Here is a 109,303-nt window from a genome sequence, read left to right on the forward strand (position 1 = left end):
TATTTTTAAGCAAAGGAGCTGGGACTGGGTGGCTTTATAATTGTAGAAGAGATCTCATTTGTTGCTCTACTTCAGTAAATGAGCTTCATATCCCATAAATGATCCTTTCATGACAGAGATGATTGACATAAACTCTGCTAGGTCTGTAATTTTTAAAAGCTGCTTTTGAAAGGAACAAACTACTGAGGAGAGGTAGAATCAGCTGGGACAGTTGTGCCTCTATATAAATATTTTGCTGTTATACATGGACTGTCATTAACTTTGATATGAATGAAAGTTTCACAAATGGAGGTTCCCTCTCCTTCAAAAATAAAAATAAACAACCATGGGTGAGCCAGTGCAAAACTCACATTGTAAGCAACAGAGTTCAATGTGTTAAAAACCATTAATCATGCAGAGGTCAACCAGTGCTTTACATATTTCCTCCCCAAACTCTGTCTTGTGGGTGATCTGTATCCTAAAAGGTTTTGTATTGCTGAGTTGTAAAGCGTTCCTGATGAATTGTTTTTGGCACTCAGTCCAAAGCCTTGAAAGCCCAAGTCCTTGAAAATAAAAAGCAGAGCCTTCCTTGAACATGAGTATTGGACACACCACTAGAACACAGTCTGCATTGTATGCATAACAGAAGAGGAGCCTATGGCCTGCACATAGGTTTGTCACAGACAAATTAATATTAATATGAAATTTATTCCTTTTTCACTCTGCAACAGTAACTTGTTACTGCCCCTCTAATGCCCACTATCAGACAGTGACCCATTCCATCCTCCCTGCTGTCCTGTTACTCTCCTTGCCATTCCTTAACCTCTCACTGACATCAGTTTCCTCACACTTTTGACAGAAGCATGCCTTACTCGCCTACACTGTGTGAAGAAAAAAGGCACAAAAACTCCTCTGGCTTCCATCTTTTTATCCTGCCTTTTCAACAGCTGCCATGAACAGTCATACTAAATTCTTCCCCACTGACCTCATCCTTAACTCAGTCCAGTCTGGCTTCTCCCTTGAAATTATGTCCTTCCAGATACAGTGAAGCACACCTCCTACCTGAGTCCAGATGTTCTTGCTCTGCCTTTGCTGTTCCTCAAATTTCATCTGCTTTTAAAAACTCTTTGTCATGCTTCTCCTCTTTACATCCAGACTTCCTTTGTCTTTTTATTATGCATTCAATACCTTACTCAACATCTCTCCTTCTTTTTCTACTTCAGCTTCAGTACCTATTTTAATCTGTCAGGTTTATCTCCATTTTCTCTCCAGGCTACAGCCCCATTACAGATCTGCCTTCAGCTGTCTAAAATCACTTACTGGATGGCCTTCCTCTGTGTGGGGAAGCATAATCTATTACCTCTATCAAGTTTCCATGTCCTTCACTTTTTCATAGGAATAACATTCACTGTGGCCAAGCTACATCAAATGTATGTGTCTGAAGTATTCCTCTTGCTTTCTTCATACACCATCAAAATATTAAATTTTTGTTTGTTTGTTTCATCAAGAGCTTCCAAGTGCCCTTTACTTCATGTCTTTGTCTTTTATGTCCTTGCTGTTTCCACTAGATTTCTGCCAACTGTCAAAGAGCTTTTGGTGAACACTTACCTCAACTTCTCTCCTAGCCCTGGTGCAGTCTTCAGGATGAAAACAGGTCAGTTATTTTTACATTCTGCTTTCTGTCAAACTGATCTTCAAGAGTCTTGTATAGCTAATAGAGAGGGAAAATACTCCGTCTCCCAGCTAGAAATAAACAGTTCAGAGAGACTGATCAGGAAGAAAAAGCAGTTAAGTATTAAATCCCATCTTGTTCAGCAGCTAGAAGAATGCAACTAGAGCTACATTTGCAATCCAAAGTTCTTGCTGTGTATGAAAGACATACAAAATAAGTAGCACTATGTGCTGTAAACAAGCAACACTCAGACTGCACAGAAAGACATAGGACACAATATCTTCACTTCTTTTTTTTTTCCTGTTCTTGTTCTCTTATCATATAAAATTATTGTCAGAGAGCTGCTAGAGTATTTTTAGGCAATAAGTAAAAGAGCAATATATAATTCACTGCCATATGGCACTGTTAGATAGCATGCCATACAGTTATGCCTCACCTACACACACTTATACTGTGTCATAATTTATTTTGTCCTTCATGCTACCACCCAAGTCTTCTTAAATTGCTGCAATCAATAACATAAACCCCACAGCTCTATCATTCTCAAATAAAACTGCTTTTCAACTTAGAACCCCTTTCAGGTCTACAAACTGTAGTACCATTTGTGCCTCATGGCTGAGGGCTTATGTGGACTAATTTTTCATAAAGCTTGCAACTTGAACTGCAAAATTATTTCTCCATTTGTTTTCTCTGTGGTCCATAGGAATCTGCTACTTGGTTTCAGCAGAAGCTCAATCAGACACCTATTTTCTGTGATACTCAGCTTCATTCATCATTGTTATCCACTATTTATTCTTCGCCACTTGACTAGGGTTGTGATTAGAACACAACTAACTAAACAACTCAGGGAAAGTTAAAAGACATTAAAAACTGTGGCTGCTTTAATGAGATATTAGATGGCAATTAAGTATTTATAACAAGACAAATACTGCCTGCATAAGAATTAACAAGCTGCACTGAAGGAACTTTGACAAAATTCTGCAGTCTCCTTCCAATATTGTGTTGTTTAAATACAATGCACAATGATTTTAAGAAACATCTGCAGATTGTTCATAGTAATCATAATTTCACCTCCAATTATGTAAAAGGCAATTAACACAGGGCTCTGTGCATCATCTCTGTTATCCATCTGATCACTTTTGCTTCGTTATTTCACTTTTTGTTTGGTTATTTGTCCAGGTCATGTCTTGTCTCCTTTTGCCATGCAATGCTCAGAAAGAATTGTTCCTATTCCTTGTTTATAAATAACCTGGCACAACAGGGCCCCAGTCCTGCTTATGAGATTCAGAAATAAGTCAGCTTTCAATTATAACGACTTCTTCATTATTCATGGCCAGCCACAAGAAGAGTTTCATTTAACTATCAGTTAACTAAAACTAAATGTTGTCAGCCTGCTGTTTTTGTGATAGAAACCATGGATTAAGTGAATGCTTTAAGTACCATAATTTTCTCTCTCATGTACAGGAGAACATGGTTTTGTACAGCTTCTCATATCAATAAACCATTCAACTCTTCATGAAACTAGTGATCAATGCTCCACCTCAAAATTGCTAAGAAGCACTATGTTAGCCTCTAACCTCAGCTGCCCCAGTATCTGCTGGGGGTAAGTGGATGCGGCAAAAAATTTCTTGGTCCTTCAAGCTTGCCAGTGATCTGATTTAGAGCAGCCCACGTCACATCTGGCTAGCTGTGACCCCAGAGGGCTGCCTGCCAGCTGGGATTTGCCAGAACATCGTGTGCTTTGGACATTCCCCTGTTCCCACAGTAACGTTCTTGTCAGGGGCTGCAGGGAATGTGCTAAGCAATGAGAATCCCCAGCTGAGGAGCCGCGGCAGCTTTCCAAACATCCCCAGCGCAGAGGAAAGGAGAGCAGGCTGACACACTCCAAAGCTGTTTGCGAGAGCAAACTCACTTATGCTGTGACTGAAAGATCACACCGCACTACACCACTCCTGGCTCTGAAGCAGAGAAGGGGGAATGCTGCCTCTGAAGGCATTTCTATTTTAATTAATAGGTTAGCTAAGATAAGCAGTGGTAAGCTGTGACTGTGTTTGCACGGAGAGCACTAAGGTAAGTCCAGATAACAAGGATTCATGTTTACAGGGCTCTGTTCTGCCCTGAAGCTGTACTGTCCCTCCTGGGCAGGATTTGACATCTGTGTTTGTCACTTTCCATCAGTGGAATATCTTCTTTATAAAAATCAGTGTATAGAAATAAATCAGACATTTTGCAATAATAAAATATTTTTGCACTTCACCTCTCCTTGCAAGGTAAACCACCTGTGTGAGACAGGCCTGACCCAATCCTCAGCAACGTGTTGAACTGCGTTTTACTCAAAAATAACATTTTCTGAATGAGACTTAAAAATGAGGCTCTAACTGCCAGGAGCACTTAAAAATCCCAACCCATTTTAAACTAGGATCCAATCAACTACCTCAGATCATTATCTTCTGCTTGCTCACTTCCTGTCCCAAACCACTACCCAGGATTGCTCAACGGCTTTGGGTTATTGAATTGCTCTCCCATCGATCACGGTGCTCCAGCGCTGTGCTTCCGAAGCTGTGAATAGTCTTGCAAATCCCTGATGAAATGCATAAAGCACTTTGGGGGAAGCTTGATAAATGAAAGCTCTGTAGAACTTTTTTGTTTAGCACGAGAGCTTAATGGAGCATGATCGTGGTGGGTGGTGTGCACCTTCGACGGGGGGCAAGAGAGGAACCAGAAAACAATCTCACTGGAAAGAAAAAGGAGGCGGCAGTAAACACGAAGCCATGGACTTTGGAGGAGATGATGGGGATTGCAATATGCAGCACACATAGTTTCTGTTGCTTTGAAACTGCATCTGCTTTTTATAAGAGTAGGGTGATTATTATATAAGAAAAGCCTGTTTGCTTGAGTATGTGGTTACACATTTTCTACTGACTTCACAAATTGTTCAAATTTCAGTATTTGTTGGCTTTATTATAAACCAGTGTTATTGCTGGCAGCCACTGTAAGGTATTAAAAATACTTTTTTTTTTTTTTTCTTTATTTTTGCTCTAGTGCTCAACTGAAAGCTGAAAGGGTAGGAGTTAATTTCCATTGTATTTAAATTTAAATGTTACTAAAAATAATTTTTATTTGCACACCAGGTCAAGGAACCAGCAGATCCACCAGATGTGTGATGCCACCTCTAAGATCTCATCAGTTAGAGCTCTCTGGTTCAAACCACACCATACCTGATCACTCTGCTCAGCTGAAGAGATTCACTGTAACTGGCCTTCGTGATTTGGCTCAGCTCCTATCAAGGCACTTTGTGGACTTGTTTAAGGTTGGTTTTCCCCCCATACTTTAAAGTTGTTTTACTTGTTTTGTCTCACACTAAGTGAAAACAAATTTTCCACTACAATCCCCCTGAAAACATCAAGCAGTAAGAAGGAATCCACAACATGATAAGCTGTTAATACATAAGCTGCTGAACTGGCACAGGTCAAACCAACAATAAACAGTCCTGATTTGACAAGTTGCCCATTGCTGAGATGTTTCAGTGTTGCATTTTTGTGTGTGACACCCTCTGATAGAGAGAGGAGCCATCAGATTTCAATCAAGTGCTCATCTAAACCCACACGGTACCCAGCACTAGGAAATCCTGTGACATGAGCGCAAGAGTTTGTAGCATCAGAGAGGGAACGCATGGCTTCGGGTATTGGCTCCAAGGAACCTTCAGGTCATCAGATCCAGCCCTGGCTCTCACAAGCCCAAACTCAGGTAATTGTTCCTATATAATGACTAGATGATCTTTCAAGGTCCCTTCCAGCCCCTAACATTCTGTAACATTCTGTGATAATTCACCTCAGACTCTGTGGCTTGCACTGGTTTTGCAGGTTTTGTTTCTCCCATTCATTTTGTTAGCAGACTGTTTCAGAAACTCACTGCTCTGAGGGGTGGGAACCTTCTCATTTCCAGCCTGACTTTTTTTGACCAACCTCTACCTGCCTGTTACTCATTTCACTGCAGGTCTCAGCTTTTGATTCCTCTTTCAATGAAAACCTCAAATAGAAGCAGATTTCTTTTTTCCCAGTGAAGCCTCTGCTGAGGGGACTGGACATGGCACTTGGTGCCATGGTTTAGTCATGAGGTCTGTGGTGACAGGTTGGACTTGATGATCTTTGAGGTCTCTTCCAACCTTGGTGATTCTGTGATTAGTTCTCTCACTTATTGTAGCTACTTCCATGTACCACCATCACAAACAGAGGGCAGGGGACTGGTACTCAGGAGAACAATCTTACAGCCAGAGCTGTGCCTGGAATGCCCGTGGAAGCCAAAGGGCTGCCTGTTTTCCTGCATATGGGTAACCAAACTTGTAATAAACTGAAATTAATAGCAACTGAAACTAATAGCAACAGCACCCTTCTCAAAGATCAGCTCACCCATACACAGACTCGCATTCAGCATTTTAAGGCAAGCAGAATATCAGATAAAACTTCATTCCCCAAAGGAAAGTGGCTAAAACTCTGTTCATCACTTATGCTTGTAACTCTGGTTCATTACTAAACTGAAGCACATAAAATTGGTTTTTTAAATATGCAATGATAGACTCAGCTAAACTTTTTCCTTCACAATACTAAACTAGAATTGTACAAGCATATGAACTTTTAGGACAGCAAACCTGTGCCTGCATTCATCCCAGTAAACTGAGACTGGAGAATGTGTATTAACAAGTAGGAACGTTTCAGGCTGAAAAGAGGTGGATGTTATGCAGGCTGCTGATTTTGAAGACTACAAAAACAAACAACAAAAAAAAATCTATTGTTTTCTGTGTTCTAAACTGCTCAAAGAAGATAAGAACTGGTCATAATCCAAATGCCCTGAGTACATACAGGGGCTTCCCAGCTTTCAGTGAGACTCTAAATTCAATGGGCAAACAATTTCACTTCACAGGGTCACGCTGAATACTAAAGTCAGCACAGACAACCTTACAACCCTGAGGGCAAAGCTCATCTTCTCAGGTCTGCTCCCAGGTACAAGATATCCAGAAAAGTCAGGTTTAAGGTCAGATGTGGTGGAACAAAAGGACTGAAAACAAAGCCAACAAGGCCAGCAAAACAAAATATTCATCTTGATTTACAGCAGCACTACAAGCACATGTCCAGTCTCTCAACTATGGCTACAGGAGAGCAAAAGGCAGTCTGAGAAGCATTTGGATTTCCACAGCATCACTAGCCTGGGTAAACTCCCAATATCTACTGACTTCACTGGGCTTGAGACATCATCTGTAACACTCTTATTTACAATAGTGCCAAACCTTCTGGGGATGCAACATCAGCTCTGTTCTTGAGTAAGGACATAAGGTACTCTCTGAGCCCAGATCTTCATAAACTCTAGACAGGACAGAAGATTATCAGTTTCCCACCAGTACCACCCTGCAGTTGTTCAAATGACAGGTTATTTTGACACCTACTGGCCAACTCAGAGTACAGCATTGTTATATTTCCAGCTTGAGACTGTTCCAGGAGTAGGCAGATGTTTAAGCCGGTCTCAGTAAAGTAAAAACCCTTTTCTTTTTTCTACTGGAAGCCAATGCATGTTTGGAAACTGGAAAGGCAGAACAGACTGCCAAAAATCCCAGGCTAGACTGAATCACAGGGTTACTTTAAAATAATTTGAGGGGACAGAGGCAAAGTGAGAAAGGAAAGGGAAAGATAGGAAATATGGGAACCGGGAAGCAGGAGGCTGCTTGGAGAATGTAACATTTCTATTTGTAAGCACTGGGGTGGTTAATGGCTCTAAAATAGCTCTTAGGCATTGATGCATGAAATCCATTGCCAGGTCCAGGTGTTGAAAAAGGACTTGACTGATAAGAAAAGGGTGGTCAGAATTGAGAGCACTAGCAATGATATAAACAACTGCCATTTGGGGGTGAAAAAAGGATTAATCACCCCTGGAAGCTAATCAGAACACCATTGCCCCTAAATACCGTTACAGGATTACAGTATCAGGGTCCATACAGAGAGAGGGGTGCTGTTACCCTGCAAGTTAGTTAAAATATATCCTGCAAGTAAAATCTAGGGCTGTGGGATGACAAGATTGATGAACTTTACAAGATTTTGACGCTGGGAGTCAAAAAGCATGGTTATTGTCAGCTCACCTGCCAGGCTGACACAGGTACAGAATTGGTAGATGCAGACAAAAAAACAGATGATGATACTGCCCAACTAATTTGGTTAACAAAATGGAGACATTATTAAGGTCCATAAATGATAATTCTTTGGAGAGAAGAACTGAGAGCACTCATTTAAGTATCAATTCCTGCATTTTCCAACCATCTTTCCAAGGGCTGCCACACTCCACATTTCCCTGACCAGCAAGGGCATCTCTCAATGCAAGGCAAAGTTCAGAGAAAAGCTCAGCTGAAAGCAGAAGAAATTTTCCAGACTTTGGCTGTTCCCTGTGAGTCTTTTGGATTTAGCTCCACTGTAGACAGCATAAGAAACAAGTCATGACATAATTTTTGCAATTAAGGACTACGAGCATGCAAGCAAGCAAGACATACTTGCAAAATATTTTTTTAACCAAAAAAAAAAGGTACTGAAGTTGCCATATATCAAATTATGCAGTGAGGAGGGGTGAGAAATAGGCAAAGGAGATGGACTCTAAAGTGTTGAAAGGTAGTACTGTCCCACTTTCACCTGCCAGACTTGGACATGCAGCAAATGTTCTATCGGAACATGGAAGAAGTAAAGAAAAGTTGATCTGAGAGATGGACAAATTTTCCCTCTGTGAAGTTTCTGAAAAATCTTCCTGGTATGTACTGCTAACAAGAGGCAGGACAGGATTCAGATTTTTTTCTTCCTTCCCTCTTTAAACTTTTTTAGTATATAAAGGGCAGTTTAGGTTTTTTTAACTGTGCCATCAGATGGAAACCTGCTCTTCAAGGATAAGGAAACTTCTCCAAACCCACCAGTGTGGCTGGCATGCTGACATTTTCATAGGAATTTCTGCCTTTCCTAGTCCTGTTTCTTTATCACTCTCAACTTCCACATTTTCACAGAGAGAAGCACCCTATTACATTTATTCCTTTATATTTTCCCTGATTCCCCACCACCACCTGCTCTTTTACCACAGTCTTGAACTGAAACATGAACCTAGTAATGTTCAGTGTTCAGCTGAATCTTGAAAGTGCTAATATCTGAGTGGGTCTGAAACTAGTTCTCCATTCAGTTGCTTGGGAAAAGATGTCAACCTGTTTACAGAGGTATGGGAATTGACTGACATTTTCAAACAGCACAGAATATTTTTACAAGCAATATGTGCAGGATTTGGGATACTGAGTCATTGTGAAAGGATTTTGTAGCCTACTCCAGAGAAAGTGTCCAGTGTTGAGAGAGCTTGTACAGAGCTCATCCTTCATCTGGGACTCTTAGAGAATATAGTCATTTTTCTAAGCAATCATTCTACAAGCTAATATCACCTCTGCACAGTGGCTATAAAAAAAAGAAGAAAAGAAAAGCCACAGACAAAATACCACAAGTACCATTTTTGCCTGATCTGACAAAACGCTTCTCTTCAGGCTGTGCATCCTGCTGAGACAAGGAATATCTTTTGCTCTCCTCTGAAAATAATATAGTCCCAAGTCTCTGGTAATGTGAAGCATTGTGGTGAGAAGGACATGAGCATAAATATGCATACAAGAGGAACTACACCATGAGGATTTAGCCTGCACATGTAAGTAACAGCAATCACAGGCATCTGCAGAGTGAGAGGTGCTGACTGCAGCTCCTGGGGTGTTGTTAAACTCATTTTTGTTTGTAATCGAATTAGCTGAAGGGACAACAAGTACCGAACATGGACATCAGTGTGTAAAGTATAGCCTGACCCTGAGCAGAAGAGCAACGCCTGTGACAGAAACAGTGCTATTCCAGTATCAAAGTACAGACACATGCAGATGGGTAGATGGGAAGTCATGAATAAAACTGAACAAATCATCTTGAAGGGCAGAAGTCTCAGCCTGCCAGGTGCCTGCTACTCTTTTTGTAGGCTTTGTGGAAAAACAGACTTTTAAGAAGTGATACTTAAAATTCATCTGCATGTGAAGCTCATGTCAGTCTGTTCTATCCAAAAAGAAAAAGAAAAAAAAAGAGGGAAAATACTTGAGTTCATGCCCTCCAGCAAATTCAGCTAAAGAACCAGAGGCAGCATCCACTGCATCTAAAATGTTAGCAGTGCAGAATCAAGGTTCTTGAAACTTTATACCATCAAATGATGAAACTCAAAGTCCCTGGTAGCTATTGAGCCTGAGGTCAGATATTCCACAGCTGCACTCCAAACACAAAAACAACATTTATCTTAAGCCTCCCACGATACTTCACATGCCTTCAGCAAAATTCTCCTCTTTCACATGCACACTGGGTTTCATCTCTGCTGTTGTTTGCTCTCCTCCTGTGGGCAGAGCTGGTGGGATTCCCAATCTAGTGGAGCAAGCAGAACAGCAGAGCTGGGATCTTCCCTGTGATTCCTGAGAGGAAGAAGATGAATTTTAACAAGGCTGCCCAGAATGGATATTATTCAAATATCTGTATAATATCCACCCCCCTTTGGCACTGAAAATGCAAGTCCCCCTGTTCCAGTCATATAGATGGAAGAATAAGAAAAGCTTGTGAACAAATTTCATTGCTTGATTACACTGTATCACCAAAATTTGATCTGTTCTTTTCATCATTTAAAAAAAAATAAAAAAAAGAAAGAAAACTAAACCCCACAAAATAAAAACACAATCAAACAGAAAAAACATTTGTGTGGTTTGGGTTTGGGTTTTTTGCTGGATAAGGAAAGATACTGTCCTGTGTGTTCAAATACAATAGCTCAGGTATGTGTTAAGAACGGCTCCTAAAAGCACTTAAAAATACGTGGGGATGAAGGCTACATGCAGCTATTGAAGAGAATAAGCAGAGAAATGACATGGCTAGTCTAACACTAGCTTTAGTGCTGCATGCTACTTGCTCTAGAGCTCTAGTTTGCCAGAGTAGAAAGCAGCCATGAGTTGAGAGAAGAGGGAGTCAGTAGTTAGCCAACTAAGACAATTTTGCATTTGTGTGGGTTGGGGATGTATCTGGGTGAAACAAAGGAAACCCCAGAGCCCATTTTTCCTTCCACTAACTATCTGGCCTCTGAACTCTGATCATCTGCTCCCCCTACAGCTATAGCTCTCCCGGCTTATTGGAGGATTTAATTTCAAATTATACATGTGCAAAACCAGACTGAAATCCCATTTTACCACTGGTTTGATCACTACTGTCTGAACTGTAATTCTAAAATACAGTGACTGTAATGTAGTTATGTTTCTTGTCTGCTGTTTGTAGTATAATAAGATACAGAAGCCAGGAACCCACTGCATCGAGCACTGCGCAAACCTACCCCTGCACAATTCTTCCTCCCTGAGTTTACAGTTTGAGTACACAAGGGCTGAACTATGTTAACACTGCTGCTACTTCCTTTTCTTTCCTTTTTTTTTTCCTCCTAGGCTCTGAAAGACCTAAACATCAAGCTGACTGTATATGTTATAAATATTTTCTAAATATTATTTACCCAAGAGGCAGGAGAAGAGCTTTGAAAGCATAAGTACAATGCAGGAACACTTAAACTGTCCAACTTTCCCATGCCTCTCCTTTGCAATCCATTTAACGCAAATACCCACTGCTGTTTTCTTTTAACACCTTTATGTTAAGAGTTCCAACAAAACACAGAGCTTGTCTTTATCTCCATGGCACCATTTAACAACTGTCTCTCTCCTTTGCCCAGAGAGCAGTGTCTTCTAGCTGCTCCATTTCTGGCTGTGGCTGTTTTTTTCCACGCTACCATAAAGTTAGTGGAACTTCCAACTAGACAGGACAGAATCCCTTTCAAAATACTTCTGTCCCAAACTAATTACTCCTTGCTATATATAATTACTATCAGGTTTCTGTATTAAGCTAAATTGCCACCCCCTTCCCCTCCCCCCTTTTTTTTTTTTGTCTTACAGCATACCCAAAGATGGCAAGTCCTGTAGGGCCTATAACTCTGAAATGGCTGTGCCAATAGACAGCTTGACACGTTTCATACAAGAGAAACAAAACTGGAGTTTATGATAAATATGATGCCACCTTCACTTTTGAATTAATTCCATCTTCTTCTGTCTAAAAATATAACTTGAAAGCTAATACTTCCAATGGGTTTCCCAGTGCATATTTTCTTTCCACCTTTAAGTCCTAAACTCAAGGAGCAAGGGGCTGTTTCCATTTTGTGTCTCACGCAGAACGGAGCCGTTCTGTAATTTTTGATGAATATGTGAAAGCAAAAACAGGGACACATCAACTGAAGTTTCCATTGCAGACCACTGAGTAAACTCATTCTAAGACATTAAATATGAACTTCTGCAGAACAGTCTGGAATAGTTTCTCCTCCATGACCCACTAACAACCCTTTTGTGACTTAAGCTTTTTCTTCCAGGAATCATATTTAGACTGAAGGTTCAACGTATGTGGTTAAAGTTGTATAAATTCGGTGGAGATTCTTTCTTGTTTTAAAAATTCACCTTTTCTTCTTCTATTAGCAAAGCCATTACACTCGCATATTATTTAGAAGCCATTATAATAAAAGCCTACCTCTGAGTCCTCTTTCTGCCACTCCCTGCATTGTTCAGGAAAATCTTCCACATTTAAACCAGCAGCATGTTTACCTTTGGTGCCATCAGGGTTTTCATCTTAATATACTGAATTTAAAATAATACATTCTGGTAATTTAAAAGATACAAAATGTTACTTAATGGACATTTAATTGCTGAAGAGGCTACAATTGTAAAGCTATTCATCATGTTTTAAGTAGTTTCTTACATGTAACTAGCCCATTTAAAACTCAAGGGGCTTTGATTTCACTAGTATTAATATTTGTCCTGAGTTACTATTAATGATGGATACCAGTGTGAAACGATCCCTTTGCCTTTATATATCTGACCTGAAGCCACCCAAGCTGTGAGTCTGCTGCAGATGCACCAGAGAATCCATCTTATTGTTACTCATGTCTAGTTTTTCCCTCTTTGCTTTATAACTTATCAAAACAGCTGTAGGACTTGGGAGGGAAAGGAGCAGTTTTATATTATTGTGTATTCTAAATAGATGACTACTTAGCCAAAATAAACTTTGGCCTTCTAGTAGCTTTAAGGCAGTATTGGCACACATAAAACAAAACATACAACAATACATACCACGATGAGTGCCAGATGTTCATGGGAGAAAACACACAGCTGTTGGGCTCAGATCACCTGAACTCTTTTAAAAGCCAGCGACACCGCTCACCTTTGTTGAGCTGTCAGATTAGCAGAGGGGCTGCAAGGACTGGAAGCAAAGAAAGGTCGTCTCAGTTACACTGAAGAATGCCAATTTATGCCTCATCACCTAGCTGTCATGTAAAATTCCTTATGATAGACAGGACTAAAAATAACTAATTTGTCTTAAAGGTGCTGTTAGGCACATTGAAATAATCTAGTTATGGTTAGTCTTCTATTAGAAGCTGAGGGTTGCTCAAGTTTACTGCTAAAATCACAGAATGTTAGGGGCTGGAAGGGACCTCGAAAGATCATCTAATCCAAACCCCCTGACAGAACAAATCCAATTGACTCCAATTCTTCTGTGCTTCTACCCAGGAACAGCACTGAGCAATTCAGTGAGGATTACTCAAGCAGGACTAAATTTCACGGTGCCATGAATTACAAGCAAGTGGATGGCAAAGCCCTGAATTCTACACAATAACAAAATGATTACTCCCCATACACAAACATAAATTTTGCCTGGTAAATATGCCTAACATGGAGTTTCAGTAAAGATTATTTAGCAAAAATTACCAGAAATAATAAATTACCCCAAAAATCCCTCATTAAACTCATAGCTACTCTAGAGTTACTCACTGAAATAAACTCTAGCAAAGCCAGGCCCCAGAAGAGCGCTTCCCTTGAAAGTATATAAATACAGGATTTTAGGTCATTCTGATGAAATTCAGTCAGGGTCAATCCCACAAGAGTGTTTGGCTGCTCATATCCAAGTTTCTACCCTGATTCCTACTGAAATTTGGAGATTGGCACTGGTTAGGCCACACCTTGAGTACTGCGTCCAGGTCTAGGCCCCTCAATTTCTTCTTCTGAGACTCCTGAAGGTGTCCAGAGAAGGGCAACGAGGCTGGCGAGAGGCCTCGAGCGCAGCCCTGTGAGGAGAGGCTGAGGGAGTTGGGGTTGCTTAGCCTGGAGAAGAGGAGGCTCAGGGGAGACCTTATTGCTCTCTACAACTACCTGAAGAGAGTTTGTAGCCAGGTGGGGGTTGGTCAGAACAAGAGGACACAGTCTCAAGCTGCACCAGGGGTCACATCGAGGTGAGGAGAAAGTTCTTCACAGAGAGAGTCGTTGGAATGTGCTGCCCAGGGAGGTGGTGGAGTCACCATCCCTGGAGGTGGTCAAGAGGGGATTGGACATGGCACTTGAAGCCATGGTTTAGTAGTCATGAGGTCTTGGGTGACAGGTCGGACTTGATGACCTTTGAGGTCTCTCCCAACCTTATTGATGCTATGATTCTATTAAATATCTCTAGATCCTTAGAATTGCTAGGTTCTGCTGAACATCTCACATCTGCTCAAGAAAGTATTTTGTTCTCACTTTCTAGAGACACCCACCAGAAATACACAGATTTGAATCAGCCAAGCTGAATCTGAAATTTTACACCTAAAAATCTTGAAGGCATTTTTTCAGCAAAGGTTTACTGGGAGCAGGAGAGAACTCAAAACAGCCACTTCAGAAGACTGAGAATATACAATGGATAGCTTTACATTTGCTGTGTCCAATATACTGTTCCTGTGTCTCCTGTAGTTGTATAAGCAGGGCAACAAAACAAATGAACACAGCTACAACATGCAGGCTAACACTTCAAAACCATAAGCACTCTCACTGCAGCTGCTGGTCCTACTCACCTCTATCTATAAAGAAGTCAGGACAACCATAATTGTAAAATTTATTCTTTCACCTTCTCATTATTCAGCAGAATGACCTTCTGCTCTTTTTACTTTACATTCATATATTTAAAACAGCAACCCTCCCTTTGGCAAGAAGTTCTTGCCTGTAGTAGATAAGCATGAAGATGAGATTTTGATTAGCAAACAGAAACAATGCTCCAACAAAAGCAATCCTAACTCTGATCCATGGTACCAGATCTAAGGTATTTTCTTTTACTGATGACAAAGATTCACATGGTGCTAGCTCCTGAAAGATTTGGTAGCAAGATCCCACACATTAATTTTCCTATTCTCAGTCGCCATCACTCCTGTGCTTTAACATCCATTCTGCACTTCTCCTGCACAACTCTTGTAAAGAGCAAAATCATGCACAAGGTTAGCCCTTGTTTGAGCATCTTACTTAAAACAACTTAGTCTGTCTGTACTTGGAACAAACATGCTCTAATATCTCTCTGATAAGCTCACAATAGAACATGCTTTCGCTGAGAAGTTAAGGCCAGTCTTTATGGAAAGATTTTACATAGAGTCTCAGGCCCATCTGCTTTCCATAGGGCATAAGAGCCTGTGAGATTCCTGTCATTTCAAATTCTGCTCTTAGCTAAGGGCTTTATTACTTCCTAAATAAATAGAGCAATTTAATCCATAAACGCACCACTGCTACACATTTAGTAGCACAGGTCTGACATTGACCATCTGAACATTTGAGTACCAAAACCAGGTGAACCATTCTTTGTCCAAAGCACTGTATTTCTACAATCACTGAGAGAAACAAATGAAAAAAAACAAAGACATTCTCTGTATTGGTTTAAGCTGACTGGCCACACTAAGAGGGGTGAGGGTCAGGGGATGGAGGGGGACAAGACTACCTCCCTCTCCAAGTGGCACAGAGCAACAGAGCAAGCTGGATTGTACATTTTACACCATGCTCACATCATACTCACTGTATGACAGGAAAGGGGTTGCCTGGGGTTTATGGGGCTTGTAATATATTCTATAGCTTGTAAAACATTTCCTGTTCCGGGTTTTTTGTGTTTCTTCCCCAGTTTCCAGGTTGAAGTTCATCCTTTTTGTTCTGCTTTCAGTTTGCACACAGTGGTTTTCATGGCTTCACCCTCTGTGTACACTGGTTCTGTCTCTCCTGCTTTGTTTTCCCTTTGTGTGATCTGATATCCCTGCAACAGAGTAGTAAGTTGTCCTTATCTCAAAGGACATTTCATCTTTCCTGTCTCCATTTCTCCACTCAGAGGAGAGGGGTGGGCAAGGAGTTGTAACTGGACTGCCAGGACTCAGCTGCCTGCTGAGTCAAAACCAGAACATTGTGATCATGGATTTTAACAAATATCTTCAATATTCTCATTGGAAAAAATCTCATAGGTGGCTTAATGGAAATATCCTTTTAATAAATTAAGTCTAATAAATTCAGTTCTTCCTTAAGTTGTTGCATCAACTGAAGATTTTAATCGCCGTAACCGCACAAAACATTTATTTCTGTATCTAGTTAAAATTCCTTTTCTTTGACAAATTTAATCAGTGTAATTATCTATTTGACAGGCACAGAGTTAGACAAGGAGAAACCTCAACAAGATGTAATTTACATGCTTCAATTAATCTTCCTAAAAATTTGTACCACCTAACAGATGGATCAGACTCTACGCAGGTATTTGACCAAAGGCTATAAATCAACAGTGAGATGTTTTCTTTCGGGCGGTAGCTTGAGAAATTACTATCGTTTCAGAAAGTCAGACACAGGAATTGTAAATCTTACAATAGATCCCTTTCCAATCAAACTATCTACTACACAGAGAATATTAATGGTGCGCTATTCTTGACTGTGACAAAGAAAGGATAGGATGAAAAGAGATATTATTCATCTTAAATCCTTTCTTTTCATTCATGTAAAGAGCTCCATAGCCCTGCACTGCTGAGAAAATAATTCACGTTAACACTGATGAGCAAACAGTGACATTTCATACACCACAGTTACTATCTAATATCCCAGCACACTATCAAAGCAGAGACATTTCCCTCATTACTTATTTTCCATTGATTTTTTCTATTTATTTTTTTTTAATGCAAAAGAAGTGTGATATGAAAATGAAATCTGACCTGTGGTGGTGGTATTATGCTAGGAAAGGATCCAATAGATGATTTGTGCTGCACCGGAGAGAGGACTACATCACTTGCTGACCCTCCCTGTTGCAGATGCACTCTACTGCTCCCTGTCCGTGAAGACAGCAACTGGCTGCCCTGGCCAGGGTGTCTGTATTGTTCCATAATTCTTCCAGCATTGATACCATGATGACAGGGTGCAGCACACCTACAGTCAACTATCTGAGAGCAGCTTTGCTTGTATAGGCTAAAAACCTTTCCATTTAGACCAGCCTGGACCTCCCAAGCTGCTCTCAGAAGGAAAAGTAAACCCCCTCAGTAGCTGAAGTGCAATGGTTTGCAGCAGGTCACTGTGTTACTGCTGTCTTAGTCTCAGCACTGACATATACCCACCTTGTCAAGCAAACAGAGACATTCAGAGCTGTGGCACTCATAGGAATTCCCTGCCACCCTCCCACAGAGATTTGAGACATCTGACAAACTGCTGGTCTCACCAAGGAAGGAGCTTCTGTTCCAGCTGAGTTCCTGCAAGCCTTGCTGAGATGGCCAGAGCTGATCCCTTACACAGAGGTGTTGATGATCAGTTGAGTAATAGCATCTTCCTAAAGATCAGCCCAAACAGCTTCAGCAAAAGGAAAGAGTAAAACTAGCCTCTCTCCCTTGCTATGAAAACAAGCACCATGTTTAAGTGGAATGCCTGAGCCATTCACTATTAAAATAAAGCCTTAAAATAAAGCCTGATTCTCCAGCACAGCATGCTACCATCCCACAGCCATAGCATGCTTGAAGATTAGGTAGCTTGGAGTGGCAAATAATGCTTCTTACAGTACCATGAGCGGCATGCCCTAGGAAATAAGCTTGGCATAAAAACATAGTCTCTTTGTTGTGACCTTCATCATTCTGTACTCTGAGAAGTAGTAGGATCTTGGATGAAAATTAAGGAGCCAGCAACATGGAGCAAAACCCAGACTGTGCAGTGCAGAATTGGGTGGGCGAGAGAATTTCATTTAAATCTTCCACTTCTTAAGTACATCTTTCCATCTGTCTCTGAGTCAGCAGCATCCCCATCAAGGCTGTGGCAAAACTCAAGAGGGTACGAAACTGCTCCAAAACATTTTCAAACGTAACCTCTCAAGCCAATATTTTAAACTATCTGAGGTTGCCTCTACTCTGCAAGAGGGGGTGAGGATATTCCTCTCAGAACCACAACTGTACTTCAAAGGTGCCTTCTTCTCACTTCGATGTGAAAAGCAGACCTAGTGCTCTAAAGCTACAAAAAGCCCTAACACCCTTGATGTCCTAAAGATTATTTAAAATCAAATCAAATCAAAATTAATACCAGATGGGGAGGGGCAAGGAGGCCAGAGAAAGCAAAATACATATATATATATATATATATATATATATATATATATATATATATATAAACATTCTGTTTTATCTGCAGTTATTTTTGGCATCTCATATTGGTACTTTAATTTTTTTAGCCTTTGGTCTGCTATGACTAACTAATTCCAAGCTTAACTGGTAGTGGCTATGGCAATTTTGCTTGCTTGTCAGATAATCACAGCAGTTCATTTTTCCACATCTTTTCTTTAATATTGCTAGGCAAATACATCAAAATTTATTTGCAGATATTATTCCCTTGTTGATTATTTCTTCTGCTGATTCACTGCAGTGGTATTTGCACCCTGCTTTTTTCCTTAGCCCTTGGATCCTGCCGGCATTTACGTTCACAACTTGCTGCTCACACAGAGCCAGCCAGTGGGATCATGCATGGACCATGGATATATGCAGACAAGCTTTGCATTTACAAGAGAGGGGGAAAAAAACCCTCTTATATGACAGCATTACACTTCACCATTACAAATCCTTAAGCAACTTGGAAACAGAGAACAAAATAGCACATTTTTTGGTCTTGAGCTTTCCATAAGGAAACAAAAAGAATAATGTGCAAAACCAATGCCTGATCCTATGGCACGAAAAACTTGCAGAAACCAGCATAAGAAAAAACCCACAGACTAAAATGAATTTACAGAGATTACTGATTGAATTTAAGAACATGAACACATCCTCAACACGATCCATTTGTGGTAACTTGGGATAATCTTGAGGGATATGTTTTACAAAGCTGAGAAGATCTTTCTTTTTTTTTTTTAACAATGTTGCTAGCTCAATCTAATTGAAAACCCAACTAAAATGTCAGATAATTTGCTTTAAAGTCTACTAAACATCATATGGCAGCCTTGGCACCACCACAGGATATTCATTTATACATAGATATTATATTCAACGTGTATTATACTGCACTCAAAAAAAGACATATGGAAGAATCACTGAATCATTTCAGTTGCAAAAGACCTTCAAGATCATCAGATCCTGCCATTATCTAACTACCAAACCTGGTTCCAAAGAACATTAAGGCTCCAAAGTCAAACACTGAAGGCAGGGCTCAAGCTGCCTCTTCCAGCACGATGCTGTCTGTTCACGCACACACATTTTGACACCATCTCCCATTACACAATTGCTTACTCTTTTCCCTGAAGAAACCCTCCCCCAGATCTTGTGCATTTTCTCCTTCCCTCACACAGAAAAGCATGGCACATTCTGTTATTTACCTCATGAAAGCCTTGCTGTGAGGGCAGAATTCATTTCTTCAGTGGTGAACATGGTGTTGCACATCCCCATGGTAACTGAGTGCCCCAACCATGCACATATTTTCACAACATCCCTCTCTCCTTCCTCTGTCATCCCACTTGGTCCCAATCCTTTTGGCAGGCTGCTGCCTTCCACAGTTTCCCACCCTAGTCACCCAATTTCTCACGTAATCTTCATCTCAGCCACACCTAAAGAACAAGGTTTCTATCCAAGTTGTGACTACAGCCAAAAGAAACCAAAAATTAAAAAGTGAGGTGTAATCCTGACTTCTTGAGCCCCTCATGACAAAGCTTCTCTCCAATTCCTGAAGAGCAGCTCAGGAGGAGAAACAACATCCACAACAGCCAAGGTTCACCAATGTTCTCACAAACCTGATGCCAGGAACTGGAAGGAATAATTTAAGATGGTAAATCTTTGCAGAAGTTGCAGCAGCTTTGGCAACAGTTTTTCTACAAGAAGGCACTAGCTTTCAGACAAAAAGAATTCAAGCTGAGGAAAAAAGCACACATAGGGTTAAAAATATCCCCTGGGATGGAAAGAAGCCCTCAGTTGCAAAGGGCAAATCCAAGGTTAGGGGTGTTTCATCCTGAACCACTTTAAGGGCCAAGTCACAGCAAAAAGAGCCAAGGAAAGAAAGTGAATTTTATGGAAAGCAGGCAACATGAACAGTTCACACAAGAATCAACCCTTCCAAAGGGCTCAGAGAAACCAGTAACACTCAGTCTTTACGGTTAAGCTCCCCACCTCCTAACATCAGAGAATAGGGCAGATAAAGTTTCATGTAGGAAAAAGTTAATACAAAGTAAAATCTATCAAGTTAAATAATGAAAAAAAAAAAAAAATCCAGCAGCACACTGACAAAAAAAATAAGACTTGAGTTTATTTCAGCTTTATCAAATCCCAGGGACTTCTCAGAACAATTATTCAGCTGTTCTGGATAAAAAGTAAGCTCTAAAGTAATCTGAAGTATCATCAGATGTAAGACTCTCTCATAAACTACAAATTGAAAGGTCAATGATTCTCTGAGTGCAAATGGTAACCAATTAGTTATCAAGGGCAGGGCTCCAACTATCATGAAATCCATGTCCCAGCTCCAAGCAGGAGATTAAGCACTGTGTAGCTGTATGGATAAACCCTTAGCCCTTCATGCATCCACTGTTTATTAAAATTGAGCAAATGCTTTAAAGACCACAGCAGTTTAGTGTAGAAACAACAAAAACAGCCTGGAATCAAAGATCCTCTGCTTTTTCTGTTGTAATGCCTTGCCCTGCTCATGGTTTTAACACTTCCTAAAACAGGGATTCTTCAGGTGAGGAACATAAACCTTCTTTATTATGCTGCCAGCTATCGCTGCTCCTAGTTTCCATGGTTTTGGGGTGTGAGTCTTTACTACTAGGGGGGCTATGGTCACTGGCTTCTGCTGCTGCTTCTGCATTTTGCTGCAATCGTCTGCAAATAGGCTAAGGTAACTGTGCATTGTGTTATCTCAGTTCCAGTGCATCTCTTTATCTCAACAGAGGCTGGAGGGGGTTTTTTGCATTACTTTCCCTCCCCTCTGTGTGTAGGGATGGTGAAAGCAGGCTATGTTAACCCAGGACAAAGCTTCTGTCTTATTCAAAAGAAAAAAAATCAACCACTGATGACATGTAGAAATCAAACTAATTGTATTTTAATCAGCTGGCTTCTGCTTCTGTGACTGCAAAATCTGGCTGAACCTTCAAGCACGTTCAGCTGAGCTTCAGTCACCACTGGCTGCCATCTCAGCACCTGCTGGAGGCAACCTTGATGGCCATCAGCTGCTCCTCAGAGGAGATTGGAAAAATCTCATCAACTCAGCTGCTGACTGTATAGAGAACAGAGTTAAACTCTGACTTTGAAAGGTTGGCCTTTTAGTCTAAAAGATTAGCAGGACCATAGTGGAAACAACAAAAAAATACGGAGCACTCCCTTAAGACTCTTGTTTAATAGGCACAAACAAATTGTGCTTTTGACAATGTGTAACCTACTGAGTAAGGCCTTATTTGCAGCCCTGAACTTCTGGGTGACAAAAAAAAAAACAACAAAACAACCAAAAGGGAAAGAGGTTAAAGTGAAAGACTTCCATTTCCTTTCTTACATCACTGAGTGATTCCTGGGGGATATGATTCGTTTTCTTGTAGTTTATGGTTAAGTTGTGAGCTCACTCACTGTTATAAATGGGTTGTCTGTATAATTGTTACCAATTACATGCAAATTGCTGCTAAATGGCACAGACAGCCCATTTGTGCCAAATGTTGGTTTACACTTTGCTCTCTTTCCAAGACAGTGGGGAGATAAAAAAGCAATTGGATTGATGAGTGGGATGTCAAATTTTCTCTCCAGTCTCCATTATGCAGTTAAACATTGCCTCACCATTCTTTGACAAATACTGGAACGGATCCAGAAATCACACTTCATTTTTCCCAAGATGCTGATCAAATACCTCCCCATATCTGAGCGAGAAGGACCGGCTCTTGTTTATCCTCCATGTCAGATCTGCAATTCAGACACTACAAATGGCAGCTTGGTATGTTTTCCTGCACTATCAGTCAGTATTCAGTTTGCAAGGAGACTTGCCAAGGGCCTCCAGATTCTTTTCTCTGTTTCTGATTCATTATGGATCCGAGGAGCATTCGTTCCAAAACCAGCAACTCGCCCAATGTGAAGTAAATGCTCTAATCACACAACTGAACCACATTACCTTTTTTTCCTCTTTGCTTTTCCTTCTTTTTTCTTTTCAACTTTTGTATCATTCATGCACCAGGCAAAAGTACCAGAAAAGCAACTGAGTAAGAGAAACATCTCTTTTTTTTTCCCCCCTTCTCTTGTCTTTTTAAGTTGGGAGTGGCTTTACTTTATGCCCTTCACAATGGGTAGATAATTTAAGAAACAACGCTGGAATTCCTGAAAGAACTTTAGCCTCAAAGGCATTCATTTCAATAGAGCCAGAATTTCTGTGTCAGCAAAGTATGCCAGAATGTATTTAGCTTCAAGTGTCTACTTAAATCACATAGACTTCAAGGGAACTTAAATACATGCTTAATTTTGAGCATATGCTTAAGTGCTTTTGGTGAATAGTATTGAACCACAGCATTCACCTCTCTGTAAAGGACTGAATGCTTTCCAAAGCAACATTTACTTCTCGGGGCACGGTGTGTGTCTTTTAAATCCTCCTTTGATGTTTCTTGGTCTACTTTGTTTTTAAAAGCTCACCAGAAATCAAAAAGGATTAGTAGGTCATGATCCTGCAAGCTACCTGGTATGGATCAGCCCAGGAAAGGACAGAAACAGAGTTTAGCTAGCCGAGAAAAAATGTTTGCCTGCAGCAGTTTGCAGGATCAGGATTCTGAGACATAAATTAGTTAAAACCAGTTTGGAGTTTTATGTTTGTAATCATTATCATTCTAAAGACTCTTTTGAATAAGTAGAAAGCAGAATAGAAGATAATGTGCATTAAACACCTTCACCTACACCAATGATACCTCATGCAAATTAAGCAGGTTTTTTTTTCCCCCCACTCATCCTTAAAACTTTCCTAGACCAAAGAGTAATTACCATATCACATTTAGTTATTTAAATGGGGGCTTGAATTAATATTGTCATTAAAACACTGATTGCCAATAAGACAGTAGAGAGTAGAGGGAGAGAGAGCCTTGAAAGTGACATTAAAAAAAAAGATCAGGATTCCTGTTTCCTCCAGAATTCAGTGCTCTACATGTGGTATCTGAGCAAACACGAGCTCTTGACCTCAAATCTATATTCTTCTCCGAGGTTTGTCCACTCGGATAGGGAGCGCTGTGTCGCGGTTAAATACAAAACAAACCTGAAATTGGTACCTTCTGAGGTTTGGGTCTGACCAACCTTTGAAACAAGATTGCTTTCAGTCAACTGGTTATTTCAGCACTTGACATCACCCCCACATAAAACAAGGCAAATGGCCAATTAACTCACTGGAAGTTTTCCAGTTCAAAATGGTGCCAAAACGAATGAAGATGAAGTGGAGTAGAAAAGAAGAAGGAGGAGGAGGGGAAAAAAGAGAGTTTAATTTGGCTGAACAGTCAGCTCTCTATGGGAAGCTGAAAATAGAAATCGGTTCATGGAACTCAGGAGCTTCACTATCTTCTATTTGGGGAAGATCAAACTTCGGCATTTGCAAGTTAAACAGGGATCCCCAAGGCTCCTGGAGAGCACTTTATAAAGAGAGGTTTTATGTAAGACCTGTGTATTTTGCAAATAAAACTGCAGCACATTAAATTCTAATCACATTCTATTCATAGCACCTGAAATCAGAGTATAAATTTGCTTCCTACGGATAATTATCTGGACTGCAGTTTTAATCTCATATGTATGCCATTACCCCTGTGCAAACATGGACACATTTTGGCTTTCTCTTTTCAGCAGCATTCAGCTATTTTGACATTTTAAGTGGTTAGGGGTTGGTTTCAAATAAAGACAGCCTCAGGAAGTCAGATGGTATGTTAAGCAGCAATACTTGAGCTGAGAAAGAAAATACAACATTGTAGAACAACCTTTTTGCTTGGGAAATGATGCTCCAGTTCCAGAAGGAAAAGTTGTTAATCAGCTTCATAAATGTAACTTCTATAAAACTCACTGCAGCTTTAAACACATCAGGCCCCTCATGCAAACTTTTAAGCTACATCACAAATCAATGCAAGGGTTCTAAACAGGAAACAATTCCCCTGCAGAAAATCCCCCGTTAATGTCAAATTGTTAGTTATGCCAAGGAACAGCATTTCAGTCTTCTGGCAATGACAAAACAAACAGGGCTGTACAGTTCTAGGTAGATCTACCAAGATTTATTTTGAAAGGGTTGAGGACAACAAGCTATGGAGGATTCAGTTTTGCTTTCAGTCAGCTGCAGCATTTTGGTCAGCTCAGAGCAGTGACCCAAGCGTGGCACAGGTACATAACTTGCTCTTCACAGTGACACACAGAAGAGGGACACCCTCTAAACAGAGCTCTCCACTACAAGTTGTATGAAAAGGCCACGGTCATCAGGAAGCAAATATTACAAACCTCCTTTTGTGAAAAGCCATTTTCCTAACACAAAATAACTGTTAAAAGGAGAAAAAAAATATATCTACTTCAACTTACCTACATTGCCACCATCATCAAAAAGGAAAATAATAGCTACCTTTAAATATTATTAAGCTATTTTCCATTATAAAATTGACAGAAAATTTTGGTTCCCAGCTTCATTGCCAGTGCAAATGATCTCTGCACTTAAAAGAAGCTATCAAAAAATCCCTTTAGTTCCAGTGAAACTCAAGGCCTTAAGAACAGAGAGGTCTGGTTAATAGATACCTAGGTAGGTAGCACAGACAATTCCCAAATTCCTCAAAAGTGCACACTTCACATCTTTCTAGTGACCTGATACACGTCCTTTGAATCTATTTTAAGTTATTCTGATTAAAAAAGAAGCCTCGTGCCTTTTCAGAACTTCTATGAACTGTCAAAAGCACAGTGTGTTCAGAGAGGAGGTCATGGAATTGCCACAGGTTCTGGCACTCACAACAAGCTGGTTGTATGGGAAAATACCTTCACACTGTTTGTGAAAGGCTAACTTTGACCCCACCAGATCATCAAACCACAAAAGACAAGAAGTTGCATGAGTCCAGTAACACTTAAATACACATTTTAAAAACACTAGCAATCTAACATGCAGTCAGACACAAAGTACCCTTTGGCATCCACCACATCACCTTACAACTTGTAGTGGCAGAGCTGTTACTGAAATGATTGTTACAACAGCTCTGAGCAGGCAGATCACCTCACCACTGTGGATCTGTGTAAGATCAGGGTCTGAACATGCTCATTCCCTTCACCTGTCCTCACCTTCAGGAAAAAACATGCTTCCTCCCTACCCCAACCCTGCTCCCCATGTCTAAGGACATTAAGCATCTGTCACCTCACTTTTAGAAAGCATTACATTATTTCACTTTATTTCTGTTTGCTGCTTTTCACCAGCTCTCAACTTGCAAAAAACTTAAGTGCATTAATATGGAGCATGTGTTTAAACCCCACCATCTGTGAATCACGTGGGACAGTAGTGGGGACATTACCTACAGAAGGAGGTGGGGCACAGGGTTTGTCTGCCACCCACTACACACCTCTCTGACCAAATTTCTCTCTCCAGTTTTCAGCCAGGCCATGCCTTCCCTGCAGAACAGGGTCTACCCCCTCTCCCCATGTTGCTTTTAATCCTCCAGAGTTACCTGACCCTCCTGCTCAGCCTGGTGGAACTTGGGCTAAAGTGATGGCAAGGGCACCCCTGAATCTTCAACCTCAGCTGCTGCAGCACTTCAAAGGCAGCTACCACTGCTAAGGATTTAGACTCCAGCTGGAATCCCAAGGCTCAAGGTGGGGTCCCCAGGGCTGAGCAAAAAAGAGTAAAGCTCATTTGTAAGGATTAAACTGCGGACAGGTAATGGATCTAAATGGGGTGGGAAGGGTAGCAAAAGGCAGGGAGAGTGGAAGTCAGTATACAATACAGAAAATCTGAGGAGGTTAAGAGGGGCAGCAAGAGGAGGGGCTGGGGGCACAGAAGACAAGAGATTCCTGGTTAGAGTAAATAATACACATGTATGTTAGGGAGGAAGAATGAGAGCAGCTTGGAAATGTAAACAAAAATATCTTCAGGGTAGGCAGGGCATTGACATAGCAAATGGTGAAAAGATCAATGGGAATAAAACCCGAAAGAATGTTCAAGTCAAAGAGAGCTAGAGAAACAGGCACTGAGAATAGAAGATCGTGATGAGACTGAGACATAAAATCCACCTCTGAAACAGCTTTGACTGGGACATGTATCAAAGTCTTCATACTGCAGGATTATCCTAAATGCAATAAACGTAAGAGCTAAAGTTTTTGATTATTCAGGGTAATAATGGGATTTGTTCATCAAGTTATGAAAACAGTAAGATCACAGCAGCTTTTAGGAGAAAAGCAGTTTGTGGGGTGTTTTTTTTAGCCCACACTAAAAGCAGGACTGTGAAGTTGACTCACATGTACTAGAGAAAGATGGCTCCAGCCACCCAGCCGAGCCAACTCCTCAGGGAGGAGGCAGTGCTCAGGAATATTTGAACATATGAGCAAAGTTTAGGACATAAACACGCCGAGAAATCTGAAGGCTCATAAAAACCTAACCTACTACATGCTTTGGAGAGCATAAACTTGTAAAAATATCAGGGAATAATTCAGCAAAACTGATCAGAAGTTCTTGCCTGGTGGTAGCAGAAAACCTTTTGATTGCATATAAAATAAAGATGTGCAGCAGGACATGAACTCCATGGAACAGCAGCAAGAACAGACAAACCCTAGAATACATCATTTACTGCAAATTCACACCTACCTTAGTGTATAATAATTTCTCAGTATCTCAGCTTGATTCTTAGAACTTCCCACATTGGAGTGATAAAATGTTACAACCCTAAATCATTGCAATGTAGTTACAGAACTGCCATCAAGCTGCGTGGTGAATGGTTTAAAACTCAGCTTTTCAATGAACTTGAAACATAGAATAATAAAAACAGCCCATTTTTGCCATCTGCAATGTTGGGGGTTTTTAACATAGCCAAAATAGTTTATTTTAGTAAACTACTAATAGTTCCAACTATTCCAACTATTCCAACTACTAATAGTTCCAACTATTAAGCAGTTGCTTGAAGAGCTTAATAGGAACATTCACTTGAAGGACCTTACCATTTTCACTTGCAATGACAAGCTTCCTTTACTCAGCCTCCATAATTTTCTACATCTTTTTTGTTGCACTTGATAAGAAAACACATTCTAAAGTTAAAACAGGAAAAGACTTCTAGTTTGCAATCAAGTTAACTTCACTTTTTAGTTTCTCCCCTTTGCTTTCTATTGAAATGTGCAGCAGAGAACTTCAGGCCTAAAAGAGACTGCTAGAAAAGGAGCAGAGCAATGTGATGACCACAGAGCAGACAGCTTTTTATTTGTCATTTAGTCTGAACTAGAAAGAGTACCAGGCTAAGTCCTTCAGTTATTAAAAACAACTGATCCTAGTTGATCCATCAACAGTTTCTAATGCATGTTGAATACATCACTCAACATATACAACCCAAACTGTTGACTGAAGTTCATCTATATTCATGAAGACATGAGCACATCTACCAGTGCAAAAGTAATGCTGATGTGGTAATAAAGAAATACACAAAACCACTAGCATTTTTCAGAACATTCATGGAGACAACCTGAGACTTGAGAAAAGTAACTGTTTTTATCTTACACTTTATTTCAAGTGCTGTTCTTTACTGGATACAATTTAAACATTTTGCACTCTGTGTGTGTATATATATATATTAATGGAATACTTTCCAAATTATACCCAGATAAAATAGTTTCTGTGCTTTGAATTGTTCCACCACTAGCTCTTCCAGGTTACATTTTGCTGAGCGCCAGTTCATATCACAGGAGGGGTGGAAAACAAAAAGTATTCTTTTTTCTTTATGTGCTTTGGCAAAATACCCTTCCACGGTGATGTCTTTAAAAGTATTCTGAATGCAGGACTTCTTCATTCAGCTTTTATCCCAGGAATCAATCAGATAGGAGGAAACATATAAAAACAGTTACACTGCTTTATTTAAATATAATTTAAAAGAATATAGATCTGAATTTTTTTTGAGGTGTGTGGCCTCATGTTTGAATTTCAGCCAGTCAAAAAAACTGCCTTGCTGCTTCTCAAGGTACAAGGGTGCAACACGCTTTGGAAACCTCTAATTGCACTGCTGCGAAGGTCACTATTAAAATAAAGTTCCAGGGAATCCCAGAGCCTGTGTCAAGGAAGGAGGACTGCTGAAGGTATCAAAACAGAGAAGAGCAGCACAGTCATTGGACCGCACACATGGAGCTTCTAGGAGGATTAACGGTTCTTGTCACGGGCTCCTGACTGTAGTTGACAATATCTGCCTTCACCACTCTCTGTCATAAAAGAAAACACAGTAACAGTCAGAAAATGTGATCTTCGTGCTAGCAAATCAAGCAACAGGTATTTTGTTATGCAACATGAAGTGAAAAACGTTAAGTAAAACTGACACCCTTTAGGATTTTTCTCATTACCTTACAGAAAATCTTATCAGGGGCTGGTTGGCACTCTAAATATCAGTTTCTCCATGCTAAACAGAAGGCAGTGCCTCAGTAGGTTTTCATGGCACTACAAAGGGAACATGACTTTTTTTTTTTGCAAAAGCAATGAACAGAGTTTTACTTCCATGAAAACTGATTTGTGTGGAAATAATAAAGACACATCTCTTTACAAAGACTACAGTATGCACTATTTAACTGCCTGCGCTGCACTTGTATGTTAAGTTTGTCTTTCCTGCTTTACACCAAGCACTTCACAAGAGACTACGAGCAGAAATTCAAAGCAGATTTCAAAACCAACCATATTTCAAATGCTTTGATAGACAGATCAACCAAAGATGAAATTAAGACATGCCATAAATATCTATTTTCTAATATGATCCAACAGATATTACCCATTGCTATTTATAAAGCATTTGATAAGATGGTTGGTCTCTCCTACAAGGGGAAAAGGAAATGAGATTCCAGTTTTGTGTCTATTTCCATTTGAGGCAGCTATTTTGAATATGCAGCACTAAAGGACCTCACTAAACAAAGGAATATTAAGTGTTTTTAAATTTCTATGAACTATCCAGTTATGAGAAACACCATGTGCTTGTACTCAGAGTTCCAAATTAATGTTAAGTATTACAAGTGCTGACAGAGACAATACATATTTTTCCAGTTGAACTTACTGTAGCTGTTGTTACTTCACATAAAATCAATACAGCTGGGGCAGGGAAGACACAAACAAGTTTTCCATCAATACCTGAACTACTGCATTGAGCAGACTTTGCTCTGGCAGTTGGAAGTGTTGTGATGTTGGTTATCTTCTTCAGGATATTTCACTAGTTCTGCCCTGACAACATGCTGTTAATCATGTATCAACATAATGGATGGAGGGCAAGAAGAAGAATGTAAGAAGAGAAGAGGGGAGAAAAAAAGAGAGAGAGATTGATCAGTAGCTGAAGAGAATGAATGAATGGCATAAAAAAGGCTATGCAGAAGCAAAACAAAAGTGCATTTCTTTTTCAGGCCTTATGCTGATACAAGAGCAACAAGTATAGTTGGAAGCATTGCCATCAGCATCAGGGCTGTTTCTCAAGCTTCCTCCTTTCAAAGCATCAAAGTGCAACATTCATACATGCAGTCAATGAAAGTGTATTAAAGCAAGAGAAGGGATAGAATAAATAGGAAGGCAATTCAGTGGAAGAAAAGATGGCAATGGGCTGTTCTTTTAAGTCTAAGGTAGTTAAATATTACATTAGGTTTCCTAATTAGCTTCCTATCAACAACTGTAACAAGTGTACTATGTGTACACGTGCATCATTTCCAGTACATAACTATTGCACTGTAGCTAAACATGTAACCAAAAACAGTGACACAAATTACCAGCCTCACACCTGGGTGCTGCAAGCTTTGATTTTTCTTTCCTTCATACAAAACTAAAAGGCTCTCATTTATCCCCTTAAAGGCAAACAAAACTGCTGAAAGTTTTCTCACCATTAATACAACGTTCATGCAAAGGGGGAGGAAAATCCATAGAACCATTTCAGCCAAGAAGTAACAGAGGTAGCTCTGCTGTGAAAGATACCCTGGGCTGTTTGACAATTTTTTTCTTAAACACTTCAACATTTACACAACGTATTTTCAAGATTAATACTGTTAGAGGAAACAAGATTTAAACTGGATCATATGAATATTTAAACAGTACATGTTAAAAATTATGTCTCTAAATACAACTTGTATGGCAATTGAACTGGTTGGTAAGAGAGCTGGATTTGTCGGCTGCTGATGTACCCTTCTTGAGTTTAATTGATTACATTCATATTATCTTATCTAGTGGACAACATTCATGATTTAGTGGACTCCTGGCCTGATGTTATCAAGGGAAAGGTTGCCAAATCCCATGTAAGGCGGTAGTAGGAGTTTCAGCATTAAACAGTGTTATCTGACCTCACAGGACCTAGTTCCTTCATACCAATCTTTTGACTAGAGCTGAGGGGAAAAAAAGAAAGTCTTGCAATCAGGAGGCAATTAATTGTTCCTCAAAACATTGGTCTAAATCCCATCATGTAAACACAGGCAGGTTTAGTGACCCATGCTTAGCAAGAAACTGACTATCATAAATGACTTGGATTTTCTAAAGGTATTTCATCTAAATAAGAATAAAACAATACCACTGCAACATTTCTTTTAACTCCAGTGAAAAACTTCGCCTTCTTTGCAGCAGTTCCTATGGCATGTCATTGCCACGGTTCAAACCACTGTCAATAACGAGAAACAACCTTTCTTGGCACAGGTGCTCTGAATTCCAGATCTGACTGATCTGCCAAACATTTTATTGTACAAAGCTGGCACACACCCCCTGGTTTGCTGAACTGGCATTTAGTTGAAGAGAAAACTACACATCACTTACAAAAATGCTAGCTCTTGCCAGTGCCAAGGAACAAAGCTGTACCCCATGCAGTTTTTACACTACAGTTGAAAGTGAAAAATATAGAAAGAAAAACATTTGATTAGTAAAGGAGCTATTTCCTCAAATTTCATCAGACCCTTGCGATTTAAAAGGCAGAATATTTGGAGGACTGAAAAGAAGTCAGAATCTGCTGTTTTCTTACTTTGGAACTGGTCCACTCCAAAAACATGCTTTCCTTTGCAGTCACGCATAAAGATGTTATAAAAGAGCAATCTAGTGCTTTGTTTCACCACAGCTTTGTTCAAATGAAGGTTTGATTAACAGTCATCTCAGCATGTTAACAGACAAGGTTTAGTAGCTCTAGCTGAGACAGTTTGAAAACTTACCACCCCCAAATGTCTGTCCTACTCCTCTGCTGGAGATCAGGGCTGCCAAAGGAGAGCTGGTGGAATGTAACGTGTACTTGCACCTCGTCCGCTTCAGCACAAAGTCTGGCAGCTTCGCTTAAAAACAACTTTCAGCAGCAGTTTAAGCTAAGCTGCTCAACTTCACCCTGATGTGGCCAAGGCACATGATCACCTTCCATTTTCTGATTCTGCTGTGGGAGTGATAAATTCCAGCAAAAGGGCAGTAACTTGGGTTGCATTAATATCTTAAATTGCTGTAGCTGTTTTCTATAATAATACATGATAAATAACTCCGTTTCTAAGGCTTGTTCTTGCAGTCAATTAACAGCAGTTGTGCTGTTCACTTGAAAGGGACCAAGAACCCCATCTACTTTTCACTAGAACTTCTGCAGTTCTGCCAGACATCAAAGCTCAAAAGCCCATTCATACAAAATCAAATACTGGTTTTGGGATTCCTATTACTTATTTCCAACCATCTGTGAGTCCTTTCTAAGCTCCTTCTAGTGAGTGTGATAATTACAATTGATTTTAAACATAAGAAATCTGATCTTCAGGCACAGAACCAAAAAAGTGCCACTTTTTAAACAGTATTCTCAAAATTAAACAATCAGTAATAATGAAGATATACATAATAAAACATAGACCACATACAGCATTGCACTGGTGGCATTTTACACAAACTCAGTATTTCACCTTATATACTTAGTTACCACTTTGAGGACATCTGATGTTCTCTGACAAACCTATTCAAGTAACAACTTTCTCATGAGGAAATCACATGTTCCACAAACTCTGGGAAATTCAAAGCTCTAGTCCAGCATGTAAATTGTAGTTTTTACTAATGTGCACCAAGTGTTTTAAAGTTTAAATCCAAGTCAATGCTTGCACAGTTACTGATTTAAGGATGAGTCGCACTACTGCATTGCTTTTGTTTCTTTATGGCATCTATCTAGCATCCACCTATTTATTTATCTACTCTTACAGTCCAATAGCTGGAGCATTAAAAGCCTTAAAAATGTTAAGGAGCACATTCACCTAACTGTTCTGTAATTTAAGGAAGCCTGTGCCCATTTTGCAGATGGAAATTAAAAAAACCCAAAACACTACCACCATACTAAGGGACTTGTATCTGACATAAAAAAGGTCTGTGGTAAACCAGAAACCTAGTAATGGCAACATCATCTAACACCACCTCTTTCCAGCCAAGAGAGCAGCTCCATGCTTTTGGGAAACAGCATCTACACACTACTTCACTTAGGCTTTTCCACTGCAGACTAATAAACTTGCCTCAAGAAATGTCCTTCTATTCATCCCCCTGAGGATATGAAGGTTGAAGTTTTCCTTCTCCAGTTTTATGCAGAGGCTTTTTCTCCTCTGTCTGAAGAGGTGACCAGGGTATTTGGTTCCATACTACACTGAACCTTAAGATCCAGCTAACAGACAGAAACTCCAATAGAATCCCCTTCAGTTTCACACTGCCTTAAATTGGGGCAATTCCTCCAACCCACTCAAAACAGCTCTCTCAAAGGAAGCAAACATTTTACTGGTAACAAAGAACTGTTGCTTGTTTGGAGTAGGCTGAAATGGTGCTCCATTAGGGGAGCTGTGCAAAGTCAGACAGCTGCTCTCCAGCTCTCACTCTTGGGCTACATGCACAGTGTAGCACCTGTGTAACTCCTGCTATACCTGACTGGTGCAATGAAGTTTCCTTCCTGTTGAACCCCAGTTACTGGTTTCATTTCTTCTTTTGTTGGTTTTTTGTTTGGTTGGGTTTTGGTTGGTTGGCTTGGGGGGATGTTTTTGTTGGGTTTGGTATTGTTGTTCTTGGCTTTTCAGATGTTTGAGGGTTTTTTAACCTTTCTTTTTTCAATCCTTACAGCTTAGATTCACACTAACAATAATGTGTGGGACAGAGTGAGTAATTTATGCATATTAACTATTTTTAGACTACTGCTACTGCAATTTGCCTAATATCACTGATCCACACATTAAATATTCCATTGCCCTGCTCAACAGCATTAATACAATACTAAGGTAGGAGAAAATTAATTCTGTAACTAATTCTGTAATCCTCTACATTAATTCTGTAATTATAATACTAAGGTAGAAGGAAACCTAAAGCTGGTATCAATCTGGGTTTTGAGTCAGGGGTGTATCAAGGTTCATACTTTAAAAACACCTAAAAAATAGACACTTTTTTTTAAGAATGCTACCATTTTGTGTATATCCTTATTTATCATTAGTATTTCCATGCCTATCTACAAGCTTACACTCATGTTACTAGAACACAGCACCACGGAAAGGTCTTAAGACTGATGTTCCACTGCTAGCTAAACAAGCAAAAAAGAATAATAAAGAACTCTTTAGGAGCTGAATTATTTATATAAATGTAATCATAGAGCTCAGAACAATAGATGAATGGTGTCTTAGCAGTAAAAAATCACTGAAGAGACACACACCCAGTATTTCTCTACCTAGAAGTTGCAGCTATTTGAAGCTCCTCAGCTTTGCTTGTCAGGTATGCACTATAAGTATGTTTTACCATTTCACTGTTTGCAATACAGTTTCCTAGTTAACCACTTCAACACAGCCTGTAAACACTACTGTGGCAAAACACTTTCAGAAATTGCATATTTATTGTGTATTTCAAAAAGAAGGAGACCAAGCTGTAGGGGGCAAAAAATGGTTTGCCTTCTTTTCTTTTCCTTTATAAAACTGTTGACCCATTTTGTGGTACTTAGTGTTGGTAGTCAGTAGCAGTTCCAGGATATTACACCACTAGAACAGCTCTTTGTTCAGTAAGTAAGTTTAAAATTGAGTGTATTGTAAGCTCAGACATCATTTAGTCATGAGGTCTGTGGACAGGTTGGACTTAATGATTTCTTTGAGGTCTCTTCCAACCTTGGTGATTCTGTGATTTTGTAGTAAGGGTTACCTTGGTAGTATAAGCTTTGTTTTTGAGGTTACTGAAACTGGGTTTGTATAAAAACTTCTTGGTTTAAACTCCTGCACACAGCCTTACTGGCAGGAAAAATATTTGTAGAAGCAGGAACTAGGAAGAAGGAGGTGGTAAAGGAAAAAGGGTTCTATTAGAAAAACTCTTGCTTGCTTATTTGAACAATTAACACATTTTTAATCTCTTAACTTCAGATGATAAAAAGTAAGTGACTTCCAGCTCTGGTAGACACAGTCAAGCAAGGACTCACATTTTAATTATATAGTTACAGTGCAAAGATTTTAAAATAGTGAAAACATCTCTTCCCAATTAATTCATAAGGCCCTAAAACAATGTTCCCAGAGTCATTTTGCATGCAGCAACTACTGAATTGCATGAACTGCAACAAAGCTCTGGTCCGCCTTAGAGCAGGACATACAGCAGGGTTTTGCCATGTGTTCACAGTGAAATTGCTACATTCACATGCCTAATTCACTGCTAATCTGCATAAGAGAACTTGGGCAAACTTCTTGACAAACCTTCCCACCTATTGCTGGGAAACATTTTCCCCTCTCTCAGCCCTTTCTTACTGCAGAGGAAACAGCATAAAAACCCCAAGGTAACCAAATGTAATCAATGAAACAAAATGCAAGGGCAGAAACTTACTCAGATTATTTGGGACTGGTCTATTGAGAAAAATAACTGCAGATGCCAGAGAAGTGTAATAGCTACCCAAACACATGATTCCTCAGGTCTGCCTGCTGCAGAGAATGGGTATATCAAACTAGAGCAGGATTCATTTCTCATTTGCTCCTCAGAATGAAATGGGAAATAGTGACCTCACAAAGCCCCTGAGGCAGATATTGACTGCTGAGTCCTGTATTAAACAAGCCCATGATGAAGACTAAAATCTCAGATTAATTAAACATAGGCTTTAATGTAGTTAATTCCTGACTTTGAGTGACAAATAGTATTTATTCCTGTATGAGTGCAATGAAGATCAATTTAGAACCTTTCCACTCACAGAAGCTTATGCCTTCTATCACTTACAGTTGTTCTAAATAGACACTGTTCACTTACACAGTGTTCCAAAGTGAAATTGTTTTAAACACTTAAAGAATTAAGAACAATTGTCATAAAAACTGCATCTTGACATCAATGTACAGTACATGTATATATAGGACTACCTTCCATGGTACCTGCATATGCACATATATAAAAAGGTTTTAATTCCTAAACCAATTTTAAGTAGTGGTTTTCAGTATTCAGTATCACTAAGGTTGGAAGAGACCTCAAAGATCATCGAGTCCAACCTGTCACCACAGACCTCATGACTAGACTAGGGAGGACACTACAGCCCGCTGCAGGCTTCAGCAAAGGACTCTCCAACTGAAGTTTTTCCTTAATTTTTTGGATATACCTTTTCTTGTTTCAGAAAGCTAATCATGATGGATAAATAAGGAATTGTTACAGTTCAGAAAAAGCTGTTGTGAAAGTGTTTTCAGAGCAACAGATTCAGCTTGCTTTAAAGAAGTTATTAATGCACAATGACTTTTTTTTTTTTAGTACTAGATAAAATACTAAGAGTGAGCATGTAGTTGTGGAAAATCACCTGTGATTGTTCCAGTTCTGCTTTGTTTAATTTGATGCCAAGTATGTCAGCAGCAATTCTCTGAAAACACAGGAAGACCTATGGAAAAAAATTAAATATCACTTAAATGATTAAAAACAGACATCCTCGAGGTTCTTTCAAATACATCAAACCATCCTTGAACTGTAAACAATGAGATATACAAAATTATGACCTGTATGAAGAGAGCTGAAAATAACCTCATCTGGTACAGTCCATTTTGTTTAAAAATTGGAAAATATAACTCAACAATGGTACAAGGAATGAACAGTATGCTGCACTGTCAAGCAACACTTCTACTCTGCCTCCAGAGACCCAAGTTTAAACAGCCTTTTACACAGCCCACCTCTCAAATACTACTCTCAGTGCTATAAAATATGAATAAGGGTATTCACTGGCGTTTAGCACCAAAATATGTTGCCAGTGTATTGTGCAATAGAGATGCAGGTTTCTGAAATTAAGACCAGCAGAACTGCGCATCAAGATCACCAAAATCTCTACTGCACATGCCTAAAAAATCATTAGCTATACAAAACCAATGACACTTTTGTCCTGAAGAGTCTTACAAAACAGTATGGGTGTTACACTGAACAGAAGGGCCTAGGAAACAAGCGAGATGTTGTGTGGCATGCAGCAGCCTGGCAGTTAAGACTTTGGACATGGTGTAACAGACAACACTGGGTAGCAATGCTACCTTAAACTACTCCTTTACTTCATCTAAATCCAGTTTGCCAATCTTACTGTTGAGGCAGCTGCATTTTAACTGATATTAAAGAACAGAAGTTAAAGGGGAGCTTGCACTGCTGCCGAACACTATTGTCACACTACACTATGTCTACATAGTTATTTGACTAGGCTCACAATCTAAACTACCAACAAACATTGCTTTTCAGCCTGCAGCTGCCCCCCTCAAAAGGTTAGGCCTGTGTAAGTGTTTTTAGCCATTTTCAATGAAAATTCAATGTACAGAATCTCTTCTTACATCTGAGATCAAACCCAGTAGCAAATTATTGCCACAATCTACAAAATGTGGTAGCTTCCAAAATAATCTCTGTCCTCTGGACTCTTTGGTCTATTACTGGTCTATTCAATTAGCATCCACACAGCAAGAAAGGAAATCTTGAAGATGCTTACCTTTTCCAGAGACCTACTTTAACCCACACCAGGTTCTGAAATGTCCTCACCTGCCATGAGGATGCTTTGTGCACAAAACAGCATGCACAACTTCAATGTTTTTGTTACACAATCTGATGGCCAGTAAGACAGTTTGCTCTACTTTTCATGCATCTTTTTTGCTCCCCTAAGGAGACTTCTGGGCTTATCTACATACATAAAATTATCTTTTGCAAATAAGCCTGTTGGAAATATCAGAGGTAAACAAAACAAATCCTTTATCTTAACTGAATATTTAAGAGACTAAGCCTATATGCACAGTAGCAATGGATGGCCTCTTCTTAAATCACTGCCTAGGGTAAACACTGTCTTTCCTGCACTACTACCCAAATAAATGAAGATTTTGAAAGCTGTGTGATAACAGTGAAAGTTAATTCAATTCCATATTGAAACTAAAAAATTCAGTATTGTAAACTACACTCATAGCTTCTTATGTTAGCAGATACTTAAACAGATACATGGTTAATGCTTTCTAGATATTTTCAGGTTTACTTTTGATTTTGAGCACTAAGTCCAAAAAATGCCATTATTATATATAGCAGGATGCTGCTGCAATTCATGACTCAATTAAAAAGGCCTAATGAAGATTCCTTCATAATTTGTAATGTTATATACATATATAAACCTTATAAAAAGAGCTGTTGCTATTACCTACTCCCACAAAAAGGTTGTGGAATACTTTTTATCAGACCCACATTTCACTGAGTGAAGGGTTACAAGGTTTTTCTTCGTGCATAAACCCCCTACATTTTTACACTTTAAACAAACAAAAACAGTGCCAAAGATTTCACACAAACTATAAGCAGAATCATGACTCACTGCATTTGTAACAGCAATATTGTTAGACTTCACAGAAAAACTATTATCCTATGAAATTAGGCAGTCCAGTGCAGAAGTTTCATCAAAGATGTTAAAAAAACAACAAATGATTCCATTTGTGTTACAGAATTATACTTCCAGATAATTGAACGTGGTGGTACCATTCAATAACATAAAAATAAATAATGCTGTCAGAAGTAACCTGAAGGAGACAGATACAGGATTATTTCATGGGAATGACAAAGTCATGAGGCATATGACAGAAATCAAGCAAAACAATACAATGTGACTTAATTTGACTGATACAGTCAACTGAAAAAGAATTCTTTCTTCCATACACTTCCAACTAAAACAAATAACCTAGTTAGTTCAGAGTCAAAAGACTGTTCAAAAATGTGCTCTGCAAAGCATTACAAATACCAGAATGTTCAAATTTCAATGGGCCTGCAGAGGGAGTGTCTCCCATGGCTCAGGACCCATACTGAAAACTTTCACTGTAACAGGGTCTTGTGATATTACCAAACAGTGAAAGTTTCTATATGGATGGGCAATAGATGGGACTCCATCTGGAACAATGGAATACTTTTAACTACAGCAGAGATCCAGCTGGTGTCTTTTCTCATGCTGATGCACAAACTAGACCATTTCCATACTAAAATCATAGAATCATAAAATTATTTTGGTTGGAATAAAATCAAGTCCAACCATCATGCCATCACCACCATGGCCATTAAACCCCGTTCTGAAGTGCCACGTCTACACATTTTTTGAACACCTCCAGAGAGGGGGACTCCACAACTTCCCAGGGCAGCCTGTCCCAATGCCTGAATGCTGTCAATTAAGAATTTTAACCTAATATCCAGTCTAAACCTTCCCTGGCACAACTTGAGGCCATTACTCTCCCTCTATCATCTGATCCTAGGGCAGAGAGACCAACCCCACCTCACTAGAACCTCCTTTCAGGGAGTTGTAGAGAGCAATAATGTCTCACCTTCACCTCCTCCTCTCCAGACTAAACAATCTAAGTTCCCTCAGCTGTTCCTCATAAGACTTGCTCTCCAGACACGTCTGATGAGACAAATACCTAAAATCTACACCTCAGACTGCAAATCAGGTAAGTACTGTAATTAATAAAAAAGCCACCCACTCATATAAAGATCTGGTTTTCATGCAGCCAGGCAGGCAAAAAGGATCTACAGCAGCCCGAGTCCTCAATGGTTTGAGACACGAAGCATAAAATCATTGGTGCATTAAAAAAATAAAGAAATAAAACACAAAAGACCTGTACAAGACTTTTACTTGTCTTACTTACAGAATCTCCTGTCTTGGCTGAGACGAAATGGCTACTGAAATTGTTTTCCTGACAGAATCGCTGGTGCTTGTCGACTTTCACTGTGCGCATATGCTCCAAGTCAACTACAAATAAGTTGAAGACAGGAAAAGTTACTGCAGTGGAGTCCTTTTAGTTACCTGTCTTAGCAATTATTCAGTGGAAACACCTCAGATGTAACCTCTTCCTTTAAAGGTGTACGCAAATGCAAGTTTCTTTCTTTGCACCATCACTTGCCAAAATAAAAAGAACTCATTGCATCAGGTTCATTTCATTGGCAAAACTAAAAGGGGATTGAAACTAAAAATACAATTAAACTCGTGTCATCAAATGCAACAAGTTCTTAATTGCAATAGAGGTCAAATTTCTGGATACACACAACCAACTTGCAGCAATTTTACTGCTAACTACATACAAGCCCAGAAATATTTGCACATTCTGTTTGCAAGCACGATACATGTTGGAGATTCCAGAGTAATCTTAAAAGACTTTTTATTTACAAAATGGAGTTTCCCCAAGCACATCTGAAGCTACACATTTTTTTCCTAAGCACAAAATGTAAATGAGTTACACAGAACTTTATTGCAGAACATGGGAGAGCAAAAACACTCAGTATAATAAAAAAGGAACTGAGGGGAAACACTGATGCTTAGTTACTTATACACGAAGCTTTTAATTCCCATAAAGACATGGTTTAGAAATTAAACCCAGTAAAACGCATACTTCAAGAGTCACAGGCATTTTCATTTTCATCCCTTTACAATCATTGGAAGCAGAGCAAAGCTTGCAAATGCTATTTTATGTCGAAGACCACTGGTTGCTTCCAAAACAACATGGCACTCAAGCCTTGCGCAGGTTTTATTGTGTACATTCCAGTTTCTCCCAATCTGATCCTAAGGTAACTGGAAACTATATTGAACAGTTTCTCCTTTTATTGCATTACAGTTCCTATAAGGGTGTTGACTCAATGCCGTCAAATTGTAAGGCAAATATATTCAGAAGGATTTAAGGACAACCAGGCTCTTTGAGTCAATACAGGAAAAAAAAACTTTAAACTGATTTCCTGAGGAAGGGACCCAACTGACTTGTAAAAACTTGTAAATTTGCAAATCTAGTAAGCCTGCATAATAGTGTCATTTGATTATCAGCTGAAAAAAAAATGCTCTCCTGCTACATAAAAGGCTTTATTTTAAAATGATATTGGAGGTCTTTAATTTGCAGGCTCTGGAGATTTTCTCTTGGAGATTTTTTTAGTCTAACAGGAGATTCCTACACCCCATTTACACTGCTTACCTTGGTTACCGTGGACTTTTTGCCACATATTACTGTTCCTTGCACATCAGTAAGACCTTGTTTATAAGAACAGGCCTAAAATCATTCAGTTATACCACAGGCATTAATTTGTGAAGGACTAAAATACTCAGCTATTAACACTAATGTTTGTAGTGCAGGTTTTCATAACACTAAACATAGGGTAGCTACACACTCTCACACACACACAAAAGAAGAACAAATACATTCACTAAGATAAACCCCAAACTCAGTTAAGAATTTTGGTAAAAACTCATGCACTCCATACAGCAGCTATTTTAATTGTCTCTAAAAAATAACTGCCAGAAGAGAGTCTCTGCTGAAAACACTTTTCAAAATAACATTATGTATCATTATTATTATTTTTACTTTTCACATATTAGCTTTAAGTGCAGCCTGGAAAACACAATGGTGAGATTACTCTTTGGGGGAAAATAAACATGAGCAGCTCTTAAGGGTACCTTACCCCCCCCCCCCAATTTTAATTCAATGTATTTCTTCCACTACAGCCAAACTCCAGAAGCCTACACATTACTACAATAAAATATAATAAATAGAGAGCATTTATACTGTATCCCTCTCAAATACCACAACATGCTTATCTAAGTCCATAACATCAAGCTCACAAGTTAGGATTTCTCTCAAACTCTCCTCAGCACAAAGGAAAGCACAGGGAGTGGAAGCACACAACAGCATACTAAAATTTTGTTGGCATGCTAAGGAAGAAAATGGCTCTGCCATACTGGGAAATCATATTTTCAAATGCTTCCTATTTTCTATTTGAAGAAGCATCAAGAATGATATATGGCCAGCAGAGTATATACTTCAGTACTGCAGAGAAATTAAAAGTACACAAGATCTTAAGGGTCTAAAAGACTAGAAGTGGAAATCAAGGTGAAGTTATAATGCTGAGTTTTCTGTAATTCTCAGTCCCTCTCCCCACTTACAAGCATTTCACCTTGGGCCTTCTGAATTCTGGGCAGTCAGCTGTGAACTGTACAGTTACTGTTACACCAGATAACTGCCATGTAACTGTCCATGTGCATGCTCCCAGCCCACAGTAAATGCGAGGCAATTCATGTTACATTAGCTCTCAGTGAAAGAGGGCACAGTTTGAGTACAAGAAAAGGGTTTCAAGCATTAATAAATATTTAACTCCAGAAAGTTGCAGTTTGCAGTCAATGAAAGATGACTACGCTAACTCAAATTACTTTGCACTGCCACAGGCTAAGGGCACAATCACAGACAGTTACTGAAGATCAGAAAATAACCAGTGAATAGTTTGAATAGTTACCCTCCAGTCCTTTTCCTTGAACATCTGATGCTGGTCAGCTCGACAGGCAGAATTCTTAGGACACCAGGAGATAAGTCTTGTCCAGTTTTTATTTAGACATCACAGCAGAAAGACTTTTAAGGAGGGATTTGGAGCAGAAGAAAATTATTTTCTACAGAAGATGTTTATAAGGAATGCAGAAACTTCATAGAAAGAAAACTAACAGCTGGCCAGTGTGGGTTCATATGATGAGCCAATTAACAGCAGGGATATCTTGGGATGAAGGATGATACTAGGACGCACTTAAGCCATGAAAAGTTAAAAGGCACAGACAAATAAGTTTTGGCTCAGAAGAGAATCAGATACATAAATACAGCTTGATTTTTCAAACCAGGAAAATGATCTTGCAGAATACACTAAATGATTAAATAACATTGCATGGGCCAAGAAAAAGGAATTACTGAAATTAAGATGCAAAAGAAAGACATTTTAACTGTGGTAATGGTTATGATAGGCCACATCTAACACTGGTCTTAGAGAATCTGCAAGATTTGGACACACATCAAACAAACATTTAGAGAAAGGCCCAAGGTGAAGTTTATATGCCAGACGGCACAGTCATCCTCCACATTCAAAGGGAATGAGGAAGAAGACAACCCAGGGGAAAATTCATAGCTCCCTTTTTACCAAGTAGAATATAAATTGATGGCTAGAAGTTCACAATGGGATATCTAAAGGAGACACAGCTATTTTAGTCTGGAAAAAAATTAAAGAGATACTTAACTCTCTGCAAACAGTGCATCTCTACAGCACACAAGTGTTACAGAATCACAGAATGTTAGAGGTTGGAAGGGACCTCCAGAGAGGTGTTGTGTTGAGAGATTGGATACAAGCTATCTGCATTACTAAATTGCCTTTTCTGATCACGAGAACCTAAAGCACCCCTATGCTGTGCAAATATTACAGAATGCAGTAAGTATTTGATTTATCATTTCTGAAATTCTAAAGGTCTTTAAAACAGGACCAGCAGGCAAGGAAGGGCAGCAGTTAATAGTCAAAATGCCATAATACATTGCCAATTCCTTGACTACAGAGAAACCACTTGGTATACCTGCATTATATTACATACTTAAACCAAAGGAAACCAAAGGCAGGGGAAACCGAGGGACAGCACAAAAAATGGGGGAGTGAGAGATGGGTCATAGCATTGTTTCCCTGACTGGCCTCATGAGGAAAGAAAAAGGGTTAAGGTTAGCAACCCCCAGAGTAATTTTAAAGTCCCTTTCTTAAAAAAAAAAAAGCATCCACAACACAGACTGCTGCAGTTTGTTCCTTTTAACACCTGAAACACATTTAAAGAGCTCATGCAACAACTACAAAAAAGCCCCAAAAGACAGAAAACACAATGGTTATAGAATTATCTCCATTCCCTTAATATTCCTGTTCTGCAACTGTTTCTAACTAGTCAAGAGCCCAACTTTTTGTTTCTCTGGAATAAAACCAACATTCACCTTTAATCTTGTCTAGCATGAAGAGTGATTTCAATTAAGGTATCAAGACAAATTGCTGCTCCCTAATTACTAGACCTATATATGTTTGCATGTACAGGTATCCCATAAAGATACTGACACAATAAAAATAGATTAAGAACTTCAGGAATTCAGACATGACTTCCACCAGATGCAAATGAAAATCTCCCTTTGAAGATGAATCCAGCATAGATCAGTGCCTGATGTAGCAGAAGTAAGGCTTACTAAAGGCTTACTTGCTTCTCATGAACAATGGTTTGGCTCAGTTTGGTTTGCAGGTGAAACTAAACAGAGACCTAGGGAGGTGAAAAAAAATAGGAGAGAAATATGAACTCCCACAGAAATCCCAAGGATCCTCCCTTTAAGGCATTCCTGAATATGTGAGAAAAAAAACAGGTTAAGAACAACTACGTGGATTTGAGGTAAGGAAAAGGATGCAAACATCATGGGCACCTCTTTGGAGAGCAAGTGACATTTCAAAGACAAGAAGAAAATAGTCACTTAAATATAGGACCAGAGAGATTTGATTGGGTTACATCTTCAGGTGATTTATACCCCTAAAAACTTAAATTTTATCATCCTCTGAGTTGCTGCTATACATCACTGATTTGCAGTGAAAAGCTGATAGTGCTAACTCAAGATGGAAAACTGTTTTAAGTGAGTGCAAGGCTACATACCAAATGACAGAAAAGAAGTCTGAGTAATGACTTCAGTCAGCATAAATATCCAAAATCCAATCTCTGTATAACTTTACTTGAGAAATTAAGAGCAAGTCACTGAATTTTTTGTTTATGGGATAGTAGCAAGGGAACAGAAAAACACTAGGAAGTGCTAGGCAGAACACAAGTGGGCGCTTTACAATCTACCCACACACAAACATTCAACAGCAATTCAGTCTTGATTGAATAATTCTGCTATTTTTGACTTGAGACTCTGATACCACTCATGATAAATAAATCCATGCCACATTTGTTTCTCTTACAGTATTTAGATATATGTGCCACTCCATAAGACAAAAAAAAAACAACCCAAAAACATCTGCAACAAGCCATCTCACACCACTCTGCAGTAACAAATGATCACTTCCATTCCATTACAACATATATATGTGGAAAAAATAGTCAAGCAGCTTAAAATTTACTTTAGCTCACCTGCTTCACTGAAATGAACTAGAACAAATACAATTAGCTCACAAAACACTGCTTCAAGGAGTAAAGTGTGATAGCAAATCCAGCAGCTGTATTGTCTTAGCATTAAGGCAATAGTAAGACGTGTAACATTTTAGCAGAGTGATACAACAGTACAAACACAAAGCCAGTAAGCATTTTAAACTATGTATCAATAGTTAGAAGAATGATGAATGTTCTGGTATTATAATCTTTCAATGTGCCAAGAATGTAATAACAGTGTATTTTGATTTAAATACTGTCATACAAGGAAATAACTGCACAGACTCTCGAAAGACAACAGAACATCATTTGTGCAGAGTGTGAAGGCTGCAGCTCACACTCTGCCTCTTTCATAAGATCACTGGAGAAAAACTGTATAATACTACTTTAGTCAGAAAACATTCATTTTACATGAATCTTTCTTTCAGGTAATTCTGGAAGAAATACAAACATATAACTTGTACAGGTACCTCCAAGCAGCCGAAGAAATTGTGATAGTGCTCATTCAGAAGAGCACAAACAGCTGAGCGACACGCAACACGCACGTTAAGCAAGCCTGCTGAATGGTTTGTTGGCATTTCTCTTGGATCTTGAGATTACACTTGCAAACTATAAGGCACTATAGAATGATTTTAGATGGTTATAGCAGTGGTAACCAGCACAACCACTTTCTCTTCATACATAGAGTTTAGAAACACAAAAGAGACAGTTCACAGCATTTCAGTAAAGGGAAGCCTCTCCACCCAAACCTGACCACTTTCCACTTCAACAGCTTACAACCGTAGTAACTGTGAGGGAGTTTGTCACAAAGGGGCAGTTCCCCTGTTTAAGCTGAACTATTTTTTAATTGGTAACTGCAGTCTTTTCCATTAAAGCCTGTATTAACACAAAAATGAATTTACAACTATCTAGTCCTGTAGTTAACATGCATATTATAACTACTTCACGTTTTAATATAATTAAGGGTAGTTTTAAAGTTATGAGTAAACAGCTGCATTAATCTATGGTACCACATAAAAATATATTCTTTTATAGTATGCTGTGAAAAAAAAAAAAAAGAAATATAAATCTCTCTGCAAAGTATTTGCAGCTGTTCACACAAGGTATACAATTACATAATGTTTAAATAATGAGCTATCATGATTAGCCCACACAGACATGACAAGTAAAATGCTTTAATAATTTATTAATTTGATTTACATGTGCTTAAAATTATGTATGTATTTTCTCTCCTGAAAATACTCCAGGGTCATAAAAAAAGGGGGGTTGTAAAGGACAGTCTCTTTTTCATCCTATTTTTTTGGTAAAATTTCAGAGTCATTTCTTAAGAACAAACCTAGCACCTGAAAACCTCTCAGAGTGAAGACAGCTATACTGTTAGTACTATCCCCACACACTGTTCAACAAGTGCAGACGGTTTCACTTCAGTGTGTGAAAATTCTGCTTCTCCCATGCATAAGCAAAAGTGCATGAAAAAGGGAATAAAAGAGTGATCTCTCTGCTATGGGTCAAATATCCCCCATTCTACACTACAAATCAGAAATCATGATGAACATTAGGAGCAGCACTTTGGGCAACGGGATTTACTACCCAGTTTATCAGATCTCTGCCCCCCAGCAGAGCATAACTTAATATACTGATTCCACCTCTCTGGCCAGAAGGAATCCCTCTCAGACCCTTTCTGCCATAATATAGTCCAGTTTTAATGCTGATTTTGCCATCACTCTGAAGAAAATAGGGGGGGGGAAGGCAACAAAACCCCCTGCCTTTTTATTACTCAGTTTACTAGTAAACCTACTGCTTCCCCACTAAAAGATGGAGCTTTCTTTATGTCTTAGTTTTTAAGAGTATTTAAACTGATTACTTCAAACCTCAAGCAAGGGCACATTCATTTTCTAATTAGACACAAAGGTTTTTTTCTGTGTAAATAAGAAAATCATCTGACTAGCAAGTATCTGATGCTATTATTTTCTGATAGAAGAGTAACCATAGTTATGCAGGGGGAGAAAAAGTCTTAATCTGAAAACAAATTGTATTGACTCTGCAGTACTAGCAGATTTTGTGTATTACTAGCTTTTTAAAACTCAGTTTTGATTTGGTGCTACTAACTTACTATAACACACCCTTCTCAAGCATTCAAACCTAAATGTGGGGAGTGCACAATTCAGGTTTTTTGTAGTTAAACTATTATTAATGCATTCAATCTTTTTCTCACACTAAAATTGTAAAGCTGCCAAGAAAAAAAAACACTCTTTCATGGAAACCCTGCAAACTGTGCCACTAGCCTGATTTAAGGAAGCTCAAAATTAAGTATAAATATAGTTTCAGAACAGATTTTCTCAGTAATTTTTTTAGGTTATCAAGAAAACATCTAGAGTGTTGATCTGGTTATACTCATGTCAGACAAACTACATGTCACATTAACTACCTCCAGGAAGTTATTCTAAACACAAAATAAACTGTTTATGCCCCTTCTCAGATAGATAGCATGACAGATTGTTATTAGTTGAAGACAGATGAAATACATTAATTTGATTGCAAGCATGTGTTTACTTTCTCACTGTCATGTACACTCTACTGCTGATGCTTCCCTATGAGGACATAATAACAAATCAAATGTTGTATTAGAAGATTTGCAAGAGCAGGGTAACAATAGCTGGTGCTGCACTTTAAAAACTACACTTAACATTTGCAGCTACAACAGAAAATTACTGGTTTCAGAAAGAAAAAAAACTGGTAACAAACTCTTGTACTTTACACAAAACACTGCAACACTTCCCCCTTTTTAAAAAACAGAATTATCAACAAATGTGCTTCTCAATTATTGAAGAAAAAATATAACATTCTAAATGCCAAATGTATGATCTGAGCTGCTTTTAAAGCAGACGATAAATTCCTAAGGATATATGACAAGAAAACGTTATGTCTAATATGGGAAAGGAAAGGTGAGCAATTCCTAGGTCTGTGGTTAACAACAGAAAAGCTTCTTGCCTGTGAACTAAGGTTTTCTTGGGTTTATGCATCTCTCTTTGGACCTCCATTTAGTAGTACAAAGTCTAAGTGGAATTCTCTTGCCCCTCAAAGAATGGCAGAAGAAGACAGAATCTCTGATGAGCTGCTTAGAATAAAGGTGCTTCACAACGCAAAACCAGGCTGATGATACAAATAGTTTGTTCTAACACAGGAAACAACAAGAATGTGTTTAGCATGACAAGTTCTCTTTGATTTGTATTTAGAGAAGCAGCTGCAGTCTTTGTATTGAGTTTCCTACATGCAAACAACCCATATTAAATGGGGCTTTCAAATACTTTTAAACACTAACAGGTTATAATTATGTTACATCATTTAAAAAGAAATAGTGGTTCTTCTGCATCTTTAGAAGACAAAAGGTTAATGGAGGTCAATGCTTCCAAGATTTTAAGTAGGTTTCAACAAAATACAAGAAGAGCAGGCAGAAGCAAACATCTCTATCGGAACACACCAAGTGCAGTTCACTATAGAGGACACACTGTCACATGACTCTCACCTAATAACAAGCAGATACAAAGAGCAGGCATCTCTTCACACCAGAGAACAATTTCTTATGAAGGAAGAAAGGAATACACCCAAGTTTCTTTACAAAACTAAGATGACAGCTTGAAAAGACAAAGATTTTTTTCTAAAAAGAGTATTTTTCACAGACAGAAGTTTCCCATGTTCTTTTTGTCATAATTCTTGGCATCACATTCTTGCAACTACTTATCATTTGGCTGAACAGACCAACATTACACTCACAGTTAGAATCTGATCCCTTCTATTAGGTATTTATACAGTATCACAGTATCATTAAGGTTGGAAGAGACCTCGAGGATCATCGAGTCCAACCTGTCACCACAGACCTCATTACTTGACCATGGCACCAAGTGCCACATCCAATCTCCTCTTGAACACCTCCAGGGATGGTGACTCCACCACCTCCCTGGGCAGCACATTCCAATGACGAATGACTCTCTCGGTGAAGAGCTTTCTCCTCACCTCGAGTCTAAACCTCCCCTGGCACAGCTTGAGACTGTGTCCCCTTGTTCTGGTGCTGGTTGCCTGGGAGAAGAGACCAATCTCTTCCTGGCTTCAACCACCTTTCAGGTAGTTGTAGAGGGCAATGAGGTCACCCCTCAGCTTCCTCTTCTCCAGGCTAAACAATCCCAGCTCCCTCAGCCTCTCCTCATAGGGCTTGTGCTCAAGGCCTCTCACCAGCCTTGTTGCCCTTCTCTGGACACATTCAAGTGTCTCGACACCTTACCCCTGCCCCTAATGCAGACCTTTGTGGAAACAAGCACTCTAAAAAGATGTATTATTAAACAAATACACAGCTGAATCACCTTGTTGTACTACCTGGGAATTAAAATAAGTGGAACAACTCTGCCTTTTGGGTTTTTTTGCTTTTTAACAGGGTATCCATGAGGGCACCAAGCAAAACAGGAGGATGAAAGGCACATGTTGACTGTCATCTCCCCACCCTGCAACTCAAGCAAATATATTGAAGAAGTGTCTAAACAGCAGGCTGTGACATAGCAAAGTGATGACCAAGTTGACTTGAAATGGGTTCATCTGGGTACAAGTCCAGATGTGGTACCACAGGTCTCTGTGCAGGTGATTTTATCACGGATGTCTATTTACTGTCTGCAATATACAGACCTCAGTAAACACAGCCGTAGGGTAAGCTTAAATGTAGCGGGGTTGTGAATGAAAGAACATGAAACTCTCTTGTATGTGCTGCTAGGAAGAATGAGCAGCTCAGTCCAGCAAATTAATGCCGGTCTCTCGCAAAAGCATAATCTTACAGGACTTCAATGTTCTCTAATTTTACACCTTTGGTTAATTACTTTTTTGCTTTCCTCAAAGAAATGTGTTCTAAGATTCACAAGCTCCTCCTGGAAAGGAGAGGTTGTTCATTACTGGTTTTTATCCAGCCAGTCACATCCTTACACGGCCCTTATGACCAGTTTATAAGCAGTCTGCAACACCTAACAGATCACCTACTGACTAACTCTCTTCCCAGTAACCTAGGCAAATACTATTCTTATTTTCACAAATGGGATGATGAGACATACATGAAAAGATCAATTCAACGTCATGCCTAAGATCTCATGAAGTTTCACTGAACCATGAATGTGTTGCTTTGTGCACTAAACCATCTTTCATCTTCTTTAACACTTGTATTGAGGCTTCTTAATCTTTGTGTCAATGAGAAATTTGATGATGATTAGTTTTACTTCCTTATTAAGTTAAAGCTGTTAGTTTGAACGCAAATATCATTTTAAATAGCTGTTTCTTGGAAGCAAGGAGAAATAAGAAAAAGGGTGAGCCAGGAGAACGCCCCCCAGATGGATTTTTCTTGCTATATTAATTTGGTTACAAACATCTGGTCACAGTGACCAGCACAGCACACAAACACAGGTGAAAGTGTTTATTGAATGACATTGAGAAAGCAAAACAAAACAAACCTGTACTCAACACAAACCATATTCCAAGATGCTGGAATTCCAGTCCTCACAGGTACACACTGAAATGAAATGTCTAATGAAACAGTAACAGCATTAGGGTGACCATCTTGGAGAAATAGCAGTTCTGTGAAGTACCATAATTTAAACAAAGCTGAGATTAAAATATGTCATAATTATTTCGTGTCTCTGAAACTTCAGCTGCAGCATTTCTTCTCACATGCTTGAAAGTTTCTACAAGTACTAAGTGCAGTATTTCCCTTTTAGGATCCAGCATCCTTCACAAGCACAATAATTAAACATAGACATTGAAAAAAAAATAAGTTTCACTTGATAGGTCACTTTCTAATTGCCAGTATTTTAGCAACATCACCAAGGGAAAAAGTTAACTAATTTACAATCTAAAAACTTTTCTCACCATAACAACACTACCCTTTACAGGGCAGAAACACAAAATTGCTTGATTCATAATCCTCTGAAAAATTATTTTAACAGTACAAGGACTGCAATATGTATTTTAAATGTTCATATAAACTCCTCTGGATAAATTAATTTCTACAAGCCTAACTCAAAAAAAAACCAACCCCATTTCTCTTTAGATTACACATTACTGGTTTTGACAGTACTTTCTAAACCTCCCAATCAGCACTCTGCAACAAGACTTGCTGACAGAAAAATAATAGCACACCCCTCTGATTCAACATGGTTTAGCTGAGCTACTAGTGACAAATTGCTGGACTTCAATAGCTTTTTCCCACAAATTTCCCTTCTTATACTACTGAATTTACATTTTAGGACAGAAGTTCAAAGTAGTGTAAAAAAATTTCTTAATTTCTAATTCAATTATAGGTATTATTTGCTTTGGTTTATTTTCACAATTTCATAAACTCAAAAGAGTGGAAAAAGGATACTACAGTATTGGGGGGGGGGGGTTTATCTTCTTTAATATCTTAGTGAAGACTAAAGCTGTAATGTACCAAACATTCAGAAGATGGTGCTAGTCCAATATATCTGCAAGCCATGGATAGCTCAGCTTTTCTTCATATCTCTCAAATATTTTCTCTAACTTTGATGGATTTACTGCATCACCACTGAAGGTATCAGTCCCTGGGCATGGCACAGCCATTTCAGTTAAATACTAAGAACACTACTAAATGATTTATCATTTTTACATTTACAAGGGTTTAGTGGATTGACAGCCATAAAATAGGAAGCTCACTGTAATTTCATAAACTCACGATTTTGAGGTATGAATGAAAACTAACCCATCACTAAGCTCCTACCTTCAGTCACTCACCTCTGTCTCCTTTTCCCATCAAAATAAGAGTTTCCAGCCACAGTTTCAAACCTACCAGTGCCAGCAGAAAAGCTCAGAAAACCTCACCAACCCATCCCACTCCTCCTTGTTCATTCCCACCCTCACGCCACAGCACATTATTCTCTCCTCACCTACTTAGGAGACCATGCAACTTATATGAGATTATGAAGCTCAATGAGCTGATCCCTGTTAAAAATAGCCATTTCTTTTTGCAGTGTTCTGTTTAACCCAGATCAAGTCACAGATCTGATTTCCCATGGGGCAGCAGTGGCAAACTTCACCGCAAAAATCAACTGATCACAGACCTGCAGCCTCCATGAGGCTTAGAAGAACTGAATTTCTTGTTAGCATTCAACACAGCAGTCTCACTATTGCATAGGAAAAGCTAAATCTTATTAAGGGATATCTGCAGTCTGTAATTACAGACAGAATGAAAAAAACCCAAACCCAAACTATCTCCCACCAAACACCACCAACATTTGTGGTTCTGCCAGTAATTCAAATATTCTACAGAGCTTTGCAAGCTAGGTACAGCTATACAAGTAAGTCCTTTCAAAACCAGAAAATCTGGAGACATAACATCAAACAAAGCTTTATTCTTACACAGCAGTTCCTAAAACAATGACTAGGAACCTATCTCAGTACAGTATTTTGTCAAGCCATGGAAATGAACTTCTAACACCCAAACTTCTTCCTATAATATGCATTTACTTAATAAATAATTTCTGACAGGACCCACTCCAGCATTCCTGATGGCTGCTGCTGTATGCATATATACAAACCGTATCTATTTCCACAGGTATACCTCTACTGAATTCATGCCAAACAGCCATGTTAAAACAGTGGCTATCCTCTCACATATGATGCCTTTACCCCATACTCTGAATTACTTACTCCTAACAGAGCCAACCCAGGTCAGAACCAGGGCCCTTCCATGCCTGATTCCACTGTTGCCTCCAGCAGCTGTAACAGAGACACTTAGTGCTTCTCCTACATGCCCCTCTGGGAGCTCTCCCACGACAAAAATTATAAATTAACATGAAATCATTCACTGGGATATAAAAACAAGCCTTAAACATTCAAAGATCAGGCCAAGTTAGTATTATTGTTATTACAATAAACCTCCAGCATTAAGCAATTTTTAAACATCAGTTCTTCTTCCAAACTTTTTTCAGAGTGGAGGCAAGATTGGCACGTATCTGAGTGAAATTACTCAGTTACTAGGCAATTTATTACTGCTTAACTGTTCCATGTGTACCAAATCCTGTTTGACAGCAGCCCAGTTCTTCTTCCATTTGGAAGCTTTTGTAACTAATTATTACCAAGCCAAACCGCTTTCAACTGGCAGTTAAAAAATTAATAGTACAACTCAACTTTATATTAAATTGCTTTTTGCAAGGAAGAAAAAAAGACTGCTTAGTGAAGAAATACAACATGCTTTGACTAACTATAAAAGGAGAAATGAAAACCCAACATCTTCAGATCGCTGCGAGTAAAGTTATCACTCACTTCTTAAATTGAGCCACAGCATTTCGAAGACGACAAGGAGCTGAATTCAAACTATTTCTGTTAGAGCAATAAGATGGTTTCAAAGCAGACAGTAGAAGTGTGACAGTGAAAACCTCTTTCACGTTTGCCAACTCACATATTTCATTATCACCTACTGGTCACCTGGGCAAAAAAAAAAAATATCCACACAACTGAATTTTAATCAATACATCTCTCATTGGCTCATCTCCATTGATTCTTGTCTCCAAGTAGAATGAGCATGCAGCTTCTTTCTTCCTGACATGAATTTCTATCGTGATGTGAACATTTCTGTCCAAAGCTTCGTTAGTGAATAAAAGGCTCTAATTGATGCAGATGCTGAGGAAAAGCTCCAAAAGCTCTTCTACAATATCTATAGCCACTATTTTCACAAACAAATCAAAAATATCAGTGAGCACATCAAGACAGAATATATTAATATTGTACCTTTACAATATCAACAAGTCTCAGCTGAGCAAGAGGAACCAACTCATCAGGCTAGCTGCAAAGGACTCAAAGGTCATTAACAACTTTGCCCAAGACCTAAAAAGCTATATAATGCAGAAAGGACCCAAACACTTTGTGTACACAAAGATGGGTCCTTACTCTTCACAGATAGCTGTGAAGAGCAATCCAGTTCTCTCTTCCTGTCTCTCACATAAATTACAAAGAAAAACAAATTTTAAACCCAAATCTCACACTAAGAATCAAGAACATAGATGGTTCAATGGAAGGGGCTGGCCTGGACAGAGAAGTGTATTAGTTTCTTTAGCAGCTTAAGCTACCATAATTGCAAATCAAATGGATGATCCTGGCCTTCCTTGTGCTGCTAGCCAAGCACTTCCAAACCTTACCTCATGCAGAATAAAAGCAATAATCCATGAGTTCATCCCAGCAAGAACTCATCCCATTGCTCAGTTTAGGCTGGGTCAGTGAACTGAACCAACTCTGTGTAGTGCTACCACGACTACAGTTGACAAAAGCAAAACTGGGTTAAATCAGTCATGAAGACACCACCTCACACTGGGCTGAGTGTTGTGGGGAATACGGCACTGAGAACACCATTTGGACACATCTATGCACCCTTAGAAGGTTTTGACAGCATTCACTTCAGTTTGAAAACATTAAGCAAGGAAGTTTAAGGTTCAGCTGGGACTTCATTTTGTGAAGATTTTAACACTTTTTCATAAAACTTCATAACCAAAGACAATTTTAAGAGTTTCATTTTTTAATGAAGTCAGAGAAATCAGCTACATCTGACTTATAGCAGAGTTTAGGTGCTGAAAGTGCATTTTACCAAATCATTTGGTCAGCCATGACCTCAGTTAAACAAACCCACCCTACTTTTTAGTTAGGAGTCCTCAAGGATAAGTGGCACTTCCTTGCTAGGTTTGAAAAGGAAAGGGAGAATAAGTCAAGAACTTAACAAGTCCCTTGCAAATAACCCCAAGATATCATCTACTGAAACTTTAGCACACCCCCGCTGATGACCTAGTTTTTTTGTGACTCAGTACAGTCCTCCTCTTTTAATATACATTAAGAAGGCATGGAATTCTCACAGGCATAATTTCCATGGGTGAAGTTTTCAGAATTAGGATAGCAGAGACTTTAGTTAATGGTTAAACATGTGTCTAGGACATCATTGAGCACTCTTTGGAAAACTGGGTCACCATCATGCTTCCATTTAAAACATATTTAAGAAAATGTATTAAACAATATGTTAGAACAGACTTTCTTAACATAGTCTAGGTAAGAAGTGCAGCTTTCACAAGTTGGCAGGAGTGACACAGCTGAATTTGTTAAGAGCAGATACTATAAAGTCTTTAAAGGCCTAAAATTAATAACTGAGGGACTACTCAGATACTCAGTGCCTCTCTCTCGATTCCACAGACTTCTACATCACTTTACCCAGAGATTCTTGTATTGAAAAATAAATGAGAGGGTGGAGCAACCGTCAGAATCCTTGTCACATTCCCTCACCTGCACTGTTTCAACCCATCAGCTACAAAGTAATACACACAAATACAGTTACAAAACCTTAGGCACTCTGGGCAAATGACACGGAGGGGGTGGTTTGCTGTTCTGGGGAGGGAGTAATTTGAGGGTGGAGTAGGATTGCAACAGGAATTTGATTTTTCAGTATTTGAAGTTCCAGTATAACCCGTGACAGTAACCTGCCTCAAGGAGCAGGCACTGAGGCAGGAAAATAAACTGTGTAAGTACAATGATCAATTCTTGATTTGAAACTCACTCTCAGGCTGTTAGCCCCTCAGCCTAACACCACATCCTCAGCCTGCTAGGAATACAGCTGAAACATTTCACAGCCACTAGCAGACCAGCCCTTCACAGCCATCTGCTGTTCCCTTCTGAACCCATGTGCGCTTTTGGCTTCTTAGAGCAGTGAAGGAACAGAACTTCAACTTAATTATTCACAATGTGAAAAAGTAATTTCAACAGTTTATTTTAAACTTCCTGTTTAAGAAAAAGGTATGAGATTTCCCTGGGTTTGTATTGAAAAGATGCTATAGAATTGCTTTCTATTCTCTTCTAATGCTTTTTATACACCTGTTGGTCTTTTTTCAGCTTTTAAGTTCCCTTGGTCATTACTGTCCTCCCACATGCACCATGTATGAGACCACCTAAACTTTTCCCAAGCCTTGAGGATAATTCTGTGGTTTATACCCAGAATTCTAACCCTAGAACAGAGAGAGTCCCATGAGAGCTTTATAGTTTGGCACCAAGGATACTCACGATGTCAAATGAAATTACTCCCTTGTCATTTTGTTTGTCCACCTTGGTTTTTATTTTCCTTTCAGAAATGGAATTCTAACTAATGAACCAACAATGAGACATCCAAGAAATTGAAACTGATTAACAAGGTGTTTTTTGTTCTTCCTTGCTAATAATGTGAAGCCATACCAAACTCACACAGATAAGCAGAAAACAATGACCAAAGAACTTTGATATCTTATTTTGCCTCCTAACTCATCTTCACTAGCTGTCCATGCAAAGAAAACTTGGGCATATCAGAAAGACAGATGTGTCAAATGAAAGCCATATTGAACCTTCCAACCCAAAACATTGAACTGCACACTGCAGGCTACACTGCTGGAGGCAAAAGTGATACTGATGATATAACACGAGTGTGGAAACTCCAAGGCAGCAGGTAGAAGAGTAACAAAGCAACAAACACCAAGACAGACCATTTTAGTCTCCATACCAAAGGGTAACCTTCTGAGACAGGTCACACCTGTTCAGAATGCCACCATACCTCAGGGAGGACATTACAGCAAAGGCATCTCGCTTATGGAAAGGACCAGCTAGGACAGCCCCAAGAAAGCTGCCCATACACATTTCACAGATACATACACATGGTTATTAGGAGACAGAGCTGTAGCTCCTCCCCTCATCAATAAAGACAAATTGTTCTTGAAGGAACTTTTTGGGTTTCCTTTCTCCAAAAGCTCCTTATAGTACAGAAAGTGGATTCAACAAGAGTTTAAATCTGTCCTTTTTCTTTTAAATATTCAACATCTGATAAATTCCCTGCACATTTCTGTCCAGCTGGTTAGTCATATTTGGTAACTCTGACTCAAAAAAGAAATCCTATCATTAACTCAAAATGCTTAAGTCATAAACAGCACTATAATGCCTACAAAACCAGTGTGAGGGAAGTATTACCCCTCCACGCTTAGCCTCGGAACTCAGGAATTTCAATGAAAAAGATCTCTCATTAGAATCAGATGAGGACAGATGTACCTACATGGTGGGTGGGCAAGGGTGGGGATCAGCCCCTCCAACCTCTCTAATGAGCAATTTCCCCAGATTCAAAGGAAAATTTCATAAAAAGTTAAAGAGAAATGGCAAGTTGCCTCCTATTACCACTAGCCTAACTGCCTGAGCTGCTGCTCCTATAAAACACACTACTACTTTTTTTTTTTTTTTTTAAAGAAAATCATTGTTAAAACCATTTGGCTGAAAGTAAAGAGCTATTGAAAAAGTACAGTCAAACTGGCAGCCTGCTCTTAAAATTCCCCCCACCACTTTTATAAGTATCATTTGCTTGTGGCTTTTAACAGCTGTTCACACACGCCTAAGCTAGATGAGAACTGTTATTTTCCCCAAAACTAAATGGGAAGCTTTAAACAGCATCTGATTGAATTTTTTTGTTTGTTTGCTTGCTTTAATTAAAAGTGGAGGTTAAAAGGATCGTGGAAATGGATGATGCAGCTGCGCTGACGCTAGGGAAAAGAATTCCAGAACAAGAAGTGAGGTAGAGTAAACAGACAAAATAAGTTTCACAAAACTGTGTACCACAATTAAGTGATTTCATTAGCTAATAGGAAGCTAGCTCTGTGCTTCTTCACAAATGTTTTCCAAAATGAGCCAAATTCTATTACATTATTAAAATACAGTTTATCTATGTTATTCCCCCAGAGCAATGCTAAAACTAATTCCAGAATGCAGTGGTTTCGCAGGTTCCAATATTATTCCCAAATATATTAAAGAACTCGGAAAACTCAGACACAGCTCAGAACTAGCTCACTAATTTTAGGGCTTGGGTTCCCAAAACAATTTAATCTGCCTTCTCTGGCAGCGGGGATGGACTAGATGATCTTTTGAGGTCACCTCCAGCCCCTAACATTCTGTGAGCCCCTGCATTTAGATGTCTTCTTGGAATAATGAAATAGTTAGAATATGATCTGTAATGGTCCTGAGACACTGAAAAATAAAGACAGGCATTCCTCGACCTTTAAAGTACAAATGCAGATACTGGGCAACTTAGGCACACATGAAAATGCCACCAGACAGGAGTGTGTATTTTTAGCAACCAGCATACTCACAAAAACTCTACCCTCTTGGTCTAATTACTTAATACACAGCATTAGACACTAAGTTCAAACAAACCAAAAACCTACAGAAAGGCAAGAGAACAGAAATGCCATGTTTTACTTCTCCCCGTACACCTTAAGTACAAAAGCACAAAATGACAATATAATCATTCAAGATATCACTACATATTTAAAGGGTATTTTCTACTAAAACCCTTAGGAAAAACATAAAAAGTCTTTTCAAGGCAGAAAATACATAGGATTAAGAAGGAAATGCCACGTTAATCCATGTGGATTATACAGCCTGTAGACTGTAACAGCTCCAAAAGAAATCTTTTGCAGTGGACTAGTACAGCTACTTATTTAATCCAAAAGACCTTAGTAGTTCATCCATCAAGCTTATTCAGTCAGAGAAGCTGCTAGCACTCTTACAAGATGTCCAATACACTAAACAAGTAAGCAAAGCAACCCACACTTCTCAAAATGTAACTGTTTTCTATTAAAAAGAACAAAAACCTCATCCATTTTGGGCTGGTGAAGCACCACTCCCAGGAGACCTACAAAAAAACAAAAAAAAAAAAAAGGAAGAAAAATCAACAACGTTAAGGGAATTCCCTTTGCACCAAGCACAAGAGATCAGGTGGAAAGAGAAGGGGGGGAAAAAAATAGTACAAGAGTTCAAGAGGAGACATAAAATTCAGCCTAGCCAGCAGAGCCAAAAAGGGGGAGGCAGGTGAAAAATTTTGTACTCATTTGTTTGCCTCCCTTGTCCACTAACACACGAGAGACTCAAGCATGAGGAATAAAGCATCCATAACAAATACAAACACCCGAGCTAGTCAGAACCAGAAATCCAGAATATTCTAGTCAAGTCCAATAAGAAACTCTACAACTTCAATCCTTGCCTAGGGTTCCTCTAGGACATAACTTGATACTGCCCTTGATGATATAAAGCTTTGACTTCTGTTGGGTTAGTTCCTTGCTGAATCCAAGGCAGTTTGACAAATGGCACTCGGGTCACAAGTGTAACATTTTGGGCAAAAAGAATTGCCCAAACAACCTCAAAAGTGGATACACACCACAAATAAGACCACAGAGATCCATCCATACTATAAAATACTCAAAAATGGATGTCATGAAAACAGAAAAATACCTTTTCCCCATAAGATATTTCTTTGACCAAAGCACAACAGAAATCCTCTTCCATTTGCCTACTGTCAGTCAGCATGACCCTAAATGTATGAGGTGCTAGCTCCTAAAAGGAGCACATACATTTTCCTGGCTTGAGGATTCTTAGCTGGAAGTGTTCTCCTCAGCATGTGGTTCTGTGACCTAACAAATAAAGGCATAACATTGTGAAACTAATCAAATTCAAATGGAAAGAAAGCATAACCATTTTCATCAATAAAGCAATACCATCTGCCCAGGACAAAGCAAGTGGTTTTACTGCCTTAGCAGTGTTCCCTCTGCACTTTGGTTTCCTAGCTCTGACTTTGTTGACTGACTTTTTCTTCTAAGGGCAGTAGGGCTTGTGATGTTAGTAGAGTCTGCACTGCACTTGAGAAAAACTGAAGGCCTTTCACAGTGATCTGTTCCAGTTCAGTCTGATTCTAGACACAAAGCAAAGAGTTCAAGAGCAAAATACCACGTCCTATGCTGTGCAGATCAAGCCTGATAATAAAACAGGGCTTGTGGCTCAAATCTCCAAATCAAATCTCGGTCACACCGAAGTCAAAGCCAGAACAGTGCTGCTGATGGTGGAACTGCTCAGTTTAAATTTAGGATTTTTCAGTTCCATCTCAAAGAAGATCAAGAATATTTGAAAGCTTAGCCTCACATATCTGTCAACTTGGAAAAAAAAATGGAGAGAACTACTCAGTGTAAACACTGCAACTAATCATTCTATGATCATTTATTTCAAAATTGAGAGATGACAGGGGTGAACACGTGTTTTGGAGACTGCTGAAGAGCAAACCAGATGATTCTTAAGTGAGCTTCAATTTTAAGAGAAAATATGTTCAAGACATTTTTGTGCCTGTTTTGTTCTCCAGTGACCTGCTTCCATTATTAGTTCATCGCCACGCTCCAAGTTTAAACATATGAAGGAAACATCAGTGTTCTTTCGCTGCTTTTGAAGCCAGTGAGACCTCTTGGTACCAGTCAGGTTATGTTTCTACCATGAGATTGTGACTTTGCTATAGTACTTACTATTTCATTAATAGTAATTACTCTTCCAAGTGTGTAAAGCAGACAGGCCCAGTTGCATAAGGCTCAAGGCAAGTTTTATGAACTGCAGAAAAGCATGATTAGTAGGGGGTGGGGGGAAAACATGTTTCACACTTTTATTGTAAAGAACATGAGAATCTCACAGAAACTGCCAGAACAGATGTTCATAAATTGGGCCCTTAACCTGCAGCACTTTCCAGGTTTTAAGCTATATCCACTGGTCTGTAGAACATATTCCTCTCTTTTTAATATAATTCTCCTGTTTAGTTTTTTTAATAAATAAGTTTATGACTTTAGTAGTGTTGCCAGCTGTTCAATTTTGATTTACTGTCAGAGTCTGCTTTAATATATAGTGGCTTTTGTGGCTTACCCATATAGATTACATTTTAAGCTCCATGATATCACTATAAAGCAGCTGGAAAAAGTACTGGTTGTGCTCAGAAAGCAGCATTATTGCCCTAGTGATCAACCACTTAAGCATGCAACTACACCAGTAACTATTCTCTGAAAACCTTTTGAATACAGTGCTCTCAAAACAAAGCTGCAGAGCTTCCAGTGTAAAAGGAAGTCATCTTACTTTGAAAAGTCATCCCCAAAAAATTGTTAATTAGTAATGAGGTGATGCATTAACTGGCAATACAATGTTTTTTTCTTTATGCTTTCATTACATTGTTTCCTTTACTTCTGTTTAGCTTGAGACAATTCAAGAAATTAAAATCTTTCATATTAAAAACAACCAAACATAGTTGTAAATTCAAACATTATTAAGTCCAGACTTTTTCAGTAGTTGTTCCTGACCAACCTTCTAACACTACTGATGTTTCACTTCCTATAGCATGACAAAAACTGAGTACATAACACAATAAGCAATGTCTAGGAAAACCCAGAACCTTTCTACAGCCTGAATTGGTATTCCATATTTTACAGCTGCTTTATACAGTGCTTTCTAAAAAATTTCTTTACAGCATTGTCTACTGAATATTGCTGCGAAAGATCTGTCACTGCTCTTCACGCAATCATTTTTAACACCACAGAAGGGCAACCTACCCATAAACACACTAATGTGCTGACAAGTATGCAAATATATACATACAATGCATCCCCCACCATTCTCCTTCTGAAACCTGCATCCACACAGCTCATACCATACCACTAAGAGAAGCCGATTAGCACACTCATTTCTCTCTCTTTTACTGTATTTTGCTCCTAAAGGATCTGACAGCAAATTACTTTGCAACACAGTAACACAGACAGATAATTTTACAGTATTAGCCTAACTCTAATATAAAAACTTCACATTTTCTGAAACAGTTTCAAGACATTGGTTCAGAATTGTATTTTCCATGCTACAAACTCATATCAATGGAGGTTATCCATTACAATTAGTCTCCTATTATTCTCCTCTAAATTGAGCTGAAATAATTACTGGTTACTAACAATTTTTTTTAAAAAGTTAAATTTTTATGTTTCATTGAAATAAATAGAAAAAAAATTAAGTTTTCCCTGTTGGTTAGAGGAAAACTTCTTTTCCATGCTTTCTGCCTGTACAGAGTAGTAAATATATTCAATTACTATATGCATTTCAGGGGAATTGCAGTGTGCACATAAGCAACATACAATTGTTAGTATCAGTCTGACTCAGACTGTGAAGCATCAGAAAAAGATTAGTTTACCAACTTATCTAGCATTTAAATAGGGAATAATGATACAATAGCACTTGCTTTATTCCCCACTTTGAAATACTAATACTAGTATCCTTTTCACACTTGAAATTTGGTTATCCTCTCTCATCAACTTCCTTCAATAATAATGTATGATAATATATTTCCACAGTAGCTAATGGAGACATTCCTACACATCAATGTGCTGCAGTGATACAGAAATAAAAGCTTATTTCACTGTAATGATGCTTCCAGACTTCCCTCAAGTCAGGTGGTTACTTGCAGTTAATGATCTGTGACATACCACACAAGTAGTCCTAAAAAGACTTATTATCCACTGCATGTGCAACAATATTTGCTTTATGGATGGCTAAATGAATGAAGACATTCAATGTAACTGTAAAAGTAAAATCAAAAGAAAACTTACAAGTAACATGTTTTCTTTGAGTAAAAGAGCTGTGAACATTTTCCATTAATACTTAACCTTTTGCTGGAGCAGTGCAACCACATATAATGCTTGAATCCGTAAAGCCCAAGAGCTGCTCAGGGTTAACACTGATTAACTGCCCCAAATCAAATGTTGGAACTTCTAAAAATTTCAGAGAGCTTCACTCCACTCATGAAATCAAATTGCATTTGTCATATGGCAAAGATGGGAGCAGGACAACTTGCAAAAAAGGAATAATTCTGTGCTGTAGGGAATTTTTTCAGTCCAATAAAATAGACATGAAACTGACTGGGGTTTAAAACTATGAATTTTATGCTGCACTGACTTCTATTAATACACTAATAGAAAAGAATAGCAAATTAACTTAACATAAACTACAATCCAACAGCACAATATCTCCCATGACTCTCAGACTGTGCAGACATTCACACATTTTCTGTTTATAATTTTTTTCATTTACTAGACTCAGCTTTTGTCCACCATATGTCCACCGTAGATTAACTATTCCCTTAGGTACAATTAAGGGCTTTCCATTTGTTGTAAGAAGACCTAAGTATGAAGGACGTAGCCAGAAAAAACATTTCTACCTAAACCAAAAACAGAAGCACATTCAGCCTGGACTATGGTTTATGCAGCATCTTTTTTATTAGATGTATGTCTACCCTGCTAAATAAACTACAGACAAAATCCATGGAAACACTGAGAGATCTCTCAGCATTTCATTTGTGTATTATTGCAAAACCAGGATAAATATACTGCTCTAACCTTTGCATTTAAACAGTTTACTCCTATTTCCATTTTTCAATGACATCTTGAAAGATTTTTCTGAATTTAAGCATAACTTAGTGAATGAGAATATGTTACTCACTGGCACTTCTGTCACACTGCTGTTTTGAGTTCCAGCTACACTAACAATATTTTCCCAGCTCCTTGAACTTCATCTTAGTTCTTGGTCGGTCTTAGCAGGCAAAACTTAACATGTGCAAATAGAAAACTGAAGTGCAGCTTCAAAACTTTAAGTACAGGAAAAAGAAACCAGGTTATTCATAGTCACTAAAATAAAAAAGCATAAGAACTGTCTATCAGTGGGTCTAAGCCATAATTATCCTCACTTTCCTGTTAAAGCACCATATGGTCTGAATGAGAAAACATTAATTTCGGTAAGCAGTTGGTACAGGATCTAACCTGTCCTGGTTCAAATTAACCCAAATTCATTGATTTCCATAGAATTACACCTGTTTGTCTCAGGTGCTCAAATCTAGCTCAGAAAAATCTCAAACCCAGACAAGTGGAATAACAGTAATATAGCCTCTGTGTGCAAGATGTATTTATTGTTCATCCCTGTACAGAATCCTGTACTGCAATGGAATATAAATCAAAAAGCAAGCACAGTACTAATCATATCTGTGCTGAACATCAGAAACTGGTCTTAGGGCAGAAAATTATGATCATTATTATTATCTTTTGAGCAGCACAACAGAGATTTCCCCTTTCCATTTTTTTTTTGGTTATTACTGTGGCACAGGCCACTTGGCTTTTGAGAACCACCAACAAAACCTATCCTATATACATGCTCCTGGAATAGCTGCAGCACTGCAAGAAAGTCCAGAAGCCTAAAAACCTGCCTTTAACCAGCTGCTGTGTACACTCTTGACTTCTCATCCATGAGATCATTTTATCAAGGGTTCTGAAATAAGGCTCCAGGTATAGCATAGGCTGATTTGCAACCTGATGCAACAGATATTATCACAGCAGATTACATGAAGATTTGGGCAAGAACAGAGCACTACACCCAGATCCTGTGAGCTGTCCTGCCAGGTGTTTTCCCAGCCAGTGGAATATGTCTGAGTAAATATCACACTGCAGCAAGAAATGTTCCTTCTCTTCTCTATGTTATTTTCTGTGAGCTCAGATGCTTTCTAAAGAATGACACTTGTTTATGTATCTCTGTGGGGCATACACCATGGTGCAGTAGACTTGCCCACTAGGCAATTTAACAGGCATAATTAAATAGATCACTTCAGCAGTGATGGTAGCCAGCATCATTAACATCAAGGCAAGCATGACTTAGGATGAAAATGTCACAAGATAGATACCTTCTCAGACAAGTAAGGTCACTCAAAACCATGTATGTTTCTAGGTTGCTCCCATCCCTAAACTAATACAGAGCACATTTACACACTGGGTTAGAAATAGATTATTATGGTGAATAAATGATCATTTCACCTGTGATTTTTCCCTTTCATTAATGTTTCTTACTTTTTTATTTAATTACTGGACCATGGAAACAAACAAATCCATAAGACTGCGATTTTTATTAATCTTAGGAGTTTGTGGAGACAAGCACCCTATACATATTTTAAAACAGTGTAGCATTCTACATTTATTCAAATGAGTTGGTAAATTGACCGTAGCACAGGACAAGGATTTCGTTTTAAGGGAGTCTCTACATGTAAGTAGTTTACCCTCCAATCCCAGGAGCATGTGCGAGGCATACAGGAACTTCAGTATAATCAGGCAAGATTCAGAACAACAGGGGTCTTTGCATTTGCTGCTCAACACTTGATTGCAGGTGAAGGGCCTAACAAGTGCAAGCCCACAGGAAACAAGAACAGCAAACGGATGGAAAAGGTTGGGAGGGATAAGAGAATGACTGCATAGTTCTGACTTTTAATAAGCCAGAATCTCAAAATGAGCATTAATGAAGAAAATCTCACAGTACATCTGGGGAGACTAAGCATATAAAGCAGTAACAGTCCAAAACCAGACTGGGTATGTCCTGTTAGCAGCCAGATTCACATTAGTACACAGTACACCAAACGTTCATTCATATCTGGGCTGGAAAATGTTTCTTTCTGTGCTCAGATAAGACAGGTAAAAACAACTTGGGTTGTATGTAAATCCAAGTTAAAGGGTACACTGAAATGTAACCTTTAAACATCACAATGTAACAGCATAACACTTCCTGTTCAGAGATAGCACTCCAAGATCAATTAATCATGGCTAAGAAGAACAAATGGTCAACATTCTTAATTAGGGTTGATGCATTCTCCTCTGTGCCCTTATCTGTCATGACCACTGTTTAAAAATCTGAGTTATTAGTCTTTATTGAGGAGTGGATCTGGTTAATATCTCTAAGAAGAGAAATCATTCCTCCTTCCACTACACATTGGTACCTGATAATTCCCACCCACTATATAAGCCAAAGATAACCACCACCCTAAGACCATCTTGGTGGCTATAAATCAAAGTGAGTGTAGCTCCCATGCAACCTGGGTTAATTTTTGTTTACAATATATCCACTGAAAATGTGGGCACGACACTTGAGGAGATTGCTTATAGGTAAGTGCAGAGGGAAATATATAAAGTAGTCAAGGTTGAAAGGAAAGACAGACATCAGTCACACACAGCCAAACCTCTCTAATTCACACTATCAGCCAGGAGATCCATTGTGATTACTGAACTTTGTCAATACCAAATTTAAGCAAAGATCCTAATTGCACAAATACTGGTAACTAGAGTTTCATTTATACTGCACAACATGTCAAAGCATTTGATAGCAACATATCTATAAAAGTTTTAAGTTACTGCATTGAAACTCAATAACATTTGTTAATCCTAACAGTAAGGTTCACTCCCTTATTCCTGCTGCAAACTAAGGGATCTCAGCAACAAAGAAAAACTCCCTTCAAATATCCTTCATATTAAATGAGATTAAAATACAGCAACGTAAGTTATAAGGAAAGATAAAGTTAAGATTCAATGCCACCTGTACATTTTAGGATTATCATGGTATTATGGGTTACAGTTAACAAGAAAGAAAAAGTCTTCACTAAATTTTACAATCCCTTTTGTTGTTTACCAAACACTTACCTGTTTTGGCATTGTGTATGGGTTTCTTATCACTTACTGAGTAAAGAAGTTGAGCTACTCTGAATAGTGATTCCACCTGAAGAACCTGTTAGTACTGAAAGCTTTATCCTTTCATAATATGCTAGAGTCAACACCACGCTTCTATATGAACATAAACACTTACCTTGTCTACTTATGTAACAATATAAGCCTGACTACAGTTACCTCTAACAGGCCATTATTGTACTGAGGTGGAAGCCCTCCTAGATATTCTTCTATTATAGAACTCAAAGGCAGTACACTTCTAACAGCTTAATTTTTATCATGCTGAAATGAAAATTAAGCAAACAAACTACCTCTGGAAACAGCATCCCCTCTGTGCTCAAGAGTGTGCAACAACAAACATCCTCAAGGATCACATAAAAGCAATGGTTTTCTTTACACCCAACTTCTGAAGGAAAACAAGGTATGCTATTTTCGTAACATGAAAGCTCCTTCACTAGTCAGTGTCAGCCTTTTAAGACAACTCATCTACAAACCCATGTTCTATTTGCAGATGCTCCCAATGAAATATCTGGATGATATATAATTCTAGGCATATATACAAGAAAAGCAGATATGTTTAGGCATATAACAGAAATAAAACTCATTCAAATGGAAACCAGTGTCTGATTTTCTACCAGCAAAAGAACTCTGTTTATCCTACACTGCAGCGTATCTGACTGGAAATATTTCTTAAGATTTGCAAAACTCCAGCTAGGAAGTCCAAATTGGGGGGGAAAATATAAATCAGTGAAAAATAGTTTTCATTTTAATTTCAACAGAATCTGTACTATTGACTCTGGTCTGCTGGAATACAACACTGCCTATGTTATACTTTCAGAAGTGCTATTTATATATTGTAACTCTAAGAGCTTCTCTGTTTTCTTCCAAGCAAATAAGTAGTCTTTCATAATTAATATCATTAAATGGTACAGCACCACAGTCTCTATGTTGTTTTCACATGCTGTTAAACAATACTGACCTGCTGGAGCAGCTCATTTTTTTTCAGGTTTGCTCATGATATGGACATGAACACAAATTACTTGGAAAATAAAGTTGTTAAATATTTTTACAATGATTAAAAAAAAAAATCTAACTGCTTTCACCCCTTTGTTTGTAACATCCCTTTATGTTGCTTTGATCATCTTCAATAGAATAAGGGTGAGAGAGCCAATACCAAGACCTCAGGTATGCTAATAAGGATGTTTCTACAAGATTTCATAGCTGGAAATTGGGGGATTTGGAGTCCAGCTAATCAGGAAATTAACCACATGGTTAAAGTGGCATATTATGGTGGCCAGTAGAAAACCATTATATCACACTTAGATAATCAAGAAGAAGAAAGGTTAAAAAAATCCCCCAACAATAGGAAATTAATAACCTCATGCAAAATAAAAAGCCTGGTAAGTTACTCATGAGTATTATGCCTAGTGTGCAGTGTAGTTATTTGATATAATATATAGAAATAATTTAGCAATCTACTAGCATACAGTATCATGAAATAAACCAGTTATTAGATATAGGAACGCTTCCTAGTTCTCCATTCTAGTTGCACACCATGATTAGATCCTGAAGCCCTATCAAATCAAACATGGTGAGAGAGATCTCTCTACTTCTGTAATGAAGTAATGAAAACATAGGCTGCATGCTAGGTAAGGCACAAGGCAACAGGTTGCTGTAATCAAACTGCCAGAACCAGAATCCTGAGGTACATCCAAATATGTCATTGGAATACACAAGAGAGTTTCTAGTTTCCTTTCACTACAGCTACATGCCCTGTGCCATTGTTTCACTACAGCAAGCAACATCCAGAGTATTTCAATTAATATTTAAGTATGAATAACTTACTTTTATTTCCAACCAAGGCCACAAGTGGCTGTGTTTCTGATTCTTCATTCACTTTTTTTACCACATTATGCCAGTCTTCTAAATTTTCAAAGCTCTGGCTGTTGGTAATATCATAAACCAAGAGAATACCCTAAATAAAAAGATACATTGTTAAAATGTTACAGGTTGCAAAAATGTTTTAGCATAGTAACATTTGCATCAGTCTAGGTTATCATCATCATAAAATAGAGGATTAACAAATAATAGCATTGTATCTTTTGAGGAATAAAGGAATTCTGAGGTTTTGCAATAAACATTTTATTGGAGTATATCTCCTGCATTCCATGTGTTCCAAATTCAGATGCTAACAGAACTACAAGGGCAGGGGGAAAAAAATGGCAATTCAGTAAAGAGCACTGTTAGTTACATTAGAAATATTCCAAACTGCATATGGTTTATGAAAAACCCAGAAAGCACTTCACACTTGCATCTCAGTTAACTTCTGACTACTTTTGTACTTGCCCAAATGCCTGCACATGTATATATTTGTCTTTCATAACATAAGCCTTGCTGTAGGAAGAACATATTGATGTTATTAAATGCTCAGTGGAAAAGAAGAAGAAACTCAAGCTGTAGAACAGGTATTGTAAAAGCTAAAAAAAAAAAACAACCCAGACATAAGGCTGAAAGCTGTAAATGGGAAAGAGCACAGGGAATGCTTCTTTCACCAGCAGCCAAGTTCTCCCAGCAGCTTGCAGAAAAGCAGACCAGACTATCTAAACCATCTTCAGTACTGAAAAGTCTCTTCAGAGCTAGATGTAAGATAAAGGTAACAGAACCTGAGCATTTAAGGTTGTCCAGCTCTGTTTCTAAGTAATTCTTCATCAAAATGCTACTCTGCTACAAGTCCTCTAGCCAACTGCAGCCTACCTGTGGAAGAAAGGAAACAGTGGATATGCTGTGAAAGAATTTGTTAAACAAAGCTCACAACTACCTCACCAAACCTGCTTTCAGTCCCCTTCTCCATGACTGAAGCATTACCTCCAAAGGATATTCTTTTCTTCACCACTCTTTAGGAATCTTGCCACAGTTTGCTATACTTACACAACAAAGAGAGCAGCTCTGACATCTTAGAGATGCAAAGAAAGGCAGCATAGCATCCAGCTCATACAGAACCCCTCTTGCTCTGGTTTCTGCCATAACAGTACTCCATAAGCAACTTAGTATGATACAGGTAATTAATGAAGGACTCATCATAACTCCATAGCTAAAATGTGTTTCACCTTCTTTAACATAGAAATCCCCTCAATGCTTTCATAAAAATCCATCATATTTTCCACAAACTTACAGTATATGGAGCACAGAACCTGTAGGTAATCTAAAAGCTGTTGTTTCCCTGTTACACATAAGGAATGAAAGTAGAAAACTAACATTACCCTTTTTACACAAAAGTAAAGCATTTCCCTGCCATGAAAAGGGTTTGAAACACATGGCAGACAACATGCCAAGAACAGCACGTTAATTCTCTAGTCTCCAGCAACGTGGCAAATAGTCCCTGCTTGCATAACTGCACTCGAGTAAGAGAGACATTTTGCCTATATTCATGCATATGTGAGTGCCTTTTGTTTTGGAATTACAGAGTATTTTCAAAAATAGGTCACTGGAAACTGAGAATGCTGCAGAAATGATTTGCTGGTCTCTGGAGAAGGTAGAGTCTGCAGTACCCTTATTCTATTAACAAGGTAAGTTAGGAAGGATGCCAGCTTTTAAAGATACAGGGGTACGGGTAGCAATTACAGGTAAGAGATGGAAGCAGTTTTGAAATGTTTACCACATGAAGGGCAACAGTGCTATTACACAGCAGAACTGCTATTATAGATGTGTTATAACCAGGCAATATAATCACACTAGACAATGTACATTAAAAAGGTATCAAGCTTTGCACAATAAAAGCAAGCCACAGAAAGCACTAATTAAAGCCATATGTTTTCTTCGTCAGATTTATCCTCAGCTGCCCTCATCTTATGACTGACTTTAGTATGAAGGAACTGAATTAAGTTTCAAAGTTTCATTAATATTCATGAAATATATCCTAACTTTTTTCTAGTCACAGAATATTAATTTTAGCAAAGAGTAACTTCATTATGGTGTCTTCTACATCTGCAGAAATGCTGGTTTTTACAAGTGAAAATAGTTTACAGTCTACACACATTTAACCACTGTTGTCTTTGCTCATACTGAGGATATGGTCACTCAAACACACGTGACTGAATGAGTTACTGTCTATCAGTTCAGCTGTGGTGACTGACTATGCAATGACTCTTAGTCTCTCTCAATTCTGAGATATAACAACACTGACAGAAAACTGGTTACTAGCACCTTTTATTCAAACAGTTCGAATAACTCTTTGTTCTTTTGACCCATCAGTGAAATTCAGCTACCAAGAGGGGATGCAGCAACTGCATTGTTCTGGCAACATCAGAGGGAAAACAGGAGGTTAAAAAAAATGACTGCTTCAGGACAGCAAGGGATTAGCAATTTCTGCAACTGGGCAAGCATCGAGTAGGTTCTCATCCTCACATCTGGCACTCTTATTGTAAAAGATGGTACAAGGAGCCAAGGAACTTGGAAAAAAATAGCACCTTAATAGTACCTTAACCAAAAGATCTATCCTAGAGAATTGATTCAGATCTCATTTAAAGAGATGAGACCTTACCTCCAGTGGTAAGGTTTGCAGCGAAGTATAGGTGGATGCTCTACTTATTCCCCCTGGTACTCTGATCAAATTGCAACCAAGATCAACTGACCTGCAGACTACAGATAACCTTTTCAGTTGCTGTAAATTCAAATTTTCAACCTCCAGCTCATAGGTCATAGACCTCCAGGTCATAGTAAGTAGGTGAACCATACATTTGGATTTCTGAATGAGATTTGTCTATCTCATTCTTACTCGTGCAGTTCAGTGTTCAGTTAGCTTTTACTGTTGCAAGTGTGCTTTGCTGACTCTCATTCAATTGTTTGGGGGGTTTGTTTGTGTTTTTTTCCAGTAGGACCCCGATCTCCTTTTCTTCAAAGCCATGTCACAGAATGACTAAGGCTGGAAGGAACCTCTAGAGGTTATTTGGTCCAACACATCTGTTTCAGCGGTGTCACCTATACCCAGCTGCACAAGACCACATCCAGATGGCTTTTGAGTATCTCAGAGAATGGAGACTCTACAACCTCTTTGGGCAACCTGTGTCAGTGCTTGGTCACTCTCAGAGTAGAAAAAAGTTTCCTCATATTCAGATAGTCCTGTGGTCGTGTGCCCATTGTCTCTTGTCCTGTCACTGGGCACCACTAATAATAGCCAGGCTCCATCTCCTTTGCACCCTCCCTTCAGGTATTTATGCACACTAATAAAATCCTCCTGAGACTTCCCTTCTCCAGGCTGAACAGTCCCAGTGTCCCCAGCCTTTGCTCATACAGGAGAGATGCTCATAGCCCTTCACTGGATGCTCTCCAGTTGATCCCCAGCCTGCAAAAGTTTATTCTGTTGCAGGTGCAGGACTTTCCATTTGTCTTCAGTGAACTTCACAAGGTTTCTGTTGGCCCATTGCTCCAGCAGCTCACAGTCTCTCTCAGTAGCACTCCTACCCTCCAGCATATTCATCATTCCTCCCCAACTCGGTGTAATTTGCAAACTTACAAACATTTTGTTCCATTGCTCAAAGACTTCATAAAAGATATCACCATAAATCCAACTCCTAAGGAAAACAATTTATATCCAGGCACCAGTAAGACACTGAACTATGGGCCATCTCTCTTTGAATCCAGCTGTCCATGAACTTTTTCGGTCACCTTATGGCCCATCCATGCAGTCAAGTTGTCTATATTTTGTCTGCAATAATACTATGGAAGATGCTGTCAAAGGCCTTGCTGAGGTCAAGGTAAATGACATTCACTGCTCTCCTCTCCACTGAACCAACCATCTAACCACAGAACACAATCAGGTTGGTTGGGCACAATTTACCCTTGCTAACTCCATGCTAGCTCTTCCCAGCTATTTCCTTGCTGCTTTGCTGTCCATTCACAGGAATTTTTTATCTATACTTAAAAGACTTTTTCTTTCTAAATATTCCTGCTTGCTGCAGTTTATCATTCCTCTACTGCAAAGCTACAAATGCTCAACATGAAACAAGCTTCTGCCCAGAGACAAGCTGAGAGCAGTGCCTGTAGGAATTATTCCTGGTGTTTCATCATTAGATGAAAATAAACAGCTTTATATGTCTTTAGCAGGTGCTGTTAACAAAGCTAATGGAAAAGTATGTTACAAGTCGGCTTTGATAAGAAGCCTATTACAGATATTGGCAATACATGCAATGATGGGAGAGAGAACAGCCCTTCATTCAATTAAAAAAATTAGGGTTACAATAAGCATTGGGAGAGGACTAAAGGAGACGAGATTTATGTAGAGTTTTTTTGTTAAGGTGCTCAGAATGACTAAAACCCAAACTTTCTTGACTTTAGGCTTACCCAGATCAATTTTTTCTCAAGTTGGGGGCACTGGTATTAACTTTTTGACCTGCTATTGCTGATAAGAAACTCCTAAGTTTATCACCAAATTCAGTACAGGAGAAGTTAATAGCCTTTTATTTCCTTCACCGAGTTCACTTCGGGCATATGGCAACAATTTGTGATTCATCAAATTCCTTTTTGTCATGGAAGCTACTTTCTCCTGCTGCTTGGTAGAACTTTAACAAGGCAGCAAATGGTTTTTATATAAAAGAAGATAAAAATAAGAAAATGCAGTAAAACAGATGGAACAGTTAAAAGCATTTAGACACTTTATTAATGTGACAAAATGTTAAATTGATAAATTCAGTTTTATCCTGTAAAATAATAACTCCTAATCTCCTTAATTAGCCATTCCCATGCTGCACTTCCTAGCACAATGTTTCTGTCCAATGCAAGTTTTAAGATTCTATATTCCTATCACTTACAAGTATTGGGGGGAAAAATAGATGCATTTGTTTTCTTTGGGGGTAAATATTATATAGTAAAACACGTTATGCATGTTGTTCTTGTTACAAACTCCAAATTCAAGAGCAGAGTACAGTTTAGGCTCACTCATGTGAAGAATTTTGGCATACAGTACATCTTCCTAAATCATCTCATAGCTCCAGATACTGTTATAATATTTACCTCTTACTTAATCCTACCATTCACTTTAAGTTGCTTAGTTAGTCTCAAGATAAAATTCATTTTCACTGGATAGAAGTTCTACAAAAATATTTAGCTACCTGGTTGCCTCCTTTTGTTTGCCCTCTTATAACCCCAGTTGAATGAATGAGTTTAATAGTGTAGGATTGCCCTTAATTTCCTCCTTCTACTTTTTTCCCCCCCAGGAGGCATCTGTTCTAAAAGCAGCCACTATATGTACCACGTGGCTATCTAAATAGCCTGTACCATTTACTGTGATTGCTTAAGACACAAAGAATGGAAGCATACATCTGTTCTTGAAAGTTAGTTAGATATAAATGTACACTTTTGCTTTGCTTTTTAAGCATCTCTCAAAACTTAAACCATTCTCCAAAATTAAACTTGGTGTATTAGTAAAATAGAATAGAATTAATCAGGTTGGACAAGACCTTTGAGATCATCAAGTCCAACCTATCACCCAACACCATCTAATCAACTAAACCACGGCACCAAGCACCCCATCCAGTCTCTTCTTAAACACCTCCAGTGATGGTGACTCCACCACCTCCCTGGGCAGCCCATTCCAATGGCCATTATCAATGGCCAATATCAACTAAGTTTAGGTTAAGCAGAGATTCAACTTGTACCACCTGTAAGAAAGGTACAATTTCAGGAACAAAGTATCAGTGAATTTTAGACAATTGTTACAGATAACAATGATCATCATTTGTACCATACCTGAGCTCCATAAATATATTTATCCAGCATTTTGCCTCCTATTGTTTGTCCCCCTACGTCCCACACTTGAAGAGTAACATTTGCATTGCCTGCAACAGAAAAAGACACAGATATTGCATAACCTGGAAAAATTAAATGCAAATTATATTTCAAGACATATTATAATGGCAGCTAATAGAGTTCTAGTATAAAAACAGCAACAGCTTTTTTACAAGTATAAAAATAAATAGGCACTACATTTCAACACAGAGATGACTGTATCATTTGGGGGGGGGAGGGAAATCACCTGTGCTCAGCTAAGTCATTAAATGCAATTAAATACTAACATATTAAATACGTGCTCAGACTCATTCCTGGGGGAGAAAGGATGTTAGGATTATTCTGACTATGGAAAAACTGTGAAAAGTTTGCTTAGCAAATACTGAATCAACAGTTATGATAGTATCACATGACATTTTCTGCAATGAGTTTGAAAGATTCTTTGTTGTTTTATTCCCATAGATTTAAGATGAATACAAAAACTGGAGAATGACAACAAAACAAAACCAAATCATGAACAGTAAGACAGTTCTAGAAATAACTTTAACATACCAATAAAAATAACTGATAAGGCCCCATGTAACAAGAAAACACCAGCATTTTGTTACAGAAAACACACATAAGTGCAGAGTTAAAATAACTGAGGCAATGCAGTGCAGGTATCTAGGCTGTTTCTAGTATGAACTAAAGCCAACAGGCTGACACGGTAGTGGTCCTGCAGAAGTAAACTTGATGTATTAGATAACCTTAAATTGCTGCAGAGTCAAAATGGAACTAAAACCACACAACTGCCCACTTTTTGCATTAGTAATTTTAAAAAATGTTCTTTTAACAGCAGAATCCTGTTTACTGGACTGCATCTACAACCTTCTTATAAGTATTTGCTTGCAGCATTTAAGAATCTCTACCAGCACACACTCTGACTAACAGATACACTGCCTGGACAGCACAATCTCCACCGTGGTTGCATCCAGACTATACAAGATACTGCATCAATAAATATACTGAAACTTATTTGCCTCAGAAAAAAAAAAAAAATAAAAAATATTTTGACCAAACTGCATGAAGGGAATTTGTCAACTGTTGAACACTAAGTCATGCTGTTCAAAATGACTCAAAGAGTTCACTATTTGTACTAAACTACATTGTCTCACTGTGTAAAATATTTACGTTTTTCACTGCAAAACTGCAGTGGTTACTAAAACAACTAGAGACAAACAGAGCTTTTATTTTAAAACAGCCAAAAAGATAGGAAAACAGTACTTTATTTGACAAGCTAAAATGCATTTCTAACGTGGCCTAATGTAAACTCCTACCTAATTCTAGAAATCAGTCACTCTAACTCCTGAATTCTTAACCTACATTTAAAGAAGAAAAAAAAAATGCAAACACTGCAGCATCTGTATTCATCAATTCTCCTACTAAATAAGAGAAATTGAAGCTTTTTTTCCCTAGTGTATCACATACAATCATTTCTGTGCAGCCATATGAATTAATATTTGAAGTAAACAGCAGCTCTGTAAACCCAGAACCAATCAAGACATTAGAAAAATCTGCTACTTAAGTACTGCTTGCCATTCCAGTAGCAGGATATTTTAACTCACTCCCTCTCTTCCTTCCCCTCACTCCCCTCCCCATCACCAGTTCAGCTCTCCTAGAAAGCACAGAAATCTATATACACCTCAACTCACACACAGGCACAGACAAAAATCAGCATGACAACCCATGGAGGCATGCTTCTTCCTATGAACACATTTGAGGAATGTTACTATTTTAATAATGATAAATTAGGAAAATAGATGTACAGGCTTTGCTGATGCTCTGGTGCTATTTTCATCTACATTCTGCCTTCATTACAAAATAAACCAGAAGAAAGCAAAACATGAATGAACCAGTGGTTGATCATTTTCCAAATTTTCTCCTCAACAAGAGTATTTAGAATCCCAGTAATGTACTAATAGCTTCTGTATGCTTAACAGCTGGAAAAAACCCTGCAAAATACAAGTTCTCAGCATGCACACTGCATGATTTGTGTACACATTCCACTTGCAAGTATGCTGTTAAATAGTATGCACACTGGTATTTTTAGAGGCATGAGCAGGACAATAATAAAAATTATTCCGTTGATTTTATGGAGAAGTAAGCACTGAAATTTGGTACTTTATCACTCACCAGATAGTAAAAGTGTACAGTGAAATGGCCAAATGAAAATAGTGAATGCAGGAATAGACTGAAAAGGTTATTTTGTTTCACTTAAGAAAATATATAAACATAATCAAGAAATTATTGGCAATATAATTTTAACAAAATAAGTTCAAGAACTGTATATATTTTCTTAGGACTTCAGGTTACAGCTAAAATGCTTCATTTCTGCATTTGCTTCCCTTCTATTTTGCCTTGTGGAGGGTAAGAACTACAAAACTTGCAGCAACTTTCTCAGATCTCACTACAGCTTTTAATAATGACACATACTTTCCCTGATTCCTAAAGCCAGAAGAAATCACATTTAATGAAATACTTTCATACTCAGAAACTGAGCGAGCACAAATCAAGCACCTAACTGCTCAGAGACAAGCTTCTACCAGCAACTATTCTTTTTCAATCATTTCTTTGCATTTTCCATGCAACGTGCTGCAACTGGCATCTAAATAGTTTCTTTGCCGTCGTGAAGTGAAACATCTTGAATGCTCAAACTGTATTTTTATGAGTGCCGAGGGACCCTAAATTTTAGTGGTCTATTAAATGCCAGCAATTTCATGCTGCCTTGCATAAAACAGCATTCACATATTAGAGCACTGCAATTCCATAGCTGCATTATACTTCTCTCACACAACTCAAATACAAGTTGCATATTTCATTTATGAAGAAAAATAATCTATTTCTCTCAACACACAGATACTTTCTCAATGACTATAGTTTAAAGTTCCTTTTCATTGTTGCATGCTACACTATCCACACGGACAGTGAGCACACTCAAGTAGAGATAGTAAAACCCACGAATACAGGCAGCATTCTTTTTATTTGAATTCAGTGCTCTATTTAAAGATGGAAGTTGCAAATGCATAACCCTTTGTCACCTGGCAAGAATGTGCTAACAAAATTTTCTCTAATAATCCAATTAACTTTGCTGTAAAAAGCACCACACTAAGCTTATCTAGCATACATTGCTTTGAAGAATCTGTTTCTCAAAGTCTTATACTTGCCCAGCCTTCCAGTGTTAGTCTCATTCTCTTACCTGGCAGCATTATGCTTTTCAGGAAGAAGTCCAGTCCTATGGTTTGCTTGTACTGTTTTCCAAACGTTTCTTGGGCAAAACGCGTGGCTAAGGATGTCTAAAACAGAACAAATTAAGTTGTCATTTTAAACAGCAAAAGACTTGATGTTGAACCATAAGTATGAAATACAGTTAAGCACTTCTTAAATCAGTGCATGCTGACAGTTTTCATGGATTTGGATTGCCAGGCATTCCAGCCAACTCCAACATAGTAAGAAGTGGTGGCAAAGGCTGCTAATTTATGCAAAAAAAGAGAGGCAGGGCACGGGTTTCCATTGTATTTCAATGGTACCATGATATTCAGATCACAAAACATTCCACAGATTTGAATGAGGTATCATGAGCGTGCTCAAACTGACACAAATCTGAGTGACACTCCCCATACCTAAAAAGTATTTATTATTTTTAAAAAGCATTCCTTTCCAAAAGAAAGGTCTTTCCTTGGTACAGAACACCATGACCCCAGACCAGCTTCCTGAGGGGGAACAGAGATCTGCACTGTGTGGAGTTTCACAGGCGCTCCAGAGTGGGGCAGGACTCAAGGTTTCAGGATCAGGAATGGCATGAAGTCTCAGACAGGAAGTGTACTTTCTTGTATACAAGTAAAACTAAACCCATGTTAAGGATGTACATTTGCAGAACTATTCCTTTGAGCAGAACTTTGGAAACATTAACTTTTATTTTGTGGATTTATGAAATTACATTGGTACACTGTTGACCTAATAATCAGCTTTTACCACATACTGCTGAAAGGATACACAGCCTGCCTACATGAAATAATGAAGTGATGCATGTATACTCTTTCAGTAACAATCCAAGTTGCCATTAATTTTTTTTTTTAATACACAGAAGAAAAATGGAAGCAAATACTTTAAAAATATAATGTTAAAAGAAAGGGGAGGAGAGGTGCAATTAAAAGAACACAGAAGTTTGTATTGGGGAAGAAACAAATACTGTATTAAAAATTAATGTCACAGAGATAAGATACATCCCACATCAAGTTTACTGGCAGACACTTCCAAAGCTCTTGGCATCTGAAAATATAAATACAAAGTAACTGCAGAAAAAAAAAAAATCTAAATATGAATTTACATGTAGAGAAGGAAAAAAAGCCTAACAGCCTCACAAAACTTTTACACTGCATGAGAAAACTCCAAATAGGCAAGATGAAATTTTTTTGCCAGCCTTCTGTTCTTCAAGACCCAAAGAGATGAGTCACATCGATTGTTATTAGAAAATGTAGTTAAAGATGCAATGGCAAACTAATGCTACTAGTTCTGAGAAATGAGAATAGAGAATTTCCATTAATAGCACAGTTTGAACAGATCTGAGTGTCACTAATGACATTAAATGTAGGCACGAAGGAGAAGGAACTTACTCTTCTTCCGCATGAAAACGTGATCAGCAGAACTCAAGCATTAAAGCTCTATATGAATAGGCAAGCATTCAACTATTAAACTACCTATGAAGTAAATAGCACAAGACTACTGTTTGCTTGCTCTAGATCACATTTATATTCATATCACTGTTGTATATACAAAATAAATGACATTTTGGTATCAGAAGATATGTTTAGGAAGTATTCCAAAAAATCAATTAAAGACTACAGCAACATTTTCATTTACTTCAATGAACTCAAGTCCCAAGAGGAGTATAAATAGATAAATAGATGGAAGGAAAAAAAGCAAGTAAACTTGAAATAGCATGAGTACACATATTTATGTCACTGTAGAAAGGGTGAGACCAGAGAACATGAATCGTGAGAAGATTCTTCTGCCTACAGCTATGTAACAGTATTACTAACAACATACACAAAATTCAATACAGATTTAGACAGTAGTACTGAAAAAGTCAGTAGAACTGATTCTTTTAATGACAATAATTAGCATGTCAAGACTACAAAGACATTATTTTTAAGCAGCCCTTTTTATTCTGCCCTTCATGACATATGTAAGGATAAAAATGTTGCAGGAATACACCATAGAGTCTACTCCTTAAAATTTTCCTCTTCTGAAAGTAACCAGCACCCAGAGTACAGATTAAAGTATCATATGACTGTATCACACTATTCTATATTCTCCCAAACACTAATTTAGATCCCCATTAAATAAGCAACCCCTCCCTTCTTGTTTTAAGGACTCAGTAAATATTAGCTTTATCACTCAGTATTCCCCAAGGGCTTCTAGGGGTGTTAGTAAAAATAAATAACATGCATTCAATTAACAGCCAACCAATAAGAGCAGCAAGTAATCAACAGCATGGCAAAGTTTTCTCTGACAGGTTTCCCCTCCTGTGCTCTCAAATGCACAGGAATTTATAGCAGAAAATTAGTGACTAACTCCTTTTTAATTTTTTTCCTAATAAATGTTAGTGTTGGATGAACAGACTAGAGTTCTCTATTCACAGAACAAGCATTTATCCACAAAATACTAAGAGCAACAGTTCAAACTTCTCTACAACAGTAAACAAAGAAGTTATGTCAACAAATAGTCAAGTACCCCTACAATGCAAATATCACCTTCAATCCCAAAATTGTCTTCTGCCATGCTGCAGACTCCTTCATTTTCATCACCCATTGTTAAGAGGAGAAGGAAAAAGCAGGCTGTTTCTGCTGCCATACTGTAGTACCAACTACGACAGATGGCAGAAAGAGAGAATTCTGGCTGGTTTGCTCCTCTCATACACCTATTTTTCAGGACCTCCCTTCCCATTAATAGCTCCAAGATTTACTCCCAGAGGCCCCAAACCTTTTTCAATAGTAGCAAATCCAAGTAGTTCCAGCTCAAATCAGCATTATATGGACATGGCACTTGGTGCCATGGTCTAGTCATGAGGTCTGTGGTGACAGGTTGGACTCGATCTTCGAGGTCTCTTCCAACCTTGGTGATACTGTGATATGCTTTGATACTGTCATGAGTTGAGTGGAATCTGCTGATGACATTCAATGCCATGCTGTTGTCACGCCAGCTGCAAAATGAAAGTGCTGGCTGGAGCAAAGTATCATGGGGCTTGAAGTTCAGATTGCAACATGAGCAGCTTCCTGTCCGGGTTGCCGCTTCCAGTTGCCAGATTTGGGGTGCTGGCCTTTTCTGCTAGGCTGACTAATGCATGCTTGGGTAGGGGGAATCATTTTATCACTGGCTTCTGCTGCTGCTTTTGCATTTCACTGCAGTCATCAAAATCAAAACCCCAACTGCAATTAACAAGTGTTACTTATTTTCATCTCACATTGTCCCCACTTATGATTTCTTATCAGATTATTTTCCTAGTTTGTGATTCTCTACTATTTTCTTCCTAACCAATCTTGCTTTCCTCAACGTTTCTTTACAACAATTTATCATTTCCTTAACATCTCCATTTTACTCTAATACTTTTTCAGATTCCACTTTGTCTCATTCCTGTAATTTCTTCTAACTCTTCCCTCTTCAGAGTATGCTTACCCTTAAAATTCTAAGTATCCAGTTGTTCATTCAACCACCACAAAACTAATGAACAGAAGCACATGGATAGGATCATTCATAGCCAGTGGAAACACAAACATTACCCTTAACTTGAACTGACACTGATTTGTTTTTAAACTGCCACCAGCCTTTGCACAGAACCCAAATCACATTGCTTCTAAACAATGAGAGAGGAAAAAGAAAGCAAGTTCACACCTTCAGCCAGCTGACTCAGACTTTTTTCTTTTACTCCTGGAAAACTGAAGGACAGAACCAGATGACCAAGAGAGAGGAAGTCTAATTTTTTTTCCCCTTTATATGTTTTTTCATTTGGGGGTATTTTTTGGCAGGAAAGAGACCCACGAAAAGAAGTCAGGTGTGAATACCTCACACAAAACACAAAATGTAGTATTTTGAAGATATAGTTCATAATTTCCTATGCTCCTCCTGTCTGATAATTCCAGCAACAGAGGAAGGGGGGGGGGGGGGGGGGGGGGAGAAAGAGTCTTGCACAGTATTTGGAAGGCTAAGTATATGTGTGTGCAAAGACCAGCTGTGAACCAGATGTGAGGCAGGCTGTTGAGAGTTGAAAACATATAGACATACACGTTTCAACAAGTAAGCGGAACGAGTAGCCCACAAAGGAGAGGAACCTCAACAAATTTAGTCTTCTGAGATGCTTGAAATAGCACTAGGTACATTTTATCCTTCCATTCCATGACACAACCACTTCTTTATTTTTAGAAGATTTTACAATAAATCTATTATTGCAAGAGTTTGCTGCTGGGCCATCAGGATAGCTGGAAGAAGCCTCTATTACAGCATCATCTAGGGGGGACAGGAGGAAAAGCAGCCCACCATAGCATAGCTGCTGCTCCTGCAAAATAAACTGCACTTGAAGCACTGGGCTCCTAGAGCCAGCAGGAGATTCAGTGAGTGGCAGCTCCCATGTGAGAGGTAGGAATCAGCAGGAATATACATCAAAACTCAAGAACGCTTGAAAATCCGTATTTGGCAAGAGGTCTTGCCACAAGGTACTGAACGGTAGCAGTTTGAATGGAAAACTCCTGGGGAATGCTACCAGTGAAACAGCACTTCAGCTGTCAATCCTGTGCATTTATTAACCTCTCATCACATAGTCACTTGGAATTGCCCATTTACTGACTCAGGTGAATACAATACCACTTCAGCCTGGGTTTTGAATCACTGGAGACCAAAAAGAAATGTTTCATTTCTTCATAGAGCTCTGCATAAGTAAGTGAGCAAAACCATGCAGGTATTTTCACTAAGACACTTATTTCTATCAATGGAAGCCAGTGCCTTTAAACGACCTCTCAGAATATTTTTACTTCTCATATGAACTGTGAAGCAGGCAGACTTTCTGCCTCCCTGTGTTTTCAAAAGTTAATGACAGAGGAAAAGCAATGTTCTTCAAATACACAATAAAATTACTACTTTCAAGTGTATCTCACAAGAGAATTCAGGCTACATATGGTACATGGACACATTCACATATGCATAGTGAAGATCAGTAACTATTTTAATGGATAAGAAAGCATCCTCTTCTTCGTATTCTTTGGTCTCCATCAACATTTCTCTTTTAAAAAGACAAGTATAACTTGCTTATAAACAAACTTTTGCAATAATAATTATATTGATTATAGATAGAGGGGAACAAAATTCAAAGTCACAAGCAAAACCTAAATTGACACCAGAAGTGTCATTCCAAACTCTGAAACAGTAGCTCAAATAGATTGAATCTGTTCTATCTTCATGAAGAGGTTATTAGCTCGGAAGCTGAAATGAACAGAACCTGCAGACCCAGCTAAACAACCTTTCCTGGTCATTGTTTCGGAGGGAACCGAAACACATCAGTCCCCACCCCCGCCCGTCCAGGGCACTGGCAACCACCGCGAACAGGTTCGGGCTATTCCAGCCGAGCCATTCGCTACCCAGTGCGCGGTCTGCAGCCCACGGGCATCAACGGGAAACTCCATACTAGACAGCACCATAGTAATTACATTATTAGCCGCTCCTTTTATTAAAGCTCAAGAGAACTGGAGTAAAGTCGTACACGTCTGTTTGTTGACCAAGACTCTTCGGGTGTCCTAAGGGTACTGAAACCTCCGCCGAGAACGGAGCGGATACCGGCGGCCTCGGAGCGAAGCTCCCCGGAGAAGAACCTGCCTCTGACCACCGGCCAGGGAGCGATGGGGGCCCGTCCCGACTCTCCGCTACACCCCCGCCCTACACACGCTGGTGAGCCAACGGAGAGGGAGAAATGCAGGGCCAGGAGCGAAGGAGGAGCACTCAGCCGGCGTCACGCCGCCGGGTAGCGCGACAACGGCAGCCGTGGGCTGCCCACTTCTCAGAGAAAGAGAGACAGGCCGAACGCTGAGGGGGAAAGCCGGGAAGGGGCCTCAGGGCACCGCGGCGACAGAGGAGAGAAGGGGCTGCCGACGGGGGCCAGCACTGACCTTGCCAGTGGTGCCGTCCCCCAGCAACACTAGCTTGAGCTGTCGGTCCGGACTCTCCTCCTCCTCCGAGTCCGACATGGTCCCTACGCCCCTGGCAGAGAAGACGAGGCGGAGGGCAACAAGGAGAGACGGGGTGAAAGAGCGTGAAGGGGGAAACAGAAAGAAGCAAGCGCTATGCTCACAGAGCCGACAGCAATGCAGGGCCCGGAGCCGCCATCTTCCCTCCGTGCGCCTGCCGTCGCTATGGCCCGCATGGGACAAAACCAACGAGAGCGGATGGAAGGGGGAGCGAGTAACTCATGGGCGGACGCTGCAGCAACAAGTCCAGCAGCTGCTACGCGCGCTAGCGGGAGACACTCACCACGCCCTCACCTCAGTCTCCCCCCGCCAGCGGCTGGGGGAATGGTTCTGCCCAAGTCGCCGCCAGGCGCAGCTCTGGTTTAGTGTCGAAGTGACGCCCCGCGCGGTAACTAAGAGGCGTGGGGTCAGGGGGCGCGGGGCGGGGTTAGTGGTCGGAATGGAAGTTTGTGGTAGGGCTGCGTCTTCATCGGGACCGTATTCTAATAGTTGAGAACCCTTTCGGTGAAAAAAATACTTCTAGTATCCAACCTAAACCTCCTCTGGTGCAACTGGAGTACATTTCCTCTCGTTCCTTGGGAGAAGAAACTGACCACCACCTCATGAAACCTCCTTTCATGTAGTTGGAGAGAGCAAAGAGGTCTCATCTTCAGCCTCCTTTTCTCCGGCGAAAACGATCCCAGTTTCCTCAGCTGCTCCTCACTATTTGCTCAGCTGCTACTCGCAAGACCTGTTTTCCAGACCCTTCACCAGTTTCCTTGCCCTTATCAAGACCCACTCCAGAACCTCAGTGTCTTTCTCGTAGTGAAGACTGCCAAAACCGATCACACGCTATCCTGAGAGAGTTCTTTGGGCAGCAAAAAATCACTGGCCTGTGTTGCTTCCTAGCAGGGGTGACCTGCTTCGACCAAGGGGCTGCATTTTCATTCTGGCTACATCTACCTCTTGGCCAAGCCCTCCTTTTTGGGCTTCCTTGCGACAACAAGATACATAAAAATGTTTTTGAAGAAATACGCTAACAGAGAAAGCAAACAGGTTAGCAAGCACTGCGTTGAATCCAGCCTAATTCCCCCACATTGCGGCTCAGCCATTCTTCACAGCTCTTCTCTTAAACCCACTGGACAGGGGCAGCATCATTTTCTTAGGTAGGCAATTAGCAAGAATGTTTGTTGATGTAGCCCTGACCGAATTTGAAATTATTATTTTACTGTGCACAATGACCACAAAGAAGTTTATAACCTCCTCTGCTGCAGCAGTCTTTCACGTATTTATTTATTTATTTATTTATTTTCACAAACTGTTAGGGTGTATTCAGCCTGTCTTCTGTAGACTAAACAACTGCTCTTCATTCAGTCTTTCCCTGAGTTGTCTTTTCTAGACTTCTGGTTATTCATGTTGCTTTCCTTTGGCCTGTCTCCACTTTCTTGAAGTGATGTGCCAAAAGCTGGACACAGTACTTTGGTTGAGGCCTTATGAGCACTAAGTGGAGTGGAAGTATTACTTCATGTGTCTTACATACAAGACTCCTGTTTATATATCCCAGTATGATGTTTGCTTTCTTCACGGTATGACATTGCTGACTCATACTGTTTCTGATTTACTGAAAAAACTCTGAATCCCCTCCTATTATCAGAATTTCATACACTTTGAGATTTTATTCCTGTTTAACTGCAGTGCTTTCTGCCTACCCACACTGAATTTCATCCTATATTTTAAGTTAATTGCACATTTTATTTATAATCTTATCCTCCAACATGCATGCTATCCTTTCCAGTGTGGTTGTATTTGCAAATTTAAGAACTATATTATCTATACTATATTATACTTTATTATCTATTACTATATTATCTATTACAAAGTGATAGGAGCTCTCCTCAGCAGCTTAGACCCCCACAAGTCCATGGGACCAGATGGGATCCATCCTAGGGTGCTGAGAGAGCTGGCAGATGAGCTGGCCAAGCCACTCTCCATGATTTTTCATCAGTCCTGGCTCACTGGAGAGATCCCAGATGACTGGAAGCTGGCCAACGTGGTACCCATCCACAAGAAGGGCCGGTTGGATGAGCCAGGGAATTACAGGCCTGTCAGCCTGACCTCAGTGCCAGGAAAGATTATGGAGCAGGTCATCCTGAGTGCAATCACACAACACTTAGAGGATGGCCAAGGGATCAGGCCCAGCCAGCATGGGTTTAGGAAGGGCAGGTCCTGCCTGACCAACCTGATCTCCTTCTATGATCAGGTGACCCGCCTGGTGGATGTGGGCAGGCCTGTGGATGTAGTCTACCTGGACCTCAGCAAGGCCTTTGACACCGTTCCCCATAGCAAACTCCTGGCCAAGCTGTCAGCCCATGGCTTGGATGGGAGCACACTGCGATGGGTTAGGAACTGGCTGGAGGGCCAAGCCCAGAGAGTGGTGGTGAATGGTGCCACATCCAGCTGGCAGCCAGTCACCAGTGGTGTGCCCCAGGGATCAGTACTGGGCCCCATGCTCTTTAACATCTTTATTGATGATCTGGACGAGGGCATCGAGTCCATCATCAGTAAATTTGCTGACGACACCAAGCTGGGGGCAGGAGTTGATCTGCTGGAGGGTAGAGAGGCTCTGCAGAGGGACCTCGACAGGCTGGGCAGATGGGCAGAGTCCAACGGCATGAGATTTAACACATCCAAGTGCCGGGTTCTGCACATTGGCCACAGCAACCCCATGCAGAGCTACAGGCTGGGGTCAGAGTGGCTGAGAGCAGTCAGGCTGAGAGGGACCTGGGGGTGCTGGTTGATGGTAGACTGAACATGAGCCTGCAGTGTGCCCAGGCAGCTAAGAGGGCCAATGGCATCCTGGCCTGCATCAGGAACAGTGTGGCCAGCAGGAGCAGGGAGGTCATTCTGCCCCTGTACACTGCACTGGTTAGGCCGCACCTCGAGTACTGTGTCCAGTTCTGGGCCCCTCAGTTTAGGAAGGATGTTGACTTGCTGGAACGAGTCCAGAGAAGAGCAACAAAGTTGGTGAGGGGTTTGGAACATAAGCCCTACGAGGAGAGGCTGAGGGAGCTGGGGTTGCTTAGCCTGGAGAAGAGGAGACTCAGGGGTGACCTTATTACTCTCTACAACTACCTGAAGGGAGGTTGTAGACAGACGGATGTTGGTCTCTTCTCCCAGGCAAGCAGTACCAGAACAAGAGGACACAGTCTCTGGCTGCGCCAGGGGAGGTTCAGGCTGGATGTTAGAAAAAAGTTCTATACAGAAAGAGTGATTGCCCATTGGAATGGGCTGCCTGGGGAGGTGGTGGAGTCGCCATCACTGGAGGTTTTTAGGAGAAGACTTGACGGGGTGCTTGGTGCCGTGGGTTAGTTGTTTGGGCGGTGTTGGATTGGTTGATGGGTTGGACGCGATGATCTTGAGGGTCTCTTCCAACCTGGTTTATTCTATGTATTCTATGTCTAAAGATATCCAATAGTACCAGACCTCTGCAAGCCCTTCTTTGACACATCCTTCCCTCTATGGCAAGCTGTAGCAATTCTTTAGGTGTGGTTTACACAATTTGAACAAAAGAGAGAGATAAAACTGTTTATAGATGCACTTTAATGGGTTCAACATCAAGCTAAGAATTAGAACAACTTTGTGTAATGCCTGAGCAAAAACCATTCCTATTTCAGTCTCTTCCAAGTTTTCTTTGTGAAACATATGTCTGAAGTTTCCAGTATTACGAGTACACTATTTTGCCCAATCCTCAGCAGGATCAAGAAGATTCCTTATTACTCATGTATACAAGTGTTTACAGAATTAAGGCTAAATGCTTTCCCAATAACATTGTGGGGGGGAAGAAAAAAAAAAAAGGAAAAAAAATAGAGAAAAAAAAGGAGCTAAAAAGGCAAAAAGGACCTTAATTTCTAATGGAAAACCAGACACACATCTTTGTCACTTTCGTCATGCTTCAAAACAAATTAAACATGTTACTCATAAACTATTTTCCACTTCAAATCATCTCTTAGCCTAATTATACAACAAGTTCTCTTAACTAGAAACTTCAGCAAGATCAGCATTAGGGCTCAGCTGAACAGCACTTCTTGGAAGGACAAGCACCAGGAGCAAACATGGAATTTTCCTTTATGATTGCTAACATAATGAATGGTTCTACAATTAGCACTAGGCATATAAAAACTCCACATCTCACATCAGGGCAGACTCGTGACTGATAAACCACTGCTTATGGAACTGTTCATATTTCTGCCAATTCTTTCTCAGACACTTGAAGAAAGAATATCATTCATTCAAAGCTTCCTGGTGCATCTGGGAGAATTGGGGGGTGTTAAGACTGCATGTGCAATAGCAGGATGATCAGCAAGGAAGGTGCTCCAGGCCTCCAGGCTACATTTATTCTTACCTGGAAAATGACAGAGAAATGCATGTGCTATAATATGCATCCCCAGACTTAATTCTCTTCTTAGATTATATTCATATTTTTCCTCCACATGTCACTCAAGATTATTAAAGGTTTGCATCATCATCTAAATGAGTGAACTATAAGAAGAACTGTTTCATCTTGAATACGGCATGCACAAGCTTAAGGTTCTCTTGAGACTGTGTATCTGATCTATTTAAATAAGCATTTATATATTAAAGCATGATTTTTTAAATACAAAGATTACTTGATATGAGTAAACATGAAAGTTTTCTGTTGACTGTCAAGAAAGGAGACAGCATGTCATTTTTCAGAATACAGTACAAAGTTGCATTTCCTACATGCAAGTATTTACAAAAGTGCCCAAAATCACAGCTTAAGTAGGAAACAGCCATAGGCTTCTCCCAAGCTCTGGGAAAAGGCACACTCAAGCTGAATAAGATGGAATTTGGCTGACAAAAAGGAAATGCATGTGTGAGGGCCTGCAGCCTTTTTGCCATCCTCGTTGGAATGTGGGGTCGTTAGCTATCAAGTCATCTGTGCTGTCCTCTTCAGTGCTTGATGGAAACAGCACATTTCTCAGAGTAGCTGACAGGAGCTGTGTCCTCTGTTACCAATGCAAGACATTCTTCTTTTAACTTTTGTTCTGCTGTTTCACCCTGTGCTCATACAAATACGTGCATTCCCTCTTCAGCTTCATTCATTCAGTTTTTCAATTTCAGGTCTCTAACTGGGATCCATAGAGGCTTCTCTTCTTCAAGTTGGAAATTACCATTATATCTGTTTGAACAAGCTAAATGTCCTTGAAAAGAAAGCAAAGTTGTTGGGGGGGAAAGGCAGAATGCTCATTAAAAAAGAAATAAACTAAGACATTTACTTATGTTACTGTGTTGATTTTGCTGCTTGGCTCTGGAGCAGTGTAGAAAGCAGCTGCTACTTTTAATTGCACTAGAGATTTGCAAGTAAAAAGCAAAATGTTTCTTCTTCATCTTTACTATCTCTAATGTCTTTACCAGATAGGTTTTTTCTTCTGCACTGCTAGATTGCTGTGCCTTAAGTCAGACACAGTGATTAATGCAGCTGACAAGACTGACAACTGAGTGGAAATGGTAAACAGCCACTTGTTTTTATACACATTTAAAACAGTTCCTACTCAAGCTGGAAATCCTTGCCTTTGGAAGAGCATTCTTCCATCTTGCTTCCTGCTAACCTAAGGTCATTCAAGGAATAACTTCTTTAAGTGCTTGTTGATTACAGTGATGTAAATGTCTCTGGCCAGGACGCTGCAGTGAACAAAACTTTCCACACAGGGATACGGTTAAACTGGAGGCAGCAGCTTTTATGAACTACATTGCCTAATAAAACAGGGAAGAACCGCTAGCCAGCTGCTCCCCACAAACTACCCAGTAAAACAGGACCAGTGAGGTTCACCAAGCACAAGTCTGTTGAGGCCAAGCTAAATGTTTAAGAGAAGGCTAACCGCATCCTCCCTCCCACAAAAGCGAGCAAGGTATGTGGTCCCAAACACAGCATCTCCTTCTACACTGTCTGTGCTGGGGAGGGAAGAGTAAAGTGAGTAGTAGCTTTTTTTCTTTGTGTAAGGCCCTATATTTTCCCCACATTGTGGAAGGGGAAATAGCTAACTGACACCATGAACAGTAATTCTGGCCACAGCTAACATGAAAAACCCACACTAGAAATATGCTCTCCAGTTGTGTGAATGCACAAACAAGTTCTCTGGTCTTTCTGCTAGCCAAATTTACTAGTAAAGCCACACCACGTTTTCAGTATGGTAAACGCTTTTTCTCAGTGTTGAAAGGAATCACACTAGCCAACTCAAGAGTAAAAAATCCAGTAACAGTCACAATAAATTACAGCAACATCTAGAGAAAGGGTGGGAAAAGACCTCCAGAACAAGAACAGAAGAGGCAACTGGAATTCACAGAAAATACACCTAACTTCTACTGAGAGATTCACACAAATCTGAAATCTGCCACCTGAACACAGAGGATCTCTGAGAACTCCTGTTCCTTGTCACCAAACCACAAAGCTTTTTAGAATAATGGAAATAGCTGTCTACAGAGTTGTTTCTCATCTTCTCACCCCTCTTTCAGGCTGCAGCTGCACAGCTGTTTTTTTTCCCCTTTTTCAATACGTTATCACAGAGGCGCCGCTATCATCACTGATGTGCTCAGCCTTGGCCAGTGGTGGGTCCATCTTGGAGCCAGCTGACATCGGCTCTCTTTGACACAGGGGAAGCTTCTAGCAGCTTCTCACAAAAGACACTCCTGTAGCACGCTTGCCACCAACACCTTGCTGTGCAAACCCATGTCAACATTGTCTAAATAATCTTTCAGCAAGGAAAACTGTCACATTCAGCTGACACATGAAGTAAACCTGTGTTGTAATGTGTCCTATTTTCCACTTGCCTGGAGGTCCTTAATAATCATTCTTTTTCACACTGAACTTTATGCCAAGTCCCTTGGGAATACATCAGTAGATGCCTTTATATCATCTTATCAGTCTGTGAAGATATGATCTACTTGTGAACAATTCACAAGAAGACAAACTCAATTTTCTGAAGGAGTTATTACTTGCAAATGATATCTTAGGACTCCCATGACAGTGACTATATCCCTTTCAGCATTTTTATGATAAGCTTTTCCAAAGTTAATCATTCACTATTGATCTCATCCAAGGAACTACATATGCATGAGTTGAATGAATCTTGACATGGGAAATCCACCGCAATCCCTTTTCTGCCAAGTCTAAGTCATCTGCTCAAAGTCATATATGATGCCAGCCTCAAATGGAAGATTAAAGCTCAGGGTTTCCTGCCTTGACCTCCCCCCCAAAAAAAAAACCAACTAAACAAATGTAGAAAACCAACATTTATCTTTAACATAAAACTACAGATCTTATGGTCACAGCTGTTGTACCTAAGCATGCAATCCTGTGTTCACTGCTGCACAAACCAGCACATACTAACCATGCTTTCAGTGTGCTCAAACCTAATTAGTTTCCCAGACACCTAGGCTTTATTTTACTAGTCTCTCTATAGCATACAAAAATATTCTGGATTATGATCTACTTGGGAAAACTTGAGTCCCTGTTCCAGGAGCCTTTTTCCAGAAGGTGATCTCTCTAGAATTATTTTAGTTACACACCTGCATAGCTCTTAAAGAAGCACCCATACTGTAGGGAGAAGGGGGGGGGGGGGGAGCATGACCAGTCTAATTACACAAGGACTCATATGTGAAGAGGTGAGAGCCTACTCCTCTGCTCCTTCACTGCTCAACCTTCTTGTCTATGTATACCTTGGCAACTGGAAGATACTGATGATCCACAGTACAATTGTCTGCCACGTTGAATAAAATTGTCTCATTGTTTCTTGTTTCTCCCTCATGACTGTGGCAAAATTCTTTGCTTTCCTCTGTCCCTAGATTGAAATTTGCAAATTTTAAGGAACAAATATGATCTGTTTGCTATACCTGTGTCCACCACCTGGTAAACTGAGATCCTCATTCCTGACTACAGATTTTAACTGCTGTGAACAATACAGTCAGGTGTACACCTCAGCCTGGAATTACTCCATTAGATGCTTGCTTTCCTTGCAGGGGGAGAGGTAGGTTTGCACTGACTGCAGACATCCAACCCTGATTTACTTGAGTAAACAACTATTCCAGTCAAAAATGAATTTGGAATGTCTGTAAAGAGTTGTTTAGTTGCCTCCTGCTGAAGTATATGCTGCTGTCAGAGAGTGTATAAAATGCAGGGCCAGAGAGGACAAAACCTGGTTTTGCCTCCACAAACTGTTCATTGTCTGTGCCATTTCAATGCAACCTGTCGGAAAATGAAGGCAGAGATGACTGAAGCATTCAGCACACCATTGTACTTTGCTAGAAAATGTAATGTGTAAGGTTACTAAATGTAACGTGTCTTAATCAGCTTTGAAATGTCTACTGTGCCCGACAGGCATTTGTGTCACTACCCGGCGTGGTGGAGGGCTCTGACTCACCTTCAGAGAGCAAACAGCTGCGGCACTTCCCAATGTTATCATCCCCACCTCCCCAGTTATTTGCTGCCACACCTCTGTCTGCAGTTACCATAACAGCAAGAGATTTGGCAGAAATGAACATGTGCCCACACCACAGCCTTCTCATGAGCTCATCTTCACCAGTGACTTCAGCTGTGACAGGAGCAGTGAGACTGGGCACAAATCGCTGGTGTCACTTTGGCTGCTATGACATCCAGCAAACTGGAGAGCTAATGTCTTGGCTGCACAGTTGGGCATCACAGTCTGGTTCAGCAGGTGGCCTGTTACAGCTCTAATAAACATATCCTCTTGGCTGTTGCTGATCTTAACACAGTAATGCTCGCAGCTCACTGGTAATGCATCTCAGCTGGAATGACAAAGGGCTAAGAGTTCAGATACTTTTCCTGTCCGTCTTTCCTTCTTACACACGACAAACTAAAATCAGAACTGGTGGCCAATAATCCGTAAGTGAGTATGACCAGCAGAATCACATATCTGGAATAACTGATTTTCAAAACCCCACTTTATATTGATTTTCTTCTGATGTGGTATCAAAAGTTATGACTCACCCAAAATGCTTTCTCTCAACACTAGCCTGTGTGCTCCCAAACCAATTTCCGCACAGGAAATTTTACTTCTTTGAGGGCAGTTCACTTACTGCTGCCAAAACTATAGACATTCTTCATGGAGCAGCTTTATGGCATGATTATCTCAGATCCATGTTTAGTCAAACTGCAGAGATGTGTTAGCAACCCAGTAAATATAGAAAATGTTAAGGAAGAGATAGTTAGGAGAAGCACACCAGGAAAAATGAAAGCAACAGCTATGACAGAATTTGCACATCTAATTCTGTACTCAGGTAAACCAAGATGCAACCTTACAATTAAGTTTTTTGAGACCATGCAACTTTTACTAATGAGAGATTAGGTCTTGTTTTCAGTGTCTTGAGGATTGCACCACATATCCTTTTGGCAACTATTAGTGGGTCAGATCCTATTTGGTTTACTTTACTCGGGCTAAATCCTTGTTCAGTTTGGCAGCATATTAATTAAGAGCTTGCACGGCTTGTTGCATGGAGCTGATGAAACACTGTCAAAAATATAAATCCAGAACCAAGAGTCAGACTTACAATTAAGTGTGCTGGCTCTTTAATCTTTCTCACCATGCAACACAATTTTAAATGTTTGGAGTGGTTCTCTATGGTAACTTGAATTAGAGAACATGTTTTCAGAGGAAAATGCAATATTTGAGTTGATAGTGTTCCTTTTAAATGGACAAATGTACATTCACACCCACACTGCTGTATCTGTGACTGCTGGAGCACATCAAGTGAAGTGGCTGGATTTTAGATTCCCACTGGCAAACACAAACTTGTTGGATGCTGTGCAATTCTGTCACTTCACTTTGGTTCTTCAGTGGCAGCTGTAATCTTCTGGAAAAATTTTGGTCTCATAAATGTCTGAGCTGTTTGGCCAAGTTCCTGTGATCCTTTGCCTACACAAAACTGCCTTCTTCTCAGCTCTGTTATCCATTAAAATGTTACCAGAGATCTCCACTGATCTCACTTTGTCATGCAAGATTTTTTTCCAAAATGTTCCCTGATAGAGTTCAGGTTTAAGAGATCGAAGTTGGTATCTTTTTCATTTGTCCTGGATCATTTGATGTCTGTCTTGAGCGCAAAACAAGGGTCCTTGAGCCAGACTTTTGCCATGCATGTGCAAGAAAATTTTCTGGAGATCAGAGGGAAAAATCTGGCTGGTCTGAATGGTGATATCACTGCTAACTCTCTTTTATTTTCTGCCTAGTGAGAATGAAAAGAAGAAAGTTATATGCAATACACAATGTAAACATAAAAAAAGGGCATGAGCTTGTCAGCCTATTGACATGAGGCATGCATACCTGGGTCCTGATGTTTTGCGAGCAAAAGCAATAATGAGGTTTTGAAAAGCACACATTTAAGCATGGTGAATGCTTTAGAGTTGTGCTTGTGCAAGTTGTGATTTAAAAGGCTAGAGGCTTCAGTCTGAGCCACTAAAATCCAAAATGACAGAAACTTTCAAAATGTTAATGCTCTGCAATGAATAAAACTTACGTTTTCAAGCTGTCATTTTGCAATGCTGAATCATCATTTAGAACACTGAACACCAATTTGAGCTTGAAGTTTGTTGCTTCCTACTTACAGAATAATGCTTCAATCCATGCACTTTTGTTATCTCTCTTAGTTCAGCTTTGGCCCCAGAAATCCGTTGACTTTGCAGGAATGTCAGGGAAAGACATGTATCTTGTTACCAGTAAAAACCCCACCCTAGGCATAATTAAAAGCTCCCTTTCTGCTTATTTAATGTGCTAATATGAGAACATTAAGGCAAATCTACCATCTACTGCTTGGTTGATCCAGCTGTCTGGATTTTTTTGTTAATTTACGGACCTAATTATGTAGACTCTTAAATCCACAGCATTGGTGGGTGGTAAGGTAGATGGTTAATGAAGAAACATAGAGTAGGAAACTCCTTAAATGCCTGTTTTATATGTATCTTGGGTAACATTTTCAGGAGAACAAGGATCAAAGATTGTAACTTTAAGAAACTCTCAAGACAGGAATAAATGTACATGGGTTTAAGGCACCCCTAAAAATTATGAGATGGCTAATATCCCCACAATTCTGTGGTCTGCTCTAAAACAAAAATATTAAGCCAAATGTTTGGCTCTGTATATAATAAAAACAGATTATCTAATGGTTTCCAGTGGGTAATATGAGAAAGACCATTCATAAAGTCTCTGTAATAGTTATGAATTATAAAGACTTCCCCATTTTCAGTATAAACTGAGACCCCAACAGAAACTGTTAGATATTTATTCACATGCCCTCAAAGGGACTGCACGTGGACATTTTTAATTAACATTATTTGCAACACCTTACTTGAGTTGTTCATTATTAATTTGACATGTTTTGAAGTCCTGACCAGAAAGTTTTCATCACTTACTCTAATTACACCATTCTTGTATGACTTTAATACTTTTAAAAGGATACAGTGATTTGTAATCTATACTTATTTTAATTAAAAAAGAAAACCATGTTTAAGTAATTTAGGGCATAACATACCAAAAAATAGGAATAGGAAGCATTAAATAAACTTTGGGCCATAATCTTGAACATGCCACTAGGCCTTCTATGTAAGGAAAAAGAAATGCATCATTTGAAAGTGAAGACACAGATTGACAATCCTGCATTTACAGAGATACAGCTGTTGTCTCCATTCTACTCTTCCTTTCCAGCTCCCCAAAAGTTGTAATGTTCATTACTGAGTATAAAATGGATATATCTTAGTTCACTTCCCCATGTCCTCACTATCCAAATGTCTGTTGTAATCAGCTCAAATGATTAAGCTAGGGTAAAACTTCCTTGTCCTGTTTGAATTGTTTTCCTTACCTTTTCTCTTTCATGTAGTTTGACTTAGTGAAGCCATTCACCAAATCTGCATGGTGAGTCTGCAGAGGTTGGGCTGAGGTTACAGTCGTGGTAGCAAAGACAGAAACTATGCAGGAAACTATTGACATGAATTTCATGTTTGTGTCTGCAGAGGATAAATAAACTCTCCTAGTTTCTTCCTAGAAAATGGTAAAGATGACTAAGTCAAGTGCCACTAGAGAGACTTGTGAGATCTGCAAAGCCTGAGTTGGACTGTGATAGACACAGAAAAAAATACTTGCTCTCAAGAAGTTCCAGCAGGCTCAATGATGAATCTAAGAAGGTTGCTCTTTATCTAGGAGCTAAAACGTTGAAATCTAGAGCCTTTAATGAAATGGCCACTTTGCACCTTTCTTTGAGAGCATGCATTAAACTCTCTGCAGACTCGGTGAGGCTTTTTTCTCTGTATGTTACACCTTTTCATTGAAACTTATCGACAGACTCTGGATTTGTAATAGGTGAAACTCTGGAACACGAGATGGCAGTGTCTGACACCACCTACCAAAACAGCAAGGGATGGCAGGCTGGTTCGGCTGGGTCTCCTGGGAGGGGGCACAGAAGCAAGCAGCACTGAGGTCTTTGTGCTTTCCTTGATACCCCTATGGAATTCTTGGTAGGAAGCTGAGATCTTCATGTTCCAACAACACCTAGAAAATACCCTGCAAAAGGAACAAAGAAGCAGTACTCTCTGCAGAGCAGGTCTTGCTGTCACACAGATCTCTGAGTTACCCACGTTTGAGATAGTATGTTAGGACATAAAATACCTTGCAACAGTTTCAAGGATAATGGATTTTCTGTCACTGGAAGGCCGCTTGTCTTTCGCTGGAGTTATCCTAGCAGAGAATGGAGAAATGGGGGCAGGGGGCTGTTTGGCTTTTTCTAATTAATCTATCAACAGTCTCTATCTGGCTAGAGTGGCACATACAGTAAGGGCATTACCTTTGTCAAAGAAACAGGAAATTAGTTCATAAATGCCATGTTGCTTGGTTTAGGAAGGTCACTGTAATCAGTGAGGGTGAGCATGTGAAGGTCAGAGTGGAGAACGTGCAAAAGTGTTCTAAAATGTGGCAAAATCCCCAGACCAAACCTGGCAGAAATTGAGCTCTCTGGAGTCCAGACAGCTGGCAGGGTCTCAGTGGGGAAATAAACTTTAAATACCCTGTAATCACACCAGTATGTTCAAACCCAGTGAAGGTCATTAGCAATTATTGTTCTGCTGAGTTTAGGGGATTCTTGATGGGGCGTCCTTGATGACTTTCCTAGCACTACTGAGTGCCAGAGTCCTGCTCCCACTGAGGGACATGCCCTGTTCCTTTGCATGATGCAGTTCTGGGCACACCAACCTTTCAGATGCCACCAAGCAATATTGTCACTGAGTGTCACTGCTTGAGCCCTAAAGTGAGGCACATCCCATGGGAGCAAGGGCAGGAGGGATGAGGTGTTTGAGGATCCAGGTGGTGCAGACAAAGGAGGGGGAGATCAGTGGTGTTTGGGGTCCTACAGAAAAAAAAGAAAAACAAAAAAAAAAAGGTTGGTGGGATAAAGCACACAGGGAGGTATGCCAGGGTGGGGAGCAAGGATCCCAAAAATCACTGTCCACCTCATCACCTTCCCCTGCAGTATATTTGGGTACCCCTGAAGAGATGAGTGGTTCAGATGAGCCTTCCTTTCCCTTGCCCCAGGTAACACTGCGCTGATTTCTAACATGCAGTGGGCTGATGGTTTTTTAACACCACCTTTACCTCGAAATAAAGGGCTGAGAAAGTATTTTGTTTAGTTCATGGGGAAACTTACAATAACATCTCTGATATGCCGTGGAAGTTTAGCTGGAAATAAACCTCCTAATTAAAATATCTTTCTGGGAAGTGAGAAACCTCGGACAGGCAATCCCTCCAAGTCCTTATTTTAAAGCATATTGATGGAAAAAATCTTCCACTTTCCCCCTTAAAAAGACTATGAGAACCACATTTCTTCAAAATCAGGTGTTCAGAGCAGGGTCCAGCGTGTTTGCTTTGTGCGGGACTGATTCAGCCGAGAGTGGGGGAGGTGAGGACTCTGCCGCTGGCAGAGGAGCGAGGCCGGAGCGGTCAGCTCGAATTCAGCACTGTCGCGCCGATGACAGTTCCCTCTTGCTGCCCCGAGCCTGGGTCAGGCGGTGGCGGCTGGGCCTGTGGCTCTGCCTGTTGCATCCCGCCAGCATCCCCCGGTTCTTGGCCTCTGGAGGGCACAGCGGCCATCCCGCCCTGCCGCCGCCGGCATCTTTTTCACATAGCGATAGAATGATTTGGGTTGAAAAAGACCTTTAAGATGATCCAGTCCAGCCGTTATCTAACTCTACCAAGTCTGGTGCTAAACCATGTCCCTCAGCACTACATCTCTGCCTCTTTTCGACACCACCATGGATGGGGTTTCAGCCTCCTCCCTGGGCAATCTGTTCCGGTGTTTGTTCCTCGGGCATCCAGCGGAGAAATAGCATTAATTTTAAAAACTAAATTAATTAAAGGTTATTAAACTGGAGCTGTCGAGTATTAAACTTTTGCAATGAAGAGAAATGATGTCCAAGGCAGCCAGGAAGGCTGCGTGCAGGGAAGCTCGAGATCGCGAGTGGGACTTGTGCTCGGGGGGGTTCAACAAGATGATACGGGCACTGAGAAGCCCCAGGCAATGTCCCGACATGGACAGAGAGTGATCACTAGCCCTCGAACAAATCTGCCTGTCCCGCTGGAAACACGCGTGTCTTTGCCTGGCCCTGTCTGTGCTCCCCTGTCACTATCATTACTCCTCGGGCTGCGGTCGGTGAGCGTTGCGTATGGGGAGAGCAGCACCACGTCAGGGTCTAACTGGTTGCTCTCTCTTTCCCCCCTTCCTTGAAGCTGGGACTGGAATATCTACAGTCAATTATCACTGCCGAAGGAAATATTTCATGTGGGTCTTTAAACGTCAGTGAGGCAGCAATATTAAGGGCTTACAAAGCATGCGATGCCGGTCGATCTACAGAAACCAGGGCTTCCTCGCCTTGAAGCACTCGGCAGTAGCCTTGTGCCGCGGACTTTGTGGTGGCCCTTCTGTTGTGCGCGAGTTAAAACCAAATGCTACGGGTTCATTCGTTATAGAATAAAAAAGGAATCAGTCGGGGTAAATTTTCACCGGTTGCTTTTTGGCAAACGTGTCCCGATGCGGAGGGACTGAGGGCAACAGGGAACACCTGAAGGGTGGATTCCCCGATGGCCGGGCCGGGCCGGGCGAGAAGGGCTGGGCTAGCAGCGGAGCCGCGGAGGTGCCGGCCCTGTTGACGTCGGATGCATCGGACCCGCAAAGACACCTTCCATCGGGTGCCTCGTATTTCCAGGGGAACCATGGCAGTAAATGCCCCAGGAAAAATTAGGGGAAGGCACTGTTTACAGTTGAGCCTCCTCACCCCAACCCTTTCCTGCCTCTCCCATATAGGGCAATTGAAAGCCATATGTCCCCACGTCCGGAGGACCGGCGCTTTTTGCCTGCTCGAGAGTATGAATTAAGGCGCGGGCTTCCCTGGCCGCGTTGGATACAGGGGCACCGGGAAGGAGACTGCCCGGAGGGACGTCTCTGACTCCGAACCGAGCAGCTTTTCCAGCCGGGGCTTTCTCCAAAGCGTGACTCCCCCACGCACGCACGCCCGCGGCCACTGAGCTGCTGTCCGGGGGGCTTGCGATGGCAAAGGGCCGAGGTCCAGCAGCCTGGAGAAAGACCGCAGGAGAGGGTCTTGCTGCAAATGTCATCAAGGGCCCGCCGCCGAGTTTCAGCCACATATGGTGGGTGGATTTAGGTGTCAAAAGCCGGCGAATTAGAAATGGTAATTGTCTGTCATTATGGGTGAAACGCGATCTATCACAACAACTGGAACATGTCTGGGCGCTAGCAAAAATAATTTGAATGATTAGCGATCATTATGGATGTCAAGCCGCGTCCATTAAGTTGTATGAAGAAATTATCCTTGACGTGCGAAATCAAACTACAAATACACAGGCCTGGCATTGAGGAGACCCTCCCTGCCGGGCCACGGGAGGCCGGCAGCAGCCCGATGGGGCTGGCAGGGCCCGGCAGCGTTGCTGGGGACATAGCTCTGCCAGGGGCGGCGGGAGCTGCCGCCCCGCTCCCAGCGGAGTCCCGGGACAAAGAACCCTGCCTAGCGTGGCTCTGCTCACGGTGCGTGGACAGGGCAGAGATGCTTGGTAGGTCAGAGAATGTTTTGCAGAGAGAGGGAAGCGAGGGACAGGGACCCAGGCAGGATGCAGTGGCGAGGGTTGGTTGACCGGAGCAACCAAAAGGCATCGCCCGGAGAATAAGGAGGGATTCTGGATGATGTTCTCTGCAAGGGACACGTCTCCCGTTGTCACAGCAGGCCCTGGAAGGAGGTGTCCGGGGACCCTCTTCCACAGTCCTGGGGAGACAGGCGCGCCCCGGCCTTGGTGCTTAGCCTCTGCTCAGCCCTGCCGCGCCTGCCTGGCGAAAGGGCTTTTGCGACGGCTCCCAAATCGAGACACTTTCCGAGGCCAGATCGGTTTACAAGTGTTTTCCACGTTGCAAGGGCTGCATATATTTTTTCTAAGAAAAAAATGTCAATTTTACTTTAAAAGTTTGCCCCTTACAGTCGGGGATTGCGATAGATTGATTTTTTTCCCCCTACCACCATGTCCCTTCGTTTCTGATCCTTTTTCAGTGAAATCATTTCTTCTCAAAAAAAAAAAAAAAAATCTAGAAAGTGAATATTTCAGTATCTTGTGGAGATATTTTTGGTTAAATTATACCATTGTGATCTCCCTGGCCGTAGCCTGACATAGACAGCTTCTCAAGGTGTGCAAATCCACAGCACAGTCCTCATTTCTTAAAGTAACATGCAAAAGCTTTCTTTCTAAGAGCAGGGAAAATCGTCAGTTTCATCGAGGCGCTTTCCCCCCCCCTTCTTCTTTTTCCTTTTTAGATCCGATAAATTAGTACAATTTCAGACAAATTAAAGGAACTCCAGAGTCACTTGACAAAATGACAGTCTGCACCCCTGCGGAGTGCTGTTTATGACCAGTGAATGAGAGTCTATATTCTTTTCTTATTGCGGTGGCTGGGAAAATGTAACATGTCCGAAGAGGTTCCCTGTTTGAGGCTATTTTTTATTCTTAACTGAATAATGAAACATGTGAATCCTCTTTTTTTTTTTTTTTTTTAATTAGGCAAGTAAAATGCTTTGTTTGCTGCGTTGTTTTAGAAGTGCTGTGCCACCCCACAGAGCAGGGCGGAGCAGAGCAGCAACGACGCCATCTCGATAAATCCGCTCGCAATGTCCCTCACAGAGGAAAACGGCTCCGCTGTTTCTCAGCCGTGCTTTGGGGCTGCCCACTCGCCCTCCTGTCCTACTTCTCCCCGCAGCCCCCCAGACACCCCGGGGCCGCCCCTCGTTACCGCATACGAGTGACAAAGGCTAATCCCGGGGAGGACCCGTCTTTCGTTTTCCCTGTCCCGAGCAGAAGAGCCCGGTACAAACCTCTGCACCCAGCCCGAGTGCTGCCTCCCCCTCTCCCCTCCCAGCCTACCCAGCTTTATTCGTGCCGCTCCCAACTCTGTATTATTCGCACACAAGCCAAAAATAATATTAGTCCTCTCCACGCGCATTTCATCCCTAATTATCACTCAGGTCCTTTGCGACACAAAGAGTTTCCCCGGACAGTTTAAGTGCAACGCAGCACAGATCCATGGGCAAAGTGTTTTATCCGTACTCGGGAGAAAAGCCCGAGCTCCGGCCTCTTTACTACTGACTCAGATTTTAGTCAAAAAAGCCACAGGCACACCTGAGAGCTCTAGAAGGGTGCAACGTGCGGCTTTGAAGCCAGCACTCCCCACCAGTGTTGTTGCGGGGGGGTCCCCGACAATTGCACTGATGGCCAGCATGACTGGGAACCAGCTTGTGGCTAACACCCCTCCCAGCTCCGGTACAGATCCAGAGAAAGAGGGAGGGAGCCCAAAGGGCTCCGGGCAGCTGGGTAAAACACTCATCCTCTGGCCAGGGCTTTCCTCTCGGGCCCGTGGGACCCGGCCGGCAGCTGGGCAGGGTGGAACCGGGGCGAGGAGGAGAGTTCTCGCCCCCGGCCTGGTGCCGGCCCTCGATGGTCATCGCAACATCCCAGGTCCCAGCTGGACCTGGACTGTTTCTTTCACTCCTCTCCATCCTTCTGGAGACAACGAGGATTTGTGTGGAGATTGCCGATATTGTCTCCATCTCTTAATTAAAAAAAAAAAAAAACAAAAACAAAACAAAAAAAAAACCCAACAAACACTTTTTTTTCAAAAAGAGGCAAGTCCCACCTGCGGGTGAGAGTTCTCGCGCTCCCGTGGTCCTTCGGCAGGACACTGGAAAGCCGCGATGAGGGGAAGACACGGCCCCTCGTGGGCAGAACGGTGCGCGGAGATCAGCAGGCGGCAGCCCCGACGGGGCTGGAGACTGGACAGAGCCTCCTCGCCCACCGGGGTCTCTGATCACCCCGGGAGGAGGGAGCACTACCTTGGCCTGGAGCAGGATCCCGGTGCTGATGGCCCTGCAGTTTGGCTGGGAAGCCATTCCTTGGCTTACTGGTTCACCTTGCTCCCCACTTAACAGCGAACAACGCAAAGGAAAAATACACATTTGGGAAGCTTTTGGAGAGTCTAGGAACACTAGCGTCCCCGAGGTGGTGGCTGAAACAGAAAGACCCGACTTTTATTTTCCTCATCACCTCAGAAAAAAACAGGCTGCTCGCTGGAGCCACTACTGCCCCCACCTTAGGGCCGCGGGGGTCCGGCCTTTCAGCCGGTTCCCAGCCCTCCCTCCCGCCTATGGGCAGGAGTATCCACGCTTTGGGCTTCGGGGTCCTCCCTCCAAGCGGAACTGCTCTCTCCGGTGGTTCGGTGCTGCAAACCCAGGGAAACCACCGGGAGGGCCGCGGTCCTGGTCCTGGACCGCCGTCGCCGTCGGGTCGAGTCGCTTTCCCACTGACAAGAGAAGCGGAGCGGAAAAATGCCTGCCAAAGCCCCAGGCCTGCCGGGGAGAGGCCCTTAACCTTCAGGCCACCTTTGGCCCCTGCTCCCGGGAGTCCCTGGGAGGCTGGGCAGGTGCTGTGCTGCTGCCGGGACAGCCCGTGCTATGGCATCTTCTGCTGCTCCTGCTTCTCCAGGGGAAGCGTCGCTGGTTCCTACCTGACAAGAGTGTGCGTGTGGTGGGGACGGGGTGGGGGGCGGAATCTACGTGGTTTCCTGTTCTATTACCCTGCGAGAGAGAGGGAGTTATCTAAATATAGGCAGCCTCCCTGCTGTAGAATTGGTGTCTGCGCCTGTGCGAGTGTTTAAAACACGAACACAAACGCCTATGGAGACATATGCAAAGATATATACAATTTACATTACATTTCAACAATCGAAATTCATGTAGCAGCAGTGATTTCTCTCTCTCCCTCTTTCTGCTGCGACTGTTTTGCTTTTTTTGAGACTGAAGCTTGTCCATGATCAGATGGAAAATGATTCCCACGGCTCCTGTATGCATTCAGAGTTTGGGAGTGAGGCTGAATTTGGGATATATCGTTTGGGAGATTATTTTCATGTTGCGGCCGTGGATGGCCTGATGAGCTGAATGCATGTTCGGAGGTGAGGGAGGAGGGAGTGGAGAAAGCATGTTGAAGCCCAGGTATTGCTGATAACTTAAACGCCGAAAATCCATTCTAATTCCTTTGGCCTTGGTACAGTTACGGTACACGGTTACTAGGGACTTTGTCGTTAAAAAAAGACAAAAAGGGTCCCAGAGTTTTCTTTATATTTAAAATGGTAGAATTATGAATAAAATCTGGAGTAGAAAAACCTCCCGAAGTCCTGTAAAATTCTGCTAAATTGTAGATTAAATTTCCCTGGTGGAAAATATTGAAGTTTCCCAAATAACAGATTTCATCAGCGTCAATAATCGAAATTAAATACAATCCTAAAATTCCCAGTAAATTCGCTCGCATAATCTTTCTCAGCAAGTTCTTTCTCGAGTAAAATGCATCTTAGTTTTACCGATTTCAAAGCAAAATAGTTAGAGGCTTTATTTTCCACGCACGTTATCCAGAGTTACAAGTCGGAAAACCCCGAGGAAGCTTCTCATGACCGATGGTTTCTTTTCCTATCGGGAGCATCCTGACAGCTCTATATCCATCAGCAAGCACGAAACAAAATAATAAAACACAGTGGCCTACGGGGGGGAGGGGTGGGGGAGAGGGGGAAAATCGCGATAATCGTCTCTCTCCAACACGGAGTCCGATAGGAACCATAACTAGCTTCGCTGATAACCACCCCCGCTGCTCTTCCTCCCCATCCCAACCGGAGCCAAACCCCCTGGTGTAACTTGTCGGAGCTGGGATGGGAATCAGTGTTGGTGAGGTTTCAGTCTCACGGGGGACATGGGGCTGTAGGCGCAGAAACATCCCCAGAAGCAAAAAAAAGAGAAGAGAGCAAACTGAACTGTCTGCGAGGAGCAAGGGCTCCTCTTCACCTTCCCTAGTGCTACGGAGATCCTGCTCCTGACATCCAAAAACTTTCATTTTTCCCAGAGGGAAAGCGGTGGGAAAGTCGGAAGGAAACAATTTAAGAGAGGGGAAGGAGGGAAGGCAAAAAGAAAGGAAAAAGGAAAATTATTTCAGGCTAATAAACGTCAGTCGTGCCGCATCCACCAAGTTGTTCGCTGTAGAGCAGACCGCTATGTCTGGAGTGATCTTTTCGCCGGCAGAATTGCGGCGGAACAAAACCAAACTCAAGGCATCCCCTCCCATGCCAGGGCCAGAGGACTTTTGGAGCAGAGAGCTCGCCCCGAGCCCGCTCTGAGGCCGGAGCAATCTCTTTCCCCACCGTCGAGGGCAGCCGGACTGCCAACCGGGCACAGCTCACCTGCAGGGCGAATAGAGCCGGCCCCACACCGCTGGCTGCTCGAGGCTGGGGGGAGCGAAGTAACAACCGGAGAGGGACAGGGCTAGGAGGCTGAAAGAGCCCAGCTGCTTCCTTCAAGGACCGTGAGTGGGGGGGCAAGGGTTCAGTGTGGTCTTCCTCCGAGTCACTCCGCGCTCGGCATTCGGAGGAAGGGAACTAGCGGCGATAGAGAAGCGGTGGCGCTCGGGCAATGTGGCCGCCGTGAGAGAGGCCCGGGCACTAGCGTAGAGAAACTATCGCAGCCACCAACAAATCTGGTCCCTCTAAGGGCCGTTGACCGGCCTCGGTCCTCCAGATGGAGCTGCCCACCCCAGCGCAGGCTGCCCGCTCCGTCTGGCAACGCTGCACCGGCGAGAGCGGCCGGAGGACGGAAGGTGGCAGCGGGCATGTGCTGCCAGTACCGTGCCGAGGGCCCGAGCTCTCCGCAGAGGCTTGATGGGAGGGTGCCCCAAGCGGCTATCGCGTTGGTGTTGGGATACGGACAGCCTCGACCGTTTCTCCGAGGGCCGCGAAGTCACATCCTGCAGCCCCAGCCGAAATCTCAGCCCACCAGCTACCCCTGGCCTCCCTAACCGGCTCCACCAGAACGAAAACAACTCGCCGCCCTACTCACTTTCCCCAGCAGCTGCCAAGGATTTAACCGGCACGGTCCCTTGAAGCCCATCCCCGCATTGGACCACCCGAGAGAAGCGACTGGATATCCCCAGGGCTCCTCTGATCACACCACATCCACGCCGCATCCACGTTGCAACTGGGGCAGGGGGAAATCAAAACAGCAGTCTCGGCTCCCCGGGGCTCGTTTCATCCTGAATGTGTATTATCAAGTAACTCCTTAAGTTGCCCACCCCAAGCCCCTCAGAGGGAACCAGCATAGGTGCTGCACAGTGCACAGGGGCAGAGCAGCCCTAGGGACCGGAGGGACAGGTCCCCGCCAGGCCCCACGATCCCTAGCGCCAGCTCCCAGCAGACAGGGTAACAGAGGGACAAGTCTGAACTACAGCCTGAAGTCTGTCGCGGGGGAAAAGTCGCTGGGGAAATCCGTATCCAGTCTCACAAACGACACAAGCATCAGAGCTAAGTGTTAAACTGAAGTTTATAAATTAAAACAAAACAACAACAAAAAAAGTACAGCGGATAGCTTACAAACATTCACAATTCATTTGAAGTAAATAATCTAGTTGAGTGCACAGTGCCATTAAAAGAGACAGGGAACGAGGGGGAAAGGGCAGAAAATAAGCGCAATGAATTACCTTGAAAGAAAAGAAACTGTAATTACATTGCTGAGCAGATCAGAAATCCCTGCCCCGGGAGGAAAAGGTCTGCAGAAGAACTGTGAAAGGCACTGATGGTATTAAAATTTCCCACTACATCATTATTTTTTTTTTTTAAAAGCCCGACTAAAAATATTCACATTGAATATAAAAATAAGAATAACAACAACTTTAATACAACCGGAAAGTGCGAAAAATCCGTAACTCCTCCCTCCCCAAACACGGAAAGATCTCAGGAAAAAAGGAAAATATGAAGTCTGGAGTTTCAGTATAAGTCTCACCCTTTTCTGACATATTTATCCTTTGCCAGGGATCATGGAGTACGGGAATAACATGGGCAACAAGAGCAGGGGGGTCTGAAAGAGGCTTCCTTACATTCAGCACCATACAAGGCACACTCAGTTTGCAACGAGTTGGAAGACCAAGGACTCAAACAGACGTCAAAAATAATCTTCCTTACAATCCACCGAGGGAGTCCTTGATCTCCTCTTTTGAGCTGCATTTGGTTTTGTGGGTTGGTTTGGTGTTTTTTTTTCCTCTCCTTTTTTTCCCCCTTTCTCTTTCTCTCTCCCACACAAGATCGAGTCTCTACCAATCCAAAGCGAAATAAAATAAACAAACGAGAAGTCTACACCAAATACACTGACAACATGGATACCATGAACTAGTCGTGCCGAATTGTGAGAGTCCTCGGCTGGCAGGGTGGGAAAGGGGTGAGGGGCAGGGTGGGGGTGGCTGAGAAGTCCTACGTTGGCAGAGGAGAGGGTGAGGAACCATCCGAACAATATTAATAATAAAAATAAAATAATAATAAATACTGTCCAAGGCACTGAGAGCTGCAGCTGGGGCTCTGGATTTGAGACACTGGATGGATAGGTGGATGGATGGTGGTGGTAGAGGGGAGATGGGTTTCCTGGCTGCCAGTGTGTGTGTCGGTGCAGGTTGGAGGGGGAGGGGGGAGGGGTATGTATGTGTACCGCTCACTGGGTGCCAGCGGCTGCGGTGCAGGTGGACAGAGCCCACCCGGGCAGGCAGTAGTAGGGGTAGTAGTAGGAGGGCTGGAGGGAGAGCAGCGAGGGTGGACGCAGCACCTCGCCGGGGTGGTATTGTCTCTGGTCGTCGCGCACCAGCACCTTGACGGCCACCTTCTTGGCGGCGGGGGCAGCGGCCAGGAGATCAGCGGCCATTTGCCGCCGCTTGGTCTTGTAGCGCCGGTTCTGAAACCAGATCTTCACCTGCGTCTCGGTGAGCTTCAGAGAAGCTGCCAGGTCGGCCCGCTCGGGCCCCGACAAGTACCGCTGGTGGTTGAAGCGCCGCTCCAGTTCGAAGACCTGCGCGTGGGAAAAGGCTGCGCGGGAGCGCTTCTTCCGCGGCTTCGGCGCCGCCGTCTCCTCCTCCCCCTGCAGCAGATTGCCACACTTGCCCGCTCCGTCCTCTTCCTCCGGCGGGCTGCGATCTGCGGGCAGGGCGAAAGCACGGCGGTCAGGGCTGGCAGACGCCGGGATACCCAACATCCCCGCAGGACCCGCAGCCTGCCACGACGGGGCGGGCGGAGACCCCGCCGAGCCGCTGCTGAACTCAACGTCGGGACAGCCGGGGGTTTCTCGCTTTCTTTAGGCACCAAGCGCCCTCCCGGCCTGCGGGCAAAGGGCTCTCCTCGTCCTATGGGATGCGTTCTGCGGGCTTCCCCCCCCCCCCGGCCCCGGCACAGCCTGGGTCCGTTCCACAACCCCCACGGTGCCAACGAAAAGTCCCTGCCATCTTCCAGCTCCCCCTTCCTCCCTGGGACCCTCCTGCCCTTCCCGCGCGGATGTCCCCTACCTGAGACGGCAGCGGACATCTCGCTGTCACTGAGCCCGGCGCAGTCCCGTTCCACCGCCTCCGGAGGTTGCGTTTCCTCCGCCACCGCCGCCGGTCGCATCCCGTCCACGGCTTCGGCGGGGCGGGCGCTGCCAACGGCACCCTCCTCCTCGGAGCGCCGCTCGCCCTCGGGGTCTTCGCTGAGTGCCGAGTCCGAGTCCCAACTCGCTGCCGTCCGCGGAGCACGGGCACCAGCGGCAGCGGGCGAGGGAAGCGGCGGCCCTTCGGCGGCGCCGCACAGCCGCCATCCGCCGGCCGCTCCCGGGGGCGGCGGCCGTCCCGCCGCGTGGCGGGCGCGCTCCTCCTTCTTGTTGAGGATGGCCTGGATGGAGAAAGGCGTCAGGGCGTTGCCGCCGCGGACGGCCATGTCCCGGTGGCGCGGCGGCCCCCCGCGGACGAGCAGCGGACCCCGGCCGCGCCTTCAGCTGGGCAACCGCATCGCCGGCCGCGGCCGAGACAGTGCCGGGCCCTTCTCTGCCGCCGGGAGGGCGGGCACCAGCGGGGGCAGCCTCTCTGCGCCGCTGCCGGCCCACCCGCCCATAGGGCCGGGGCCGCCGCGCCGCGCTCCGCCGGGCGCCGCCGCGGGTCCCTGGCGGCGCGGGCGCTGCCTCCGCCCCGCTCTGTCCCGCCCCGCGCCCGCCTTCTCCTTTTTCTGCCGGCGGCGCTGTCATCCCTCACCGCCGCCTGACAGCGCCGGCCCCGCGCCTTCCCATTGGGCAGCCCCCGCACAGCGCGGCTGGCGATTGGCTACTTTTCGCCGCGGGGCGATGGAGCTCCGCGGGGCGCTCGGCGGGGCGCACGGCGCTTTAACCCCTTGCATCCCGCGTGGCTCGGCCCCCCGACGCACCGCGCCGTCCGCTACTGTCCGTAGTGGGACAGGCCCGTCGGAGAGCAGCCGCTGCCTCCCAGAAACAGACACAATAATCCTTTCAGGATGTTTCCCCTCTCGCCGCGCCTCGGCCCAGCTGGGCAATAAACCCGGCCTCGGGGAAGGGTCCGGTCACGGCGGCAAGAGTCGCGGGGGAACGGGAGCAAGGTCGCAGGCTGGAAAGCATTTGATGCGAGCTGCTCTGGAAAGGGTCTCTGGAAACGGCTTGTTTCAGGATCTGTCGGGAGGATAGCACTGCCACGCCGGGGTTGGGGCCATGCGTGAGCCGCGGGAGACGTGCCCGGAGCTCGGGCCGCTCGGCCGGTGGTTGTAAAAGCAAAATAGCCCCGACTGGCTCATCAAAATGGGCTCTCACATCTCCTACTGCTTAAAAACATGGACAGTTTATGTTAGGGACGGTCTTCGGTCCACGGGGCTTTTAAAGACCTATTTAGGAGGGCAATTTCTCGCAGATTAAAGACTGCTTTCCTCGAGAAGATCCTTTCCGTGAAAGAAAATGGCCCTAAAAAGTGAAGCTTTTAGAAACTATTATACGCACGGCAATTGTGTAAACGAGAGTCGTTACCAAAACAACGATGTGCCCCAAAACATCACTCTTTTATTTATTTCAGACGTTATTTGTATTGTCAGAGCTAACAGAAAAAAACCAACCAAACAAAAAACACCAAAAAACCCCCACCCAAAACCAACACGGTGAAAGCATCAAGCAGGTACACGAGAAATGACATGCCAGCCCTTCGCCAGTGGTTTTTGGGGAGACGCGGCAACGTCAGGAACCAAAGAGTGTGAAAATGATATTCCCAAACTCGGTTTCGTTTCGTAAGCCTTATTCCCGGGGTGTTAAACCTGCTTCTTCACAGGCGTGTGCCCACATTTCATTACAGGATCCCGCAGAGACTATCGCCTGTTTGCGGTATGCTACAAAGCCATGATAATTGATTATCAACGACTCTGGCACAAATTAAATATTTCAGTCATCATTCTTACCTAGAAAATATATATATATAAAAAAACCAAAACAACCCCGCTTTCATACACAGCACGAAGCCGGAGAGTACCTTTGTGTGACTGAAGGAGAACAGGCTTTATCTCTCTGAACAAATCCATCCTGTTTTAAATAGCCTTGCTCGGACTCGCTCATTATCCCTTTTTCTCACCTGGGTATTTCCCAAGAAAGCCATCGCTTCTGCCACCCAGGACTTCGGTGCCATGATGTACTTAGGAGATTTCCCAAGGGGATATTTTTAAGAGCTGGGGTGAAAAAAGAGGCATTTGTGAAAGGTGCGAGAAATCCACTTAGGAGAAGATGTGTAGGAGGTGTAGGAAGGGTGCCCTGTAAGGGCATTTTAAGGGGTACTAAACAGCTGAGAAATGAAATTCGGGGTGTCAGAGGAGATGCGTGGAGGGAGACGCGGGGAGAGAGGCAGGGCTCAGCACTTCCAA

At 41.2% G+C, this 109,303-nt stretch overlaps 2 protein-coding genes across 3 annotated transcripts; both read right to left on the reverse strand.

The window, feature by feature from the left end:
* Positions 1-27,345: 27,345 nt before the first annotated feature.
* On the reverse strand, positions 27,346-83,186 carry RAB28 (RAB28, member RAS oncogene family). 2 transcript variants are annotated; one of them, XM_054172278.1, is made up of 8 exons: positions 82,904-83,186; positions 76,948-77,044; positions 73,674-73,762; positions 67,776-67,905; positions 39,242-39,345; positions 35,920-35,997; positions 29,316-29,416; positions 28,297-28,405 (listed from the first exon to the last, which is right to left on the reverse strand). In XM_054172278.1, exons 1-7 carry the CDS (start codon positions 82,979-82,981, stop codon positions 29,321-29,323), a joined length of 672 nt encoding a protein of 223 aa, XP_054028253.1. In that variant the 5' UTR covers positions 82,982-83,186; the 3' UTR covers positions 28,297-28,405; positions 29,316-29,320. The 2 variants fall into 2 exon arrangements, with proteins under 2 accessions (XP_009902485.1, XP_054028253.1); XM_009904183.2 differs by lacking the exon at positions 29,316-29,416 and having other exon boundaries at positions 27,346-28,405.
* Positions 83,187-104,935: 21,749 nt separating this feature from the next.
* On the reverse strand, positions 104,936-107,579 carry NKX3-2 (NK3 homeobox 2). Its single transcript, XM_054172256.1, has 2 exons — positions 106,933-107,579; positions 104,936-106,567 (listed from the first exon to the last, which is right to left on the reverse strand). Exons 1-2 carry the CDS (start codon positions 107,336-107,338, stop codon positions 106,092-106,094), a joined length of 882 nt encoding a protein of 293 aa, XP_054028231.1. The 5' UTR covers positions 107,339-107,579; the 3' UTR covers positions 104,936-106,091.
* Positions 107,580-109,303: the final 1,724 nt, after the last annotated feature.

The sequence above is a fragment of the Dryobates pubescens genome, chromosome 23 (assembly GCF_014839835.1).
Source record: "Dryobates pubescens isolate bDryPub1 chromosome 23, bDryPub1.pri, whole genome shotgun sequence".
NCBI lineage: Eukaryota > Metazoa > Chordata > Aves > Piciformes > Picidae > Dryobates > Dryobates pubescens.

Bases quoted from the DNA above. Each gene is read 5' to 3' on its own strand.
- NKX3-2 (XM_054172256.1), bottom strand. From the start codon at position 107,338: ATGGCCGTCCGCGGCGGCAACGCCCTGACGCCTTTCTCCATCCAGGCC. The intron at 106,568-106,932 runs GTAGGGGACATC...CCCTGCCCGCAG, and splicing joins GATGTCCGCTGCCGTCTCAG to ATCGCAGCCCGCCGGAGGAA.
- RAB28 (XM_054172278.1), bottom strand. From the start codon at position 82,981: ATGTCGGACTCGGAGGAGGAGGAGAGTCCGGACCGACAGCTCAAGCTA. The intron at 35,998-39,241 runs GTAAGTAAGACA...TTTTTTCCATAG, and splicing joins CAGCCAAGACAGGAGATTCT to GTCTTCCTGTGTTTTCAGAG. The intron at 29,417-35,919 runs GTGATTTTCCAC...CATGATTAACAG, and splicing joins CAGAACTGGAACAATCACAG to CATGTTGTCAGGGCAGAACT.